Source organism: Rana temporaria, chromosome 6 (genome assembly GCF_905171775.1).
Source record: "Rana temporaria chromosome 6, aRanTem1.1, whole genome shotgun sequence".
Taxonomy (NCBI): Eukaryota; Metazoa; Chordata; class Amphibia; order Anura; family Ranidae; genus Rana; species Rana temporaria.
In genome coordinates, this window is record NC_053494.1 from 150,342,111 (window position 1) to 150,486,289 (window position 144,179).

The window sequence follows — 144,179 nt, forward strand, 5'->3', positions numbered from 1 at the left end:
AGTTTATCTGGAAAGTGGCGCTCATAGAGTCGGCTAACCACATCGGAACAAATGTTTACTGGTGGGGTTCTGGGGTATAAAAGGGCAGTGGTGATTTCCTCCTGGTAGTAAAGGTAGGATTTGGGTCTTCGAGTGGATTTCCGATAAATTACATAAGTGTTGTACATGGCCAAATGAAACAAATAAATTGAAACTTTCTTATACCACTGGTATGATCTTCTTGTGGAAAGGTAGGGTTCCAGCATTTGGTCGTTCAAGTTGACACCCCCATGAACTTATTGTATTCTTGAATACATGTTGGCTTTTGGATTCGTCCATTCCTCCGTCTGATCTCAACAAATGTATTGTTGTGGATGGTAGAAAGCATGTACACGTCCCTTTTGTCCCTCCACTTCACAGCCAGAACTTCCCCATTACATAAACTCGCCGTCTCCCCTTTTCTTAATTTCTTGGTGACGAGGCTTTGAGGAAAGCCCTTCCGGTTCGTCCGTACGGTGGTGTGTTTTTTCTGAAAAGGTTTCGGAACAGGGGCAAACTTGTATAAAAATTGTCCACATACAAGTGGTAGCCTTTCTCCATGAGCCTGTGGCTCGGTCACACAATTTGATCGTGTCCCCTGTCACTGGGAGTATGATCAGTGACGTGTCACAGCAAGCCACGCCCCCCTAGAGTAAGAATCGTGTATTAGGGAACACTTAACCCCTACAGCGCCACCTAGTGGTTAAGCCAGTGTAATTTTCACACTAACCAGTGCATTTTTATAGTACTGATTGCTGTAAAAATGACAGTGGTCCCAAAAATGTGTCAAAAGTGACCAATGTGTCTGCCATAATGTCGCAGTCATGATAAAAATTGCAGATCGCCGCCATTACTAGTAAAAAAAAATAATAATTATTAACAAAAATGATATAAAACTATCCCCTATTTTGTAGACGCTATAACTTGTGCTCAAACCAATCAATAAACGCTTATTGCGATTTTTTTTTACCAAACATATGTAGAAAAATACGTATTGGCCTAAACTGAGGAAAAAATAAAATGTTATATCTTTTTTGGGGATATTTATTATTGCAAAAAGTAAACTAAAATGGTATTTTTTTTTTCAAAATTATCGCTCTATTTTTGACCGCAGAGGTGATCACATACCACCAAAAGAAAGCTCTATTTGTGGAAAAAAGCTACGTCGCGCGACCGCGCAATTGTCAGTTAAAACGACGCAGTGCCGAATCGCAAAAAGTGGCCTGGTCATTTGGCAACAAAATGGGCTTAAGTGGTTAAGAGCAGTGTTTATGTGGTTGTGACACCGGCGCAAAATATAAAATAAAAACAATAATAATGCTAAGTCTGCTGCAGTTATGGTTTTACCCCACCAGGGGTACTTATGTGAAAATTTATAAGTGTTCGTACATAAAGCTAACATACTGCGCTGACTTCAAAAGAATATATTTAAATCACCTATAAATGTGAATAAACTACAAGTTTAAACTCATATATTATACAATAATTACCCCAAAAAATGTGATATGCTCACATCAGTGAGTTAATCTCTAATTCGTGAACCCCCTGTTGCGCAAACTCAGAAGCGTCAATGCACTAGCAATAAATAATAATGATAAATATAAAACAAAATATAGACAAAACTGTATAAATAAAGTCCAATATAATCGTGCACTGATGCAATATCCTCAAAGCGTGCTTCCAAACGTGAAGAAATTGTGCCTTGCCGCAAAAATCCATGACACCACCACCTCCTATTCTACTATGCGCTCACCAGATCCAAAAAGGTATGTAATGGTATAAAAGCATGTAATCATAAGTTGATATACGATCCCACTGCTGGTTCAGGACTCTCGCGCTCCAACTCCTTTTGGGCTCAAAATAAAAAATAAAATAAAAATAATAATAAAAATAAAATAAAATAAAATAAAAAATAAAATAAAAATAAAAATAAAATAAAAATAAAAATCAAATTAGAATTAAAATTAAAATATATTAATAAAATAAAATAAAAATAAAAATAAAAATAATTTTCAAGAGCAGTGTTTAGAAGTAAAAAAAAAGCCTTTTTTTGGAGAGGCGCTTATGAGTATGTGTGCATATGCATGTAAATTGGTTCCAAGTGGCGAGACTAAATGAATGTTCTAGCCAATAGAATGAGTCTATGCTCAGATGCTTCTAAACATGACATCGGAGACTTTTTTTGGCCAACTTCTAACAGCATATTTAGGACCAGTTCACACCACAAAAACGTACTCCAGATCCCTTCTGCATGCACGTTTTTTTTTTTTTTTTGGTGCTTTTTTTTTCATCTTTTTTTCGGCCAGTTCACGCTACAAACATGCATTCCAGATCTGCGCCGGATGCAAGAGCGTTATTAACATATTATATACAGCATGGTCTACTCATGAACCAGCCCAGAGTGTAAATTCATATAAAACATAGGCGTTTATCTTGGGAGGTGACTCTTGGACAAAGACTTGGCTTGTGCTGAAAGTTGATTAGATGAGTTTCTAGTGATGGAGTTCAGATCTGACAATTCCTCCTATCACAAGCCAACGTTCTCGATTTTCACTACCAGGACGCATGTTGTCATAGAAACAGCGATGAGAACAAATACATTGGACCGATCTGTGTCAGCTCTCCTATAGGCAGAATGATTGCAGCCGCTGATTGGTCGGACAGATGACACAGCGTTCTCCTGCTGTCCTCGCTTAATGACGTGAGCCAGTCATCTGTTTACGTTACACTAGAAGCTTCCAATCGGCGGCGGCGGGAGGCGGGAGATCTTTGGAAGAGTGTGATTAGATTCCGGATGGAGGAGGACTCTGAGGGGGCAGACGGCGGTATGAGAGGCACCGGTAGAGTAGGTAAGAGCACCACCTGTAGTGTGTATGCGCCTCTCCTATGCAGTGTGCTGCCATACCGACCTATACTGCCGCTCAGGAACACCCCACAGGTGTAAATGAAGGCCTTGGTGCACCAGCCACCTGTACAAGGGCTCTACTATATCAGTATTATATAGTAGTATATCAGCTCCGGCCATTTCATGACATAAGCTCTATAATAAAGCAGATAATTCATATTTAATGACCAGAGAAAAGAGCATGCCTGATAGAAATGACTAGTCATGACACACCTATTATCTGTAATGCCTTCAGCATGTGGAAGGTGTACGAGCTGGGAGGATAACTTCTGCCTTTTGTAGTAACTTCAATGTAAACTTTTAGTATGAACATCTGTGAGGAGTTACAAATGATTTCAGTTTAATAAATCCAGTCAGTCTGTGGTGCATTTTCTATGACATCGTTCTATCACACATACAGCAGTCATCTTCTGTCCTCTCTGGATGATGTAACTTGGGATACCAGTGTCTGCACCCTACTCCATTCCTGTAGATGCATGGAGTGTACATTGTATTGTGCATGCAGTGTTCACATTGATGGTGATCTGCCAATATGGTTCCGGCCATCAGGATGGTTCCTGTAAGGACTGCACAGGCGCCTCTATGATCAGTGCTCTCTACGGCAGCCGCATGCTTCCTCTAGCACACTGATGCTCCGGCAAAGGGGGTGGATTCGGGGGCGGGGCCAGGGGGCAAAATGAGGTTTCAAAAATCCTTGCACCAACCCTGGGCGCACTACCACCTAGGGCACAACCATGGGTGAAGCCTCAGGCTTTAACTGAACTCTCCTGGCTCTCCTTGCCTGGTCACTGTGAGTCCTGTTCAGTTCCGGCTGTCCTAGAAACAATCATGATGTGTCCCACTGAGCTCCCCGCTGTCACATATCCTCACCATAATACCCGACAGCGCCGGGACTCCTTTGCTTCAGCCTGTCCCTCTGGTGCTGTACACAGGTCCTGTGTGAGCACAATGAAGGGGGCGGTTCTTGGTGGAGGTCATGGGAGCATTGAGAGAGGTGCAGCGGCTGTTAGCTGACCTCCCGGTTGGGGGACACCAAGGAGCTGCTGGATGGCACTGGCGGGGACTCCTAAACAACTGCCTACCCAGTGCTGAGGAGAGCCCTCATGAGATGGTCGATGAAGAGATTAGGAGGATGGATGGATCCTCTGATTTACATCGTACTGTGTGTGTGCGAGATGGGGAGGGGGGGGGGGGGTTGGTTGTGTGAGTACGGCAGGAAGTAGGAATCAGGTAGTTCAGTTTGATAGTCAGGTAGGTTAAATGGGCAGGGGAAAGGGGGTGGAGCCAGGGGGCAGCAAAATTAGGTTTCGCCTAGGGCATGGGTGCTCAATCTGTGGCTCTCCAGCTGTTGCAGAACTTCAAGTCCCATCATGCCTCTGCCTTTGGGAGTCATGCTTGTAACAGTCAGTAGCTTGCAATGCCTCATGGGAATTGTAGTTCTGAAACAGCTGGAGAGCCACAGGTTGAGCACCCATGGCCTAGAGCAGGGATATGCAATTAGCGGACCTCCAGCTGTTGCAGAACTACAAGTCCCATCATGCATAGCAAGACTCTGACAGACACAAGCATGACACCCAGAGGCAGAGGCATGATGGGACTTGTAGTTTTGAAACAGCTGGAGGTCCGCTAATTGCATATCCCTGGCCTAGAGCATGGGTCTTCAAACTACGGCCCTCCAGTTGTTCAGGAACTACCATTCCCATCATGCCTAGTCATGTCTGTGAATGTCAAAGTTTTACAATGCCTCATGGGATGTGTAGTTCCGCAACAGCTGGAGGGCCATAGTTTGAGGATCCCTGGCCTAGAGAGTCCAAAAAATCCTTGCATCAGCCCTGAGTTTGTTGAGTTATTCACTTTCAGGATATTAGAGTGCTTGGGGGCCACAGTTTACGTCTGGAGAAAAAGAGATTTTTCTGGAAGACAGGGCCCTTTTCTGACATGTTGTTAAAATCACATTTTTATATATACTTTTTTTTTAACAAAGACCCTAGAGAATAAAATGGCGGTCGTTGCAATATTTTATGTCACACAGTATTAGCGCAGTGGTCTTTCAAACTACATTTTTTTGGATCCTTCTTTAGGATGCTTAACTTTTTTCCCTATGTAACCACTGCTTCCCACCACTGCTCATGGCCAATTTTTCAAGGTGCTCGGTCCTCTGGCTTAACTACCTCTCTTCAGCAGCTCAGAGGCAGGAGAGGGAATCTTCTTTTTCTTAAACGGTTGCATTCAGCTGCAATTTTGGTGTACTTCTGCCCTCTGGCATGGCTGTTCCCACTTCTGCAGATTGTGGACTTTGGGCCGTTTTTTTTTTGGGCTCCTCTGTGTTTCTTCTTTGGATGACCTCACTTTGTAGCTTGTCTGTGTTGAGGACATTGATTCCCACTTGGAGCTCATGCTAGGGACACAGGGGACAAGTTCACTTGTGTCCAGGCTGAACCCGGCATGGGTACCTCAGATAAAATTCATCCAAAGTGTCCTGTTGGGTAGCTACGTGTAATTTCAGGCACATGCTTAGTGGATACTGGCCTGGTCCTGACCTTTACTCACATCCTATTGTTTTCTCTCAAATAAGTCCAGCTTGGTTACTCACTTGGAACTCTGTAACTCTGGGTTCCTGTAAGACTGCCAGCATCTCTAGACTTGCTGAACCGCTCTCTCATCCCCCAAATAAAGAGGAATCGACAGACATTGTCCTATTGTAAAAAATAAATAAAAACACAAGCAAATCATAGACTGCCTCATCCAGGCTGTTCTTGATGTTGATGTTTTTCTCAACGTGATTCCTCTCAAGCCTGCCTTGCATACACACAATCGCAATAAAAAAAAATGCTTGCTTGCGTACAACACGTACGACGGCACTATAAAGGGGAAGTTCCATTCGAATGGCGCCACCCTTTGGGCTGATTATGCAAATTTCCCTTCTCATAACTTGCTTCTGAGCATGTGCGTTTTTTCCCCGTCGTTAAAGCCTACACACGACTGTTTTTCACGACGAGAAAAAATAGAGCAGGTTCTAAATTTTTATGGGCATTTTTCTCTTCACGAAAAATGCTCTGAAGCCTACACACGACCGTTTTTTCCGCGACCAATTAAAAAAAATTGAATTTTTCTCGTCATGAAAAACGATTGTGTGTACGTGGCATAATTATTCCTTTGTTCCCCAAATGATTTAACACCATCTGCTCCTTTTCCGAAATCTTAGTCCACATATGATAAATTCATTGTTTATTAAAATATAAAATACATATCAAAACTCTTAAATAGACATGAATTGGTAGTCGCATGACTTGCATTTATTTCATGCTGCTCATAAATTACATAAATGGATTGACATGGCCTAAACAATAAATTGATACACAAACATATATGCATAAGAAAACCAGCTGTATCTTGACATATAATAGCACTTGACGCGTTTTATGGCGTTACAGCCGCTCATCAGGAGTCTAGTATGACAGTATAACTGTAAAAAATTGAAAAGAGGATTAAAAAATGGCCCTCTAAAGAGGGGAAAGAATTTTTTTTTTCTCTATTTGACATGGCGGGCCTCATTTGAAATCCCATTTTTCTCCTTTCCTACAACTCATATCAGGGATGGAGGCCTGCTATTCGGTCTTGCCAGGTCACGTTCCCCTTAATTGCATTAGTCCATATATGGTCAAGCTCTCTTGTTGTAGATATCCTTCTTTCTTGCATTAACAAGACTACCATCATACCAGATCTCTTCTCCCAGGGCTCCCAGTAGACAAAACTACTAGTACACAGTTTATGTCTTTGGTTCCACATTTAGACTTCCACTTATTTGTACATGGACCACCAAGGCTCCTGAGAAATGTGCAAGAATACTCCTTCAGAGACTTCCTTTAATACCTGGCTAATCTTGCGGATCTGCTGGGGCATGCTAATTAGTTCTCAAATTAGGTTTCAAGGGGAGACTGAACATTTGATCTCCCATATCAACTCTTACAACCTTCACCAAAGAAGTCCTCACTTCCAATCTGCAATATTCTAGATTGAGAAGTTTACAATAGTAACAAGATTATATTTGTTTGTTTCCCCCAGGACAGTTTATTTCCTTGAATTTTCCCTCCGCTTGTTTCTGTGCTTTTAAATGCACTGCTGGATCTGGACTCACAGTCAGCTAATAGCGGCCTATTGCCTGCTATTAGCTGATATGCCAGAGCCACTGCAGGCCCTAAAAGGATCCTGATTTAAAGGATCCAAGATATTAATATTTATATCGTCAGGATCAAGCCAGCTGCCTGATCGGCAGCTGGCTCCACCTCTCAACACGCCACTGAGAGCCAGATCCAGCTGCTCCCACCCCCTCCTCTGCCTGGCATGCCAGTAAGCGCTGGAGGGGCAGAACAGAAAGCATTGACCGAGAACTGAGCCGTTCGTTGTCACACCAATGTGAGAAAGCTTCAGCATCACATAATGCTGCAGCATGGAGGTGAGTATATGTGTTTGCTTGTTTTAAAGTCCACACTTCTCCTTTTAAGATTATTTATTTTAGTCAAGACTTTGTTACAATTTCTTACATCACAAGGGGGTTAATTCTTAGACCATTGAGTTATGCTCCACCTCCAGGTGATTGGCCAATGAAAGATTTTGTGCAGCTGAGGCACAGTGGGTTGTGTCCTCAATCTCCTTTCTCTGTCTCAAAAGTGGAACATCAGAGGTCTGTTTAGACCCCTGATATCTCACCAAAGCCCCCAATAGAGCTCCCTAAAAAATATTTTAAAAGAATAAAAAATAATATTGTAAAAATAAAAAGGTAAAGAATAATAATAATAAAAGTCAGCATCAGTGATCGGCACCAGTCAAAACTGAGGCATAACTGAGGTAAACTATCTTTACTATGCTTCAATTTGTGACTGAAAGAGAAATATTCTGTGCAGCTGAGGCTGCAGAGATGGAGATGGAGCCCGCTGTGTCCTCAGTCTCCTTTCCATGTCTCAAAAGTGGAACATCAGTCTGTTTAGACCCCTGATATCTCACCAAAGCCCCCCAATGGGGTTTGTGAAAATAAATAAAAAAACAAAGGGTAAAAAAAAATAATAGTAATGGGAAAAAAAATACTGACACCAGTGGAGGAACTACTAGGGTCGCACTTGCCCAGGCCTGAGAGAAAGGGCCCCCGGCTGGGGGTCAGTGGGTCATTGCAACATTTATATCATTTTTTTTTCACACAAAGAGCTTTCTTTTGGTGGTAGTTAACCACTTAAGGACCGTAATTGATTTGCCCTCTTAATGACCAGGCCATTTTTTGTGATACTGAACTGTGCCGCTTTGACCGACAATTGCAAGGTCGTGCGACGCTTTACCCAAACAAAATGTATGTCCTTTTTTTCCTCACTTGGTGGTATTTGATCACCACTGCGTTTTATCTGTCTTGGTCAGGAGTGATCGCGGTTGGCAGGCGGGCATCACGGCGCCTACAGCTCTTAAAGCGGGCAACGTACCATGACGACGATTCGCCCAGGGAAGCCAACCTGCTGTAGTATAACTGCAGCGGCTGGTCCTTAAGTGGTTAATCACCACTGGATTTTAAATTTTTTGCTATATAAATAAAGGGTGAACATTTTGAAAAAAACTTAAGTTTTTCTTGGTTTCTGTTATAACATTTTAAAAACAAATAATCTTCATAAATTTAGGCCAAAATGTATTCTGATACATTTATTTAGTTAAATAACCCAAATCCGTGTATATTATTTAGTCTGTCTGAAAGTTATAGAGTCTACAAACTATGGTTTATAAATATTTAAAATTGATCAATCCTGATGTACTGACAGACTATCTCTTTTCTCATTTATTTCTTGAGGTCCTAAAATGCGACATTGCGGCAGACAGATCGGAAACTTTGTGGCAGTACAAATACCAGCCCCAAATTACTCCTTTTTGGAAAGTAGACAGTCTTTGGTATATAGCAAGAGACATGACAAGTTTTTTTTTGTACATACTATGCAGTACAGCGTTATCATTTGACTGATGTGGCAGTGATCAGGGATACCTACTGGTAACTGGTTATTTTTGTAATCGTTTTTAAACTTTTTTTTTTTACATACTGTTATCAGAGTAGCTCAGTTTCACCACAGTGACCAGTGTTTGTTTTTTACACTGTTACTGCATATAACAGTGATGATCACTGTTAGGCCCCATTCACACCTGAGCGTTTTTTAGCTTGTAAAGCGCTCAGCTCTGAAGCTCTAAAACGCCCAACAACCATTTATTTCAATGGCCCCTGTTCACATATGAGCGTTCTGTCACCTGAAGCAAAACGACTGAAGCCTACAAGCGTTTTTGTCCCCATAGACTTCAAAACAAACACCCGACTTGAGCAGAAAAATGCTTGTAAAATGCTCAAATAGCAGCTCTCCACCCCTAATTTCCTCTCCCTCTCCTCCCCCTAGTGCCTTCTGTTGGCTAAACGAAGCCGAAAAACGCTTGTAATACACTTCTTAAAAGCTTAAAAAACGACAGTAGATCGATACGCTCAGGTGTGAATTGAGCCTGACGAGCAATAGGTTTAGCTGTCATGAATGACTTTCTCTCATGACAGCTTGCTTACTATTGTGATCTGTGATTGGCTACAGCTAATCAAATGGTACAGTGTAATGTGATTGGCCCAGGTATCATGTGATAGCTGTGGGCCAATCACAGCATCACAATAGTAGCCATTTATGATTGTTTTGTGTACATTGCAATGATGGGATCGCTATGATTGTTCTAGCGATCACATGATACCCTGGCCATAGTAAGCACCATGATCTGCTTTGTCCACCGGACAATAGCAGTCACAGGGTGCTCCAGTGTGCATGTGCTCAGGGATGTACCAGTATATCGCTGCACTTGTAGCAGCCACCCACTCGCAGTAAAAGTACAAGGTGTACAAATTTGTACACCTGTGCGAAAAGCCATCTTCATGTGCACAAGAGTGCAGGCAGTCTGCTGAATTGAATGACAGGCGGCTGGCTGCATGGGCCACCATGTGTATCACAGTGCACACCAATGCAGAACCGATGTAAGTTTCAGGATGCAGATAGACTGTGTTCTGATCTAAGCATGGGACTCTAAATGTACATGCAGGGATGCGTGTGAAGATCTGTGCTGTTGGTCACCTCTCATTGATTTCAAGAAGCTGCCTGCACACACCTGCATGGAACACTTGTACATCCTGAGCGGCTGAAGACGGCCCATTGCACGGCATACGGATGGGTCACCTGTGTGAATAAAACTTTAGGTTGACCTTAGACAGCTCAAACTTCTAACGATTCCTGCTGAATTGGTCCAAAATGGTACTGTGGGTACCCCTGCAAGCACCACCTAGCTCGACAAAAGTGGATTTAAAAATTGTCTTAGCCAGATGAAAAATTATTAGGCAAATAGCGACAACATCCTATCAAATATAGTAATTGTTCGGCAGCACCACTGTATTAAGGCAATTGTGGGTGCATTGGATGCTAAATACAATAGCCAGAAGTAGATGTTCCTTCATTCATGCCACTTAGCATGGATGGGGAAATCATTTGATTGGAAATCATTTGAACGAAAGAGAAAACTGAGCCATGTATGGGCAGCTTAAAGTGATACTAAAAGATCTTTTTTTTTTTTTCTTTAAAATGAAAAAGATGTTATACCTACCTAATGTGTGCAATGATATTGCGCAGAGATATCCCTTTCCTCTTCTATCGGAAGTTCCCCTGCCAGCGTTGTCCGCTTCTCCCCTGCTCTAGGTGCCTCCTTAACAAACCAGGTGCTAAATAGGCAGCCGTATAAATGGCTTACGAGCCAGGCTGTGTGCATCCATACACACACACACAGCGCCAGCAAGCCACACATTCGCTCCCTCCTCACAGGAGTGATTGACAGCAGCAGGAGCCATAGACCCCAGCCCTCAGTTTCTCCTGTGAGACCAGGAAGGGAGAGGTGCTGCAGATGGTGTGGTGACAAGAGCCAGGTGTTTTTAAGTCCATCTTTTTGCAAAAAGTAGTAAATTTAGCAACATGATCATAATGATCAATGTGCTTCTACTAATTTCTCTATTTCTCTTCCGTTCATAGACGGACACAGCAGCATTGACCTTAAGGTTATATACCTTTCTTCTAGGAGAGACTAGGCAGGAAAAAACAGCACTTTAAGTGTTAAAAGTAGGGTTGTACCGATACCAGTATCGGTATTGGGACCGATACCGAGTATTTGCGGGAGTACTTGTACTCCCGCAAATGCCCCCGATGCCTGAATAGAATACTCCCCCCCCCCCCGCCGCCGCATACCGCAAAGCCGCCGCGTTAATCAGCGTGCGGGGAACATTACAGGCAGCTTTCGTTTGAAAGCTGTATTCCCCGCCGCGCCGTGTATAGACACTCCCCCTTGCTCGGGATTGGACAGATCCGTCCAATCCCGAGCAAGGGGGAGTGTCTATACACGGCGCGGCAAGGAATGGACAGCTATTCAAACGAAAGTTGCCTGTAATGTTCCCTGCACGCTGATTAATGCGGCAGCGGCATCATCATCTACTAGGTATGGGGGACATGGCTGCAATATATGGGGGGACATGGCGGGATATATGTGGGGGGACATGGCTGGATATATGTGGGGGGACATGGCTGGATATATGTGGGGGGACATGGCTGGATATATGTGGGGGGACATGGCTGGATATATGTGGGGGGACATGGCTGCAATATATGGGGGGACATGGCTGCAATATATGGGGGGACATGGCTGGATATATGTGGGGGGATATGGCTGGATATATGTGGGGGGACACGGCTGGCTATATGTGGGGGGACATGGCTGCAATATGTGGGGGGACATGGCTGCATTTGGGGACACATTTAAAAAAAAAAGTATCGGTATTCGGTATCGGCGAGTACATGAAAAAAGTATCGGTACTTGTACTCGGTCCTAAAAAAGTGGTATCGGGACAACCCTAAAACGTACAAAATCAGTAGGGGGATCAAATACTTTTTTCCCTCACTGATGGTTTGGCACTCCCGCTTCTCCAAAAATATTACTATATATTATGAACCGTGCCTATAGATTCTTTTGCAACTGGTTTACCAGTTAAACTTGCAGGGCATTTTCAAATCTTTCTCCTTTCTAAAGCAGGAGCTACAAATTTCTTACGCTTTGCTTTGGTTCTTAATTTGTCTTTCATAATTTTCTCATCTCAAATACATCTAATACAAAATGTTGTATTTTCAGTTTCCTTGATGAAATGAGCATTACCAAAAACAAAAACGTATATACAGCACTATAATCCTATATTGGACATATACTGAGGTCTTGAATATCAATGCCTGGAAACAACTAAATAGGGTATCGCAAATGTTTTCAAAGTTCACAGAGAACAAAGTGCAGATTTTTTTTTTTTTGTGCGTCAAAGCTTAACTGAACAAGCTGAAGTTAGAAGCCAATTGGCTACGATGCAGGTGTCCATTGTTTAAAACTTGCGGCCTCCTCCTGGTCCCTTCCGTGATAGGCGAAACTGTGTCAGATGAGAAATGCCTATCACGAACGTTCTCTCAACCTCACCCATCCCAGCAGACACTGTGTTCAGTGTTCCGCCAATCACGGACGCCTTTTCATCCTCGGACAAAAGGACGTCCGTGATTGGCGGAACACTGAACAGGCGGAACTGTGTCTGCTGAGAAACGCCCATCACGGAAGGGACCAGGAGGAGACTGCGAGTTTTAAACAATGAATGGACGCCCGCAGCCTGTCAATTTCAGGTACACTGACGATGGGCACAGTGAGGATTGGCACAGTGAGGATAGGCACAGTGAGGTTGCAATGGGCACAATGAGACGTGCAAATGGGCATTGTTGAGTCAATAAGTTTTCCCATTTTTTGTGGTAAAATTAGGTGGGTCGGCTTATACTTAAGTATATATGGTAGCTAGGGATCCAAAATAGTTGGTGGAAATGTATCAAACTAGACATGTGCATTCGTTTTCGTCCGAATTTCAGGTATTTTCGTTATCGTTTTAACAAACGATAACAAAAGCACAGAAAACGAAAACCGAAAGATCCGACGTAAACAAATGCTTTATTTTCGTTTTCGTTGCAGTCGAATGTGCCTAACCTTAACTCTTAGTCCAATATTATTCTACATAAAGAGAAAAGATTCGACATAGAGAGAAAAGATTTGACATTATAGAGACATGAAGAAGAGTCGACATAGAGAGAAAAGATTTGACATTATAGAGACATGAAGAAGAGTCGACATAGAGAGAAAAGATTTGACATTATAGAGACATGAAGAAGAGTCGACATAGAGAGAAAAGATTTGACATTATAGAGACATGAAGAAGAGTCGACATAGAGAGAAAAGATTTGACATTATAGAGACATGAAGAAGAGTCGACATAGAGAGAAAAGATTTGACATTATAGAGACATGAAGAAGAGTCGACATAGAGAGAAAAGATTCGACATTATAGAGACATGAAGAAGAGTCGACATAGAGAGAAAAGATTCGACATTATAGAGACATGAAGAAGAGTCGACATAGAGAGAAAAGATTCGACATTATAGAGACATGAAGAAGAGTCGACATAGAGAGAAAAGATTCGACATTATAGAGACATGAAGAAGAGTCGACAGAGAGAAAAGATTCGACATAGAAAAGATTCGACATAGAAAAGATTCGACATAGAAAAGATTCGACATAGAAAAGATTCGACATAGAAAAATTTCGACATAGAAAAGATTCGACATAGAAAAGATTCGACATAGAAAAGATTCGACATAGAAAAGATTCGACATAGAAAAGATTCGACATAAAGAGACATGAAGATTCGACATAGAGAGACATGAAGAGTTGAATTTTTTTTTTTAAAGATTCTGTCAAATCTTCTTTTTCTTTTTTTTTCTTAGAACATTCGACAGACAACTTAAGCCTTCAATGACAGATTCAAACTTAATTGTGCCTAACCTTATCTCTATTAGTCCAATATTATTCTACATAAAGAGAAAAGATTCGACATAGAGAGAAAAGATTCGACATAGAGAGAAAAGATTCGACATAGAGAGAAAAGATTCGATAGAGAGACATGAAGAGTCTTTTTTTTTTTTTAAAGATTCTGTCGAATCTTCTTTTTTTTTTCCTCTTCTTAGAACATTCGACAGACACCATAAGCCTTCAATGACAGATCCGACCTTAATTTGTATTTTCGGATGAATGCATTTTTTTAACGAAAAACGAAATAAATAAAAACGAATTTCGGACGAAAACAAAATTACGAAACAAAATATTTCAGTGTGCACATGTCTACTATCCATGGCTGCCAGATTTTGGTATACTTTGGAATAGGGTTGTCCCGATACCACTTTTTTAGGACTGAGTACAAGTACCGATACTTTTTTTTATGTACTCGCCGATACCGAATACCGATACTTTTTTTAAATGTGTCCCCAAATGCAGCCATGTCCCCAAACATATGCAGCCATGTCCCCAAACATATCCAGCCATGTCCCCAAACATATCCAGCCATGTCCCCCCATATGCAGCCATGTCCCCAAACATATCCAGCCATGTCCCCCCACATGCAGCCACGTCCCCCACATATGCAGCCACGTCCCCCACATATGCAGCCATGTCCCCCACATATGCAGCCATGTCCCCAAACATATGCAGCCATGTCCCCCACATATGCAGCCATGTCCCCAAACATATCCAGCCATGTCCCCAAACATTTTGCAGCCATGTCCCCCACATATCCAGCCATGTCCCCCCATATGCAGCCATGTCCCCAAACATATCCAGCCATGTCCCCCCATATGCAGCCATGTCCCCAAACATATCCAGCCATGTCCCCCCCACCTACTGTAAATGATGCCGCCGCGTTAATCACCGCGCGGGGAACATTAGTCAGCTTTCGTTTGAATAGCTGTTTTCCCCGTCGCGCTGTGTATAGAGACACTCCCCCTTGCTCGCGATTGGACAGATCCATCCAAGGGGGAGTGTCTATGCGCGGCGGGGAAAACAGCTATTCAAACGAAAGCTGACTGTAATGTTCCCCGCGCCGCGGTGATTAACGCGGCAGCGGCGGCGGCTTTGCGACACGCGGGGGGAGGGGGAGTATTCTATTTTGGCATCGGGGGTATTAGCGGGAGTACGAGTACTCCCGCTAATACTCGGTATCGGTCCCGATACCGATACTGGTATCGGGACAACCCTACTTTGGAATACAATGTTAGGTAGTGTCACTCTTGCCATTGATCATACCATGCTTAAAGGGGTTGTAAAGGAAAAACATTTCTTCCCTAAATAGCTTCCTTTACCTTAGTGCAGTCCTCCTTCACTTACCTCATCCTTCGATTTTGCTTTTAAATGTCCTTATTTCTTCTGAGAAATCCTCACTTACTGTTCTTCTGTCTGTAACTACACACAGTAATGCAACACTTTCTCCCTGGTGTGGAGAAAGCCTCTTGAGGGGGGAGGGGGCAAGCAGGAGGGTCAGGACGCTATCTACTTTGCAGATAGAGAAAGGAGCTGTGTGTTAGTGGGCGTCCTGACACTCCTGCTTGCCCCCTCCCTCCTCAAGAGGCTTTCTCCACACCAGGGAGAAAGCCTTGCATTACGGTGTGTGGTTACAGACAGAAGAACAGGAAGTGAGGATTTCTCAGAAGAAATGAGGACATTTAAAAGCAAAATGGAAGGATGAGGTAAGTGAAGGAGGACTGCACTAAGGTAAAGGAAGCTATTTAGGGAAAACATTTGTTACCTTTACAACCCCTTTAACTCTGTTCCTGACCTCAAGTAAACTAAGGGTGGGGATTTTTCAGGCAGCTGCTGTCCCAATAAATTTAGCAACATCAGAGGTGAGTGGGTTACTTGTTCCAACTCCTGTAAATACTAGGGCTCTGATGTTGTCCTCTACATTGTTTTGATCTTGTGCCTTTTGTCTATATTTATCCCACTTTACAACTATGTACCAAAAAATTACTCTCACACTGCCTTGTCTTTCTAAAATGTTCTTTATTTTATCAGAAACTAGCTGAATACCCGGCGTTGCCCGGTCTTCCTATGTTAACCTTTTTGGGGAGGAAAATCATAGTAATATAAATATACCCATCTTTTATATAAGGGTTTAGGTAAGGGTTAATTTTTTTTTTTTTTTTTTTTCCACCTCAGCTCTTACCAAATCATAGAGACCCACTCATGGTTTGATGTGTCTTACGTCTCGTTTTGTGGTTTGCATCATAAGTGGTATATTTGCTATGCTACTTAGGTTTTTTTTTTTTTTTTTTATTTTTTTTTTTTTTTATTATTCTTCTTCTTTCCTTTTTTAAATATAGGCCAATACTTATTTAAAATGCGGGAATGGCTTAGTACAATGGCTTGCCCTTGTGGCTCTATATTTTTTTTACTCCCCCCCCCCCCTCTTGGCTCCCAGGAATCTCCTAACTTTTCCTTCGTAAAAACCAGTCTCAGATGTTCATCGATCAAGAGTAGTATATGACTCGCTCTAGAAAATGACCATAGCCAGGGACATTATAATAACCATGTGGCTCACATATGGCTTATTAATTAGCGTGCCCTAATTCTTTCTGCATAGCTCCATGTTTTTTTGTATTCCCTCCATTTTTCCCATTTCTTCCTAAGTCCGCCAGTCGTCTCTAGGTGGCTGTCCTTTAACTCTTCCAGCCTGTACGTTTCCTCCACTTCGTCTATCCAGTTCCATACGTGTGGACTTTCCGTCTCCTGCCACTTTTTGGGTATAAGTTTCTTGGCGGCGTTTAAAAGATGAGGAAGTAAAGACTGCTTGTATTTTTTTTTCCCCTCCTGGCTGCAATGAAAGAGAACGACCCAGGGGTCTTTCTTTAAATCTTCGCCCGTAATAACTTTAATTTGACTCAGAATTATGTCCCAGTAAGTTTGTATTTTTGGGCATAACCACCAAAGGTGGGCCATCGTGCCTCTTTCTGGGCAGCCCCGCCAACATTCTGCGGTCTGATCTGCTTTGTATTTATTTGCTTTGTCCGGGGTGATATACCACCCTGAGATACACTTATAATTTGTTTCGGCAGTTCGTACGTCGATTGCGGATGAATGGGTAAGGTGCATAATCCTCTTGAAACTGTTTGTCCCTCTTGTGGTTCCTAACTCTCTTTCCCATTTACCTATAAAGGGTGCTTCGCTCCGTGAACCTATCTTTACCAATAATCCATATAATTAGTGGGAATGCTTTAATAAGCATTCCCAGTATTGATATTCGTTTTTTATTATTAGTGGGAATGCTTTAATAAGCATTCCCAGTATTGATATTCGTTTTTTATTATTCTTCTTCTTAATTTTATTCCGTACGTTTTTTGGCTCTGCGTAACTTCTGCATACTTTCAGCTATTGAGACCATTTAACTTTTAAAATGTTCGTCTCATTCAGCTAACGATGGGACTTCTTCAAGTTTTTTTGTACTATTTATACTTTTTAAAATATTAAGCTTTTAGACACTTTTTTTTAACATTGAAGTCAATGAGAACATCCTTTTTCCTGCTTCAAAACACACGTTCTGCCAAAAGTTTCAGCTCCTTCATACTTTCACTTACAGACACCAAACAAACTTTAAAGCGGTCACAAAATATTCAGCTATCCAAACATGACTTTTCAGATTGATATCTTTTACGGTTTTTGTGAAAACGCAATTTACGTTTAGCGATTTTTTCAGAAAATGGAATCGGTTATAATGTAACCCTATGGAAGGGATTTAGAGTGTGTCATGTGACCTTTAGAGTGGAGATCTTTGAAAACAAAAATTATCTTTAAAAAAAGGGCGAACAAATTGCTCTCACGCCCACAAGATCTACTTGTCATACACAATTTATATATCAAAACGTAGGTATGCTTGTCTGGTTTCAGGCAATGTGATCAGTTTTGTGATACGTATTTTAGTTTTAGTTCCAGGAGCTTCTAAAGGACAAGAGCGACAAAACCACTCTCATTGACCGTCCATGTTAAAATTTTTTAAAATTTTCCTGCAAAACACACAAAGACGCTCTTTTCTAAATCGCTGGCATGGCCACAATTTTAAGTTTATCAACATAAATTTCATATCGATGCGTTCACAAGGGCCGTGTCTTTCAAACGGTGAAGTCGCTGTATCGATCGCATGTACGGTTGTGGATTTATTACGTTTTGTTTGGAGGCATAATTAATGTATTGGTCTGTGAATTAAAAGGCGTTTGTAATGGAATTTCTTTCCATAAATAGCTTTCTACCTCAGTGCAATATTCCTCCTCACTGACCTGGGGGAGGGGAAACCTCTTGAGGGGGGAGGGGCGACCAGGAAGTCAGCATACTCTCTACTTTGCAGATAGAGAAAGGAGCTGTGTGTCCTAAAGATAGTGTAGTGGTTATGGTGGATGGCTTTGGTGCGGGCTCAGCAATTCAGCATTCCCACTCGCATTTTCCTCAGGGAATGCATTTTCTAGTTCTTAATTTTAATTTTAATTTTATTCCGTACGTTTTTTGGCTCTGCGTAACTTCTGCATACTTTCAGCTATTGAGACCATTCAACTTTTAAAATGTTCATCTCGTTCAGCTAACGATGGGACTTCTTCAAGTTTTTTTGTACTATTTATACTTTTTAAAATATTAAGCTTTTAGACACTTTTTTTTAACATTGAAGTCAATGAGAACATCCTTTTTCCTGCTTCAAAACACACGTTCTGCCAAAAGTTTCAGCTCCTTCATACTTTCACTTACAGACACCAAACAAACTTTAAAGCGGTCACAAAATATTCAGCTATCCAAACATGACTTTTCAGATTGATATCTTTTACGGTTTTTGTGAAAACGCAATTTACGTTTAGTGATTTTTTTATCGGTTATAATGTAATCCTATGGAGCAGGTTTAGAGTGTGTCATGTGACCTTTAGAGTGGAGATCATCCACAAAAAATATTATCTTTAAAAAAAGGGGGAACAAATTGCTCTCACGCCCACACGATCTACTTGTCATACACAATTTATATATCAAAACGTAGGTATGCTTGTCTGGTTTCAGGCAATGTGATCAGTTTTGTGATACGTATTTTAGTTTTAGTTCCAGGAGCTTCTAAAGGACAAGAGTCATGTTAAAAAGTCTAAAAAATGTTTCTGCAAAACACACAGACGCTCTTTTCTAAATCGCTGACATGGCCACATTTTTAAGTTTATCAACATAAATTTCATATCGATGCGTTCACAAGGGCCGTGTCTTTCAAACGGTGAAGTCGCTGTATCGATCGCATGTACGGTTGTGGATTTATTACGTTTTGTTTGAAGGCTTCGATAACTGATTTTGCGTGTGGATGAAAGCGTTTCTAATGGTATTTTGATTCCCTAAATAGCTTTCCTTACCTCAGTGCAGTCCTCCTCCCCCACCTCATGTGGAGAAAGCCTCTTGAGGGGGGAGGGGCGACCAGTCAAGTCAGGACACTCTCTATATTGCAGATAGAGAAAGGAGCTGTGTGATATTAGGCTTTATAAGTACTGAACACTGCTTGTATGTCCTAAAGATAGTGTAGTGGTTATGGTGAATGGCTTTTGTGCGGGCTCAGCAATTCAGCTATTCAGCATTCCCACTCGCATTTTCCTCAGGAAATGCATTGTCTAGTTTAGTGATAGTGCCCTTACTATTCTTGGATTTACAAATCTTCTCGAGTGGAGTTAGCTCCGCCTCCGTCCGCAGTGGGCGGGGGAGGTTCCTTACAAAGTGATGCAACTGGGAGTAATGCCACCTATCCAAGTTCCAGAAATCCGTTTTGGATCTCAAGTCTTCATAGGTCATTATCTCTCCCTCCTTAATAATGTCCCCTAAGTGAACCGTGTCTGCCTTAATCCAATTCCCCCCAATTTTGTTTTCCCCTGGTGTAAAAAAAGGATTTTCCTTTAGGTTCATTAGTGGGGAATTAAATTTACCCTCTATTTGTGTCAGGGTCTTATCCCACATTCTTAAAGTGTCCCGTGTTAAATCATGTGTTTTGTGGTCTAGTGCTCTGTGGTGTGCAGGGATCCAAATAATATTATTCAAATATTTACTAGTTAGTGCTTTCTCAATTTGTACCCACCTTTTGTCCCTCCTGTCCCGTGCCCATTCTACCGCCCGTGCTAAAACCGCCGCCTTATAATAACTTTTGATATCCGGGACTGCCAGACCACCAAGTGGTTTACCCTGTTTTAGGATGGAGAGGGATATTCTATGCTTCTTGTTTTTCCAGACGTAGTTTAGTAACAAAGAATTAAGGATTCTCAAAAATTTCTGAGGAAGGGCTATGGGGAGTAATAAAAATTTATAAAGAATTTTTGGGACTACAACCATCTTCAGCATATTAATGCGTCCGATCCATGATATAGGTTTATTAACCGTTTTTTTTAATTCTCTCTTGATCTCATTTAGTAAGGGAACGTAATTTATTTTATACATCTTTTGGGCTGTATTGGCCAATTTAACTCCTAGATACTTTAATTCTTTTGTCCAGGGGAACACGCAGATCTCCTTGACCCGACCCGCCTCCTTCTTGTTTAAATTAATATTCAGAATTTCAGATTTCGTTTCGTTAATTTTAAAATTTGAGATGGCACCATATTGTTGCAACACTTTGGAGAGCTTTGGGATAGATTTAGCCGGGTTGGTTAGGTAAAACAAAATATCGTCGGCGAAAGCCGATAGTTTATGTTCCTCCCCTTCTACTCTGACTCCATTGATATCGGGGTCGTTACGTATGGTTGACAACAGAGGCTCTAACGAAAGAATGAAAAGAAGGGGGGACAGGGGACATCCCTGCCTTGTCCCGTTTTTCATCTCGAAGGGGTCTGATAGTGTTCCATTAATTTTTATTTTTGCTGTAGGGTGGTGGTAGAGTGTTTTAATCCAGCGGGACATCCTTTTTCCTATTCCCATGGCGTTAAGAGTCTCCATCATGAGCCCCCAGTCCACCCTGTCAAAAGCTTTTTCAGCATCCACTGACAGGAAAAGACCTGGGGGCTCATTCTGCCTTATGGTCTGTAGCAGGAGAATTGCCCTTAGACTATTATCTTTGCCCTCTCTGTTGGGCACAAAGCCTACCTGATCGGGGTGAATCAAAACGTGCATTGCCCCTTTGAGTCGCCCCGCAAGAATCTTGGCAAAGAGCTTAGTGTCTGTATTTAACAGAGAAATAGGTCTGTATGCCGAACAGAGAGAGCTATCTTTCCCTTCCTTCAAAATTATTGCAACCGTAGCCGCAATAGCTTCCCTGCTGAATTCATATTCAGACCCTAGCCCATTGAAGTATTTGCACATCCTTGGAATCAAAATGTTGCTAAATCTCTTATAATACTGGGAGGAAAACCCATCCGGCCCCGGGCTTTTACCCCCCATGGTGGTCTTTAGAGCTTCTTTTATTTCTTCTTCGGATATGGGGCGGTCCATGTTTAACCTTTCCATCTCCTCAAGACTAGGAAGTCCTGCCCTGTCCAGGAAATCTCGGATCTTCCCCTCCCTTTCCCCTGCCTGCCACCCTGGATTTTTTAATGTGTAGAGTTCCTCATAATAGTTTTTAAATGTATCCGCTATTTCTCTATTTGCATATACCATGTTCCCGTCTTTCCTTTTTATTTTTTCGATATAGTTTCTAGCTTTCTTTTTTTGAGCCATTTTAGCTAGTAGCTTGCTTGGTTTGTTACCCCATACGTATCTCTCTTTGGAGATACAGTTAAGTTTATATCTCGCTTCCTGTTCCATGATCTCCTTGAGTGCGTCTCTCTTTATAGTTAAGTTAAGATATGTTTCTTTTAATCCCTGCACTTTATGTTCGCGTTCTAGGGTCTCTATCTCTTTAGTCAGGGAGTTAGCTTTACTTATCCTCTCTTTTTTTTTTTTAACGCCCTCCGCGATTAAAATTCCTCTGATGTAGGCTTTGTGTGTCTCCCAAAGGGTTGCGCTGGTTATCCCTTCTGTATCATTGATGAGGAAGAAATGTTTTAATTCCTCCTCCACCCTACTTGCCCCTCCTTCATCGCGTATCAGGCTATCATCCAGGCGCCACACCGGCCTCTGTCTCCTTTGTGTGGACAGTTTAATTTTCATAGAGATTGGTGCATGGTCTGACACCGTCATGATTCCTATGTCCGTTTCCGTTATAGAGTCCAGAAGTCTGTGGTCCGCCAGGATGTAGTCGATTCTGGAGTATGTACCGTGGGGGGGGGAGTAGAACGTGTAGTCATGTTCCTTAGGATGGAAAATCCGCCAGGCATCAACTAGTTGGTGGTCATGAATCTTTTGTTTAATTCTTTGTAAAAGGCCATTTTTTGTCTCCCGCCCACGAAACGTACTATCTTCTTTCGGATCCAGGGCGAAATTTAAGTCTCCCATCAAAATCGTATATCCCTCGGCGAAGTCTTTTAACTTTCCCAGAATTTTCCCTAAATATTGGGTTTGATGAACATTTGGGGCGTAAATATTTGCTAAGGTATAAACAATGTTATCAATTCTTACCCTCAGGAATAAAAATCTCCCTTCTGGGTCTGTCATCCTTGCCTCAAGGGTAAATCCAAACCCCCTTGTGAACCCAATTGCCACGCCCCTAGCACGCTTCGAAATAGAATCCCCATAAAACCAAGTGGGGTAGGCAGGGGAGAAAAGCTTAGTATTCGCATCTATAGTTAAGTGGGATTCCTGTATAAACACAACATCCGCTCTAAATTGTTCAATCTCTGCCAGTACCTTAAGTCTTTTAACGGCTGAATTCAAACCCTTGACATTGTAAGAAATAAATTTTGCTTCGGTCATTATTCTATAACTAGATCATTTCCTAATGAACTGTCCATGAGATTCCTTGGGAGCCAAGTTCCCTTTTCCCTTCCCCATCCACAGCCCCCCACCCTCCTCCCTCCACTCCCCCTCTCCCTCCCCCCCTGCCCAGGCCAATACAGCGCCTCTGAACCGTAGGGATCTTTGGAGCCCCCTACCCATCGGTTCTTGTGGCTGAGGTGGAGCTCCTCCACGCCCCTCCCACCCTTTTTCCCCCAAAATTCGGGGGACTAGATCTTAAGTGGGTGGGGTAACAGATCTGCCCTCCCCCCTCCTCCCTCCACTCATCCCCCCCTCCCTCCCTCCTCCCATCCCCCCCGTGCCGGATAGTATACCCCTGAACCTATCCCCCGGGGCCACCCTGGGGGTCATACCCCTTTCCAGAGAAAAAAAAAAAAAAAAAAAGAAAAGAAAAAGGGAAAAACAAAAGAAAAAATTTGCTATTCCACCCAACCGGGTAAGTCCACCACAGGCATATCGAATTTGCGGCAGAATCCCACCAGGTCCTCGGGAAATATTAATTTCGCTGATACCCCTTCCCTATGGCCTATCAAGCAGGCCGGGAAACCCCACTGGTAATTTATATTAAGTAAACGCATCTGTTCCAATAAGGGTTTTTGATATCTTCTTCTGGCCAGTGTTTCCCAGGCCAGGTCCGTGAAGATCTGAATCTCTGTCCCGGCATAGGATAGCGGCGGCTTTTTTCTCAGTTTTCGCCAGATCTCCTCTTTATGTTCAAAATGTCTGAATCTAGCAATAATATCCCTATGCCAATTTCCTCCATCTCTGATCTGTCCCACCCTGTGGACCCGTTCTAATTTAAGGGGTCCTTCCGAAGCTTTTTCGAGGAGGGGTAGGAACAGGTCGTTGAGAATTTTTCTCAAGTCTTCACCCTTCTCCTCCTTAATGGAACGTATTCTTAAGTTTTGCCTTCTGTTACGGTTCTCTTGATCTTCTATTCGATATTGCAACCACCTCTGGTTTTGTTTCAACGACAGATGTTGGTTTTTTATTTCAGTGAGGTCCAGGTCCTGCTTTTCAATCTTTTTCTCTGCTTCCTCTACTCGTTCCAATACGTGATGTAAGTCCGTTCTTAATGTGCCGATTTCCTCTCTTATTACGTTCTCCAACCTCTTTAACATAGCCTCCATTTCTCCCATATTGGGAACGTGGGACTCCCGGCTAGTGTCATGCGTTTGGCTGGCTGCGTGTTCGGACTCTGTTGAAATGTCCGCCATTGGGGTGGCCACCTCCCCCGCTCCCTTTTTCATTGTCCCCGTTTTTTTCCGCTTTTTTTATCTGTCCTGGGCTCTTGGTACTCCCGTCCGGGGTCATATAGTGTCTGATCGTACTTGTAGAGGGAGTCTCTTTAAGGTTTTTCGGGACCGCCCCCCTAGTTGACCTGTTCATTTTGTATTTTTTTGTCTGTCTAATGCGTTTCCCCAGTTTTGAAGAAAAAAGGGCGGGGAGAAAGAGGGAAAAAAAAAAACCAAAAAAAGAAAACGAAAAGAAAAAATGTTTTGCCCCAGGTATTCCGGGCGACCTTTTAAGTTGAGTATTTCTTTAAATTGCCACAGGCGTTAGGGTAAGCTCATAGGTGAAGGGTTACGTACGTTTTCCGTCTAAGGTGATGCCACCCCCGTTTGAACCCGCCTTCTTGGGGGGACGTCTACAATGGGGGTCCAGCAATCCTTCCACAACAACGGGCGGGTAGGGGGGCAGTGTCTCCTCGTCTCCCTTATACGCCACTTATTACCTTTTTCTATTCCTTTTCTTTCCACTCTTATACCATCCCTTCTTTCCCCCTCCTTTCCCCCTCTATGATAAGGAGGGAGCTCAGAGCCAATTGGGCTGTTACGCCCTGTACCCTGTTCTTTGCCTCGGCGCTATGTTTTCTGAATGCCCCACGGGCTTTCCAGTACGACCATCCGGCGTTCCGGGCCAGGCCCAATGGGGGGGTAAAAATTCCTCTGACTTTGTCTCTAATCTGCCGAACAAGTCCGCCAGTGGTTTCGCAGCGGTCTGCGGAGATAAGTGCAGTATCTCCTAGATGGCTGGTACTTACCAGCTAACAGCTCAGTGGCAGTTCCTACAATGCGTGTGGTCTATGGTCCTATAGGCCATACATACTTATGCTCCTCAGGTATAGGAAATGAACTTATCCTTATTTTATTATTTTTGATAGGCTGCCAAGCTTATTCAGAAAAGAGTAGTGCATATTTAGTGTATTTATTGTATGCCTCTGATGTTTGCCCGTTGTTTCAAGTACAGAGCCCCCGACCTTGCTTTACCTATATGTTTTTTTTTTTTTTTTTTGTTCTTTCTCTCTTTTAAGTCTTTTACGTCTCTCTCCCCTCCCTTTTTCCCCTCTCACAACAGAGGTAGGTCCTGTGACAGCGGGGTGCCTGCTCTTTAACCGCTAAATGTCCACATTAAAGTCCATATCAAACAGGGCTATGATTTGAGACCATCAGCATTCAAACTCTTAGGGAATATATTGAGACGAGGCATAGAAAAACCAAATTTGCAAGGCTCCTTTAAAACGTTTGAAGTGTGACAAAGTAAAATGTATGGATGGGCTCCACTTTCTCCCCCTGTCTCCACTGCTTGGGCTAGGTCACCAGATCCACCCACTGCATCCAAAGAATCATTATGCCAATAACAAAAGGGTTAATATTACCTCGTTTGCTGGTCTTCATACATCAGAAATTGTTGTTTTCACTTTTACCTCCTAGTGCCAGGGTTTCCAAGGGATGATCCGAGAAAGGAGAGGGGGGGGGCGGGCGACCCACCAGCGTGACCCAGAGGGAAGCCTCCCAGCGCTTCACTCGTGGTGAGCTTCGCCTGCTGCCGTCAGGGGACGGGGGGGGGGGGGGGCGGAGGATGAAAATTTCCGGAGAGCGGGGGGAGATGGTGTGGTCTGCGGGGTGAGCGGGCTAACCGCTCGGTGACCTCCTTCGCTGCGACGCATCCGCCGTCGCTGGATCACCGCCAGGTCCCTCCATCCCTCGCAGCCCTCCCTGGGACAGATCCGTGGCGCTTGCAGCTCCTCCCTCCGACGTGCGTGCTTCACGTGCACCACGTCATCCTCGATGTCTGCAGTTTGAGGTAAGGGTTAATTTAACTGTCATATATTTTTATTTGGCATATAAGTAATATGTGTACCAGGTATTATTGAAATATCTCCAGGCGTACAGAAGTTATGTGGGAACATACATTTCCCATTGATTTGCATGGGACTTTAAACAAAAACCCCGACCCTCACAAATGGGGGTAGTTAAGGGATAAATTAACTATCCTATAGTTTAAGTGGACAAATAAGTAACATGTGACCAAGTGTTATCGAAATATCCACAGCCGTTTGGAAGTTATGAAGTAACATGTATTTCCCATAGAGTTGAATGGGACTTTAAAGAAAAACCCTGGCCATGGCAAATGGGGGTGGGTAAGGGTTAAACCACCTATCCTATGTTTGTTGCTGACATATAAGTAACATGTGTGCCAAGTTTCATGTTAATATCTTTAGCCGTTTGGACGTGATGCTGGAACATACATACACACACACGTTGAGTTTTATATATATATAGATGTTTAAAGCATCAACCTCTGGGTGATCTATGTACATTGCAAGGATTATAACAACCTATGTTGCAGATTCCTACCTTTTGTTATTCTTAAGAAATGTTTGTTCCTCTGAGCCTTGGGTCTAATGGGAGGGGTTTCATAATTATATTTCAGCTGTGCACCTGCACAGCACTAATGGGGAAATCTGCTGGGCCTGTATCTCACCAAAAATAAAATTTTTGGTGCAAGGAATGTCTGAAATCTGACTTGTATCTTATGCAGACTTCTGGGAAAATTGGTGAGCCAATCACACAAACAGGAAATTATGTTTCTGGGGGGCATCCTGTAGACATTCTGTGTACAGAACAACTCCAGGTAGCCATATTGCATTGCATTTACAGAACATGACAGAGGCTGCAGATTGAAAAGGAAAGGTACATTTTAATAACATTCAATTACAATATGGCTTGTTTCACAATTGTATATGGGAGATTATTTTTTCTTTATTTGCGATTTTTTTCCCCATGAAAGTGGAGTTACCCTTTAAAGCGGAATTCCACCCGCGATTTTAATTTTTTTTAAAAGTCAGCAGCTACTAACACTGTAGCTGCTGACTTTTAATAAGGACACTTTCCTGTCCTAAGCGCCAGCGATGATGGGCCCCCGACGGCGATCACTCGGTCCTGGAGCCTCCATCCTGACTAAGGGAAACAGGCAGTGAAGCCTTACGGCATGCGCAACTCGCACGGCGCTTTGTGAATGGGCGGCTGCCTCCTGGGATACACACAGTTCCCTGAAGGCAGCGCGCCCCATTCACCAGAAGACACCGCGGAGGAAGAGGCAGAAGAGCTATTTCCACATAGCAACAGCCATTTCTGATGAGTAGAATTTTTTTTTTTTTTTCAATATTTTTGGGGGATTTTAGGAAAAAAAACAGGGTGGAACTCCACTTTAAATACATGTACAATCCTTCAAAATGCACAGAACTATTGAAAATTGTGTGTGTGTGTGTGTGTGTGTGTGTGTGTATATCATATACAATGCTGTAAAAAATTATTTGCTCCCTTTTCTGTTTTTTTTTTTTTGCATATTTGTCACACTTAAATTACTCACATTTTTTTTATTATTACACAAAGATAACCCGAGGATATACAAAATGCAGTTTTTAAATGATGGTTTCATTTAGTAAGGCAAAAAAATCTGTCCAAAACTGCCTGGCTTTATGTGAAAACGTAATTGCCACTTAAACCTAATAACTGGTTGTGCCACCCTTGGCGGCAACAACTGCAATCAAGCGTTTGCGATAACTGCCAATGAGTCTTTCCCATTGCTGTGGAACAATTTTGTCCCCACTCTTCTTTGCAGAATTGATTTAATTCAGCCACATTGCATGAATGGCATGTGTAAGGTCATGATACAGCACATCAATTGGATTGAAGTCCGGGCTTAGACTAGGGATGGACACAGCCTTCACAAATCTTGACATATGCTTTATGTTCCTGTTCATAGGAGAGGACTAGGCAGAACATGTTAGATATTTAAATACATGTTACTTTAACAGAGTTGAACAGCCACGCCCAGGGGGCGGTCCCTCCGGACATAACCCTCCGCCCTGCAGCATGCAGCCTCAGTTTTTTTCTGCCTAGCAGAGGAGAAGGACATGACTCCCTTTGGGCCTGGTGTCCTGAAGAAATTTTTATTTTTATTTTTGAGATTCTTCTATCAACTGCCGGCTGGGTGACAGGCTGGATAATATAGATCCTTGTTGTCTCCCCAGTCCGGCCATCGAGCGTGAGCAGACCTTAGCTACGCGCTGGGCCGGCCACGGCATACCCCATGACTCCAGGGGTGGCCGGTGGGCTTTTTGCTCCAGGGTCCACATATGACTGGACCCACAGTGGACCGGGCCGACAGCTACTCCAACTCGGTTGTAGGCCTGTCAGGAACGCACCAGCGGGTCCTTGCATGGACGGGTAAGTACGGTTCCTTCTGCCTCGGCGGGTTGGAACAGCTGGGCATTTCTGGAATTAGGGGGTTCTCCTATCCTCCCTTTCCCTGCTCTATGTCACATTTCCCTTTCTGCTCTAAAGGGCTCGCTGCGACCGGGGCAGACCTGTGGGGGGGCTCCGGGTCCCTGTGGGGGACTGTGGGGTGTCGGGGCCCGTTTTTTCTGGGGGGTGCTCTGCCTCGGGGAAGTCCCTACCTCGGCCTTCTCATCCACATTGCTGTGCTCCGCCGCCATTATTAGTATGCCTGCTGTTTCTATTGCATTTTCCCATTGGCGGCCATTTTGTCGTGGCCGCGCTGTGGCGCAGGTTGATATTGCGGGCAGCCATTTTCTTGTGGTCGCGTCCTTTTTTTCTCGGAGGCGCTTGGTGGCCATTTTGGTGTGGGTTTTTTGCCTCTAGTGTTGGCCTCCTGAACGGCGCACAGCACAATTCTCTTGCTGGGTTGGTGACTCCCCTGGTAACCCCCTCAGTGCAGCAAGGAGGGTGGTTTTTTTTCAGGTCTTGAATTGGTCCCTGAGAGCTGTCTGTGGTGTTATGGAGTCAGTGTCTGGTCCTTCTTCCCCAAACATGCCAGAGGTGGCAGCTGGTGCTCCTGCACCTGCAGTTCCCATGGACACTTTGTCGGCAGTCCTGTAATCATTTGCCAGGGTGGAAGCGGCATACGGGCGTAAGGGGGGTAAAAAGTGGCCGTTCCCCCTGCCATCTCCTGGGGAATGATCTGACTCAGACCCGGCTGTGGCACGGGACCCCAGTTCTGGGTTGTCAGAGGATGTGGACCAGGATCTTCCTTGTGAGGAAGACCCCTCGCCCGGGTCAGTGCAGGACAGGGCACTTGTCAGTGCGCTTATCAATGCTGTGAGGGACTCTCTTAAAGTGGAGTTCCACCCAAAATTACAAGTATATCTTATAGCCTTCCGTACATAGCATACATCTTCTAACGCTGCATTAAAAAAAATTGCGGTTTAAATACCTAGTTATTTTCCTTTTCATTGCTACTTCCTGCCTCTCGCTCCCGCGGGAGTAGGCGTGCATCCTGCTTTCCCCGACACCGCACTGTCTCATGGGAGCTAAGTGTTATCTTTCCCAAGAGTCAGTGCGGTGCGCCGACCAGCGAAATTTCGAGTGAATTAGATCTCCAGAGCCTCTGTATCTGCGGTGGTATTGCGCCGCCTGATTTGGCTTAAATGCTGGTCCGCAGACCAAGCATCCAAAAAAGCTTTGGCAGATTTACCCTTCAAGGGTGGGAGACTTTTTGGTACTTCGCTGGACGACATTATTAAAGAAGTCACTGGAGGTAAGAGCACTCTCCTCCCTCAGTCCGCCAAGGGGAAGGAGCCGCGCCTTAAGCCGGGTCCTTCCTTTCCCATGCAGAAGCGGTATTTTCGTCAGTCAGGGCATGCGGGTAGACCCTCCCAGGCTGACAAAGGCTCGGCGGGGGGGACAGAAGCGTCCCTGGGTGCTTAAGACGAACAAGCCGGCAACCAAACCCGCCACCGCATGAAGTTTCCCCCCCCCGCCTCATGGGTGGGGGGACGGCTTTGCAGGTTCACGGCTCGGTGGACCTCCCTGCTCTCCGACCAGTGGGTCTTCCGGGTGGTCACTTTGGGGTACAAGATAGAGTTTCTTTCCTGTCCGCCGAACAGATTCTTTCCCTCAAATCTCCCTCTCCTTCTGGCTTGTCGGTATGCCCTATTGGGGGCAGTGCAAGTCTTGCTGAGATGCGGGGTAACTTTACCTGTTCCGCGGGACGAGAGGTTACAGGGATTTTATTCAAATCTGTTTGTGGTCCAGAAGAGAGACAGAGTCCGTCCAATTTTGAAAATCAAAGCCCTAAATGCCTTTGTAAGAGTACGAAAGTTCCGTATGGAATCAATTAATTCGGTGGTGCCTGCGCTCCCTCCGGGGGACTTTCTGGCATCCTTGGACATCAAAGACGCATACTTGCATGTCCCAATTTGCGCAGGACACCAGAGGTTTCTGCGTTTTGTGATCGGCGAAGACCTCTATCAGTTTGTGGCTCTTCCCTTTGGCCTAGCGTCAGCACCGAGAGTTTTCATCAAGGTGCTCGCCCCGATTCTAGCTTTGCTGAGACATGCGAGTCCTGGGCCTCATGGTGGCCTCCTTCCACACTCGAGTATTGCAGAGGGAGATACTGTCCAAATCGAACAAATCTCAGTTGTCTCTGGATCGCCAGATTCAGGTAGGTCACCTAGTCAGAGTCTCTCTGAATTGGTGACTGAGATCCCCGGCTCTTCGGTCCGGGAAATCGTTTCTCCCCTTCCAGTGGACTGTGATTATGATGGGCGCCAGCCTCACAGGTTGGGGGGCGTCTGGGGGGTCAAGTCAGTCCAGGTCGCTAGACTCTGGAAGAATCCCGTCTGCCGATCAATGTCCTGGAACTTCGGGTGATCAGGCTGTGCCTTTCCTTGTGGTCGAAGAGTTTGCAAGGTTGCCCAATCAGTATCCAGTCGGACAACGCCACGGCGGTGGCTTATGTCAACCATCAGGGGGGAACTCGGAGCTCGGCTGCAGTGTCTGAGGTCGCTCACATCCTGCGGTGGGCGGAAAGAAACGTGCCGGCTCTGTCGGCCGTCTACATTTCGGGCGCAGAAAACTGGCAGGCGGACTACCTAAGTCGCCAGATGCTGGACCAGGGGGAATGGTCGTTGCATCCGAAGGTGTTTCAACTCCTTTGCAGGAGGTGGGGCACACTGGACCTGGCTTCTCGCCTCAATCATAAGGTGTCGAGGTTCGTGGCCAGGTCCAGAGATCCCTGGGCAGACACGTCAGATGCGTTGGTGGCCCCATGGGGTTAGTATTGGCTAATTTTATGCCTTTCCCACACTGAAGTTGCTTCCTCGTCTGTTCCGCAGAGTGGAGTCCGAGGGGATCCCAATGATTCTAATCGCTCCAGATTGGCCCCGGCATCCTTGGTACGCTGATCTCGTGGGCCTGGTGGCGGATGCCAATGCGGGAGGACCTTCTGTCCCAAGGTCCCATACTTCATCCTGCTTTACAGTCGCTGGCTTTAACGGCATGGCTATTGAAAGCCAGGTGCTGAGGGACCGAGGTCTTTCGGACTCTGTCATCTTAACCATGCTGAGGGCACGGAAGTCTTCTTCCAGGAAGATCTACCATCACACCTGGAAGGCCTACATCTCTATGTGCGAAGAAATGGGGTGGCATCCACGGACGTATTCGGTTTCCAGGGTCCTGCTGTTTTTACAGCGTGGTGTAGATCAGAAACTTGCCTTAAGCACCATTAAGGGGCAGATTTCTGCTTTGGCTGTGTTCTTTCAATGGCCTTTGGCGGCCCATTCCCTGGTGGGTACCTTTGTGCAGGGGGTTTGTCATGTGCTTCTCCCCATTAGACCACCTCTTCCTCCATGGGATTTGAATCTGGTGCTCTGTTCTTCAGGAACCTCCCTTTGAAAATATCAGAGAAATTCCTCTCTTAAAACTATCTCAGAAGGTGGCCTTTTTAGTGGCCATTACATCTGTCAGACGTGTTTCTGAATTGGCAGCCTTGTCTTGCAAGTCGCCATACTTGGTCCTCCATAAGGACAAGGCCTTCCTTCCTTCCGAAGGTGGTTTCAGCCTTCCACCTTAACGAGGACATTGTACTTCTATCCTTGTGTCCTCGGCCGGTGCATCCTGAAGAGGTTGCGCTTTATACTTTAGATGTGGTACGTGCCTTGCGGGTGTACCTGTCTGCTATGGCTCCATTTCGGAGGTCTGACTATTTGTGTCGGTGTCTGGTCCACAAAAGAGCCTGGCGGTCTTGTCGGCCACCATTTCTCGGTGGATCAGGCAGACCATCATACAGGCCTATGCTCTTAAGGGGCGGGCGCCCCCTTTCCAGTCACGGTACATTCAACAAGGGCAATTTGTGCTTCCTGGGCTTTCCGACATCAAGCGCCTGTCTCACAGGTGTGCAAAGCGGCGACTTGGTCGTCAGTGCACACCTTCTCCAAATTTTACAAGGTTGATGCGAGTGCATCTTCAGATGCTTCCTTCGGCCGCAAGGTTTTGCAGGCGGCTGTTTAAAGTTGCACCTCCTCCGTTGAGGAGCTCTGCTTGTTTTGGGGTGAAGTTGTCTGTTTTTATTGATACTGTTCCCACCCCTCGTTTTTTTTTTTTTACACTGTTTGGGGAGGTCCCATATGTCTAGATTTGTGAAGGCTATGTCCGTCCATGGACGAAAAGAGAAAATAGGATTTTTTGTACTCACCGTAAAATCCTTTTCTCGGTCGTCCATGGATGGAGACAGCACCCACCCCTACTTTTTAGGCTTGTAATGCTTGTTACGAACTGCGGCTGCATGCTGCAGGGAGGAGGGACCGCCCCCTGGGCAGGGCTGTTCAACTCTGTTAAAGTAACATGTATTTAAATATCTAACATGTTCTGCCTACTTCTCAGCTGTGAACAGGAACATAACCCATATGTCAAGATTTGTGAAGGCTGTGTCCGTCCATGGATGACAGAGAAAAGGATTTTACGGTGAGTACAAAAAATCCTATTTTTGCATTGTTTGAACCATTTGGAGGTGGACTTGCTGTTGTGTTTCGGATCATTGTCCTACCCCAAGTGCATTTGAGCTTGAGGTCACGACCTGATGGCTTCTCCTTTAGGATTTTCATGGTTTCATCAATTATGGTAAGTTGTCCAGGTCCTGAAGCTGCAAAGCAGCCCCAGACCAGCACGCTACCACCACCATGTCTAACTGTTGGTATGATGTTCTTGTTATGAAATGCTGTATTAGTTTTATGCCAGATGTAACGGGCCGCATATCTTCCAAAAATACATTTCTCATCAGTCCACAGAATATTTGCCTAAAAGTTTTGGGGATAATCAAGATTTTTTTGGTAAATGTGAGACGAGCCTTTGTTTTCTTTTTGGTCAGCAGTGGCTTTGGAAAACTCTCCCATGGATGCCATTTTTGCCCAGTCTCTTTCTTATTATTGAAAGCGCGGTTCCAACCACAATTAGCATTTTTTAAATGTATGTCCTTTCATCATGCGTTTTTATAATATAAATCCGGTCACTTACGATTTTACAATCCGCCACCGCTTCGCATAGTTATTCAAAAAAGATAGTTTATAAAACTATGTCCACACCGTTGTCATTTTGCTTGTGGGCATTGTGAAGCCCACAAGCACTTACTTCCTGGAAGTCTTGGATGGGGAGTGATAATTGGGTAGCGCACTGCATCCTGGGAAATGATGACACACATTTCCCAGGAGCATTAGAGGGAGATGATGTCAGAATCCTAGGTGTTTCCAAAGGCAGATTTCATGGGACCGCATAGCAACAGGCATTTCCAGATGAGTAAAAAAAAAAAAAAAATTCTTTTTTTTTTAGGTCTAATGAGCACAATAATGAAAAAAAAAATTGGGATGAAAACTCCACTTTAATAAATGAAATCATAATTAAAAAAAACTGCATCTTGGATTTACTGGTTATTTTTGTGTAATATTAAAATTTGTTTTAAATCATTTAAGTGTGAGAAAACTGCAAATAAAAAAATCAGGAAGGGGGCAAATACTTTTTCACAGCACCGTGTGTGTGTATATATATAATATTACAGCTGCACGATTCTGGAAAAAATGTCACAATTTTCAGCTTAACATCTTTCACATCATACAAAAAAATTGGGCTAACTTTACTGTTTTCGTTTTTTAAATTAGTTGAAGTGTATTTTTCCCCAAAAAATGCTTTTGAAAGACTGCTGCGCAAATACAGTGCGACATAAAATATTGCAACAACCACCATTTTATTCTCTAGGGTCTCTGCTAAAAATATACACACGCACACAGTGCATTCTTAAAGTATTCAGACCCCCTTCGCTTTTTCATTACGGTTATCTTGCAGCCTGATACTACATTCATTTAGTTTTTTCTCAATAATTTACAATCAGTACCCCATAATGACAAAGTGAAAACAGAATTTTAGAAATGTCTTTGAATTAATTAAAAAGAAAAAAAAAGAAATATCACATTTATTTATTTATTAAAATGCTTATTGAGAGCGCAGTCTTTACCCAAAGGCCTCGATGCACTCATAGAACCAACATATCTATATACAGAAAAAAGACCTCTCATCCTAGTACATCGTAACAATCATAAAACCAAATAACAAAATATTTAAAAAGAAAATTAAAAACAATGCCAATGTCTGACCCTAAATTGGGTCATACGCTTTAGAAAATAAAAAAGTTTTCAACAACTTCCTAAACTTTAATAGATCATTCTCAAGTCTCATATATAGAGGTAAGGAATTCCTTGTACATCCAATGTCCTCCCTCCGCATTTAGTTTTTTTGAATTTAGGGATGATCACATTGGCCCGATTAGCAGATCTCAATGATCTGCTAGGAGCGTAGTAGTACTTAACTACTAGAGGGCCGCGCTATAGACGAAAGACGTCCACAGCGCGGCTCTCAAGTGCCGGGTGGCCGTCCATGGACATCCTGTTGTTTACATTCCCCGTGCGCGCCGCTGTGAAACACTGTGCCCGGCACATCGCTGGGAAGCCGATGCGCGTGCCAGGCGGCCGTGATGTCCACCAGGTACTCGCGATCGGCGGTGACAGCAGGGACGTGGAGCTCTGTGTGTAAACACAAAGCTCCACGTCCTGGCAGGGAGAGAGGAGACCGATGCTGTGTACATAGGGACACAGATCGGTCACCTCCCCCAGTCAGTCCCCCTCCACACACAGTTAGAACACACCCAGGGAATACATTTTAACCCCTTCCTCACCCCCTAGTGTTAACCCCTTCCCTGCCAGTCACATTTATACATATAATTTTTTTTTTTTAAATTGGGATATTATTATAACAAAAAAAAATAGTGTTTTTTTTCAAAATTTTCTGTCTTTTTTTGTTTATAGCGCCAAAAAAAAAAAAAAATCGCAGAGATGATCAAATACCACCAAAAGAAAGCTCTATTTGTGGGAAAAATTATAAAAATATAATTTGGGTACAGTGTTGTATGACCGCGCAATTGTCATTCAAAATGCGTCAGCACTGAAAGCTGAAAATTGGTCTGGGCACGAAGGGGGTTTAAGTGCCCAGTAATGAAGTGGTTTTCCACCCAAAAATGCAATGGCTTTAAGTACTTGTACTCGTCACTTGACATGTCATTTTTTTTTGGTGGGGGGGGGCAGATACCTAGTTTTCACAGGCGCCAGAAGGCAGTTCGCCCCCCCCTACAATCTTCTGGGACACGTCACAGGGCTAAATATATACTTTTATTCCACAAAAAAAGTACTTATAGCCGATAAAGGCATATATAAGGTGGCGGTATGCCCAAAGCGTGGGGCTACGAGACTTGGAGACAAAATGGTGTTGGGATAATGTAATTATGTCCCTATATAAGTTGCATCCCGAAATATTTACAAAAATGTGAGGGGTCTAATCCCTTTTGTGAGATACTGAAAAAAAATATATACACAGTGGGGGTTATTTACGAAAGACAAATCCATTTTGCACTACAAGTGCACTTGAAAGTGCAGTTGCTGTAAATCTGAGGGGTAGATCTGAAATGAGGAGAAGCTCTACTGATTTTATCATCCAATCACGTGCAAGTCAAAATGATTTTTTTTTTTTTTCCTTGCATGTCCCCCTCGGATCTACAGCGACTGCACTTTCAAGTGCACTTGCAGTGCAAAGTGGATTTGCTTTTTGTAAATAACCCCCATACGTTGCTACAATGTAAAGTAGGGAGTGTACAGCTTGTATAACAGTGTAAATTTTCTGTCCCCTCAAAATAACTCAACACATAGCCATTGATGTCTAAACCTCTGGCAACAAAAGTGTGTACACCACTTAGTTCAAATTAGCCATTTTCTCTCCCCGGTGTCATGTGACTCATTGGTGTTACAAGGTCTCATGGTGTGAATGGAGAGCGGGTGTGTTAAATTTGGTGTTATCGCTCTCACTCTCTCATACTGGTCAATGCAAGTTCAACATGGCAGCACTTCATGGCAAAGAACACCAGCTCCATGATGTTGTCATGGAGGAGTGGAAGAGGACTCCAGTGGCAACCTGTGAAGCTCTGGTGAACTCCATGCCCAAGAGGGTTAAGGCAGTGCTGGAGAATAATGGTGGCCACACAAAATATTGACACGTTGGACCCAATTTGGACATTTTCACTTAGGGTGTACTCACTTTTGTTGCCAGTGGTTAGACATGTACACACAAAGACTGTGATGTTTGCGATAGATCACTGTGACCTTTACCCTCTTTCTCCTGATGCATGATGGGGGAGGAGGAGCTGTACCAGGAAGTCAGACAGTGTGTGAGGGGAACTGGAAGCAGACACATGAGGCTGAGAAGGGATTACATCTGATAAGGACAGAAGCTGTTTGGAATAAGACTCCTCCATGTAAGAATGCCATAATGTTCTGAGTAATAAACCTTGCTCTGGTTAAGAAGTACATCGGCCTGTGTGTGTAACTTGCTGAGCAGATACTGGCAGCATTGCCAGCAGCACCTGAGAGACACAGAGCGGGAAGGGGACATAACAGTGGCGACGAGGATTGTGGATTTTAGCACACATGGCCTTCATAGGGTTTATTCAACCATTTGATCCTGCAGCTGAGTCATGGAGCTCCTGGGTGGAGAGGCTGGAACAGTATATGGAAGCAAATAATGTGACTGTTAAAAAGAAAGTTGCAGTTTTTCTCACTGCATTGGGTCAAGCTGCATATGGAACCCTCAGAGACCTTGTTTCTCCAGACAAGCCGGCCTCTAAGCCCCTGCCTGAGTTAATTCAGACGCTACATACACACTACAACCCGAAGCCGTTAGAAATCGCAGAGCGGTTTAAATTCTACAGTAGAAGGCAGCAGGCCGGGGAGGATATAAAGACATATATCATTGCTTTACGTAAACTAGCTGCCACTTGTCAGTTTGGAGACTACCTACAGACAGCTCTCCGTGACATGTTCGTCATGGGACTCTGCGACCCAGCCATACAGAAATGTTTACTCACAGAACCCGACTTGACTCTGACGAAAGCCACTGACCTTGCTACGGTCATGGAGTTGGCAACACGGGACGCCACCCTACTAAAGGCACCACCTACAACTCCTGCAAGCCAGGGTGAGGAAATATTCCACACTGCTATCACTCAACGCTCGAGACGCCAGTCCCCTGCCACTCAGCTTAAACCTCGCCACCCTAATTCTTCTGTCTCTGGGACCCCGACTTGCTACCGTTGTGGTAACACTACTCACAGTGCGCCTGCTTGCAAGTTCAAGGATGTCGTTTGTTTTCGCTGTGGAAAGACTGGTCATATTGGGCGCGTTTGCCGCAGCTCTCGCTCCCCGAACACTACCACAAAAGATAGACGTAAACAGACATTCCGTGTGGATATGGACAATAACGGTTTCAGCTCTGATGAGGAGACCTGTGTCCAGCATGTTGGACTGTTTCGAGTAGCTGGGAGTACTCCTGCGATTAAAGTGGATGTCACACTCAATGGCTGTCCTGTCTCCATGGATGCTGATACAGGGGCAGCTGTGTCTGTCATTTCATGGACTGATTTAAAGGCATCGGGTCTGTCCCTGCCGCTAAAACCTACAAAGCTCACACTACAAACCTACAGCAGGGAACTACTACAGCCCTTGGGTTATGTAAAAACCCCTTGTTACATTAGGCAACCGCAGTCAAAGTCTACGCCTTTATGTTGTAAGGAATGGAGGTCCTCCGCTGTATGGAAGGGACTGGATCAAAGCCCTGGGCATGCCTCCTTTTACCATTGCCCAATGTACATTGCTTTCTAAAGTAGACCATTGGGTGGAATCCCTGAAGTCACGTTTTAAAGAGGTTTTTGAGGACTTTTTGGGCACCGTAAAAGGAAAGATGGCCCACCTCCTCTTGAAGCCTGGTGCTACACCTCGTTTTTGTAAGGCAAGATCAGTACCTTTTGCCTTGCGGAAGAAAGTGGAAGCAGAGCTGGACCAACTATTGGCTGAAAAGATCATAACGAAAGTGGATAGAAGTGAATGGGCATCACCAATTGTGCCTGTCAAGAAAAAGAATGGAGACATTAGGATTTGTGATGATTTCAGGGTAGCTCTGAACAACCAACTTCTTGTGGATCAATACCCATTGCCTCGACTTGAAGATTTATTTGGCTCACTGGCTGGGGGGCAAAAGTTTACAAAAATAGACTTAAAGCAAGCTTACCTGCAACTGCAAGTACACCCAGATTCACGCCATCTGTTGACCATTAATACTCATAAAGGATTATTCCAGTATAACCGCATGGTTTTTGGCATAGCCCCAGCTCCAACCATCTGGCAGCGGATCATGGATGAGGTACTGGCAGGAATACCTTTCACCCAATGTCTACTGGATGACATGCTCATCACTGGTCCCACTGATGAAGAACACAGAAAGAATGTTGAAGCTGTGCTAGAGAGACTCCAAAAGTATGGTTTACGTGTCAATCTTTCAAAATGCGAATTTCTCAAGTCTCAACTGGAGTTTTGTGCCCACACGGTGGACCGACATGGGTTACACACTACTGAAAAAAAGGTTAAAGCCCTTACCCATGCCCCTACCCCCAGGAATGTCACCCAGCTCAGGTCCTACCTTGGCCTCCTAAATTACTACTTTCTTGCCGAACCTAGCACACCAGCTCTACCCATTACATCGCTTACTGGATGCAAGAGCTAAATGGATATGGACAGACAAATGTGAAGAAGCTTTTCGGCTTACTAAAGAACTCATTCTGTCTTCTCGAGTTCTGGTCCACTATGATTTAAAGAAACCCGTCATCCTGGCTTGTGACGCCTCGCCTTATGGACTGGGTGCCGTGCTTTCCCATGTCATGCCGGATGGCACGGAGCGCCCCATTTCTTTTGCCTCCAGGTCTTTAACCTCAGCAGAACAAAACTACTCCCAGATTGACAAGGAAGCTTTGGCCATTGTATGGGCCACAAAAAAATTTCACGCATACATCTATGGTCGGGAGTTCACACTTATCACTGTGCACAAAACTCTGTTGTCAATACTGAACCCTCAGAAAGGAATTTCTACAACAACCGCATCTCGCTTACAAAGGTACGCTTTATTTTTAGGAGCTTATGCTTATTCTATCAGATACCGCTCCCATGATACCCATGGCAATGCAGATGCATTTTCCAGATTGCCACTTGGAGACCACCCACTAAGAGAGATACGTGTAGTGGAAGTACACAGGCTACAATCTTGCATGTCCACCTCCCTGATTGCCAGACATACAGCCACAGATCCTTTCCTGTCTCAGATATTCTCTTATGTTCAGACTGGATGGCCAGAGAGTTTCAGGTGAATTTCGTCCATACTTTGCCAGAAAATGTGAGCTTGTGACTAATGCCGGTTGCCTACAATGGGGCAATAGAGTGATTGTACCCCAGTACTTGCAATCAACCATGCTAAGGATACTGCATGAAGGCCATCCTGGTGTGGTGCGCATGAAGCAGCGAGCCCGGAGCTATGTTTGGTGGCCACAAATGGATACAGCAATTGAAGATTATGTTGCTCAATGTCCTGGGTGCTGTCAAGCCCAGTGACCCCAAAAGAGAGGAACCCTGCAACCTTGGCCATGGCCAACAGAACCGTGGTCCAGACTCCATCTTGATTTTGCTGGCCCCATCCAGGGTAAAATGTATTTGATCGTGGTAGATGCGCATTCAAAATGGCAGGAGGTTTTTCAAATGCCTTCTATTACCTCAGCTGCTACCATTCTAGTCTTAAGGAAGCTCTTTGCTCAATATGGCTTGCCAACAGCCATAGTCTCCGACAATGGAACTCAATTTACATCGCATTAGTTTCAATCCTTCCTTAGTGGCTTGGGCGTCCAACACTACAAAACAGCTCCTTATCATCCAGCTTCAAATGGGCTGGCAGAACGATTTGTGCAGACATTTAAGAAGCACTTACTGTCCACTCTGGACCAGGTTGGACTGTCAGAAGAGAAGCTGCTGGAATTCTTGATCATGTACCGTAACACGAAACACGCTACTACTGGGCTGTCACCGGCTTTTCTTATGTTTGGCAGGCATCTCCGCACCAAACTTGATTTAGTTCGTCCGCAGGAACAGTCACCAACACCTCCTCCGCCGGGCCGTCTGGGATTCCGTGCCGGTGATCTTGTATGGTCTCGGAATTACAGAGCTTTGCCTCCTTGGCTTCCTGGCGTTATTGATGGAACTCTTGGCAGAAGAATGTACCTTGTCCGCCTGAAGGAAGGCATTTGTGTTCGGCGACACCTTTCACAATTGAGGAAACGCATTTGTCGGCCACTAGTGACAAACCCGACCCCTCTTTCTAACCACCCACCAGAGTCTACTCTGAACTCTGCTGGTGACATATGGCATGGTATCTGGCATGATCCCACAAGTTTACAACCAAACCCTGAACCGGTTGGTGACCATATTCCTGAGGAGCCCGGACATGTGCCTGGAGTTACAGAGACTGATTTGTCTGTGGGACGCCCACTGACATCTCCAGAACCTTTGACTGACTCTATCCCTCCCGGTGCTGTGCCTCTTCGTAAGTCTACCCGTCAAAGACGTCAAACGCCTCGCTGGCAAAGTGCTGAAATCTTACGGGACACATTGGAGGTCAGGGAACAGAGACAAAGGGCTCATGAAGTGCTGCGGAAATCACAGAACTGAGTTGGAGATACTACTTGCTGAACTGATCTCGCTTGCCTTGTTATGTTATGTGTTCAACGTTTTGTTCTCTTGTTATGTTTTTTTTTTTTTTTGGGGAAGGAAAGGAGGTGTGATGTTTGTGATAGATCACTGTGACTTTTACCCTCTTTCTCCTGATGCATGATGGGGGAGGAGGAGCTGTACCAGGAAGTCAGACAGTGTGTGAGGGGAACTGGAAGCAGACACATGAGGCTGAGAAGGTATTACATCTGATAAGGACAGAAGCTGTTTGGAATAAGACTCCTCCATGTAAGAATGCCATAATGTTCTGAGTAATAAACCTTGCTCTGGTTAAGTAGTACATCGGCCTGTGTGTGTAACTTGCTGAGCAGATACTGGCAGAATTGCCAGCAGCACCTGAGAGACACAGAGCGGCAAGGGGACATAACAAAGACACTACTGTGCAGAGGTTTTAGGCAGGTGTGAAAAAATTCTGTAAATTAAAGCAGATCTTCACTGCATCTGAGCACAAGAAACCAAAAATGCAATTTGATTACATTTTAATATTCAAAGCAAACTACCCCATCCATCTGACTTTATGCTTTATTTTGTTGAGGAATCCCTTGAAAAACACCCCCTAGCATTTTCGGCCATGGCCATATTGAGTAAGGGCAAATTATTCATGTAGCATTTACTTCCTGGAATCCATCTGCCATTTTGATTTTCATTCTGTTCATATACTTTCCATTTTGTTAATGGATAATTATAAACTATTAACACTTCTATTTCTGAAAGTATTCTTAACCACTTCCCGACCGCCGCATGTATATGTACGTCCACAGAATGGCACGTACAGGCAAATGGGCGTACATGCACGCCCTTGCCTTCTAGCGGGTGGGGGGTCCAATCGGGCCCCCCCGCTACATGCGGCGGTCGGGTTCCCTCGGGGAGCGATCCGGGACGACGGCGCGATCGCTCCCCAGAGCTGAAGAACGGGGAGAGCCGTATGTAAACACGGCTTCCCCGTGCTTCACTGTGGCGGTGTATCGATCGAGTGATCCCTTATATAAGGGAGACTCGATCGATGACGTCAGTCCTACAGCCACACCCCCCTACAGTTGTAAACACACACTAGGTGAACCCCAACTCCTACAGCGCCCCCTGTGGTTAACTCCCAAACTGCAACTGTCATTTTCACAATAAACAATGCAATTTAAATGCATTTTTTGCTGTGAAAAGGACAACGGTCCCAAAAATGTGTCAAAATTGTCCGAAGTGTCCGCCATAATGTCGCAGTCACGAAAAAAATCGCTGATCGCCGCCATTAGTAGTAAAAAAATTTTTTTTTATAAAAATGCAATAAAACTATCCCCTATTTTGTAAACGCTATAAATTTTGCGCAAACCAATCGATAAACGCTTATTGCGAAATTTTTTTACTAAAAATAGGTCGAAGAATACGTATCGGCCTAAACTGAGGAAAATTTTTTTTTTTATATGTTTTTGGGCGATATTTATTATAACAAAAAGTAAAAAATATTGCATTTTTTTCAAAATTGTCGCTCTATTTTTGTTTATAGCGCAAAAAATAAAAACCGCAGAGGTGATCAAATACCACCAAAAGAAAGCTCTATTTGTGGGGAAAAAAGGACGCCAATTTTGTTTGGGAGCCACGTCGCATGACCGCGCAATTGTCTGTTAAAGCGACGCAGTGCCGAATCGCAAAACCTGGCCTGGGCATTTAGCTGCCTAAAGGTCCGGGGCTTAAGTGGTTAAATTTACAACAATTTCTCACACTTGCCTAAAATGTTTTCACAGTACTGTATGTATATATGTATGCATTCCTTTCCTCCATAGGATCTACTACACACCACAGATTCCCGGATAGGGATCCCAATTGTCCTAGATGTAAAAACGCAGGTGGAGACTTTTATCCATATGTTCTGGGATTGCCCGGTTAGATCATCCTACTGGTCAGCTGAAATACTAGGTTACAGCAGTCCCTTCCAGTGGTCCCGGAATTAGCATTACTGGGGGGGGTTCACACCATGAAAAAATACTGATCTACTTCCTATTCTCCGCAAAAAAGGAGATTCTGCTAAAATGGATCTCACCATCTCCCCCATTCCTCTCCTCCTGGGAAGCAATGATTAACGCTACCCTGCCTATGTACAGAATTACATGTATGAATAGAGGATGTCAGTGGAAGTATGACAAGGTATGGGCCCCATGGACCTCTAATTTCAACATATTCGTTCGGTAAGATCGATGTACTACTGGAAATACCTTTTATTCTCCGTTTTACTGCTTAAGACCAATGTATTTGGTTTTGTTTTATGTCAGTCTGTATACCGTGTTTTACCTGATATGACAACAGTAAAGCACCTTTGATTGTAAAAAAATAAAAAAAAAATATGAATTCCTTGATGCTCCTCGTTTGAGGTGAAAAGATTGTGTTTTTACTGTCATCTATTAATCATTTGTACCTTTTGCAGGACGCAACTTGAAAGCCTGGCTGCAGGACCAGTACTGTGACCATGAGCTGGAGCAGTGTCAGGACACACTGCTACATAATGCTGCCTGTGTGGGGGATATTGATACACTGAGGACACTATTGCAAGAGGAGAGATTTCTAAGGTATGCCTGAGACAGTAGAGACAAGTAAAATGAGCTTTCTAGAAGATTTGTACACACTAGCTATGTGGTTCCCCCTGCAAGACTGTGGCTTTCTTTATTATTGGAATCTTAAGTTGAAATTTGGTTCTGTGTTAATTATGGAGTTGATCCAGAATTCAAATAAAAAATAGATCCAGATTATACCTTTTGATGCCTAATTGCATTAGTAGATTGGATTAAGACTTGTTAGAATGTAATGTAATATGTTTGGGGGTTCTAAGCAATTTTCTAACAGCTATTTTCTTTCTTTCTTATAATCCTAGAGTTACATAGCAAAAACGAATCATTTCAACTAGGATTTTATTTATACAACATAAACACTTCCTTTACGGTTTTTTTTTAATTACCTACTTTTAAACCTCACGTTATACTAGTTATTTCATAGCTGGTCAAAAATGAACACATTATCCTACATTTCACAGACACAGTCCCTCACACAGGATATCTCCATCGAAGGAGGGAGGGATGGCTGTCAGCCTGTCATCCTTTTTATACAGACACACACACGATATGTAAGGGAGGGGGTCAAATCCCTCTGCTACAAATGATTTCTCAGTTAAAGTGATTGTAAAGGATATTTTTTTTTTTTAAATAACAAACATTTCATACTTGCCTCCACTGTGCAGCTCGTTTTGAGCAGAGTGGCCCGATCCTCCTGTTCTGGGGTCAAGGATGTATAAAGGTGAAAGAACATGAGGGTTTACAACCCCTTTAAACATACAAAGACTTTCTACAAAAGCTTCTATCTTTCTCGTATACATTGCCACTTTACAGAACTTTCACCTTAATTTGATTACTTATCTCTTCCAATTTTAAACTCTCAAACATAAGTAGCAAAACTTATTTGACAAATCAGCCATACTTGGCATTATCTTTCTGTCTTAATTTAGGTAACATTGTCACATAATTTATTTTTTAAATATTTGGTTATTGATTTTCTTCAAAACGATTGTACAGGCATACATAAATGGGTGTATCTCAGGAAACAATCACAGTACAAAAACAGTAGCCCGAAAGGGCTAATTAGTAATGCTTAAATATTAAGAACCCAGATTCCTCAACAGAGGAAAACTTGAACAAAAGGTGTAGCAGGGTTAATATATGTGGACCTCACAGAGCCCAAGTACATAAAAACTTAGAGCGATATGCAGTATAGAAACATTCATTCTTCAATCACACCCATATACACACACCCATTCATAGCAGATGAGCAACCATTCAAACCTCACCTCTTCCACACCCTCCGACCAGGATAGAAAAAGCACAACCGGCACTCAGCAACCTACAGACACAGCACTCCAAACTAAGAACAGAGCCCCACTATTGTTGGGAGAGCAGAGTGTCGTTCCAGAAGGAATCAGCAATATAGAGCCAGGGTTTCCAGATCTTAGTAAACTTTTTAGGACTACTATTTTAAATAAGTTTGAAGATGGGTATAACCTTGTTTACAATAGGATACATTTGAATATCCAGAGAATTTCCAGTGCAACAGAATTAATTTCCCAGCATAAAACAATAATATGCGCACAAGAGTTCGAGTATGGGTCCTGTGTAGGAAGTCGTTCAGCACTCCAACCTCAGGAGTGCAAGGTACAGGTAAATGTAGGATGTCCTAAAAAAAAAAAGAAAATAAGTCCTTCCAATATGTTGACAAGACTTGACATGACCAAAACATATGCATGTAACCCCACATCCGTGGAGCTGCACCTGGAACAGGAAGCGGCAGAAACATACCGTATATACTCGAATATAAGCCGACCCGAATATAAGCCGAAGCACTTAATTTTACCACAAAAAAATGGGAAAACTTATTGACTCGCGTATAAGCCTAGGGTGTCCATCTGCATGCCTCACTGTGCCTCACTTTTTCCTCATTGTGTCCATGTGTATGCCTCACTGTGTCCATGCCACACTGTGCCCATGCCGCGACTGACGTTTAACATGGGAGTCTATGGAAGGGGTACCTGGCTTTGAAAAATCGGTGCTCCCCAGTTGTAGGTCCCCCAGACAACAAACTTTGCACACTTGTAGAGGAAGATTAGGATCCAGGGGACCTACGGCCGGACGGTAGCGGGTCCCCAAAGTCCGGGAGATCAGGCGCAAAAGGTGACTTAAGTATAAGCCGAGGGGGGCATTTTCAGCACAAAAAATGTGCTGAAAAACTCCGCTTAGACTCGAGTATATATACGGTAACCCATTCGAGACTGGCATGAGTATAGTGCAACTGATGTATAAATTTAAACTGTACATATTGATCGTTTGACCCAATAAAGTCCAGAAAGCAGCCCTCCGAGGCCTCCTCCCACCCCTCCTCGGACAGCCCAGAAATTTCCTTTTCTCATTTCCGATGAGCAATCTGGTGGGTTTAACCCCAGCAGACTGCAGGCGAAAATTAATAATCGTAACCAGCTTTTCAATGTCCAGATATGACAGTAACAACTCCAGAGGTGATTCAGTGAGCTCCTGGGTCAGATATGTAAATTGTGCCCGGATGGCATGACAAAATAACAGATATTTGAAAAACATCACACCACACCGTACCTTCAATTCCTCAAAGGAAATGAACGCATCGTTAACAAAACATTGTCACATTTACTACAGAGAAAACAAAATGCATTCAACATCTTCATAGAAGCAACATTTCCTCATCATTAGCTAAAACACAAAGAGCTCAACTCATACACACACATCTTACGTTACAGCAGTTTTACAATCAGTTTTACAATCTGAGTGGTCATCTCATAATTTTTTATATTCAAACAAGTCTCATTACTCTGAAATTACTACAATCCAAAAACCAATGCCTTTTCACTATTACAAACTAAGATACAACAGTCTCATTTGTATATCAGTCTTTTGCCCAATCTATCAAACAAAAACAAAATCACAAGCCGGTGTCCAATCATGGGCACCTTTGTCCAATCAACGACTCAACTATCAACCCGTCCCTGCATGCCAAAGTCCTAGGTGTAATCCTGGACTCTGAACGATCCTTACGGCCCCACATTCAATCCCTGTCCAAAGCTTGCCGTCCCAACCTCCGCAATATCTCCAAGATAAGCCCCTTCCTAACCAAAGCTTCTAATCCACTCCCTGATCATCTCTTGCCTCAACTACTGCAACTCCCTCCTCATTGGCTTACCTCTAAAATAGGCTATCCCCCCTTCAGTTCATCATGAACACTGCTGCTAGGCTCATCCACCTTACAAACCACTGAGCGTTTGCTACCCCTCTCTGCCAATCCCCCCCATTGGCCAACAAATTAATTTCAAGATACGAACAGTAATTTACAAAACCATCCACAACCTGGCCCAAAGTCCTCACAACCTGAGAATTCTGAGTTGGGAATCATCTTGGCTGGGTGCCCACTCCTAGGAAGAGTAGCCAGAGTACTAAACAGACTCCATTTATAGAAAATGTGTATTGCTTTGGACTGATTGATGCCTAAACACTTTGAGATTTGCTTTGTATCTCCTTCCAGCCTTGTGCAGATCAACTACTCGTAATCGTATGTCTTCAGAGAGATCTTTTTTGTGAGTTAGGGTGTACATTTACCTTTTCAGAGATCTTACTCATGCCAAAGGGGGATTCGACCAGCTATTAACCAAGAATTTATGCACTTTTTCCTCTAGATCTGTCAAAGTTTAATGGGCTTGCTCAAAAAAAAGACATGAGAAATTAGAATTATTTGTGTTATCAGCTTAAGTACATTGTGTTGTCTATTTACTGCAGAAAACCAGTTAATTTCAAGGGATTCACATACTTTTTCTTGCCATTGTAGCTTCATAACAACATGGGACAGGAAGCCTCTCACATCAAAAATCGTTTTTTTTTACCAAAAATATGTAGAATATGTAAATGAAGAAATTTGTTTTTTGTTTTTTAATTTTGGGGATACTTTATAGCGCAAAAAAAAACCCTGCAGAGGTGATCAAATACCATAAAAAAAAGCTCTATTTTTGGGAATGACCGCGCAATTGTCAGTTAAAGCGACACAGTGCCAAATTGTAAAAAGTGCTCTGGTTAGGAAGGGGGAAAAAATCTTCCAGGGCTGAAGTGGTTAATCTGAACATAATATCAATTACAGCAAAGCCAAAAGCTTTTGTATTTATTTGCTAGTAGCTTTTATTGCATAAAACACTCGGTGGGGCTCTTCTGAAATAAGAGCTTTTTTTCTGTATGCAATCTTCTTTGTTGTACGCTTAGCAATGCATGTGTAGCTCAGTATGCCGTGCAGGCTGGTACAAAGTAACTCTCGTGCAGCCAATCAAGATGGCTGAATACTCTGGATTCAGAAGAAGATCAAGAGAAGTGTGTTTTTTTTTTTTTACCTTTCATATTCACTTTTGTAGAAATGCATTAAAAATGTGCACAGAATTACCAAACTGCTGTAATTTCATTTCTAAATAACTTTGCAGTGCTTTGTACTAAAATAATCATAATAAATGGACAATATTTACACTTTACTTACATATGAAAGATTTTTGGCTTTATTGCCTTGATTTCATGGAAAAAATCTAGAGCAATATTGCTAAAAAGTATTTGTTACTAAAAAGAAAAAAATAATCAGAAAAGTAAAAATTGCTCTGATCCATAAGGCATATCTACAGCAGGTAAAATAGGTATTGAACCATTTTTCTAGGTACCGTAAATATATTTCTAAAGGTGCTATTGACATGGAATTTTACCACACGTCAGTAACAACCCATGTAATCCATACATACAAAATAACCAAAACAAATAAGTTCAGAAATGAATTATGTGCAATAAAATGAAATATTGAACACATGAAGAAAGGGAGGTGAAGTGTTCAATACTTATTTTACCCACTGTAGGTGCAGGAGCTGAAGTGATCATAGAAGAGTGCATCATTCCTTTTAACAAAGTGAATATAACTGGTAAAAACAGATTGCATGTTAAACAGCAAAATGTAAATAATTATACAAGATCATACTGTGACAGGAACACACTTTTAGTGAGGGAAGTACAATTCCTCCTATTTGTAACATTTTTGTTTGAATTGGTTATTTTGATGACATAGTTGCCTTTTGATGAGAAGTTTCTCCTAAAACGACTGTCTGATAAGTGTCTTATTCCCCCTTTCCTACTCCTACAGACGTATAAATGAGAAGTCAGTGTGGTGCAGCGGATGGCTCCCCTGCTCCCCTCTACGCATTGCAGCAACAGCTGGCCATGCAGATTGTGTCTCTCTCCTGATCCATCATGGGGCTGAGCTGGAGCTAGTGGATGTAAAAGGGCAAACTCCTCTGTTTGTGGCCACAGAAAATGGACACTTGGAATGTGTGCAGGTTCTTCTGAAAGCTGGAGCAGACCCTAATGGCAGCCCGCATAATCGGAGTTCACCGGTACATCATGCAGCTCGTATGGGCAGGGCTGATATATTAAAAGAGCTGATAAGGCAAGAGCCTTTAATACAAACCGTCTATGATAACTTATGACTGTCTTGTGTGATGTGGCTTGGGGGTGTTATCAAATTGGTCTATTTTAGACTTGGAAAGACATATTGGCCAAGTGTGTGTGTGTGTGTATATATATATATATATATATATATATATATATATATATATTTTTTTTTTTTTTTTTTTTTTACTGTTTTCTCAATAGAAGTTCAGTCACTTGCACCACATGTACTGCAGCTGGACAGTTTCTGAACCCATACAATATATTGTTAGGATATCACAAAAGTATAACAGTGAAATTTTTTTCTTGGCAGGAGAGCTTTTTTCTTATAAAGGAAAGTGTGGCTACCATATAGGAGCATGCAAAATATATTATACAAGCTGAATTTTGTTCTACACTTAATTGACATTTGTGCCGCAGTGAGCCCTGTATGGTAAAGTCCTTTAATACATGATTGTGGTGATTTAGATTTTTCATCCCAGAAAAGAAGTAAAATCCTTTTCTTTGAGTACATCATGGGACACAGAGTTAGGCGGATATTGATTACCTGCTGGGTTATACTTCATCCTTAGGGGAATGGACACTGGTATACAGGTCCGGACTGGAACAAAAAATAGGCCCGGACATTTTAGACTAAGCAGCCCATGGCATATTTACCAGGAGGCACGAAGAGCACGGGGGGTGGAGAATGTGGGGGGTGGAGAACACAGGGGAGCCGGAGAGCACAGGGGGTGAAGAGCATGGGGATGGAGAGCACTAGGGGGAGCTGGAGAGCACTGGGGGATCGAAGAGCTCTGAGGGGGCAGGGCCCATGGGGGGCTGGAAAGCAGAAGCAGGGGCAAAGAACACGATGGCGAAGAGCACGGAGGACGGAGAGCACAGAGGGGATCAGAGAGCACCGCCTCATAGGAAAATACCATCCTTCCTAGAAGACTCATACAGAGCTGGAGGGTTGTCTGGTGCTCCTTATCTGACGCACCTGATTCTTCAGAGTACAGACCCTTGCAGGTGGCAAGAATGCTCTTACTTGGACCATATCTAGGATCAGACCTAAATACTTTAGACTTTGAGCTGGTCTCAAAGTTGACTTTTCGGTATTTATGATCCAGCCCAGACTTTCAAATACTGCACTGTGCATGTTCTGCTCTGTTCTAGAGCCTGTAGTGAGTGATCTCCGAGCAAGAGGTCTCCCAGATACCTAAGAACCAAGATCCCCTTGGGCCCTTAAAAGACCCAGTACTGGTTCTAGGACCTTTGTGAACACCCGGGGAGCTGTAGCAAGCCCGAAGGATAGAACCACAAATTGAAAAAGATGTTCCTCTACTGCAAATCACAGGAATCTCTGATGAGGCTGAAATATAGGCAAGTGTAAATACGTGTCCTTTATATTGATGGAGGATAAAAAGTCTCCCATCTACTACTGAGCGGACAGACTCCATCCAAAAGGACTGGATCAGTAGATACTGGTTCAGGGATCTTAGGTCCAAAATGGGCCTCGTGTCCCCGTTTGGTTTTTGAACCGTTAACAGGTTTGCTCTTTCGGATACAGGAACCTGTACAATCACTCCTTGATGTACTAAATGATGTAGTGCCTGAAACAAAAAGTCTCTTTTTTGGAGGACCCGAGGGAATGCTGGATCCTAAAAACCTGAGGGGCAGCCTCCGCAAATCCAGCTTGTAACCGCGGGATATAGTCGAGGTGACCCACTTGTCCTAAATTATTGTTCTCGAAATGTCTTCAAATTGCAGCAGCCTTCCCCCCACCCGATAGAGTGGGGGCGTCTCCTCAAAAGGAGGACTTGTTGCTGGGTTTAGAAGAATTTTGAACCCATGGCTTTTTCTGGCCCTGGCCTAGCAGATTGCCCCTGGCTCTAGCGCCCTGTTGGCGGAACTGCCTTGGCGCCGAGACATTTGAGGAAGCAATCCCTGAGGTTTTAAACGAGGGGCACCTGGTGCTCATCTTCACCGGAAGTAGACTACTCTTCCCTCTGGAAATCTTTTGGATACATTTGGGGAAACCTGCCAATATCTTTTTACAAGGAAGCTCAGCTAACCAGTTCTTAAGCCACAAAAGTCTGCGCATATAAACAGACAAGAGAGCCAAACGAGAAACCTGCTGTATGGAATCCTTTAAGACGTCAACCGCAAAACACAGCGCTCAAGGAATATCTGCCTTATTTTCAGGCAGATCATCCTGGTTAGGCCGATCAGGTTGTCTGATCTGATCCTTTACGGACTGGCAGATACCAGTTGCTGAAACAGCTGGCTGAATAGCTTAACTGGCCAAAGAAAAGGAAGCTTTTAAAAATGACTCCAATTTCTTGTCAACAGGGTCTTTCAAGCCCTGTGTGTTATCTACCGGACAAGTTAAATAATTTTTTAAGGAAGAGACTGCTGCATCTATGGCTGGCATGCTCCACTTCTTAACAAACTTTTCATCCATGGGATATAAAAAGGGAAAACCTCTTAGGAGGAACAAAAATCCTGTCAGGATGTTCCCAATCTGCAATCCAGTCTGTTCCAAAAGAGGGTGTAAGGGGAAAGCCTGTGTGGCCTGAAGAGGCCTTGGGGATCCCAAAGAGGACCAGAGGGGCTCAGTTACCGCTGCAAGAGGCAACTTAAAGGCAGAATGAACGATTTTGGTAAGAGTCTGGATCAAAAGCCTCTGTGATTGCGAGGCAGATACCAACTGGATATCTTCTTGTCCAGATTGCTTGGAAGCAGCTCATCTGCCAGGCCATCCACAGAATCCTGAACTTTTAGCTCTTTCCTATCCTCAACCCATTCCTGCTCCAGACTAGGAGACTCCGGGGAGGGGAATCTGTCAAGCTTCTTGTCACCCTGCGGGATGGAGGCAGTCATGCCAGCAATCCTGTGCTCTAACCTGGCTAGGGCAGAGGACAGTTTATCCTTTGGGATAAAGGGTGAAGCAGCAGCGTTGACTGTAGGCACAGTTTCAGATAGGCGCAGCAGCTCTGATTGCCCAGAAGCCTCTGGTCTTTCAGGGGATACAACACTAGGGATACGACAAGGTTCATCAGTAACTACTGACATAGGTGTGCCCTTCCCTGTAGTGTTAGTCCCGCTCCTCTTTTTTTGAAGACATTCACTAGCCACAAAAAAGAGTACCTGGGTGTAGTATTAAAACACCTCAGATGGGAGACCCTTTAATAAGGCTCATCATGCCCCTATGCAACAATCCTGCTAAGCACTTTAAGCTTGCCAAGCAACACCTGGTGACTCACATGACCCGTGTAAGGAGAAATGAACCGCTGCAAATGCCTGGTTCAGAGCCTGCTCTGTGTCCCACAGCTGCCTTCTGGAAGCACCTCATGCTTGGTATACACATGCTTAAATAAGCTGGCTTTGCGCCGGTCCCGAGGAGTGGGCGTGGCTGTACTCGTGGATGACGCAAATCTTTGTGCGCCCAGATAAAGTTTACGGCGCCTGTGCAGCAAAGCCGCATTCGCTATGGCCGCCAAACAAACTGCTGAGCCCACCGGCACTCTTGCGCCATGGCGAACCAAGGCGAAATGGCACACCCTTGTGTGCCATCACACAGATAAAAAGCAGCCAGACACAAGCCAAAAATGTACACTTTGCAAACACCCACAGCTAGCCTAACTCCCTCGTATGGTCACTGCACACAGGTGTCCAGCCTCCAGCTAGCTTGACTGATTGTTATAATCACTGGGACACCCCACAATAAGTAAATAAAGGGGTTTTACTTACCCGTCCAGCAGCTTAGAGACTGAGACCCCAAACTTCACCCATCACAGCGGGTTCCTGTCGCTTGAGGACCTTCAAGGACTGGGTACTCTTCATGTTTAGGGTCCACTCCCTTGGACCTGTATAGCACCCTGCAGGAATGTCTTAGCACTGTAGTGTCCATGATTCCACTTCGCAGGATCCAGAGGCCGCATTACAGGCAAAACCTTGCAGGATCTTGAGCCTTCTTTGCAAGGCTCGGGTACCATTTATCTAAGCATATAAAACCTGTGTCAAATGGATCCGATCGGTCAATCCCTTGATTCATTTAAGAACCGTTTTTGGGACTAGAGACCTGGAGCTCAGAGAGCTCAAACAACCGTGCCATCCACTTTGCAGAAACTGGTAAAAAACAGAAGTACTTCCTGTTTGGGAGGGGTGTGGATTGTCACTTGCAACGCCAACTGCCACTAGATGTGGATTGTCACTTGCCACATCACTTACCACAAGATGCAGATTGTTACTTGCCAGTGGCTGTGTCTCTGGTGTCCCAGAGTGAGGGCGTGCAGTGAGAGATGATGTAATCTCTCTGCTGCCCGTGGCTGCACAGTGAAGGGAGAACTGCGGTGAGAGAGGTCATCTCTCTGCCCTCACCACCTACTGGTCATGCTGGCCCACTCACCCACCGTTTCGCTCAGTGGCCTGCCAGTGGGAGGGGGGGCAATAGCTGCTCCTATTGTGTTTAGCTGTTTAGTAGACAGAGGAGGGAGGGAGGAGTGGATTGTCATTTATTCAGAGTATATATGCCCACATGTGTAACTCTATAATCACATGGGCTGCACAGATAAGGAAGGAAGAAATGTACAGCTTAGAAAGGAACTGAAACTGGAGCATGACAAGTAGATGTGGCAACAGCTCTTCTACACAATCTTGGGCTGCAGCGGGGGCACAGACAAGGAGAGAGGGACAGGGAACCGCAGGATTTACCATTTTTTTTGCAGAATGTTTAAAGCCGTGCCCATATTGACTGAGTATAAACAGCATGTACTGACAGTGATTAATAAAGTGTGTTTAATGGACACTTTAAATTGTCATGTAGTATACACTACTGCAAAGATTTTCTGGTTTTATTGCAGAGAAGAAGGGTTGTTATTGGATTAGTTTGGTGGGTTTAGGTATGTATACTGTGTTCCTTTATAGTTTAAGAGGAGCTTCAGGCTCCTGCAGTAAACATTTAAAGACAGCAGCTACAAATACTGTAGGTGCTGGCTTTTATTAGGAGACTTCCCTTTCCAGGAATCCAGCGGTGTCTTCACCTGAGCCAATTTTTCTCCACTAAGGGAAACCGCTGCCATCTCAACTAAGTAATTTTTGGTGCATTACTAATTGACATACTTCCCAGGCATAAAAACATTGCTTTATTTTATGGTTCCAGTGGCTAAGATTGTGATAGCCACAACCGGCAAAGGCCATGGTTGTTGATCTATATTTTATACAGCGCAAATCAACCTGGATAATGCTTAAAGCGGAAGTAAACTCTGCCCTTTCTATGCTGCTTTTTAATTAGACCATTATATTCATTTCTTCTGACACATTATACAATATAATTTAGCCCCAATCGCATGTTACTTGCGGTGTTCAAGATGTTTATACATGCATTTCTCCCGGGATAAGCCAGCGCCATATTAAATGTTGTTTTCCGTGTCTGTAGTAGAAAATACCTCTGCCCATTCATGTAGCCCTTGCTATATTCTCGCACATGTGCAATCGTTTCTGAGCCAAGCCTCCTTCTAGTTTCCGAGGTTGAGGATGTAGTTTCACGGTATTGGAGCGCAGTGCCACAGGGAGCGGATATGACTGTCACAGCATACTGATCAATGGACTGATAGCACAAAGAGCGTGCCGTGAATTGCAGGAGAAATGCGCATTCGACGGTGACATCATTACAGATAACTGAAAAGGGGGAAATAAAACTAAATATAGGTGTGCCACATCCCAAAGACTATTGGAAAGAGAAAAAAAACCTGGAGTGGGACTTTAAAGGCACTACCGCAAGAATAATGATAGTAATGAAATAAATAAATAGTATTTATTGAAAGCACATAGATAAATAGTACAAAAGCATGGATACATGAGAGTTGCAATGCAGATATGGATTCTTAAAACCAACGCGTTTCGGAAAACAGGGTTTTTCTTCCTTCATCAAGGTAATAACCAAATTTCACATGTATAAGAAATGCAAGATAATAAATGGACAATTTGTACAACAATACATCTATTGACAAAGTCTATAATGTATCTGGCCCACCAAAGTGCTTGTCACTTACATCCTTATTGTTGGCAATGCAGATAAGTATCCAAAAGATTAAAAAAGAGTTTAACACCACAGCGCATGTCCCTTCATACAGTCCATCCACTATGTCAATGTTGGCGGTTAACAAACGGGAGAGGAGGGATATAAAAGACCTCACATACCTGGTTACAGGCCACACTACATGGTACAGGTCACATAGCAGAGTACATGTCATTTTTGCTCAAAAAGATGGTGTGGGCTATCTAGGTGGAGATTCTCCCGATCACAGCATGTTCCACTCCCCTCCAGCCTGTGTCTATTGTTTGTATGCACTTAGAATTACAGGGAGCTGATTGCTTCATCCATCAACATGTAATATTTTAATAGAGCAATGGCTGGTGTTGGAGCTTCAATCATCTCTTCACCATGATTGATATGGTGTCAGAATGATTGAAGTGCATAATTTCTATTATTACATTGTAATGTAAATGAAATACTTCTACCACCAGCTGTATTTATTTATTTTCAACTTATAACATCCAAGTGAAGGGTATAACACCAATATGTCATAAGAAAATGATAAAAAAAAAAGTTAACAGGATCACCCTCCTAAAAATGACTCAATTAGGTATATCCAATCACCTACTTAATGGCACACAAAGCCATGTGACTTTCAGCTGTGGTCATTTTGATTAGCTCAGCATTTATATATTAGCTGTTGTGATACTTGGGTATGATATTGTTTACTATGGTTTATACCTTTTCTACGAATGTACTTTAGGATATGTCATACAGAATTTGTTATTTTTTTTGCGTCAGACATTGTGAACTGACTGCTGTCGTCTTATTGATTATACGATGTATAGCTATGTAATCTTAAACAAGCTCTCAGGTATGTTTTCTCCTTATGTATTTTGTACTTTTCTTTTAAAAATGAAAATCAAGTCAATAAACATTAATGAAATAGAAAAATGCATGTACATGCATTTTTGGTGCTTTTGGTAGTGTTGGTTTAAGAACCAGTCTCCTCCTCCAAAAAAAAACACAGATGTATGAAAACACATCAAAAACCTGCTTTAATAATGCACCAAAAAGCATGTGAAAAGCACACACACAGGTTACTGTCAAATGCACCTGTTAATGAATTGTGAACTGATGCTATTGACACAAGCACAAAGCTTGTCAGCACAGGCCCTTACTGTACTGGTGACAACAGATTCATCAGGTAAGAAATGAGAGAAAATCTGCAATAGAGATACAAACCGCAGTAAAAAAAACTGACAAGGTACTTAGTCATTTCATACTCCAATTTATAAAGCATTTTTATTTGTCTATGTTGCTGTTGGACATTCTCCCTCTCATTCTGATGTGCGAAACCATAGTCAACAGGACAGTGATAAGAAAATTCTAATAGAACCCAGTAAAATCCCATAGGGTTTTAGCGGTAATGCTTGGCATACAAGGAAATGTGTTCTATAACGTCTTTGTAAAATACATTCTGTATCTGAGAGGTCTCTTATGAATGAATAAATGAGTGACTTGTATAGCGCTACACATGCGAACTGAATCGCCTCTAGGCGCTTTTTCCAGCCAGAGGTTATATAGGAGGTTAGATATGTGTAGAGGTAATTTTAAACATGCAAATGTAACCCTTTCTTGGCTGTATTCTTATTTACTTTTTTCTCTTCTATTTTCAGATATGGTGCAGATGTGGATGTTGATCATCAGCTGTCATGTGGTTTGGGATCTTCCCCTCGATGTCTGACATCATTATCATGCACACCACTGTATATTAGTGCAGCGTATGACAGTTTTCCTTGCTTCCGTCTCCTGCTTCAGGCTGGTGCCAACCCTGACTATAACAGCTGGAGTATGGTATGCGAAAAAAACTTTTCACGGGCGTCTCCATCTTGTCTGTTAGAGGCAGTTCTCCGGCATGGATGTGATCAACCATTTGTTCAGCTGCTTATCGACTATGGGGCAAATCTGAGTCTTCTACGCAAGGAACCTAGTGTTGAGGAAAGCTCCAGGAGAAAAGTGAACCAAGAGGCTCTGAAACTCTTCAGGGAGGCAAGATGTGAGTCATGATACGTACGTGTGTGTGTGTGTGTGTGTGTGTGTGTGTGTGTGTGTGTGTGTGTGTGTGTCACTAGCATTCTCAAAAGGTAATTTTTTTTCTTATCCTTGCAAAACCACTCAGTCTGAAATATGGACATATAAACAAGTCGAGAGAGAACCCAATGTAATTAAAGTGGTTCTAAAGCAGAGGTCTCAAACTGGTGGCCCTCCAGCTGTTGCAAAACTACAAGTCCCATGAGGCATTGCAAGGCTGACAGTTGCAAGCACAGGCAGCGGCATGATGGGACTTGTAGTTTTGCAACAGCTGGAGGGCCACCAGTTTGAGACCCCTGTTCTAAAGCCTAAAAATGTTTTACCCCAAGCATTCCTTCCATTAGGGTAAACGTTTCGGCATCAGCATCCCCCCATCTTTTACTTACCCGAGCCTTCATTCAATCCAGGGCCATGCACGTCTGCAGCTCTTCTCTCCCCTCACTTCCGGGTCTCACTGGCTTTGGAAGATGCCTGATCCTCCTTTGATGGCTGTGTGGAGGTCTATGGTAAATGCAACCTTACCTATATGCAGTGGTGTATTTGTTTTTTTTTGCTGCCCTAGGCCTGACTGAACGCTTGCACCCCCTAATTTAAATATGACCCACCCCTCCCTGTCAAGGCCACACCCCTTCCTGTTTAAGACCCACCCTATAATCCGTAAACCACGCCCCTCCTCCGCGTACCATTCAGAAAACGCAGCACGCTTCGCACATGCGAAGTAGGGAACCGGCCATAATAGCGGCGGCAGCACCTGAGAGCCAATCAAAAAATCACCTGGGGATGTCGACATCGCGGGAACCCTGGACTGGCAAGTGTCCTAATTTTGAAAGTCAGCAGCTACAGTATTTGTAGCTGCTGACTTTGTGCCCTTTCACATGGGCTATGCGATCAGGTTCACCTGTCGCATTTTCAAGCGGACCTGATCGGACACTTCATTCACTCCTATGGAGCGGTGGATGTCAGCGGTGACATGTCTGCTGACACCCACTTCTATCCGATCCGATCTTGTCCGCAATATCCAGACGAATGAAGACCCGATTTTCCATACGTCTGGCGGATCGGATGAAAATGGACAGGTGTTCCTCTTTAATGAGTTTGCATTGATTTCAGCATGCATGGAGCACTTTGCACATGCTAAAATCAATGCAAACGCATTAAACAGTCCACATTCAGGGAAAGTTCATGTACTGCAAACTTTGCAGTACATGAACTTTCACTGAATGTGAACTGTTTAATGAGTTTGTAGCATGGATCACTTTTCAATATCATGATCTGTATATTCATTTCCATATTGAGCACTATGTGATTGGCTGCTTAGCACAAGCATATTGCAATAGTAAGAAATTAATTGAAATAAATGTGAATGAAATGGGGCCCGCACAGCCAAGCGCTTTAGGAAATAATAAGGTAGCAAATGAATGAGAATCAAACAAACATACAATTTATAGGCAATTTATGGTACTACAGCGCTACTACTTCTATAGATCAAAAGAAAAACTACTAACAACAAAATAACCAAATAATACAGCTGCAGACACAAAGGTGTACAAAACCAATAGTGACAATTATAACATAGGTGTTGCGCTTATATTAACTTTGTTTCTGTGAATACAATAGTGTCAATAGATACCCGGTACACACCCTAATTAATCAGGAGGTATCAATCAATGTGCCAAATTAATGAAAGAAAACCAACAAAAATAAAAGTTCAGGAGAAAACACACTATCGTGTTCCTAAATAAAAATCAGTTAGCAGCAGAAAACTTCAGTGAGAGAAATTCCACATTAGCTTTATATGGAACGAGGGAGCTAGTCTTTTGCTGTACTTAATGCAGTATACTTCACCCCCTTAATCTTCTATTCATCCAGGGTAAAACAGCTCATGCCAGGAGAAAAAGAAACAGACATAGTGCAAAAACATATATGCAGATGTAAATAAACTTATCAATACAGCGATTGCACTCACGAAACACCAGATCAAAGAAAGCTCAGCTTCAATTCAAAAAATGGCGCTCCGTGTCTGCGATCTCTTCAAACAGACGGATCTCCCTTCGATCGCGTCACTAGGCTCCTCCCCCACGCGTTGCGTCACTCGACACGTGACTTACTCATGGGTATAGGCAGCTGCTAAAAAAATGCAGATGAGATCCAAACATAAAAATATAGCAGAAATGAGCACTGCTCATTTATGCTATAGTAATAGAAATTAATTTCACCTGCCGTCCTGGCCACTCCCCTCATGCTCCTCTCTCTCCTCCTCCCGCTATCGTCACAGACAGACCCGGGTCGGAGAGAAGATGCAGCCAGTGAACTTAAGCCCCATGAAGGAGGGTAGGCGGAGCATTATGCCGCGTACACATGATAATTTTTCAGCATGAAAGAAAACTTCAATTTTCAGCATGTCCAAAAAACAACGTTTTTCCAACTTCATCATTAAAAACTACGTTGCTTACACACCGTTGTTTAAAAAAAATGATCTAGCAAAGCGCAGTGACGTACAACACGTACAACGGCACTCTAAAGGGGAAGTTCTATTCGCCTTGGGGCTGCTTTAGCCGATTCCTTGTTAGTAAAAGACGATTTGCGCTTTTTAGTCTGTTACAGCGTGATGAATGTGCTTACTCCATTATGAATGGTAGTCTTACCAGAATGAGCGCTCCCATCTCATAACTTGCTTCTGAGCATGCGCGGGTTTAACCACTTCAATACCGGGCTTTAAAACCCACCTCCTTCCCGGGCCTATTCTGGCACTTCTTTCCTACATGTACAAATCCTCATTCTTTTGCTAGAAAATTACTCAGAACCCCCAAACATTATATATGTTTTTTTAGCAGACACCCTAGGGAATAAAATGGCGGTCATTGCAACTTTTTATCTTGCACCGTATTTGCGCAATAATTTTTTAAACGGCTTTTTTTTGTAAAAAAAATGGTTTCATAAATTAAAAAATAACAAAACAGTAACGTTAACCCAATTTTTTGGTAAAATATGAAAGATGATGTTACGCCGAGTAACTAGATACCTAACATGTCACGCTTTAAAATTGCGTACACTCATGGAATGGCGCCAAACTTCGTTACTTTAAAATCTCCATAGGCGACACTTTAAAATTTTTACAGGTTGCCAGTTTAGAGTTACAGAGTAGGTCTAGTGCTAGAATTGTTGCACACGCTCTAACGCACGCGGCGACACCTCACATGTGTGGTTTGAACGACGTTTACATACGTGGGCGGGACTTACGTGTGCGTACGCTTTTGAGCGCGAGCTACCGGGGACAGGGGCATTTTAATTTTTTTATTATTATTTTTTCTTTTTTATTTTACTTATTTCTTTATTTTTTACACTTTTTTTTACACTTTTTTTTTTTTCAATCGCTTTTATTCCTATTACAAGGAATGTAAACATCCCTTGTAATAGGAATGTGTGTGACAGGTCCTCTTTAAGGAGAGATGCGGGGTCAATAAGACCCCACATCTCTCCTGCAGGCTGGAAAGAATGAGATCGTGAAAAAAAATTCACAGATCTCATTCAAACTAGCCGCAATTGCGGTTTGTTTACTTACGGGGACCCGGGCGTGACGTCATCACATCGCGCCCGGGCCTCCGACGGTCATAGAGATGACTGGTGACCAGATCGTCACCAGTCTTCTCTATGGCAAACATCCGGCGGACGGCGATCATCTCTCCGGGCCCCCGGTGGGACGGGAGAGCCCGGAGAAGCACCGGATGGCGGCGGGAGGGGGGGGATGTCCCCTCCCGCCGCCTGTAAGAACGATCTAGCGGCGGAACCGCCGCTATGATCGTTCTTACGGTGCGCAGGATCGCCGCCGCTAAACAATGATATCTCAATGATGCCTCCGGGTGCAGGCATCATTGAGATATCCCCCCCGCAAAGCCCATCACGTCATATGACGTCCACCCAGGATAACAGGTCCCCGTTTTGGACGTCATATGACGGCGTGCGGGTGTCAAGTGGTTAAAAAGCCGTTTTAGCCCACACACGATCATTTTTTACAACCCGAAAAACAACATTTTTTAAAACGATGTTAAAAAATGCAGCATATTCGAAAAAAAATGTCGTTTTTCAGAAACTGAAAAACGATGTGCAGCCCACACACAATCATTTTAAATGACGTTTTTTAAAAACAACGTTTTTTTCATGCTGAAAAATGATCGTGTGTACGCGGCATTAGGCTACTCTCCGCCAGTCAAATTAAATGCAGCCAGTCACCGGCTGCTTATGGGGATGCCGGTTGCTCCACCCTCCTCGGCCAAGCACGCCAAAACTACTTCTGGTCATAATTTTTGCTAGTGGCGCACTACAGCAAGACAGGAGGCACTTGTATATGTAAAAAGGAGGCGGCAGAAGAAGTGCAATAGGTGACACCTATTGCACTTCTTCTGCCGCCTCCTTTTTACTTCTGGGTTTAGTCCTTGGATGATGTCTCCTTTAGTCTAGTGTTCCAAGTTCTCTTTTGGACTGCAGTACAACTCCTTCAATGTTATGGAGGTAAGAACGGAAGGTGGTAAACCACTTTCTGTCTTAGAGCAACAAAGCTGCTGCCCTGTAGATAGTCTGGCGAGTGAACATTGTCATCCTTTTACCAAAAAGCCTGAAAAAAAAACATGCATCTATCACATGAGGAATGTTAAGCTGCAACAGGTACATTTTTGGTTCTTAGTCTTAAAACAATAAGGTCTGTAGATAGACCAGCGGATGAATGTGTACCACAGTTAGGTGTAACAGCCTCAGCTGTCATTTAACATCTCAATATATGCCTATATAATGCAAGGTTCACAGGCAAACTTAGCAGCCTAAAACTTGTCTAAGTGGTCTGCAGAGCACTTGGACTGATTTGATTTATGGAATTTTTGCCAATCATAATATAAATCAATTGAAAAGAAAATTATGCAGATTCCCCCGAACCGGTCGAAATTCATTCAGTGGGTGGTCACTCAATGTTGTGTACTACCATGGAGTTAAACAACCCCCAACTTGTCATAGTTGGTGAAAGATGCACACCAGAAGTGTCTTTTCAGGGCGTTTTTCTGACCACTTTTATTTAAAACGGCAAAAGATAGATCAACAAAAGATGTCCGTTGCCTATACAGGCATTTCCACCATCATTGTAACTGGCACAACAAAAAAACTATCTGCATTGCTCACTCTTTGGCAATTCTACCATTCAGGCCTCATGTCTTGGTCCTCCTGACCATCAAACACATATCCCAGTGCTTGTGTAGAAACACTATACCTCCGTCAGCTTGTCTTTCCTTTTCCTGCTGCTCCACCATTCACTTAGACTCTGGCTTCTATCTGTCCTGGACAGCACGGTCCAGAAATGGGCCTCTCTTCTCCTTAACTCTAATCCTGGCTCTTAAAGAAATACAGCACACACACCTGCACCATTAGTGTGCCTGTTCTCTGCAAAATCTGTCCTAGACTGTCATCTTGGGTATAACCTCACCCTGCCACAGGGGTCAGCACAAGTCTGACAACTGCAGGCTGCGATTCCAAAGAAGCAAACTGAGAACTGACCACACAGTATGTGCTTCAATGCCCTGATGTGGTTTGGCAGGATCACCTGGTGTTTTCAAGCAGCGCAAGAAGGAAGCAACGCAAGAAGCATACTTTTTAATTCAAGTAAAAGGTAAAACAAACCCATACCAAAAATATAAAATGTTGGATGCACTTAAAGCTTCATGCACACAGGTGCTTTTAAAAAAACGGCTGGCAGGAGAAAAGCAGCTTCAAAGACGAGCCTAAGCTGTATATTTGCAAACAGGTTTAGGAGCATCAAGCACTTGGGCCTTTTATTTATTTAATTGGACAGACCAATTATTTATTCTTATTTATTCTGGCCATTGAAATGAAAAAAATTTTCAAGCATGTTTAGACACTTTTACCTGCATTGTTTTTATGCTCAGAAGCTCCTTTTCTGAATACTTTTCAAGTTCCAGCACCAAGGCCCCCAGCGGCTCTACTGCAATGTTTAGCCATCCTATCCTCTGAAGTCTGTTGGACAATATTGCACCCACTTGGACAAAGGCAGCAGAGGATAGGCTGGCTGGAGGATTTATCCTGGGGCTGGCCTAGATTTATTTTTTTTGTTTGCTAGTGTCCAATCCTCCTGTGGGTGGCAGTATAAACCAAAAGGTGAAAGTCTTCTGTGTTCATCAATGGATCCCAAGAAAAGGATTTGACATATACAGGGGGAGGGGATGGCTCTTTCCCAAAGAGGGTAATTTACTAACTCCTGAATCACGCGACAGGACTAAAGGACAAGGACAGGACATGACATTGTACTCCGGTCCCAGCTGTTTTTGGCAACAGCAAGATTCCAGCAATGATTTATGAAGATTCAGGATTTGACCAAATTATTGCTGCATCTGGTCAACCAAAGACACCATATCCAACAAAGTCAATGCCTGCTGTTTTCTCCTCATGATGCCGCCTTAGTATAGCACAATGGTTTTGCTTTGAGAAAGTTCCAGGGCAACCACTGGAGCCAACAACCTGGAGAACATTGGGGTTATTAGGGCAAGACTGAGAAGTGAGAGCAGCAAGAGGGGGAAGCTATAAGCGTACATCCTTGCTGACCACAGAAGCCAAAAAGTTCCTCTGGGAATGGAAAGAATGATATATTTGGTGAATACCATGAAAAGGATTTGGATGTACAAACCTAAACCCAAAGGGAGGCAAATGTTCTTTTTGGGGAAAGTGATCAGAGACAAAGTTTGAAATAATACTCCTGACTGATAATACACAGGAGCTAGGACAATGAGGACTAGACCACGCATGCTTAGGTGGAAGCATGCAGTATGTCTTGTTGAATAAAGTTTTCCAGAGGAAGTGATGACATGGGTGTGAAGCCTGTTTACTAGAGGGTCTACGTAGTTTTGTGTTTAACAAAATCTCTATGGAATGGGAAGACCAGTAAGTGGTCAGCGGTACCAAGGCCATGACAGGGTTTCCTATTTTCACAGGGAAGACCTAAAAGAGCAGGTGCAATGGGAAGGTCTATAGTAGCTGGGGCTCTAAAAGACCCAGGATTGGAGATAGCCTTTTGATCCTCCAGATTCAGATTAGTGTGCACCACATCAGTTGGAGCTGACCCATGCTCTTAGTTCTGGAGCAATAGCAGAAAATTGCGAATCCACAAGAGTAATTTTGCCAGGTAGAGATTGGACAGACTGAGAATCGGAGGTAAGAAATGGTCACTGTGACCAATGGCTCAGAAGCTGCTAGGGCTGAAGACAGATCATCTATAGATTATACAAGGGAAGGGACAGCAACATGCCTAAAACCTCAGCAGCCAACCTCAGCCATAAACTCAATTAATTTTGTCACAAAGTTTTGCATGACTTTAGGAGACATGGCCAACAAGGCAAGCTAGGGAGGTAGATTCTGTCATCATTGGGTCTTTAAATGAGATGCGTTTTAGCAGTATGCGATTAAATATATATATGGAATATATTTTTTTTTTCCATAATAGCCAGGCTCAAAGTTACCAACTAAAAGAGCACTAAACCAAATGAATCTGTCTAGCTGTATGCATTAAAAACAGAGGTTTAGTTGCATGTATTTGCAAATACCTGTGTGAGCTGCAGGCCACGTCAAGGCACTCCGTGTACTGCAGTCCTAACTATGAATTTTAAAGTCTCCTAAATAGGAGCACAGGAGTGCTAATCAATAGATAGGGGGCAGGTGATCACCTAAACCCGCCCCTACCTATAGTTGGTCTAGCAAAAAAAAAAGCACTGGAAAAACAAAATAAATGCAAGCGTGGAACCAAACATGCCTACCAAACCAAAATACCACCAAACTAAAGGCGGACCACATCAACCTGGGTCAGCTAGTCAAAAAATGACAATGCATAATTAACTGTCGGTGGTAGATCTATGGAGGCACTTTATTCCACTCCTGAAACGCATCTCCATCCCTGGATAGTGTTAAAAAAAGGGGGGATAGGGTTGGGACTTCTATCCATTTACAGGGATGGAGGCCTGTGGTAGTTCTATCATATGCCTCATGTAAAGTACCAACCCTATCCCCCCTTTTTTTTAACTGTCATCATTGGGTAACAAGATTTCAGATGGCAGATGTTGGCACCTTCAGAGAGCTTGGAATTGTTAGTGGAGTATGAGACCTAGTCATCCATTGCAGTATAATGTCCCCTTTCTGTCTAGATACAGACAAGTCATGGCCCCATAGCAGTAAACCAGCAAGACACTCCAAAAGCTATGCTGAGGAAAGGCCACTCTGGATAGTGGCAATTGTAGAATCCAGCTTTAGCATTGAAGTAAAGAAAAGTCCTGATCAAAGAAAATAAAAATACAGAACCGATGATGAAATGCTAGTAAAAAAGAGTGTAGTCTTAAAATGTTACTAAACTCCGTAATATGAAAAAACTGTTCATCCACCCCCACAGCTTATAAATCATCTTTTTACATTAAAAAACTGCCACTGTATATCTTTTTGGATGATCTGTATACCACAGTTACATGATAAACTGCAGAGTTTCTCCAGTGCTGAGAGTTTAGGTAGAAGGAGATTTCTACTACAGCCTGTATACACGCCCACATGTCTGATGTCAATATCATATGACCTGGCTATCTCTGAGAACAAGCAACTATTTTCTCTAGCATAAAAGACACAATTGAGCATGTGCATGTCGGCTACTCTGCCTGTGTTAGCTGGCCTTCCCCAGATAGACAGTGCAGGAGGGAAGGATCGGCGCATACAGGATAAAACAGCCTTTTCAAACAATGCAGAGGATTAACCCCTTAAGTCCTACAGTATTACAAGCATGCTATGCTGCATATACAGAATGATTCTACGGTTGTGGGTATAGTAAGACTTTAACAGCAGAACTAAAGAAAGGGCCATTAGTAAAAAAAAATGTTGCTAGTGGGAGGGGTTATTGGAAGGCTGGCCTACAAAAAAAATGTATTTGTTAGTGTCCAGTCATTTAGCGAGCGGCAGTGTAACTAAGTTTAAAGACTTATTGTTTGGCTCAATTGACAAGAAAGAAAATGTAAGAAAGTCTTAATTTATGAACTGGATGTAAGGATTACATGTAAAGCTGAAAAAACTAACTATTCCCATTCTTATTCAGGTTGTACACGAACCCTATCAAGTTTATGTCGTATTGCTGTGCGGAGGGCAATTGGAAAACATAGATTGTCCTGTATGAATAGCCTCCCTGTTCCATCCCGTGTTCTGCACTACCTTCTTTATGAGGACGGATGCTAGCTTTTACCATGCATGTCTACAACATTTACCCAAAATTCTGCTATATGGAAATATCTTCCTTGCGCATTGCATGAAAAACAAGCCTTTATGGGGGATGGATTGTCATCATGAAAACAGTGCCTTATTTTACTTTGCAAGCAAAAAACAATGTTGGTGCGTTACACTAAAGGGCACATGTCCAATTCTGGCTAATGATACTGTAAATAAGATAACCAGTATAAATTATTATGCAAATTTCCAATAAAGCTATGGGAAGAACTTACAAAATGGGGGGGGGGGGGGAATCCTGTTGCTGTAACTGCTTAAAAAGTGTTAGTTGGAATTTGGTTTCAGTTTAGTGCAACTAAATTTGCTAGTACATCTAACACTCCCCCCAGACTGCAATGCTGCTGTCCAAAGGTACCTATGTACCTTCATACAGACTGTAGGCATTGTAATACCAGGTGGATTGCTGACCAGATCACCAGGTGAAAACAGAGGGGGGGGGAGCTTAACACAACTAACGGAGACACCATATCTAATTAATGGTAAGCTGCATTATATTACACTTTTGATTTTGGGTTCAACAACTCTTTAAGAAAAATGAACATATAATATCATCGCTGGGTAGAAATTGCAGTTTTTGAATGCAAAACATAATTGGACAATAATTTACTGCAAGGATACCCATTAACTTTGCCGTTGCGAAAGCTGTATATGTATCCAATAGTTAACAATAAAAGAAGTTCACTGTATTTGCTTCTTTGTGAGTATCATTTGTATACTATGACCATGAAGACAGAAACAACTTTGGAAAAGGGGTTCTGTGCATTGAAACGAAGATGGTGAAGTAGGAGCTTGCTGCTTACAGGTGTTAAAACAAGAGACCCAACTCCCTCCAGATTTAGTGAGGCATCCTCTGGGCTTCACAAATTAAAGTAAAAGAGCTGTATTTGCTAATCATTTTCATGCATTATTATCTATGAGAGGAGTAGATATTTAGTTTGCGAGAAGTGATCTTAACCACTTGACCACCGCCCCATGTCAAAAAGACGTCCTGTTTTTAAAGTTGAATATCTCGATAACGGCAGCAGCTGCTGCCACAACCGAGATATCCATCTCTTCAGGGGGCGGTGGTGTACACGATAACGGCGGTCTCCGCGGCGGATTCGCCATTATCGGTGGCGGGAGAGGGGTCTCCCGCCGCTCTCCCGCGCCCTCCGCCGCTTACCGGAGCCGTCGGTAGCGGCGGAGGGGATCGGATGTGTCCGGCAGCTGAGCGGGGACGGGACTGAAGGAGAAATCTCCTTCACCCGTCCTCATAGCTCTGCTGGGCGGAAGTGACGTCAAAACGTCAGTCCCGCCCAGCCTCTTAAAGAAACATTTTTTTTTTGTCATTTGAAAAAATGACATTTTTTTTTTTTTTTTTGCATTTAAGTCTAAATATGAGATCTGAGGTCTTTGTGACCCCAGATCTCATATTTAAGAGGACCTGTCATGCTTTTTTCTATTACAAGGGATGTTTACATTCCTTGTAATAGGAATAAAAGTGATCAATTTTTTTATTTTTTATTTCAGTGTAAAAAATTATAAAACTAAATAAAAATAAATAAGAAAACAAAAAAAATTTTTTTTAAAGCGGCCCATCCCGACGAGCTCGCGCGCAGAAGCGAACGCATACGCGAGTAGCGCCCGCATATGAAAACGGTATTCAAACCACACAAGTGAGGTATCGCCGCGATCGTTAGAGCGAGAGCAATAATTCTAGCCCTAGACCTACTCTGCAACTCAAAAAATGCAACCTGTAGAATTTTTTAAACGTCGCCTATCAAGATTTTTAAGGGTAAAAGTTTGACGCCATGCCACGAGCGGGCGCAATTTTTAAGCGTGACATGTTGGGTATCATTTTACTCGGCGTAACATTATCTTTCACAATATATAAAAAATTGGGCAACATTTATTGTTGTCTTATTTTTTAATTCAAAAAAGTGATTTTTATCCAAAAAAAGTGCGCTTGTAAGACCGCTGCGCAAATACGGTGTGACAAAAAGTATTGCAATGACTGCCATTTTATTCCCTAGGATGTCTGCTAAAAAAAAATATATAATGTTTGGGGGTTCTGATTAATTTTCTAGCAAAAAAATTGTGATTTTCACATGGAGAGAAGTGCCAGAATAGGCCCGGTGGTCAAGTGGTTAAAGTGGTCTTTGTGACAGAGCGTGTAGTCTCACTTTCCCAATTTCTACAGTTTTAAACAGGGGTGAAATAAATTCTGTGAAAATATTGTGATTGTGTTTGCCTTTTGCAGATATAGAAAAGGCTGACATAGAAGTTGTGAAAGTTATTGTTCCTGAACTTGATATGGGGGGGTACCTTAAAGTCAGGTGACCAAATGTAAGTGAATGTACTGCAGCAATTCACATTTTAGTTCAATCTTATTTTATTAAAAAATATAATAATTCGACAGATATATACATAAACATAAAATAATTATAATGACAATTACGTGAGAGACGGTAGTAACAGTTCCACCAGAATCATGTAGGTCTCATTTTGTTTTTTAAGATATTGCAAATAGAAACAAGAAATAATGTATACTAAAATAGCAATTCACATTTTAATGGTTAAGAGAGTACATCACACAATCCAAACTGGACTTCGGTAGCATGTTACAGTTTAGGATATTACAGGGGGAAGCACTACCAATTCCTGTTGCAGTGCAGGAAAGTTTATGCACATATTCCAGGCCAACAGTAGCCCCCTGGGGGTCACTAGGTGCAGTCAAAAAGCAAGTGAGTTCAGGGGTTACACCACATAGGAATAGTTGGGGAAACAGCCCAGGATGCTTGTGGGAGAATAGATTTGTAGGGTAGTAGCCAAAATATTGGTATCCCAGAAATTTGGAGAGATTTCCAGTGTATGAGGTTGGATAAGGTGTTATTTAACTGTGGAAATAGCCACCAACGCACTTACATCAGTTGGGAGTCATATCAATATCTTTGTAGGTCTGGTAATGCCAGTCCACCCTGAGAACGTTGGAGTTACACAGAAGATAGTGAAAACCTAGATGTTTGGAGTGCCAAATAAAACGTATTAAGCATATGATTCAGTTCTTGTTTAGGAATAGACTGAGCATTCAGGGAAAATTCAATAAACGTCAGGAGAAACACTATTAACCACTAGTCGACCGCGCACCGTCATTATACGGCGGCAGGTCGGCTCTCCTGGGCGAGAGCCCGTAGCTATACGGCGGCTCTTTGAGCCGCCACTAGGGGGCGTGTGCGCGCCGCCAGAGGCGCGCGCCCCCCAACTCCCGTGCGTGTGCCCGGCGGGCTCGATCTCCGCCGGGCACACGCGATCGCTGGGTACAGAGCGGGGACCGGGAGCTGTGTGTGTAAACACACAGCTCCCGGTCCTGTCAGCAGGGGAAATGCTGATCTTCTGTTCATACAATGTATGAACAGAGGATCAGTGTTTCCCCTAGTGAGGCCACCCCCCCCCCCCCCACAGTAAGATAACACACAGGGACATACTTAACCCCTTCCCCGCCCCTAGTGTTAAACCCTTCACTGCCAGTGGCATTTTTATAGTAATCCAATGCATTTTTATAGCACGGATGGCTATAAAAATGCCAATGGTCCCAAAAATGTGTCAAAAGTGTCTGAAGTGTCCGCCATAATGTCGCAGTACCGAAAAAAAAAATCGCTGATCGCCGCCATTACTAGTAAAAAAATATATTAATAAAAATACCATAAAAATACCCCCTATTTTGTAAACGCTATAACTTTTGCGCAAACCAATCAATAAATGCTTATTGCGATTTTTTTTTACGAAAAATATGTAGACGAATACGTATCGGCCTAAACTGAGGAAATTTTTTTTTTTTTTTTAAATATTTTTGGGGGATATTTATTATAGCAAAAAGTAAAAAATATTCATTTTTTTCAAAATTGTCGCTCTATTTTTGTTTATAGCGCAAAAAATAAAAACCGCAGAGGTAATCAAATACCACCAAAAGAAAGCTCTATTTGTGGGAAAAAAAGGACGCCAATTTTGTTTGGGAGCCACGTCGCACGACCGCGCAATTGTCAGTTAAAGCGGCGCAGTCCTGAATCGCAACAAGTCCTCTGGTCTTTGGGCAGCAATATGGTCCGGGGGTTAAGTGGTTAAAGATGTCAAAGTGATTTTAAACCCTCTCCTATACCCAGTGAAGTGAACAGCCTCAGCTGATACACAGAGATTAAAAAAAATCTCCCTACATAAGTTTTACATAAATATCTGCAGTCTTTCCCTTTCTACACTCTTTAGAAAGTGCACATCGTGTTAGAAATCTTTCTTCCTCATTCAGCAGTGGGAGGGGAGTCTGGGCATACATTGTGAGAGCCGTTTGAAGGAAAGGCACACACCTACACTCCACATAGGCAGAGGAATGAAGAAACTTGCAGAGCTGCAGTCTGAATAGATATGCTCTCTGCTTATATGTGTCTACATTACCTCCCTGACACAAATTTCCACCTGCTTTTATCTCATATGTTCGAGAGCTTGTCAGAAGTTATGCTGATAACAGAGTAACGGAGCAGCAGAAAGACACAGGACTTAGAGCTTTGGAGAAAGATAAGTAAACACTACAGATATACGTGCCAAGGTCAGATTACAACCACTTTAACTCCTCAGAGAATTACAAACAAAGAAAGGGGAGACTTTTAGGGAGCCATTAAACACAAGCAAATAATTACAAGTAATTACAATTAAAAAAGTATTTTACTACAGAGAAATTATGCTTCATCAGGAGACCACTGCTTTTAAACGGAGACAACTGCACAAAAAGAACATAGTTTAAAATTACATCCATATTATCACTAATTCATTGTGTACACAAGGTTGAGAGGGGAAGGAAAAGACGAACCATGCCCACCTATTGCTCACATACAGATCCAGAAGCCCCCAAACCTTTATAGGAGACAATCCACCCAGAGTAGGGCACCGCAGCTGAACCAAAATAGAGGAGCAACAAGGGGACCACAGGAGGAGACAAGGAAGTGTATAAAGACTGCAAAAATATCCTTAAATTACTAATTAATAAAAGGTATTTCCAAAACATCATTAGGTCTTTCACTATATTAGGATTTTTTTCTTACTAAAATTAGTAATGAAGAACCACCACTAGGGGGTGCCTGAATACCAATTAAGTCAACACCCAGAGCAAATGCCCATTAAGGGGGGGGGGGGGCAAACGAGGGGAATTTCACATAAATATGAATATTTTAACTAAAGTGCCAATCACATGGAGCTGCCTAATGATCCCCACTTTATGATCACTTGACTGGTAATCCAAAGAGTAGTTACAAAAAAATATATACACTTTTATAGGAAGATCCATTTTCTACTATACAATTAACCACTCCAGTAAATCAAACAAAACAGACTGGTAGCCCCAACAATAATGGGAGGAAAAAACCCTCAGAGGGATGACCATGATAACAAGAAAAACTTAACTACAGTAATGAATACTAACCCCCATTTGAAGATTTCAAAATGAAGAAAAGGCTTCATGCAGTTCCATGCGCTTTTTTTATTGCACTAAAAATGCATGCACAGTATTTTCCATGTATTCCAATGGCTCTAGTTCACACCAATGCAGTCAGTTTCTACACCAGGAACTGACTGCACTGGTGTGAACCAGAGCCATAGGAATATATGGAAAACACTGTGCATGCATTTTTAGGGCCAGTTCACACCACAAAATGCACACATTCCGGATCAGTTTTTGCTTACACTTCACACCACACTCAGTTCCAGTGCGTTTTTGATACAATTTTAACATTTATACGAATAATGAGATTGGTAAAATATTCAAAATACAGGGGTCTTTCTTAGGATTGGGAATTAACCACTTGCCGCCCGCCATATAGCAATATGACACCGGCAAAGTGGTTTAGTTATCCTGAGCAGACGTCATATGACGTGATCAGGATAACAAGACAGAACGCCTGCGCAGGCCCTGGGCGATCAAAAGTGCTGTGTGTTAGTCTGACACACCACAACTCCGATCGTGGTATGGAGCCTCTAGTGGAGGCTTCTTATCACACGATCAGCTTTTACCAATCACAACTGATCATCGCATGAACCAGGAAGTAGACGGCTTTCCTGGGTTCACGCTGACAGGTATAGCCAATCGGTGGCTCTACCTGTTAGAGGGGGGGGGGGTCTGTGCTGATAATCAGAACATTGATTATCAGCACAGCCCCATCAGATGTGCTCATCAGCTGCATATCCCTGCCCATCAGCTGCCAGCCTGTGCCCCATAAAGAGCACCTGTCAGTTCCCATAAAAGTGCCAGTCAGTGCCCTTCAGATGCCACTCAGTAATGCCTGTCAGTAGCCCCTCATCAGTGCTGCCTATCCAGTACCATCTATCAATGCCCATCAGTGCTGCCTATGAGTGCCCATCAGTTTTTTTCCGCTCAAAAAATTTGGGTATTTTTTTAGTTTGTTTAGCAAAAAATAAAAACCCCAGTGGTGATCAAATACTACCAAAAGAATTTGTGGGAAGAAAATTTTAAACATTTTGTTTGGGCACACTGTTTTGTTCAAAGTGCAACAGCACTGAAAGCTGAAAATTGTCCTGGGCAGGAAGGGGCGAAAGTGCCTGGTATTGAAGTGGTTAAATAAATCAAAGTTTTTCTCATCAAGGGAGGGAGAGGGCTTGGTTGAAGTATCTCATTATAAAGGGACAATAAATATTGGCCATTGATAAAAGAGAGCCATAAGAAGTCCTATTTGCAGTTTGCGAGAAGCCCTGTGGGGGACACAGAAAACATGTGGAAGAAGGTGCTCTGGTCAGAGGAGACCAAAATTTAACTTTTTTTGCCTAAAAGCAAAACGCTATTTGTGGTGGAAAAACGAACTGCACATCACCCTGAACACACCATCCCCACCGTGAAACATGGTGGTGGCAGCATCATTTTGTGTGGATGCTTTTGTTCAGCATCCAGATGCCTGTCCTGTGAGTGTATTTTTTCCCTATTAGTTTTCCCAGGGGTACATGTAGCTGACATAAAGGTGCCTCACAGGCCTTGAAGGCCTCTCAACTGGTGTTCTCAGTGGTTGTCCAATATTTACATTTATAGAGCACAATTGGATAACTCAACCAGTATTGGACCTATTCTCCAAGGTTTAAGACCCAGTAAACTACAAAGAGGAGTACCACGTGGTATGTACAATAAGCAGATCTAACCAAGACAGTGTAGCATGCGAGTCTGAATAACATGAATATTCCCTTCTATCAGGGTACTTACAGTGCCATACATCTACCAGGTTATAGTTCTGTATCCGGTATCTCAGCACAGAAGGCAAGAGCATGCATTTCTACATCTGAGGTTTGAGTACAACAATGGCGGTCAACCTAAAAAAGAAGAGGCCTGCAAAATAGAAGTGCATTTTCACACCTCAACACCCAAAAATATTGGATATGCTGAATTTTGTGCAGTGGATCGAATTGTACACTGAAGAAGTTGTAGTACAATAAACACCCAGCATTGGTTTTAAGGAACAACGATAATAACCCCCAGCATTGATGTCAGTGAACACAACTCCCAACATTGGCAAGTGGCTGCAATAGCCCCCAACATGGTGTCAGTGACCACAATAATAATCCCCACTATTGGTGTCAGTGGATGCAATAGCAGCCCCCAGCACTGGTGTCAGTACTATTAACACCCCCCTTCCCCCCCGCAATGGAGGCCAGTCACAGTTAAAGTTAGCCCCTCAATCCCCCCTTTTTGAATTGGTGGCCATGGCAGTGAAAGTTAACCCTCCCCATATTCCTGGTCATTGCAGTACCAATTAAATCCCCAAACCCTCTACATTGCTGGTCATCGCATTGAATGATAACACCCATCATTGTTGGTCACTTTCCTACCATACGCTCCTGTTCCGCAGGCTTGGTCTAGAGCACCCTTGAGGATCTGTCTTCACATTAATAATTTGATTATTCAGAGTTTTACATATCAGAATAGAAACCTCTAGAGAAAGATGAATATGTGGCATAAAACGTGTGTGCCGTTAAGGGCTTTTTAGGAGCCATGATCTTAGAACCAACCAGATGAGCCTCCTGAAGGAGTATTCTATGAGGCTTGACATGTCTAATCTTATCAAACACCAGTGATCAGTTTAACTTGAGTTAAGTCCTTGACCTTCCAACTTTTAAGGTACTCATCACTGGTACTTAAAGAAGAAGTCAATAGTAAAGTAGGGATCAATTGCTTGCATATAGATGGAAAGTGTTGAGAAACAAATGAAACTAGGTCTCAGAAAATTATCGAAAGGGCGGACTCTACGCACCCACACCCCCCATACCTCCCAAAACAATCAGAGAAAACAAGAAAATAATCCCTAAGGCCCCGTACACACGATAGAATCCATCCGCTGAAAAATCCCAGCGAATGGGTTTCAGCGGATAGATCCTATGGTGTGTACACGCCAGCGGATCTGTTTCCGCGGATATATCTCCCCTGGGATGGATTCCAGCAGATCGGATATTTGCCGACATGTCTGCTGGAGTCCATCCCAACGGATCCGCTGGTCTGTATAGACTCACCGGATCCATCCGTCCGAAGGGATCCCCCGCATGCGTCGTAATGATTCGACGCATGCGTGGAATTCCTTAAACAGACAGACAGGAGTAGACCTTGGATTTACTGAAAAAAGGGGGAAAGGTCATAATGACCAGTAGGGGTGATGAGGCATTCTCCAGCAGTACAAGGGTTTCACTACTGGAGCAACATGAGTAGTGTAGCCACATACTGTAGTAGTGGAAAAGAGACCCCCTGCAGGGGAAGTCTAGTTTTGCGCTGCCTCACATTCCATCTCTTATCCATCCTGACCAATCCAGCTTTGTACCTGACACAATCCAACAATAATACCCAGCGAGTACTTAAGAACATTCTTTTATCAACCAATGCTGAAAAGAAAGCTTTTGATAGGGTTCGCTGGGAGTTCAGGCGTGCCACTTTGACCCATATAGGCCTGGGGACCAACATGCAAAAATAGATACATGCTAGGTCCATACTCCTGACCAACAGTACTGGTAAAAGTTACTAAGGCTATATCAGCCCCCTTCACAATCCAAAACAAGACCCATCAAGGCTGCCAATTACATCCCCTGATTTTTATACTCGCTCTAAAATTAGAAGTATTTTTACGTACTGTAAGGGCACACAAGAATACATCTGCCCTCACAACTACATCAGTCTCCCACAAGGCAGTGAGTTTGCTAAAGATCGTATGTTTTCATCATCGCACCACCCATTTCAGCCCTGGTTCTCATCAAATAGAGAGATATGGCTCGATTTCAAAATTATTATCTCTAGATCAGAGAATATGAACATAACTACCTCTGCCTCACAAAATGAGTATATTTGATGGAACTTCCTGTTTAAATAGTCACACTCGCATATCAGATATCTAGGAACCAACATCCCTATCAATCTTTACATTAAATTTCAGCCCTCTACTTAAATTAGATCTAAAGAGATGGAATAGAGAAGCATTCACGTGGTTCAGACACAATAACGTCCTAAAGATGCATGTCCTTCCTCACTTCCCATCCAGAGATTTACAATCTCACTTTCATTCCTATTTTTGGAGGATTAGAACAACCAGATTAAACAGAACCATACTGACTAACAAAACACAAAGGTGGCATTGAGTTGAGTAAAATACCATGCTGTGGTCCATCTGACTGAACTACTAGACTGGTGCACCCAGAAAGACAGAAAACTATGGATCACATTAGAACAGTAATTTTTCTCAAATGATGATCTCAAATCATCCATTATTGGGACCTGCAATAGCCTTTACCAAAACCCTTTTTAAAACAGTCATCTCCAACTCCTAGCGCAATGATCCCAGTGCTGGGTTTCTCCCTATCACCTCACAGTTTGACAGACCTGCACTTATGTAAACGAATATAGAAGGGCCAATTCTGACTAATCCCTTTCACCCATCAAAATAGATTTTATGTCTGGGACTAAAAAAACTAATTATGTACAAGACCGATCTAGACTTTTTATGAGCTGCATATAATTGAAATCGTACATCAGATCAATCCCGAATATCTTAGTGAATTTGTGATAACACTCCTTTTAAAACATTATGCTTGAATAAATCCCCTGTATGACATTGCTTGTATTCATAGGCGTGCGCACAGGGTGTGCCAGGTGTGCCTGGTCACACCCTAATCACCCTTTGCTGCACAGATTTCCCCTGCTGCTTGGCTTCTGAAGAAAGGGACTGGTGAATCTCTGTCTCAAAAGAGAGACATCAGGGGTTGCTTTAGACCCCTGATATTTCACCAAAGCCCCCCAATGCAGCTTGTAAAAGATTGTAAAAGAAAAAAAAAAAAAATCTATATATATAAAACTCAACGTGTGTGTGTGTGTGTATGTATGTATGTATGTTTCAGCAACACATCCAAACGGCTAAAGATATTAACATGAAACTTGGCACACATGTTACTTATATGTCAGCAACAAACATAGGATAGGTGGTTTAACCCTTACCCACCCCCATTTGCCATGGTCGGGGTTTTCCTTTAAAGTCCCATTCAACTCTATGGGAAATACATGTTACTTCATAACTTCCAAACGGCTGTACATATTTCGATAACACTTGGCCACATGTTACTTATATGTCCACTTAAACTATAGGATAGTTAATGTATCCCTTAACTACCCCCATTTGTGAGGGTCGGGGTTTTTGTTTAAAGTCCCATGCAAATCAATGGGAAATGTATGTTCCCACATAACTTCTGTACGCCTGGAGATATTTCAATAATACCTGGTACACATATTACTTATATGCCAAATAAAAATATATGAGTTAAATTAACCCTTACCTACACCCTTATATAAAAGATGGGTATATTTATATTACTATGATTTTCCTCCCCAAAAAGGTTAAGATAGGAAGACTGGGCAACGCCGTGTATTCAGCTAGTTGTAAATAAAAAAAAATGAAAAAGTAAAAAAAATAAAAATGTAAAAAAATGTATTGTAAAAAGTAAAACAAAAATTGTAAAAGTGTAATATATTTTTTTTTATAAAAATAAACTACTAATCTCTGACATTTTCCAGTGTTCTACTGACACTATTCGTTACCCTACTGCTATATATATATATATATATATATATATATATATATATATATATACATACACACACACATATACATATATATATATACACATACATATATACACACACACACACACACACGATATGTGTGTTGAGCTTTGGGGTGCACACTCTAATGCAATAGGCTGCGCGCACACCTATGCTTGTACTATATTCCCTGGTAATCTTATGAGAACACAAACAATATCCCAATTTCTTATTAACCACTTGCTGACCGGCCACCGCCGTTATACGTCGGCAAGTTGGCTCGGCTGGGCGAGAGCACGTAGTATGACGTCCTCTCTCCCAGCCGCCACTAGGGGCGCGCGCGCGCCCCCCCGCTCGCCCCCGACTCCCGTGCGTGTGCCCGGCGGGCGCGATCGCCGCCGGGCACACGCGATCGCTCGGTACAGAGCGGGGACCGGGAGCTGTGTGTGTAAACACACAGCTCCCGGTGTTGTCAGCAGGGGAAATGCTGATCTTCGGTTCATACAATGTATGAACCGAGGATCAGTGTTTCCCCTAGTGAGGCCACCCCCCCCCCACAGTAAGAACACACAAGGGACATACTTAACCCCTTCCCCGCCCCCTAGTGTTAACCCCTTCACTGCCAGTGGCATTTTTATAGTAATCCAATGCATTTTTATAGCACTGATCGCTATAAAAATGCCAATGGTCCCAAAAATGTGTCCGAAGTGTCCGCCATAATGTCGCAGTACCGAAAAAAAAAAATCGCTGATCTCCGCCATTACTAGTAAAAAAAATATAATAAAAAGGACATAAAAATACCCCCTATTTTGTAAACGCTATAACTTTTGCGCAAACCAATCAATAAACGCTTATTGCGATTTTTTTTACGAAAAATATGTAGAAGAAAACGTATCGGCCTAAACTGAGGAAAAAAAATGTTTTTTTATATATTTTTGGGGGATATTTATTATAGCAAAATGTAAAAAATATTAATTTCTTTCAAAATTGTCGCTCTATTTTTGTTTATAGCGCAAAAACTAAAAACCGCAGAGGTGATCAAATACCACCAAAAGAAAGCTCTATTTGTGGGAAAAAAAGGACGCCAATTTTGTTTGGGAGCCACGTCGCACGACCGCGCAATTGTCTGTTAAAGCGACGCAGTCCCGAATCGCAAAAAGTACTCTGGTCTTTGGGCAGCAATATGGTCCGGGGGGTAAGTGGTTAAAATGGGAACACAATTTACATACCATCCTTACCCAGGCTGAAAAAGATCAAGTCCTCCTTTTCGCACATGGAGCCACACTAGCAACCACATATCAGCAAAGTGGGTACAGGATTCTGACACACCGATACAAAACCCCTTAACTGTTTCACAAAGTAAACCCACAAGTATCACCCCTTTGCTAGAGGTTGAAACAGGAGCACTTTGCAGATTTTTTGGACTGCAAGCTCAGGACAGTGATATGATACCCTACAATTGATTAAATGTTATAACAATTCCCTACTCATACACCTTCTAAAAGCTGTTAAGATGTGCATATCCGCCACATGGAAATAGAGCCACCCAGGATAGAACGACGGTATGGCAAAGTAACAGATATAGAAATAATGGAAGAACTCATTGAATGGCTCAAAGTGGGAGTAAACTCCCATGCATCCCATGTAAGCCTAAAATAATGCTTGGAAAATTGGAAAGAAACTGCGCTAAATACTAAACAAGAAAGAAAAAAAACTGCAATGAAATCGCAGTCTATTCAATCCGAGAGCTGCGATTACCATGTAAACAATAGATACAAAAAACAAACAGTGAAAAAAATATAAATCGCGCTACCTCTAAACTATGTGAAACAAATGTTTGAATCACAAAACTATGTGATATATATCAAACTATGTGATATATGATGGTATATTTAAATCACTAATATACCAAAAAACAAGAGAGGTTAATAGCCACTAGAGGGCACTATATAGCACTCTCAAGTGCCACAATAACAGTGAAACAGTTATTTTGTAACTTGGCACAGAGCACGGGTGTTTTTTATTTCATGTGTTAAACATTTATAGACTTTATTGCTACAATATTTGTTTTATTTATATGTCTATATATATTTTTATTTGGTTAATATTTATTGATCTAATGATAAGATCTAAAATATTTTTTTTTATGTCAATTTATCACTGTTTCACTGTTATTGTGGGACTTAAGAGTGCTATATAGTGCCCTCTAGTGGCTATCAACCTTTCTTGTTTTTTGGTATATTAGTGATTTATATATACCATCATATATCACATAGTTTATGATTTATATATACCATCATATATCACATAGTTTTGTGATTCAAACATGTGTTTCACATGGTTTAGAGGTAGCGCGATTTATATTTTTTTCACTATAATAATGCTTACCTATAGGTACTGTAAATATCTTCTAAACGTGCATCAAAAATATTTACTGTAGATGCAACCGGTGACTGCACAGGTGCATGCGCTCTGAAGGAACGGTATACCCGTGCCATTCCTCCTGAGTCCTGTGGCTTAAACGATGGCTCCCACGTGTGGGAGTGACATTATCGCAGGTTCGGTCACTCACAGAGACGGAGTCCAGGAACCCGGAAGGTAGACCAGGTGAAGATCGAAGCGCCTTCAGCGGTGAGAGCACGCCGCTGGAGGGCGTAGTTTTAAGGTAAGTGTAACATAATGTGCTAGTATGCAATGCATACAAGCAGATTATGACATTGCCTTGCAGGTTTAAAAAAAAAAGCCAGCAGTTTACTACCACTTTAAATGTCTGAGCTGAAAAGTATTTCCAGATGTTGACACCTTGGTTCTTTTACATAGACGCTTTACTCTCCATACCTGATGGTTAGAACCACCAATAACATAGATCCAGATAAGGTCACCTGATTTGGTGATGCAATGTGTAGTGAGCAGCCAGTGAAATGACAGCGCTAATCAGGAAGTGAGCCAATAGCATTGCACATACACTGCTGACTGTTCGATTCCTTAACCACTTCAGCCCCGGAAATATTTGCCCCCTTAATAACCAGACCATTTTTGCGCCGCTGACAATTGCGCGGTTGTGCGACGCTGTACTCAAACAAAATGTATATCCTTTTATTTCCACAAATTGAGATTTCTTTTGGTGGTACTTGATCACCTCTGCAGTTCTTATTTTCTGCGCTATAAACAAAAAAAGAGCGACCATTTAGAAAAAAATATATATATATTTTTAACTTTTTGCTATAATACATATCCCAAAAAAAGTAAAAAAATGTTTCCCATAAATTTAAGCCAATAGGTATTCTACATATTTTTGGTAAAAATAAAAATCGCGATGGGCGTATACAGGGAGTGCAGAATTATTAGGCAAATGAGTATTTTGACCACATCATCCTCTTTATGCATGTTGTCTTACTCCAAGCTGAATAGGCTCGAAAGCCTACTACCAATTAAGCATATTAGGTGATGTGCATCTCTGTAATGAGAAGGTGTGTGGTCTAATGACATCAACACCCTATATCAGGTGTGCATAATTATTAGTCAACTTCCTTTCCTTTGGCAAAATGGGTCAAAAGAAGGACTTGACAGGCTCAGAAAAGTTAAAAATAGTGAGATATCTTGCAGAGGGATGCAGCACTCTTAAAATTGCAAAGCTTCTGAAGCGTGATCATCGAACAATCAAGCGTTTCATTCAAAATAGTCAACAGGGTCGCAAGAAGCCTGTGGAAAAACCAAGGCGCAAAATAACTGCCCATGAACTGAGAAAAGTCAAGCGTGCAGCTGCCAAGATGCCACTTGCCACCAGTTTGGCCATATTTCAGAGCTGCAACATCACTGGAGTGCCCAAAAGCACAAGGTGTGCAATACTCGGACATGGCCAAGGTAAGAAAGGCTGAAAGACGACCACTGAACAAGACACACAAGCTGAAACGTCAAGACTGGGCCAAGAAATATCTCAAGAATGATTTTTCTAAGGTTTTATGGACTGATGAAATGAGAGTGAGTCTTGATGGGCCAGATGGATGGGCCCGTGGCTGGATTGGTAAAGGGCAGAGAGCTCCAGTCCGACTCAGACGCCAGCAAGGTGGAGGTGGAGTACTGGTTTGGGCTGGTATCAAAGATGAGCTTGTAGGGCCTTTTTCGGGTTGAGGATGGAGTCAAGCTCAACTCCCAGTCCTACTGCCAGTTTCTGGAAGACACCTTCTTCAAAAAGTGGTACAGGAAGAAGTCTGCATCCTTCAAGAAAAACATGATTTTCATGCAGGACAATGCTCCATCACACGCGTCCAAGTACTCCACAGCGTGGCTGGCAAGAAAGGGTATAAAAGAAGAAAAACTAATGACATGGCCTCCTTGTTCACCTGATCTGAACCCCATTGAGAACCTGTGGTCCATCATCAAATGTGAGATTTACAAGGAGGGAAAACAGTACACCTCTCTGAACAGTGTCTGTGAGGCTGCGGTTGCTGCTGAACGCAATGTTGATGGTGAACAGATCAAAACACTGACAGAATCCATCAATGGCAGGCTTTTGAGTGTCCTTGCAAAGAAAGGTGGCTATATTGGTCACTGATTTGTTTTGTTTTTGAATGTCAGAAATGTATATTTGTGAATGTTGAGATGTTATATTGGTTTCACTGGTAAACATAAATAATTGAAATGGGTATATATTTTTTTTTTGTTAAGTTGCCTAATAATTATGCACAGTAATAGTCACCTGCACACACAGATATCCCCCTAAAATAGCTAAAACTAAAAACAAACTAAAAACTACTTCCAAAAATATTCAGCTTTGATATTAATGAGTTTTTTGGGTTCATTGAGAACATGGTTGTTGTTCAATAATAAAATTAATCCTCAAAAATACAACTTGCCTAATAATTCTGCACTCCCTGTATTGATTGGTCTGCACAAAATTTATCGCGTCTACAAACTACGAGATAGATTTATGGACTTTTTTTTTTTACTGGTGATGGCGGCGATCTGTGAGTTTTAGCTGGACTGCGAAATTGCGACGGACACTCCTGGTGTACAGGTAAATGTACATGAGCCATTCGGCAAGTGGTTAAAGAACGCCTCTAAGTCATAATCCCCCCCTAAAGGAGTAGGTCCAGGGCAACAAAATGGCAGTTCCATTAGTAAGACCAAGTTTATTTCAGTTTTTGAAATCATTTGTTGTCCTGAGGCCAAGAGTTGGTTTTCTCTCTCTGCTGTGTCAGGTAAATTCTGCTTAACAAAATAATTGTTTTTCCTCTTTTGGCATAATGATGGGATTTTAATTGTATCATTTTGTCATTGTAGGCAGGTCTATTGATTAGGAAGGTAACCTATACTGAAGCCCTCTATTGGTCCTAATCAAGACAACCTAAAATGTTTGGTATAGGCAATTGTATGCTTTGAGTGTGTAACTGGTGTCAACGTTGTAATTTTGTGTTTTATGTTGTAAATTTGGCATTTTATGTTGGATATATTGGTTAGGGAAATTGCCTATATTTTAGTTCTCTATAAGCCCTAATCAATATAGCCTAAAGTGTTTAGGTCTTTATACGTTTAAGTGTTCATTTGTCTCAATTGTGTAGTCAGTTTTTTTGTGGGGAAACATTTAATTTTGTAGATTGTGGACTGAATTTCAGTTGATTACAACCACCATTTTGTTGTGGACTGAATTTCACTTGTTAATACCACTATTTTGTTTCTGCTGAAATTCAGCCCAAAAGCAGAATAATTCCACCTGGAGCCAAAAATTCAGCAGAAACAAAATGGTGGCATTAACAAGTGAAATTCAGTCCATCCATGTCTGGTACAGGGCAGGCTGGGATTGCACAGGGCAGGCTGGGTGGTACAGAGTAGGCTGGCATTGCACAAGGCAGGCTGGGTGGTACAGGGTAGGCTGGGGTGGTACAGGGCAGGCTGGGATTGCATAGGGCAGGCTGGGTGGTACAGGGTAGGCTGGCATTGCACAGGGCAGGCTGGGTGGTACAGGGTAGGCTGGGGTGGTACAAGGTACATCTTGGAACTCTATGTAGTGACACTGCAGAGTAACTTGCTTACATAGCATGAATGCAGATGAAGACCCGGGCTTGTGGGCGGGGCTGCTGTGTCCTCACCTCTAGCTGCTTGAGCTGCAGCATCATCGATGATGAAGGAGTCTGTGGGAGGAGAAGAGGAGGCAGCCACACCCACAGCTCCGCCCACCAACTGCGGCTCACATGGGGATAGCCTGACTGAGAAATGTAACAGGCAGCCTCCCCGCAAGGCTAGATGCCCTGCTCACACCGCTCCAATCAATAAATACAGTACGGTGTTTAGCGGCGCGGCGGCCCCAGTGTCGCCCCTCTGGCGGGTGTCATCTGCTGGGCATGTCAGCTAAAAAAAAAAAATAAAGAAAAAAAAAATAAAGAAAAAAAAACGGGATGGTGTCACCCCTCTAGCGGGTGTCACCCGGGTGCGGACCGCACCCCCCTAGCGACGCCTCTGCTAGTTTTGATTGCCAGTTATTGGAACTATAGCAACACCTCTCTAAAGCACTCAAACTCGGGCTTGGTGCCACTCCCCTATTTAACCCCACTCTTGTTTGTACTACTTTCCTTTCTATCTTTTTCCGACTTTGTCCACTGGTTCAAACGAACTACGTATGCCACATGTGACTCCCACTGAACCACCTCATTTGTATTGTGTTCCTAGATAACTCTAACACTATTGTTGTGTTGAACTATGTATGATTATCCACTTGCTGACAAATCAGGTACCTAGTATATATCATTTGACTTCAAGTGGTTGTATCGGGGTGATGCCTGCAGTCTTTTTTTAGAGCCGACGTTCGGCTCTCTTGTAATAGCAATCGGAGCAGATAACTAGCAGCTCAATTGCTTTTACAAGTAGTGGGAGGGGACGTCCCCCCCCTTCCACAGCTGCCCTCTCAGGCTCTCCCATCCCACCGGGAAACCTGAGCGACCCGCTGGCATGTCCGATAGCTAGCCGAGCAGCCCAACAAAGCCGGAATCGGCTTTGATGGGCTGTCCTTAATGTTAACCTGGAAGCAGTGACATGACATCACTTCCGGTTTACCCAGATGTTTTCGCCACTATTTTCAAACAATGAAACACATTCAAAAATACAAATCTTTGTGTTTTTGAATGCCTTTAAGTGCAGAGGTCTTATTGACCCCAGATCCCTCAATAAAGGGTACCTGTCACGTGCATTTTGCTGTCACAATGAGGTTTACATTCCTTGTGACAGTAATAAAAGTGATGAAAAAATGTAAAAGCAAGTGCAAAAAAAAAAAAGTAACGTGCCCCCATCCTCCCGTGCAAAGGCGGACGTGCGAGTCAGTCCCACATGCACAAAAACAGTGATCGTTCCACACGTGAGGTATCGCTGCAAACGTCAGATCATGAGCAGTAATTCTAGCACTAGACATCCTCTGTAAATCTAAAGTGGTAACCTGTAGAGGCTTTTAAAGCGTCACCTATGGATAGTAAAAATGACGTTGTTTGTCGCAGTTGCGCCTGCGTGAGCAATTTAAAGTGTGACATGTTTAGGATCCATTTACTTGGCATAACAGCTTTTATATTTTACAAAAAAATTGGGTTATGTATGGTGTTTTTGCATTTGAAAAACCACTGTGCAAATACCATGAGACATAGAAAATTGCAAAACCCACCAATTTACTCTCTATGGCCTCTGCTTTGAAAAAATATATAATGTTTGGGGGTTCCAAGTCAGTTCCTAGCAAAAAAAAAACAGATTGTTACATGTAAACAAAAAGTGCCAAAAAATACCCTGGGGCAGATTCACAAAGCAAGTACGCCGGCGCATCTACTGATACGCCGGCGTACTTTCAAATTACCCACGTTATATCTCTGTTTTGAATCCTCAAAACAAGATACGATGGCATCTGGGTTAGATCCGACAGGAGTACGTCTTCGTACGCCTTCGGATCCAAGATGCAATTCTTCGGCGTCCGCTGGGTGGCGTTCACGTCGTTTTCCGCGTTGAGTATGCAAATTAGCAATTTCCGACGATCCGTTCGGCTTTTTCCGGCGTATATTTAAAGCTGCTATTTGGTGGACTATAGTTACACCTGCTATGTTAAGTATGGCCGTCGTTCCCGCGTTTAATTTGATTTTTTTTTTCGTTTGCGTAAGTCGTCCGTGAATAGGGATGGACGTAATTTACGTCCACGTCAAAACAATTACGTCCTTGCGACGTAATTTAGCGCAATGCACGGCGGGAAATTTAGGAACGAAGCATGCGCAGTTCGTTCGGCGCGGGGACGCGCTTCATTTAAATGAAACACGACCCCTACTTGCCGCATTTGAATTCGGCGCCGTTACACCGCTTGAGATACACTACGCCGCCGTAACTTACGGCGCGCAAAATCTTCATGGATTTGAACTAAAGCAAGGTAAGGTACGGCGGCGTAGCGCATGTCATATACGATGCGCCGGGGCAGATCTTTGTGGATCTGCCCCCTGATCTTCAAGTGGTTAAAGTGATTGTAAAGTCTATTTTTTTCTAAATAAACAGGTTAAAAATGTACCTCCCCTGTACAGTTGGTTTTGCACAGAGCAGCCCAAAGCCTCCTCTGCTCGGGTCCCTTTTTGCTGCTCCTGGCCCCTTAGCCAGCAGCTTTCTATGGGGGCACCTGGGCCAAGTCAGAGCTCCGTGTATCAATTCAGACATAGAGCCTGCCCTGGCCCCACCCCTGATAGGCTGACTGACAGCTGCAGGAGCCAATGGCGCTGCTGCTGTGTCCAGGGATGGACTGGCCATTGGGACTACAGGGAGTTTCCCGGTGGGCCGATGGCTCAGTGGGCCGGCTTCAGTGACAGCAGACTGCCACCCCCTCTGCTCCTCTGTCTCTCCCTTCCCACAGCGCTCACCTGGGGGGAACAGAGAAGCAGGGGGAGGACCAGAGGAGCAGGGGGGACGACAAAGCAAGGGGGAGGGGACAGACAGCTGACTCAACAGCTATGGCCTGGGAGTTTCTCACTTCTGCCTAATCTTGTCCCATAAGGGGGGCACGGAACTGATTCTTTGCCCCGGGTGAAATAATGTCTAGCTTCCCCACTGGTACTGCCTATAAGAGTACCAGTACCAGCCATTATAGTCTAATAAAGTAGAATGGCTAGTGGCTAGTGAAGGTGGAGAGGGGGCTTGGGTGGCCGGGGGGGGGGGGGGTGCGGGAGTTGCCCGACCGCCATGGGAGAGACCTGTCAAAGTGGGCCAGTCTGGATGAAGTCCAGGGCCAAATTTCTGTCCCAGTCCAGCCCTGGCTGTGTCTCAGCTAACCATGAGGAGTGTCCTGGACGGCTTAGACATTTGTGGACATTGCTGGACAGGGATGGGGCTCAGGTAAGTATTGGGGGACGGCTGCTACACACAGGTGTTTTTTTTTATCTTAAAGCGGAGTTCCGGCCACAATTTCACTTTTTATATATAAATACCCCTGTAATACACAAGCTTAATGTATTCTAGTAAAGTTAGTCTGTAAACTAAGGTCCGTTTTGTTAGTTTGTTACAGCATTTAGACACTTTATAAAATAGAAATTGACTGGGGCCATCTTAAGTGTGGACATCATGAAGCCAGACTGTATGACTTCCTTGATTTCAGCCTTACAGATCTCGCACATGCTCAGTGCTGCACGAGCAGACTCGGGAGTGCACAGACTCCAGGAAAGTTACACCAAATACATTCCCAGGAGTCTGTGCGGTGTAGGTTAGGAAGTTTAAGCACCTATGTGCAGGTAGTGGGAAGATTAACTATTCTGCCTAGCAACAACAAGGCATCTAAAAAAAAAAAAAATTCTTAAAGGACTAATGACATTTTTTTAAAACTACTGATGTAATGTTATATTTATGGGTGGAACTCCACTTTAAGGCATAGAATGCCTTAAGATAAAAAAAAACTTCTGCCTTTACAACCCCTTTAAAGGGTCACTAAAGGAATTTTTTTTTTTTTAGCTAAATAGCTTCCTTTACCTTACTGCAGTCCTGGTTTCATGTCCTCATTGTTCGTTTTTGCTTTGAAGTAGTTGTAATCCTTCTCTGATCTCCACACTTCCTGCTTGTCTGGCTCTTTATGAAAAAACTCATGGGAGCTTCTCTCTGTAGTCCCTGATCAAGAAGGTGTGATTACTGTGTGTGTAAAATCCCTCAGAACCAATCAGATTCATTTAAAAAACAAACACTGCCCTGTGTTTGTTTGTTTTTGTTCTGTGTGTCTCTGTACTTCACAGAAACATGAAACTAGATTAAAAACTAAACTAAACTGCAGGTACATTATATGATTGATTTTTATCTATTTATAATCATTTTTAAAAGGAATCGGTTAACTATTATGTCTCTATAGCCAGCAAAAAGAATAAAAAATTCCTTTACTGCTCCTTTAAGTCCTACACTAGCCAGACTCACGTCACAAACACAAAAGCTTTGGCTTGGTTTATTTAGTTTTTGTCTTTGTTACTACTTCTCAAAACGCAAAAATTATATAAAAAAAAAAAAAAAAAAAGCAAGGAGCTGATTGATAAGGGCTACATATCCATATTTCATGTCATGGGTAAATGTGTGCTTTATTCAAAAACTGAAAGACAATGGGGCCAACTTATAAAAGCTGGAATTCTGTAAAAGTACATCTGTTGGTTTTTGTTGTTATTGTAATGGTTACAGGAAAATTGAATCTGGTTGTTATGGGCAGTTAATTTTTTTTTCATAAAATGACCATATGTACATTTTAGCTGTCCATTGCAATCATAAGACACAATTAGTATCACTTTAACTGTATAGACAACTGCAAAATTGCTTTATGCATCTGGCTTTATTTTTCACAAGTTTACAGCTTTTCAGAGGATAGTAAGCCTCTGTCCAGCTTTACTTCTTTTTTTTTTTTTTAAATCAGAAAGATGTTTATTGTTTCATAAACAAGTAAAAAAATAGAAACATTACCACTGCACAGACAACAAAAATGATGATTCTTTTAAGGTGTACATCATACATGAACAGACCTAAAATACAGGACTCCTACTTCACCCACAGTCGCCATTCTTCCCCCTCCAGCAAGAATACATATCATCCCACCTTACCAACAGTAATACACCATATAAACCCTTGCGACATCTGATTAGCACCCCTTTAGAGATACCTTAGAATTCTGGTCATGCCAAGTTCTCTGGGACTCAAACCCGGCGTGTCCAGCCATAACTCCCATATCCTCTCAAACCTGCCAGGGCACCCCCTATGCTGATAAATATGTTTTTCCATCACCAACGCCAGTCCCACGTGATTGACCCAGGAGGAGTGAGACGGTGGAGAGGCAGACTTCCACCCCATTAGGATTAATTTCCTAGCCTGGAACAATGTTCCGGAGACAGCCACCCTAGTCATCTCCTCGGGGACCACATCCTCCAGCACCCCCAATAAGCAGCACATAGGATGAACCGGAACTTTGGTCTGGAAAACAGAATTAATTGTCCCCACCACCCTGGTCCAATATCTGTGTAGCTTCAGGCATCGCCACAGGAGATGTATAAGGTCCCCCTCGTGTTGCTGGCAATGGCAGCACAACGGGTCCGGCCAGGGCCGGATTAACAATGGGGCTGATGGAGCTGCAGCTCCAGGCCCCTTTCTCAAGATAGGCCCATTTGCCCAAAAAAAAAAAAAAAAAAAACTTTTTTTTTTTTTTTTTTAAGAATTTTTTTTTTAAGATCGAATTTGGGGGGTTGTAGCTCGATGACCAGAGGTCACAGAAACCCCACATTTGGGGGTAGGCATGGGAAGAGCTACCCCACAACTGGTTAAAATATGGGACGGCTATCATTTATGGTTCCGGAGATACGGGCCTGCTTGCACAGCCTGTCAGAAGCTACATTCAGAGCGGTCAATATAAATACAAGCTGACACACTGCAGCAGACTGATAGGATCACAGTGCTTATAATAATTATTTGTATATTACTCATGGTAATTAACCCCTTGCCACCCAGGCCAATTCTGACACTTCTCTACTACATGTAAAAATCATCATTTGTTTTTTGCTAGAAAATTACTCTATGGTGGTCTTTGCACTTTTTATGTTGCACGGTGTAGAGCTGCACGATTCTGGCTAAAATGAGAATTGCAATTTTTTTGCTTAGAAGATAGATCACGATTCTCTCACGATTGTTGCGGCGTAACATCATCTTTCACATTAAAACAAACAAAAAAAAAATGGGCTAACTTCACTGTTTTGTTTTTATGGTTTTTTATTATTCATTGAAGTGGGAAAATGCAGTGTGACATAACATATTGCAGCAATAGCCATTGTATTCCCTAGAGTCTCTGCTAAAATATATATAATGTTTGGCGGTTCCAAGTAATTTTCTAGCAAATAATATTGCTTTTTAACTTAAGAAACAAGTGTTGGACTTTAAGTGGTTAAATTTAGTTACAATGTTAGTTAGTTACAATGTTTCATTTTGTTTACAAACTTCGCAGACTGCCCAGATTTTTTCTTTACACACAGAAGTGCATCCCTTTGATCTAAGAAGGAAGTGTCAGTTACAATGTTTCCTGTTAAAAACTTGGCAGACTGCCCAGATATTTTCTTTTGATAGCTGAACGTCTCTCCACTTGTTATATGAAAGAATCAGCAAACTCTGCATTGAAGATCGTCAAGGGGGTTGAATCGAGATCACGATTTTTTTAACGATTAATTGTGCAGCTCTAGCATGGTATTTGCGCAGCAATTTTTCAAACATGTTTTTTTGGAAAAAAATGTTTCATTCATTAAAAAAACAGTTAGTTAAGTTAGCACAATTTTTTTTGGTATCCTAAGCGATGCTTTAAATTTTTTTAGGTTACATGTTTAGAGTTACAGAGGAGGTCTAGTACTAGAATTATTGCTCTTGCTCTAACGATCGTGGCGTATGTAACCTGTGTGTATCTGGCTCTGATACTACCAGTGCCTACCAAGCCACTGACTAGTATCTCTCCCCAGCCTGTCCCCACACACCCTCTCACCTGTCCCCACACACCCTCTCACCTGTCCCCACAAACCCTCTCACCTATCCCCACACACCCTCTCACCTGTCCCCACACACCCTCTCACCTGTCCCCACACACCCTCTCACCTGCTGACTAGTATCTCTCCCCAGCCTGTCCCCACACACCCTCTCACCTGCTGACCTGTGGATGGGGGAATCACTCCTGCAGTGTTATTGTGTTCTGCCAGTGCGTACAATGATCAGTGTTGCCAACTTTAGCTGGCAGCACTGATTGTTTTAAGAAAAAAAAACAGGCTGGTTGTACTCAAGTTGATTAATAGATTGACTTGTGAAAAACCTGCTAGCCCATACATAGATTGACTATGGCTGGTCTCTGCATAATTGGCGTAATTTCAATCCATGTATGACCCGCCAAACCACTACTCAGTCCCTAAATATCCTTCCACTCCTGTACATAGTGCTCACTGTCATACCCTCCACACTCCTCTCCTGTACATAGTGCCCACTGTCATACTCTCCACACTTCTCTCCTATACATAGTACCCACTGTCATACCCTACACACTCCTCTCCTGTACATAGTGCCCACTGTCATACCCTCCACACTCCTCTCCTATACATAGCGCCCACTGTCATACCCTTCACACTCCTCTCATGTACATAGTGCCTGCTGTCATACACTTCTCTCCTGTACTTAGTGCCCACTGTCGCACCCTCCACACTCCTCTCCTGTACATACTGCTCACTGTCATACCCTCCACACTCCTCTCCTATACATAGTGCCCACTGTCATACCCTCCACACTCCTCTCCTATACATAGTGTTCACTGTCATACCCTCCACACTCCTCTCCTATACATAGAGCCCACTGTCATACCCTCCACACTCCTCTCCTATACATAGTGTTCACTGTCATACCCTCCACACTCCTCTCCTATACATAGTGTTCACTGTCATACCCTCCACACTCCTCTCCTATACATAGAGCCCACTATCATACCGTCTACATTCCTCTCCTGTAGATACTGCCCACTGTCATACCCTCCACACTCCTCTCCTGTACATACTGCCCCATCATACCCTCCACACTTCTCTCTGGTACGTACTACCCTCTGTCATACCCCCTCACTCTTCCTGCACATACTGCCCATTGTCATACTCTTCACACTCCTCTCCTGTACATAGTGCTTTTTTCCGTACCCTTTGTACTCCTCTCCTGTACATAGTGCCCACTGTTAGACCCTCCACATTCCTCTCCCTCACCTGCACATACTTCCCACTTATATACCGTCCATACTCCTCCCCTATGTCGCTTACCCACAAAAACAGTTCTTTAAAATTATACTGAATACCCTCAATGTTACCAGCTCTAGAATGGACACACTTTTGTTAGTTCAACTAAAGGAAATCTCAGTTCTCATATTTGTTCTGCCCCATTATTAGTACTCATTTAATTTTGTGATTACTACTATGATGTATAGAGGAACATCAGGGGGTTTCTGCTACTCTAAATATAGCACTTATATAAAAAAGTGGCCCTAAAAATATTTTTTAAATGTTGGCAACTGTGCACTTAGGCACTGCCCAATGGCCACCGTCCACCGGGTCAGTAGGGGGCCCCATGAGAGGCTCCTGGGATCCTGTGATAATAAAGCGGTAGTAAACTTTCCTGACATTACTACTTTTTAGAGGCCCTGGGGTAGGTTATGCCACAATGTACAAGTATGCACAGCATATTAGCACATTAGGGTACACTTCAATTTTCAGACTGAGCCCTCCAGTGCTGCGATGAATCAGGCGGGGCCTGGACACTTCCATCTTCACCCGGTCTTCCTTCTGGGTTCTGTGCCTTTGGTCACTTGCCTTGGCTGAGCTGCGTTCATGTCATTCCCATGCATTTATTTATTATTTATTACACCCCATTCACACCTCCGCAACAAAACGCCCGACGCCGGCCGCTCGTGCCGCTGGAGGGGAGAATTCCCATTGCTGTCTATGAGATGGTTCACATCTCATAGACGCCGTACACCTGCGGCATGAAAAAAAGTCCCGGACCCTTTTTTTCAGGCAGCATTGGCGTTCGGCCATACAAAGCAATAGGAAGGATTTGTAAAAAAAAAAGTTACACTATTCGCGGCAAAATACGCCGCGTACGCGGTGTTACTTGTCGCGGAGGTGTGAATGCAGCCTAAAAGGCCCCACCAAAATCCTCAGCACCAGGCCCATGATGTTCTTAATCTGGCCCTGGGTCCGGCCCGCCTACGAATCTTGTGCAGTCTCACCGGAGTATAATGTACCCTCAGCAGTATGTATAGTTGCGAAACCTTTTGCGCCACATTTAAGGAACAAGTAGTCACCCGTAACCTGGCCGAGGTCCCGCTGCCAAGCAGAAAAAGCCTGCATGGGTACTTGTCCAGGTGCTTGGATAATAACATTTGATAGCATTGGGAAATAATTCCGTTGGTTTCAGAGGTAGACCGCAGCAAGTGGAAGACAGTGTCCACTCCCACGCATCCCCCTGTGCTGCCACGGCATGCCGAAGCTGAAGGTAAGGCCTCGTACACACGACAGAGTTTCTCGGCAGAATTCAGCGAGAAACTCGGTCAGAGCCGGATTCTGCCGAGAAACTCTGTCGTGTGTACACTTTCGGCCCGATGGAGCCGCCGAGGAACTCGTTGAGAAAATAGAGAACATGTTCTCTATTTTCTCGTTGTTCTATGGGAGTCCTCGGCGGCTTCAGGGCTAAACTCGCCGAGGAACTCGACGTGTTTGGCACGTCGAGTTCCTCGGCCGTGTGTACGAGGCCTAAGAGAGCCACATAGAGGCCGGCAAGCCAAATCGAGCTTGCAGTTCAGATAAAGAAAGCAGCCAGCCATTATGAAATATCTGGGACAGCATACTTATCCCATGTGCACAGCTTTACTTCTGATACACCTTGACTCTCTAAAGCTGGCCATACACCATACAATTTCCTTTAGATTTACCTTCAGTGCAGCATGACACTAGTACTACTTTGGATCCGACTTTGCCCTGCGACTTGAAGTCAGAGACGCGTCCGACTTCAATGAACGGGGTACGATTTGGAACCCTGCCAATACCAGGTACTGTGTTTGGTATAAAACCTTGAGGGGAACTCAATGCCAAATTTGAAATAAATAAATCGGCATGGGTTCCCCTCTCCAAGAGCGGGTCTTGTATGGATTTTAAGGGGAACACCTACGCCGAAAACACAGCGTGGTCGTCCCCCCAAAATCCATACCAGACCCTTATCAGAGCACGCAGCTCGGCCCATAAGGAAAGGGGGTGGGAACGAGCGAGCACCCCCCCTCCTGAACCATACCAGGCCACATGCCCTCAACATGGGGGGTGGGTGCTTTGGGGTAGGGGGCACCCTGCAGCCCTCACCCCAAAGCACCCTATCCCCATGTTGAGGAGGACAAAGGCCTCTTCCCGGCAACCCTGGCCGTTGGTTATCGGGGTCTGCGGGCGCATGGCTTATCGGAATCCGGTAATAAGGGGGCTCCCAGGTCCTGGCCCCCCACCCTATGTGAATGAGTATGGGGTACATCATACAAATCAGTCACACAAAAGTCAAAAGTACAAACACGCATACTCGAATCAATGATCACAAAACACAAAATTAGCAGAAGGGGCCCAAAGGGTGGTGCTCAAGGCAACAAACAAAAAAAAAAATTTTTGAAAAAAAATCATTTTAAAAATATTCATAGAAAAAGTTCCATTAGATGAACTATTCCAAAGTGTTTAGGCTTGACCTCATATTATATGGTTTTGGTAAATCTAAAGGAAAGTTGTGCAATCGAAAGAAATTTGTAAAATGTATGGCCAGCCTTAGAAGCTCTGTTTTTTTATTGTTATTTACCAAATTATGTTACTGACCCTGTTGTCAATAAACCTAATTAGCTGCAAAATGTTCTTCCATCTTTTCCTCATTAGTACCACCTGCTTTGCCATTTTTTTGTTGCCCTGTCCCAACTATTTTAAGACATTTTGCTGCCATAATTTTCAAAATGACCTTTTTTCTTAAAAGGGTACATTTTCTAATTTTAAACATTTGATATGCTTTCTTTTTTCTATTGTGAATAAAATAAGGGTTTATGAGACTTGTAAATGTCTGCATTCTGTTCTTATGTAGATTGTATGCACTCTTTTGGAATTGGAAAAGTAGCTTACACTGTCCTGGTGACACTGGGACTCGTGTGGTGGCAATCAGGACCACTGTTGCTAGCTTACTCTAGTCTGGTGACGCTCCAGCTGGTGTGGCGGTGATCAGGAACACCATTGCTGGCTGCCCTGGTTTGGTGACACTGGGACTGATGTGGGACTGATGTGGTGGGGATCAGGAACACTATTGTTGACTGTGCTAGTTTGGGTCACCATTTGTGTTGGTACACGGGTCTAATGACACTGGGACTTATGTGACACTCAACTGGAGTGTCTAGTGATCAGGGACACTGGCTGGCTGCTCTACTGATACGGTTTAAAAAAAAAAAAAAAAAAGTCTCTGTAGGAAACATTGTGCTTCATTCCTCTTGCAGGAAACAGAGCAATGGCTGCAGGATGCAACTTTTGCTTACATCTTTGAATTTCACTGTCCCTGTCCCCCCAATCTGCGATCTGCTGTGTTCAAAGGACACAGCAATCCCAGGGCATGCACAAGTGTTGTTAGCAGGAAGATGTTTATATACACCCTCCTGCCCTCAGGAGTGAGCCATCTGGCTGTTTATTTACAGTGGCGGCAAGTGGTTAAACAAGCTGCTAGCAAGTTTTAGCAGATTTTTAACAAGCATCACATCATGCTGATGCTTACTAGCTAGCAGCTTGATTAAAGTGAGTCAGCATTTCCAGCAAAATTGGTATTTAACCTCTTCACGACCGCACTATAGCTAAATGAAGGCAACAGCATGGTCGCACATTGCCGGGGGGCATCATATGATGTCCTCCCATGTTCGCTCTTCCCACGTGCTCCCCTGCAGCATGCATCGGCAGCGATCTGTGACTGCTGCATCCTTCAGACACAGCTGATCACAGATGGGGGTAAAGAGCCAATGACAGAAGTTCTTTAGCATGTGACCAGCTGTGTCCAACTCCAATCACAGCTGATCACAGTGTAAACAGGATTTGCTATTGAGGAGAGGAGAGCCAAAGACCGGTAAATCCAAACAGGGGACATCTACACTGATAATTAGGACAATGATCATCAGTGTCCTGATGATCAGTGCAGCCCCCAACAGTGCCGCCAATCAGTGATGCCTAATCAGCGCCAATCGGGGGAAAGAGAAAAATTGCTTATTTACAAAATTTTATTACAGAAACTAAGAAAAACTTTTTGTCTTCAAACTTCTTGGTCTTTTTTCATATGTTTAGCAAAAAATAAAAACCCAGTGGCAATTAAATACCACCAAAAGAAAGCTCTGTCGCTAAAAAATTATAAAAAGTGTTGCATGACCACGCAATTGTCAGAGTGCGACAGAGCTCAAAGATGAAGATTGGCCTGGGCAGGAAGGGGGGTGAAAGTGCTCAGTAGGCATAGTGCTGTTCTACAAGTAAAGTATGTGTGAACAAGCCCTTACACACACAGCACCTTTCAGAGCTCACATCAAGGTTTTGAGACATGCAAATGTGCTACACAATACCAACTCAAGAGACATAAATAGTCATTGCCGGCTCAGACTTTATCAGTAAGGGTTGGCAGAAACCACACTTGGCTGCCTTTGCTTTAAATAGGTCATATCCTTACGTAAAAAACAGAACAGCATTTTTTACACTGGCCTTGTAAACTTGTATTTGCTACTAAAATTGTGTTTTTCTTTAAAGCGAATTGCATTTAGAAAATATAAACTGGAAAGAATGTATCTTTAGGGTTTATGTGGCCTTTGCAACATTCCAAATGACATTTTTATTTACAATTACTTGGCAACTCATCAGCAAGCTGAGCGGACCAGAACCTAATTTTTTTCAGGCTTTAAACTCATACTTTTCCATGGTGTGCTTAAGTCACCACCTGTGTCAGTGTACCTTGTTCATACAAATACATTGCACAAGCGCTTGGGAACCAATTAACAAGTTAATACAAGTGAAGTTGTTTGTAAAACCCATACAAACCCCATGCAAGAAGAGGTTGTGATCTCAATTACAGGGGGAAACAAGAGCCTCATATGTTCCTGACAGGCTTCTGTAGACTTCTGAGGCTGCTCCTTTCTGCTATTCAGGGCACTTAAGGATGCCATGCTGACACCCCCACTCATAGCGTAAGCACCCTGATTGTTACATTCAAAAAGAACAGCTATAGAAAAATCAGCACGTTTTATTGACTGGCCTCTGAAAAGAAGTTGCATCTTCTAATTAGTTTAAGAACAACAACAATAATATTGAGAGCCACTAAGTGTCTTTAGAGTATTTAAAGGCAACAGCCAGGATATTCTCCCAGACTGGTCTTACCATAAAGTATTAAACGCTGGATGGAAACACATCGCAACTTGTAGAATGAAGGAAACTGGATGGGAGCCAGAAATGTCCACTGAAGAACAGTTGTTGGGTCCATCAAACAGCTGTCAGTATGAATCTATGCTGGACATCTGCACCCTAGATTTTGATATGGCTCCAGAATACTTTTCTTCCTGGTCTTCTGATGCTCAGTTTACACCAGACTTCCAGTTCCCTGTAAGTGATGTTGATGCAAACGATATTTTCCAGAGCCAAAGCTGCCTAACTCCTCAGGTAAAGGTCTACAGGCAAGCAGCCAACATCAGGGAGAGGAGGCGAATGTTGAGTATCAATTCTGCTTTTGAAGAATTGCGAGGTAGAGTCCCAACTTTCCCCTATGAGAAGAGATTATCCAAGATTGATACCTTGCGGCTGGCTATTGCCTACATAGCATTGCTGAGTGACATCCTGGCTTCTGGGACAGATCCCAAGTCCTACCTGAATGAGTTTATGAAAAAAGGTGCACATAGGTCAAATGACATCATCTGGAACACAAGTGGTGAGTTTCTTCAAAATTACCCTGTAAATGGAATTTCTTTAAAATTTCGCACAATATGGGTCAAGGGAATGCAAAACAAATGTTTTTATGTGTACAAAGATTGAACTGAACTAGCTTGCATAACAAAATGTCATTTATGGTTGCTATAAAATTTAAAACTACCAAAATAACAGGCTTCATCAAGCATCTCTACCAGGACCTCATGAAAGACAACACACTTTAAAATGTCATGGAAAAACCAATCCCACATAATACTCACCTGGGTAGCAACATTTCACATTTGTGCCAATTTACACCTCGTTTTGAGAAAATATAACAAACAGGCTAAATTCACCAATATGTAGGTGTAATTTTGAACTCATTGATTATATTGCATAATTTCTTCTAAAGTTATTCAGGTAACAGACATAATTCTTCAATAGACAACCCATTGGAATTTACAGTTATAACCAACCTGTGCAATAATTCTCAAATCCTCGTAATGTGCATGCAGTAAAATGTATACTGTAATGCCTCTAGTGTACTCAAAAAGAGTACACTAGAGGCACACTGAGCCTTATAAAAAAAAAAACCTTTAATATAACAAATATTTTGACCACAAGGTTTGCATACTTATCACAGCTCATTAGCTTTCAGCTGAAAATGTCTGAGTATATGAAGATTCAGTCACACATCGGTACTGTGAGCCCAGGTTCACACTGGGCTGCGGGAGTGAAGCCGTGCGAGTTCAGCTGAACTCACATGATTTCACTCCCGCTGGCAGTCCCGATCTCGGCCGCGATTTTAGAGACATCTCAAATCGTACCAGTGTGAACCAGGCATAAAGGTAGTAATTATTTAACTAAAAACAAGTGAAAGGGATTACTAATCTACAGGAAGAGTGCTGTCATCACTGACTTTCTTATTTTGTTTTCGGTTTAATATTTTTTCATTTTCTCCATAGCACCCAGTTTTCTGGATCACTAGCTTTTTTTTCCCATTTATGTGCAAGGCATTGTAACAACTAGATGATTGATTTAGAATAGTTAGTATCCTTATAGGCACAAGAATCAAATACCCATACTATATTATAGTCAGTCTACTGCAGATATACAGTACAGCTGTGTATGTTTATCTATAGGATCACCCATAGGGATAACATTTTTGACCAATCTTCAGGTCTGTGGCTACCTAGACCCTTCACATGCAAAATGTATATTTTTTTAATAAGGATCTTTTTCCTGGTGTGTTATCTTTGCTCAATTAATTCAAATTCATAATATAAAATGTACCAATAAGACTATTGAACACTGGCAAAATCGTGATATGGGAAAAGGATTCCTTGTGGTTTGTCAAAAACTAAAAGATAGAAATCTACTTTAAAACCAGGTTAAGGTTACCTGTAGACATGCAGGGCTTTATCATCCTAGTAATCTATTGGCAAAATTAGAAGACAGACTGCATCATGTAAGTGCACTCTAGAATAAAGGTTATTTACATTTTGGTGAGACATATGCCTTTGTCCTTAATAAAGAACCTATATTGAAATATAAATACCAGTCTTTTTTAATGACATTTAATAAAATAGTGCAAAATTATATACCGTGCCTTGAAAAAGTATTCATACCCCTTGAAATTTTCCACATTTTGTCACCTTACAACCAAAAAATTTTTATTGGGATTTTATGTGATAGACCGACACAAAGTGGCACATAATTGTGAAGTAGAAGGAAAACGATTAATTGTTTTCAAAACATTTTCACAAATAAATATGCGAAATGCGTGGAGTGCTTTTGTATTCAGCCTCCCTGGGTCAATACTTTGTAGAGCCACCTTTCGCTGCAATTAGAGCTGCAAGTCTTTTTGGGGATGTCTCTACCAGCTTTGCACAGCTAGAGAGTGACATATTTGCTTATTCTTCTTTGCAAAATAGCTCAAGCTCTGTCAGATTGGATGGAGAGCATCTGTGAACAGCAATGTTCAAGTCTTGCCACTCATTCTCAATTGGATTTAGGTCTGGACTTTAACTGGGCAATTTTAATACATGAATATGCTTTGATCTAAAACATTACATTGTAGTTCTGGCTGTATGTTTAGGGTTGTTGTCCTGCTGGAAGGTGAACCTCTGCCCCAGTCTCAAGTTTTTTGCAGACTCTAATGCCTCGTACACACAATCGTTTTTGTGTGTACGGGTTTTTCCGACGGAATTCCGCTGAAATTCTGACTGTCAAAAACGAAGTTCAATGCTTCCGAAAATGCATCAAATTATTTCCGAGCATGCATGTTTTTTTCTTCGTCGGAATTTACGATAGAATTTTTTTCCGTCAGGGAAAAAAAAGAGAACATGTTCTCTAAGTCCATCGGAATTTCCGACAGAAAAAGTCAGATGGGGCATACACACGGTCGGAATATCCGATGAAAAAATTCCGTCTGACTTTCCATCAGAAATTCTGAACGTGTGTACGCGGCACAACAGGTTTTCTGAGTTCACATATACTGCAATACATGTTCAAACTGGCCAACTGTGTCAACGTGATCCCTCTCTGGCCATTTCCTACTCTATCTTGAAGATTGCCAACATATCACTTGCTAAAAACCACACTCATAAGAGCATTAACTTATACCACCAATATGGGACAACCAGACACAGCTGGAGTTGGGCCACAGACCTTTTTTCATTGTAGACATGCATCGCTGGATCTCGGTCTGTAGCTGGTTAAAGGAATAGAGAACTATCTTTACATGTTGATACAGTAGAATATATATATATATATATATATAATGTGCATTGCTGATCTTAGTCTGTAGCTCACCTCCAGCGGTCTCTTTTTCTCATACTGGCACTATGGGGTTGGTTTACTAAATCTGGGGAGTGGAAAATCTGGTGCAGCTATGCATAGAAACCAATCAGCCTATATTTTTTTTTGTCAAAGCTTAATTCAACAAGCTGAAGTTAGAAGCTGATTAGATACCTTGCACAGCTGCACCAGATTGTGCACTCTTTAGTTTTAGTAAATCAACCCCTAAGGCTCGGTTCACATATCTGCGGTGTGGGAAATTCAGCCAATCCTGTACGTTTCCAATACTGCACTGAATTTGCACAGCGTTCATGCGAACCAGAGGGGGTGTCAATTTGAAGTTAAAAGACACTCCAAAACGGTTCGCAAAACGCAGTGTGATTGACAGTCAGATCGCATAGGTGTTGTCACCCATCTGATTCAATTCCAGTGCAGAAAAAAAAAGGGCCCTGCACCTTTTTTTGTGCCGCTTTGAGCCTTACAAAAAATTGTCTCAAATTGCACCACACAGAGATCACATGTGATTTGAATAGGAATGCGGTGTCCTGCACGGTATACATGTGAACCCAGCCTAAATATCTGCAAGGTAGAGTTGGGATTGGCAAGAGAGGGATCACTTTGATGCAGCTGGCAAGCTTCAACATGTATTGAAATATACGCAAACAAGAATTCCTGTTTTTTAGTTTGCTATGAATATACAAGAGTTAAAATCTGGTTGCACCTCTCTAGTATTTCATGTGTTGTATATATGGAAGCCAATTATGAACTGAGCACAGACATATCACCATTTCTACTGCACAGTGTAGGATATATATATATATATTACACACACACACATATACACACACACATATACACACACACACACGTTTTTTATGTATGCTATAGGCAAGTAACAATCTAGCAGTCTGCAAAGAATAGTAGGGACTGACCAGAAAGGGAACGCTTTGATGCAGTTGGCCAACTTGAGCATGTATTGTAATATATGGGCAATAAGAATCCCTGTTTAAGAAAAAGTTTTCTAGGCATGCGTGTATGTAGTGTGCCGATGGTAACTTAGAATTTTCAGTGTTAACATGTAGTTACAGCCCTTTAGCATCTCAGGTGCTATATATATGTAATCCAGACACAGACCTATCTCCATGTCTACTGCATAGTGCAGGTAGGTGAGCGATTAAAAATTCAGGGATGCCTGAAGTAGTTGGATCGTTTTAATTTTTAACTTTATTTTTAACAAGAGCAAAAAATTATGCTCTCTGTGCTGTAGCCCAGTTGTATTTAGTTTGGTTTGGTGGTTTTGGGGGTCACACCTAGTACAAGAGGTTCTGGTGTTATTCTTCACACATTTTGCTTGCAAATGATGAAAAGCTAAATGTTTTGAAAATCTGTTAAAGACATTGGTATGAGAACAGCAGACTAATACTCCATCTACTCCTCTTTCAGATCTCACCGCTCGCCTGTCCTGGATTAAATGGGACTGAAGCAGTAGCATCAAAGTCCTCTCAGGCCAGGTGCTGAATTCTCACCAGCAATAAGCCTGAGACTGGAGGCTCCTGAGATTCCCAGGGCCTAGGCCACTATGGGAATGGCATAGTAAACCGATATGTATGTCATGGCAACACATCATGTACCACTTGCAGAAAAATGTATTAGTACTGTATTAATTCTACACCTGTTTGAACAGTACAGACTTTCTAAATTCTGGAATTGTCTGTTAGATGAATAAATGATAATATAATGTTAAACACAGAGGTCTAAAGCAAATTCACTTAAATAGAAAGATAATGGTTCTGTATTTCTTATATTTACAAGTTTCTCAAATAAAGTCTATACATTTTTAATATATATATACACACACACACACACACACACACATATATATATATATATATATATATATATACATATACATACATACATACACACATGATCTTTTTTTTTTTTTAAATACAATGCATGACAAAAGAGTCCCAGAGCACTAGGATTTATTGAAAAGGGACAACACTGTTACAGTGCTCGATTCACAGTAGGTGTATTTCCTCAAAAGGGCTAGTAGGGCCTATAAACATTGATAAATAAAGATTCACCATATACAACGGGTTAACAGCTTAGCCATTTTCTTTCCATAGGACAGAAGAAACTTTAGTTTTGTACTTTTGCAGAAGTATTCACAAGTGGACTATTGAAAGGGGCCCTCCCAGATTCAATGAGACAAGCACACATAACCCTTATATATAAGGAAATGAAAGATCCAAAATGATGTCCCTCATACATTATCAAATCTAGATATTCTAATATTGACAAAAATATTAACATTAAGAATATAAACCATCCTAAAGACTATAATAGGTTATATTAATTTACGTAGATTATATACAAATATACATACCCATCACATTTATGAAGGATCTAGAACGGTGGCTTCCCTAAAGACATCTTCTCTTTGTTTACAGGACTTAAGGTAAACTGGGGTAAATCCTTATTCCCTATTGATCAAGAAAAATCAAAGGAGTACAGCGGCCCCAAATTTCATGACAGGTTGGAGAATTCAAAATATAAAATTTGGATCCAGTAATACAGGAATTAATGAAAAAATGAAGGGTATGGGAGCAGGGGCGGACTGACCATTGGGACTTTCTGGCACTGCCCGAGGGCCCCATGCCACTAGGGGGCCCCATCAGGGTTGCCAGGCTCAATAAAACCAGGGACAGTATGTTAAAATCTGTTTTTTTTTTACATCTGTCTCTGCTATGTCTTAAACCGACATGCGTTTGATGTGAAAATCCTGAGATTTTAGTTGCCCTGCCTCTGTACTGCCTCCTGGCGTGGTGACCATCTGTAAGCCCAGGGGCCCCATAATCTTCTATTGCCCGGGGGCCCCATGGGTTGTCAGTCCACCCCTGTATGGGAGGCCTTGCCTCCGTCACTGCTAGGGCGTATACATTTTATAAAGATAAAAATTCTTCCAAAATGGTTACCAAAGTCTTTTTTTTTTTTACACAGTTGCATAGTATTTTCTCCTCATTTATATGGAAAATAAAAACCGCTCTAGTAAATTCTGTGGAGGCACTTCAGGCATTGCCGCTTTGCGGGCAAAAAATCTGGGTAGAATTTGACCCCTTCGATGACAGTAAAGGTATGGAGAGCTGGTGTAGTGGAAGAACAATACTCAAAAGATAACCTATCCCCAAACACTCTGTTATGGAGAAATCCTTGGTTACCACACTTGGATTACATCCAAGACCCAGGGGCATGGACTCAATTTAAGGTTAAAAAGTTATTTGAAGTAATACAGAAAGGAAAAATGGATATATGCAGGTGGTACATGCTCTGTTTGCCCAGTTTCCCCATGGCATCCCACAATTAGTAGAATCAGGACTAGATCAAATAGAAAGAGAAGTGAAAGGAAATTAGCCTCAACTATTAAAAACAGCATTGATGGACATAAGTAAATTATGAGAATGTTGGAGATGTCCCAAAATTAGCGGAGGAAGGGCACCTATGACATTGCTAGCACTGGGCATCTACTCCCCCAGGCCAGTGTAACAGTCGGGCAGCTTTCCCTAGGTTCCTCCTCAGCTCAGTTTGGTCTTGTGACAGGCAGAGCACATCGAGGAGGAGCCAAGGGAGGAAGAACATCTCCCGTCCCACAAGGAGCTGCGCTGTGTCTGTGGTCTTTGTTGGGAGGGGAAGGAAATGGTGTAATGTGCTGGTAGTGGTAGAGGGAAGAAGTTTTATACTGGGGATGAGGTTTTAAATTAGGGATGTCAGTCATGCCAAGGTTGGGGATTTGAAGGTGGCAGGCAATTTGTGGCCAGTGAGATATGCATTTCAGATTCTGATACCTGCACTCTGTACACCGCACGCTCCTGATCCCTGCATTCTGTACACTGCACACTCCTGATCCCTGCACTCTGTACACCGCATGCTCCTTACATGCAATTCCTCAGGAATGTAAATGCATAAGAGTCTGAATAACTCCCACCCTTGTGTAAAGGAGATGTTTGAAATTCACAGGCTTTCTGTGGAACTGTAATGCAGAGTACACACGATCGTAAATTCCGACAAGAAAACCAAGGATCTTTTTCCAACAGAATTTTGGGTCAAAACTTGTGTTGCATACACACAGTCACACAACTCTGGCTGTCAAGACGCGGTGATGTACAACACTATGATGAGCCCAGAAAAATTAAGTTCAATGTTTCCGAGCATGCGTGTTTTTTTGCGCATCGGAATTGCATACAGACGATTAAAATTTCGGACAAGATCTTTTCCCGCTCTCAAATTTTTGCAGAGTTAGCGGAACGTTAAATCAGCCTCTTTAGAAAGGTTGGGGCTGCTTGGATGGGTTTGATTTGTGAAGTAAAAGCTAGACACAGAAAGACGGGTGGGAGGATGCTTACACACTTGGAAATATTGAAGGAGGCTGACAAACCTTCTCACACAAGAAACACACACAAAGATACATCTATACAATCTTAATTTTAAGAAACTTACTGATGCCATTTTTATATTCTACTGTCAGAATGTTTATACTGAAATAATAAAACAGTATTGTATTTATGAAAATATGCAAATCTTTGTTTTGGGAGTGTCATTTTTTTTCCACCAATACCAACAAGAAATTCAAGGTCATTTATCCGTGCTATTTTTAAAGACAAGTAATACAAATGGAATACTAAAAATATATATTTAGTAACTAAAAATACAGTGCAAATATCAGGTACAGTGGGGATCGAAAGTTTGGGCACCCCAGGTAAAAATTTGTATTAATGTGCATAACGAAGCCAAGGAAAGATGGAAAAATCTCCAAAAGGCATCAAATTACAGATTGGACATTCTTATAATATATAAAAAAAAGTTAATTTTATTTCCATCATTTACACTTTCAAAATTACAGAAAACAAAAAAATGGCGTCTGCAAAAGTTTGGGCACTCTGCAGAGTTAATATCTTGTACTGCCCCCTTTGGCAAGTATCACAGCTTGTAAACGCTTTTTGTAGCCAGCCAAGAGTCTTTCAATTCTTGGAGGTATCTTTGCCCATTCTTCCTTACAAAAGTCTTCCAGTTCTTTGAGATTTCTGGGCTGTCTGTCACGCACTGCTCTTTTAAGGTCTATCCATAGATTTTCTATTATGTTGAGGTCAGGAGATTGTGAAGGCCATGGCAAAACCTTTAGTTTACGCCTCTTGATGTAATCCCCCGTGGATTTTGAGGTGTGTTTAGGATCATTATCCATTTGTAGAAGCCATCCTCTCTTTAACTTCAGCTTTTTCACAGATGGCATAAAGTTACCATCCAAAATTTGCTGAAATTTTAATGAATCCATTTTTCCTTCTACTCGTGAAATGTTCCCTGTGCCACTGGCTGCAATACAACCCCAAAGCATGATTGATCCATCCCCATGCTTAACAGTTGGACAGAGGTTCTTTTCATTAAATTCTGTGCCCTTTCTTCTCCAAACGTACCTTTGCTCATTCCGGCCAAAAAGTACTATTCTAACCTCATCGGTCCACAGAACTTGTTTCCAAAATGCATCAGGCTTGTCTATATGTTCATTTGCAAAGTTGAAACGCTGATTTTTGTGGTGAGGACATAGAAGAGGTTTTCTTCTGATGACTCTTCCATGAAGACCATATTTGTACAAGTATCTCTTTATAGTGGAATAGTGTACCACAACTCCAGTGTCTGCCAGATCTTTCTGGAGGGATCGTGCAGTCAAACGTGGGTTTTGAATTGCCTTTCTCACAATCCTGCGAGCTGTTCTGTCTGATATTTTTCTTAGTCTTCCAGATCTTGCTTTAACTTCCACTGTTCCTGATGACTGCCATTTCTTATTTACATCCCGAACAGAGGATATTGACATCCGAAAACGCTTTTCTATCTTCTTATGCCGCGTACACACGGTCGTTTTTTTTGTGATTAAATAAAACGTTTTAAAAAACGTCATTTAAAATGATCCCCTATGATACTACACACTAGCATCTTTGCACAAGTGACCTCTTACCTGAGAGAGTTTGCCTTTTTTCTGGGACAGATCCAGTTATTCTCAGTAGGCTAATATCTCTTTAAAAAGGTGAAGACTGGGAGCACAGCAGGGTTTGGGGTGTATGGTTGTCCCACAAAGGCCATGGGTTTTGGGAAAGCCTGAGCTGCTACGCCTATCTGGTCTTGCAATGCTCAGGAGGAGATCTTGAAACGCAGAGATGTAGCAATGTTGAAAGGAGTCCCCTTGGGGCTCATCTCCCGTGAAGCTTCTCAAAATGACAGGGATTTTTAAAGTCCTGGTAAAGTATTCTGTTTATTTTACCTTTTTAGGTAATTGAAGTTTGTTTAGAGCCGTGTTTCCCAACTGGGCAAAACGTCGTTTGTCTTCTGGAAAACGACCAAAAAAAAATTCGAAGATGCTTCAACTTTTTATGTCGTTTTTCAAAATGTCACTTTTTGTGTCATTTAAAATGATCGTGTGTGGGCTAAAACGACGTTTAAAACAACGTTTTTAAACCCGCGCATGCTCAGAAGCAAATTATGACGCGAGCTTGAATGGAACAGAGTGCCACTGTACGTGCTGAACGTAACCGCGCTTTGCTAGAGCATTTTGAAAAAACGATAGTGTGTAGGCAACGTCGTTTTTTAAAATGAAGTTTGAAAAACTTCGTTTTTTTTTTCCATGAGAAAAAATGAATTTTTTTTACAAGACAACAAAAAGACCGTGTGTACGCGGCATTATAGACTTCTCCGGCTTTGTGAGCGTCAACTATTTTCAGTTTTCTAGACAACTGCTTAGAAGAACCCATGGTGCTGATTGTTGGGGCAAGGTCAGATGAGTCCCTGGGCATTTAAAACCTTTGAGATTGACATCACCTGGTCTTCCCAGACGATGATTGAGAACAGTCCATGACACTGGCAAGTCTCAGCTTTGCAAAGGGAGCAGTGCATGCTATAAATTCTGCAGGGTGCCCAAACTTTTGCAGACACCATTTTTTTGTTTTCTGTAGTTTTAAAAGTGTTGTTGATGGAAATTAAATCTAACTTTTTTTGACATATTATGAGAATGTCTAATCTGATGCCCTTTGGAGATTTTCCATCTTTCCTTGGCTTCGTTATGCACATTAATACAAATTTTTACCTGGGGTGCCCAAACTTTCGATCCCCACTGTATATTTTTGTGATAATACAAATAAATGGATATACTTTTACATATCAAAGAAAATGGTAATAAAGATAATATTCACATTTCTCTTATAAGCTCTTTTACAAACTATCACATTTCAATTGGCCACTGGAAAGTCTCCTGTCCTGGAGACGACTTCAAGTTGTGTTGTAAATCGCCCCAGATCGCCCTGTGGTTCATGTTCAAGTTGTGTCGGAGTCGCCTCTGAAAGTCGCGCTGGAAGTCGTGTCGCCCTAGTGTGAACCGGCTCTTACAATCGTAAACATGCACAGACAAAATGTCATATTGTACACAGCTTGATAATCTGATCAAGACTTATTTTAAATTTAGAATGAATCAATGGTTTAACACATACTATATCCAATCCAATTCTAAATACTTTGAAGTCAGTTTTGTGAGATATAACAATATGTGTATCTCCCTTGTTTTAGAAGCAAAACAAATTCATACTGCAGTTAAAATTCCCTTCACTCCAAAACTGAACTAAAAATGTATTGGATTACGCAAGCATATGCTCTAAACAAACTTAAATTACCTAAAAAGGTAAAATAAACAGAATACTTTACCAGGACTTTAAGAATCCCTGTCATTTTGAGAAGCTTCACGGAGATGAGCCCCAAGGGGACTCCTTTCAACATTGCTACATCTCTGCGTTTCAATATCTCCTCCTGAGCATTGCAAGACCACAAGACCAGATAGGCGTAGCAGCTCAGGCTTTCCCAAAACCCATGGCCTTTATGGGACAACCATACACCCCAACCCCTGCTGTGCTCCCAATCTTCCCCTTTTTAAAGAGATATTAGCCTACTGAGAATAACTGAACCATCTTGTATATCTCATTTTTTGCATGAGATAAGTGGATGCTCCACATATAATGGCATCTAGTGTCTAGTATTTATGGTTTTATGATGCATTTTTGTATAATAAATGTATATTTTTGTATTCTTACTGTGTAAGTTCATACTGTACCATAAAAGTCCACATTGCCTTCACAACATTCCAATTTGTCTCTACCTGCTGCCTGCACTGACCTGACCTCTTTGTACAGGTGAAACATGAAAAATTTGAATATTGTGCAAAAGTTAATTTATTTCAGTAATGCAACTTAAAAGGTGAAACTAATATATGAGAGAGACTCATTACATGCAAAGCAAGATAGTCCAAGCTGTGATTTGTCATAATTGTGTTGATTATGGCTTACAGCTCATGGAAACCCCAAATCCACAATCTCAGAAAATTTGAATATTGTGAAAAGGTGCAATATTCTAGGCTCAAAGTGTCCCACTCGAACCAGCTAATTAAGCCATAACACCTGCAAAGGGTTCCTGAGCCTTTAAATGGTCTATCAGTCTGGTTCAGTAGGAATCACAATCATGGGAAATACTGCTGACCTGACAGTTGTGCTGAAAACCATCATTGACCCCCTCCAAAAGGAGGGAAAGCCTCAAAAGGTACCTTTTGTATCCTGTAGTAAGTAAAATAATCCGTCATAGGGATATAAATTGCAAGGGTAGGAAGGAGGAAATTAGGGAGCAAAGGGAAAGCAGAACAGGGTAAGCGTTGTGTCACAACAGTCATCCAAGGGTGACATTATAGGAAAGGTTTATATGAGTTAATTTCATTGATTCCTGGGGGATTTAAAGCAGAAAGCCTTTCTATCCAATAAGTTTTAGACCTACATGTCTGGTAACGGGTGTTAGAATTTTCCCGCTACCAGAATAATATAGGTGATCTCTCATCCTTTGTCCGAGTTCACAGATGGTTTTGTCTAATTTAAAGGCATGGCATTGGCAGGTTATTGGGTAGACGACACTACAAGTGGCACAGTCAGCATACTATCTAGACTGGTGCCACTGATTTAAGAAGTCCTGGGAACAGGTCCTTACAACCAGCAGTAAAGAGCTAATGTTACTGCTGGTGAAGAACCATATGAATGATATGGAACTTTTGGATAAAGAAATTGACTCTGTTAATGCTCAATATTCATATGTATTTGAATTATCAAACTTTAAATGTAAAATGGAAGGAGATTAGAGAGCGATTGGAAATTATGAATAAGGACTGGCCAGTGGCCAAAAAAACTAAATAAGTTTAATTTGGATAAGCTGGCCTTTTCACAAAGCTATACTTATAAGTGGACTAATAGGGGTAGTGGAGGGAGAGGACGCGAGAGACGTTCCAATACTACAGCTCAATCTCAGAATGATGAAACCACCAAATCTCATTAATCTTTATCTATATTTTCTCTCTCTCAGGCCCAGGGGCGCTCATCTGTAGTACCAGCATCACGTTCCTACAAACGCACCCGAGGTGGTGCATCTTCACTCTCTAAACCTTAACATAAGAAGTATTCCGAGACGTCCTCCTAGATGAGGGAACAGGCAACAGGTAGTAGTTTAACCCATTATACAGGGAATACTGTCTAAGGGGGTCCCTTTAGATACAACTCTGGCCCCTTCAGGAGGTCAAGAAGCAGGGAAACCTGAGCGCTTTTGTCCATCATCCGTCCACCACTCAGAATCCAATAGCCAGTCCGAGCTCAATATCATAAATCTAACTACTATGAAACTCAGTCAGGCACAAAGATCTGTATTAGAATTGGGGCTGGGCTTCTGTCCTGCTCAGCCAATTAATATATCTGAATCAAGGATCTTTACCTCTTTGCCCGAAGACTGACATATAGATTTATGTTTGACTTGGAATTAAATAAACTAGAAAAAGACCTTACTGAACAAAATCAAACACTTTACGATGGACAAATTTAGAGCCCTCAGGGACCTTATGCTTCTATGAGGAAAGCAACCCTGATGACCCTGTTCCTCCCTCAGGTGGGACGTCTGACAGTGTGACTGCTCCTGTTACTGGGTTTAAACGTATTCCCTTTAAACCAAAATCCTGCCATTTTCCAGACTTGTCCACTTATCCCAATATATGGGGCCTTTTTACAACCGACAATTAAAGTCCCGACAGTGGGACAGACCAGAAACCAATCTTTCCAGTGAGCAAAAGAAGGCCCTAAGATCATTACAAGGATATTGTAATAAAAACCTCAGATAAGAACAATGTTCCCACCCTTATGTCCCACCCTCAATACTAAAAGATGTGTCTTAACATTTTGAGAAATCGTGAAAGGTATTGTTAAATTTGATGTGCAACAAATCCCAATTTATACCAATGAACTACGTTTACTATGCACCAATGCATATCTCTATGGGTTGATTGATCAAAAAACCTTAGCAGTACCTAATCCCTAAATTTCCGAAACTGGCCACATTCTATGCACTTCCTAAAATTCACAAGAATCTGAACCCCCCTCCCTGGTAGATCCATCATTTCAGGGAATAAATCATTAACTGAAAAGGCCAGTAGGTATGTGGATTATTTTCTAATGCCACATGTCACTTGCCTTCCATCCTGCATTTGTGACATGCAGGATGTCCTGAAGCACATAGAGGGGACTCAAGGTCCCCTGGATGCCCTACTCGTAGCTGTGGATATAGAGGCGTTGTACTCAAGTATCCCGCACGAGCGGGGTATCTGGGTGATTGAGTCCTTTCTGAGTGAACAGGATCACATCACATAGTCTCACAATAGGTTTGTGTTAGAGCTACTCAGATTTATACTTGCTAGAAACCACTTTGTATTCATGGACCAAGCTTATTTACAAAAGGCAAGGAGTGGCTAAGGGCACCAGCTTACGCCAATTTATATCTGGGTGGCTGGGAAAGATGGGTATTCTCTGATGAGAAATTTATGTCCTGGTTGGCTAAGGTACAATTCCGGTTTTGGTTCATTGACGATCTCTGGATTGTGTGGACTGGGTCCAAGGAAGAGCTTCTTTTCTTTTTGGAAATCTTAAATATTAATTATTTCAATTTGAAATTTACCTATACTTTCAATACTTGGGAAATTGCATTTTTAGATCTACTAATTTGCATTGAAAGTGGATTTATTGCAACTGACTTGTATCGCAAGCCTAGTTCGAGCAATACCATTCTACACGCCCATAGCTCACACCCTGCTCCACAAAATCTGAAAAATACCAGATGCACAATACCTGTGTCTTTGCAGAAATTGCTCATCTGAGAAGGATTGTATTCGCCAATCCGATCTCTTACGATCAAGACTATCTGATAGAGGATATTCCAAAACTCTATTAAGGAAAGCTTTCAGAATCAGACCTAGATCTGAACTTCTGTTCAAAAACACCTCCAAAACTGAGATGAATACAGTGAAATTCTTTACACTTTTTTTTCTGCCCATGAACAATCCTTACGTTCATCGTTCAACAATTGGCATTTATTGTCCGAAGATCACACATTGTCCAAATACGTATGCTCTATTCCTGAGCTCGTGTTTAGACGGGCTATTTCATTGCGAGATACCTTGACCAGTAGTCATTACCAAATCAATTCAGAGACTCTACCCCGCCCCTCTAGGGGAACCTACCGTTGTGGCAGATGTAACTGTTAAACCTGGATCACTGGAGGGCAATGGTATTCACTTGCCTAATGGTCAGTGGCACCAGTCTAGACAGTATGCTGACTGTGCCACTCGTGGTGTCATCTACCTGATGACCTGCCAATGCCATACCTTTTATAAAAGGCAAAACCATCTGTGAACTGGGACAAAGGAGGAGAGATCACCTATATTATTCTGGTAGCAGGAAAATTCTAGCACCCGTTACCAGACATTTAAGTCTTCACCATTGATTTGATAATACGCTTATCTCCTTTTTTGTGCTTGAGGTCATCCCTCCCAATCCCAAAGGTGGTGATTGGGATAATGCCATCTTGAGAATTGAAAACTTATTATATAGAAAGGCTTTCTGCTTTAAATTCACCAGGAATCAATGAGGTTAACTCAGATAAACCTTTCCTATAATGTGTAACCCTTGGATGACTGTTGTGACACAACGCTTTCCCTGTTCTGCTTTACCTTTGCTCCATAATTTCCTCCTTCCTACCCTTGCAATTTATACGGTCCTTCCATCCCTCACCTTTTCACTTCCCCCCCTCCCCCTTCACCCAACTGATCCGGTTTTATGACACCCTATGTTGGACAATACAATTTAGGAGAGGTTGAATTTTATAATGAAGGGTATCTTGGCGCTTTGCTATTGAAATTAAAACATTTTGGTATTACCTAACCAATTTAACATGTATTTAAGTATGGGTTACTATTTATCCCCTCTATCTCTTTATCCCCTCTTCCTTCAATATTACCCCTCACTGTTAGGTAAAAACCTTTAGAATAGGAGCGTGTACTGTCCCATGGCCGGTGACAAAATCTGGCTGTCTAATCCCCTGGGAGAGAGTGTGTGATCCCCTGTCCTAATTGTCTTCGGTATGTCCACTAGATGGCGCCCGCAGAGACCACTCCTTGTTATGATGGGCTGACAGCTTCTCTCTGCTTGTCTTTGGACATTGAGAGACCATTTTGTAGTACCGCCAATGCGTGCATATATGCGTACATGCAGTGCTCTGCGCAGATGAGCGGACTGGGATCGTATCCGTTGACGTCATTTAGGCGCACAGTGATGACTGTCATTCGTATAGGAATCAGGTGTATCTGACCATATATAATGGGAACCAGTTCTTATCAACGTTCCCTGTGGCAGCATACATGGCGGTGGAGATACTCTGTGGAGTGGACATCGGTATGTGTTCGCTTTTGTTATATGGCTTATTGAGTGTTTGTCTATACAAACCATATATTAAATCACCTTATGGACATACTTATTTATACAGGTATTCTGCTGGACTTGTCTTATACCTGAAAACTTTAAGTGACGGTCTATATATTCACTTTTTGAAGCATGGGCTCTCTTTGAGTACATCGATATTTGGATGTATGATCCTATTCCCACAAACAGATACCCCAAATAGGTCAGCACCTTTTTGCCACTCTCTATGGGATCTGTTTGACATACAGTGAAACCTCGGTTTAATAGTAACTTGGTTTGAGAGCGTTTTGCTTTGCAAGTAACTTTTTTTTTTTAATTCTGACTTGGTTTGCGAGTGTTGACTCGCAAGATGAACAGAATTCAAGCTAAATAGGCCTGCATTACCTAATTTTATGTGAGGTAGGGGGGCGCAGAAGCCGAGCAGAGCCTAAAATATGCCTGCAGTACCTAATTTGGCCTGAGGTACTGGGGCGCAGTAGCCGAGAAAAGCCAAACATTTGCCTGCAGTAACTCATTTGGCCTGAGGTACGGGGGGCGCAGGAAACAAGCTGACGTGTCCTTGGGCCTTTTCGGCAGTTTGACGCTCTCTGGCGCCCCCCACCTCTGTCCGCATTCGGTATTGAATTCTATTAAAGTCAATGCAGGACAAATTATTTTTGTTTCCATTGACTTCAATGGGAAAACTCGCTTTGATATGCGAGTACTTTGGATTACGAGCATACTCCTGGAACAGATTATGCTCGTAATCTGAGGTTCAACTATATCCAGTTTTAGGTAGTTATCTGAATTATAATCTTTATCTTCCTGTATATACTGTCCATTTCTTATAGAACATCGTGGCCATTTGGATCACTTTCATACATACCGGATCATATGTCCCTCCTAGACAACCTATACTCCCCGCTTGATTGTATGTCTTATTCGGTGAAGATTTAGGCGTCTACCTTTATTTGGGATAATTACTTTTATATTTTGATTTCTTATATGCAAATCAATTTCCTTTTGATGGTTTATTATCCTTATAGCCTTTTGACGTGCCATATTGATCTCCGCCTTATGAACCCTTTGAATACTATGGAATCAATTGCAACTTGGTATATACTCATATCATATATTTTTTCCTTGAGAAACAGTATATTTCCGTATCTTCACTTTACTCCTTTGTGAAACAGTATATTTCTTGGTTCCGCACTTGCCCGGGAGATTGCAAAGTTTTGTACTTGTGATGCCCAAGTATACTGGTGCTGGATATGTAGGCAAGTTTTTTCACTTCTAAATGATCATTCCATTTGGACTTGATCCTTAATACTGAGGGATATACTGAGGGGTTTTATAATACCTTACCTTTATCTATATTAAATACATGACAGTATACCATGAAGGTTGGTTTTTAGTTAAGTATTTTGATTATAATTATTGTAAGTGATTCATGTTTTTCCATAGATTATTCTCTGACATAAAATATTTCTGAAGAAGCGAGCAACCGCAAAACATGTAGAGTTTGCAACTGGAAGATTAGTTTCTGTGTAGAACAGTGCTGAACCATCTTGTATATCTAATTTTTCAATTTTCTGCGTCAGAGAATTGGATGTTCCACATATAATAGCATCCAGTTTTCCTTTTCAGGTTCTTTAACCTTGTCAGCTTAAAGTGTAAGCCCTCACCTTGTAAAACAACCCATTCAATTTTATATAGAGATGAAAGGCAAACCATTTGTGTATAGATACAAGACAACATAAATACCTCTTTTTATATGTTATACATTCTCTGTTTTCAGCTGCATACCAGCTGGGGGAGGTGAAGAAGCAGCAGCACATGGAACTTCCCAGTGAAAAGCTGTGCTGGGGGGGGGGGGGGGTGTCAGGACAAGTATGATCATTTGAGGACAGCAGGCTGAGTTACCAGCACAGCTAGAGAACTGACCACGGTCACGGTCTGTTCTCCTGCTTAGTGTGGTCAGATTTTATTACCATGGATTTCACACAAAGGAAGCAATACAAAGAACAGGATACTTTTTCATACAAGTACATGGCACAGCAGGCACAAATCAGGAATATAAAAATGTTGGGTTTACATTACGCTTTAATGCAATTGGGAAGTCTTCGTTTTTTTTCTATAAAAATAACAAACATGTTATACTTGCCTGCTCTGTTGCAGTGGGTTTGCACAGGGCAGCCTAGATCCTCCTCTTCTGGGGTCCCTCTTTGGCTCTTCTGGCCCCTCCCTCCTGTTGAGTGCTCCCACAGCAAGCAGCTTGCTATGGGGGCACTCAAGCCAAGCTACAGCTCTGTGTGTCCACTCAGACACCCCCCCTCTCTCCTGATTGGCTAAATGACTTTGATTGACAGCAGTGGGAGGCGCCGCTGCTGTATCTCAGCCAATCAGGAGGAAAGTCCCAGACGGCCGAGGCACTTGTGGACATTGCTGGATAGAGAGGGGGCTCAGGTAAGTATTAGAGGGGCTGCTACACACAGAAGGATTTTTATCTTAGATCCCTTTCAGACTGAGGCATTTTTCAAGCTCTAAAGGGCTAAAAATAGTGCCTGTAAAGTGCCTGAAAATGTCTCCCCTGCCACCCCAATGTAAAAGCCTGAGTGCTTTCACACTGGGGCGCTGCGCTGGCAGGACGTTAAAAAAGGCCTAGCAATGAGAAGGGGAAGATGGACAGCCGCACTCCGGAAAAACTTTTAAAAGAAAGTTGTCTTTATTGTCAAGCTGGAACATGTACAGTCACCACAAAACAGGACAGCCGACGTTTTTCGCACTTAACTAGTGCTTAGTCATGGCTTCAAAAAGTCCTGCAAGCAGCATCTTTGGGGCGGTGGAGGAGCGGTGTATACACGGGCACTATTAACCTTTTCTTTGGCCGAAAGGCGTCACTAAGACTGCGGTAAAGCGCCGCTAAAACTAGCGGCACTTTAGCGCCAACGCGGCTGCACTGTTAGTGTGAAAGGGCTCTTAATGCAGAAGGATAAAAAAAACTTCTGACTTTTCAACCACCTTTAAATTTGACTATAAGGCAGGTATATCTTTAATTTCCTACTGGACCCAAAAATTCTGTACTATGTATTTTTTTCCTTCCCAACAATAAATCCAAAACAAGGTTGAAAAAAATAAAAAATTAAACAAATACATTTAAAATCACCTGCGTATGGCTACATTCTTTTCTTGGAGTTTGACTTCAATCCTCGGAACCCCAAAATATTCCGATACGGATAATAAAAAAGTACAAAGAGCCAAGAATAGGTAACATTTGTTTTATTTACATCACAAGAGTAACACGCTGCCATCATGTGGTAGAAAATACTGCACTGCTAAGAAAGTTCAAATCCATCATCCTTGTCACAGAAAATAAAGAAAAATAAAATAAAGACCTAGTCAATCAGTGGAAAAAGTAGATAAAAAAATGGCAAACAATACAAAATTAAAGAGGAAAAAAATAAAACAAAATAAAAGTGTTCAGCTCCTGCAGAGGAACAGTAAAGTGGCAGAAAAAGAGCCAAAATCTCTGTAACAATGGTCTGAAACCTGACCAAAGAAACGCAAGTGAATGCAAAATGTCCCAAAGGATTCATAGTTATAAAACGGTCATGACGAATCTGCTTTAAAGGACCCAGTAAACAATGCATCAAATTCTCTAAGTTTATATTCTTAACTTTATATTTATATATATATATTATGTATATATATATCTATATACACGAGTGTCTCACCGCCAGAATATGTAAAGTCACACCCCAGACACGTGTCATTTCTTCTTCCAGTCTGTACTATATAAAGCTGCCCTCTTGAGGGCGCAGAATACAAAACAGCAGTCACTGGAGGGTGTATTTTTTTGCTGTAAAGTTCTTAGATTTATGCATTTCTTCCTTTAAAACACAGTGCATTGGCAGCGTGGGGTGAGCACACAGACACCCCTGTATAAAAGGCAGCAGTTGCTCTTGCCTGCTATATGAGGGTCACCTCTGAAGTAAACATACAAATCACAGACACAGGTGGCAGCTCTTTGCCGTTGAACATGAGTAGATGAAAACAGGCAGGCTATGTGTTCATTGTATATTATGTCAGGTTGCAAGTGCTAGAGAACTGCAGTGCTGAGGATGCTGGGAATGATCAAATAGATTCCAAATAAGGGGCGCCTGCACCACTTCACCATTATTTCTTATGGTGACAAGCAAAAAAAAAAAAAAAAAAAAAAAGGTACATAGTCTGTACTTGCTGACAGTCCGAAAAAGTGGCTGTCAAAACTACACCCACTCCCATGGCACTCTCCAAAGAAAAATATATATATAAAAAAAAAAAAAAAATAGCAATATTAAAACACAAGATGGTCACTTGCTTATACTGCCTGCAAAATTCGTCATCACTGTTGGAAACCGTATACCACAGAGCAGGAGACTTAAGTTGGAACAGTGTGAGAACTGCAATATGGCAGAGAGCACATGTGAAATGGACATGCCTGACTTACTGAAGGCTGACATAAGGTACACAGTGTTTGTATAGGGCTGCAGCTTGCATTACTACAAGCCCCTTTCATAGTGTTCTATTACTAAATTAAAGAATATATCTACGCCCATCACGGGAGGCTTTAAATTGCATAACTACTTTGCTATGTTTCTAATTAGGCCCCATTCACACTAGAACATCGTAAATGTATTAAATGTAATCTTATTTGCAGGTTGCCTTTGAGTGCTTGGCAGATTCCACATGGTACTCAGATGCTGCATGCATTATAAAGTAGCATTTGGGGGAATGCATTCTTGTTAGTGGAAAGGGTAAGAATTAATTGAAATGTATTTGCTACATTTCACCTATGAATCCTTATCAAAAGAGAACTTTCCTGGTGCCTCCATGGCAGCATACCTGTGACAGAGCTCCGCCTCGACTCCTCCTTCAGGACTAGCATAAATTAAAGGCATAGTGCCTCGACCAACATTCGCTTCTCGTTGATGGGCGAGATTAGTCAGGTCATTCAGAATGAATGGTCAAAGACTGCTAAAAAACTTTCATTGGGCCGGTTCAATAAAACTATACCCCTTACCACAGTCGGGAAGGCAGTCACTAAACTCCATGCCAGTGGTGGACGCGTCAGTGGTGCGACTCGAGAAAAAAAAAAAAAAAAAAAAAAAAAAAAAAAAAACTTTACCAATGGAGGATTCCGCTTCCTTCAAAGACCCTCTAGACAGGCGAACCGACCTGGAGCTGAAGAGGAGCTACTTGGCCGCAGGAGCAGCATGTAAGTCAGCTATTGCTCTCACATCAGATGCTATAAGATCTTGGACAGATAATATTGAGACGGCTTTGCATCAGGATGTCCCCAAGGAGGATATAATTAAAGCCTTGGAAGAGCTTAGATTGTCGGCAGACTTTGTCAGGGTAGCAGCCATTAACACGATCAGGTGCTCTGCAAGATCCATGTTGCATTCAGTAATGGTTAAGAGGGCCTTCTGGCTGAAAGATTGGACGGCTGACTTATCCTCCAAACAAAATTGGTGCAAAATCCCATTCGATGGGAAAGCACTATTCGGAGACAAAACGGATAAAGCCATCTCCAGGCTGTCAGGAGGGAAGTCCGGTATGCTTCCCCAGGACAGAAGGATGCGAAGATTCAGAGGCGGTTCCTCTAGGTTCCGCCAGACAAATCCAAGGAAGTCAAGACAGCCCATGGACAACAAAAGACCTTGGAAAGATACTCAGACATTCTTTTTTGAACAGGAAGATGAAGACCCTTCCGGCTCCACAGGAGCAGAAGCAGTCTTTTTGACGCCAGAGTAGCCCAGGCACTCCCGATGGGAGCCAGGCTAAAGTTCTTTGTCCCAGTCTGGGCCACATGTTGCCAGGACCCCTGGGTTCTGTCAACAATTCAATGGGGGCACCTTTGGAATTTCTCTCATCCCCCACCTTGGAATTCTTTCAAAGGAACAGAGATTCCATCCTCTTCGCCGAAGGCTCAAGCTCTGAAAAATGTCCTAACGTCACTCCAGCTTCAGGGGGCGGCTGTTCTGGTTCCCTTGGCAGAGCGCTTTGCAGGCTTCTACTCCACCCTATTTCTGGTCCCAAAGAGGACAGGTGGGTGGAGGCCTGTGACAGACCTGCAGAGGCTCAGCCGCTATATCCGCCCCGAAAGCTTCAAAATGGAGTCCCTGCAGACGATTATTCATGCAGTCCAGCCATCCGATTGGATGATGTCAGTCGATCTGCAGGATGCGTACCTACACGTTCTAATTCTACCTGCATTTCAAAAATATCTGAGATTTGCAGTGGGATGGACCCACCTACAGTTTCAAGCCCTGCCTTTTGGTCTGTGCACCTCTTCCAGGGTGTTCACCAAGATACCAATATCCGCTCTGGTTCCCCTGCAGGAGAGGGGCTTGAGGATATACCACTACTTGGACGACATCCTCCTCCTAGCAAGCAATCCGGATCAGTTGGTATGTCACCAGGAAATTTTTCTACAGTCCCTAAAAGAGCTAGGGTGGCTAATAAATTCCGACAGGAGTCAACTAGCACCCACACAGCAGATCTACCTGGGTGCAATGTTCAACACTCAGGAGGGGACAGTATCATTACCACCACCCAAGGCAAGGATTGTCACCCAGAGAATGATCAAGGTCACCCGGAGCCCGTATCTGACGGCTTCACAATGCCCGAGCCTCATTTGCACAATGTCTTCCTGTATACCCATGGTTCCTTGGGCCCAATTGGCACTTGAGGTAGTTCCAGACAGGTTTCTTGGCGCAGTGGAAGAAACGACTATCTCAGATGATACTGCTGATGGGAGTAATGCACAGGAGTCTTCACTGGTGGACAGTTCCAGAAAACCTTTCCAAACCTCGTCACCTGTGCCCCCATCCTTGGATCACAATTACGTCCGATGCAATCGGACAGGGCTGGGGAGCCCATTGCGGGGAAACCAGAATACAGAGGAGATGGTCATGTTCCACCCAGGGAGTGGCATCCAACATCTTGGAGATGAGGGCAGCCTTCTTAGCACAAACTTCTTTGGCATCCCAAATCAGAGGCCAGAGAATACTTCTACGCCTAGACAATATGGCAGCTGTCGCTTATCTGCAGAAGCAAGGAGGCACTCGCAGCAGGTCGTTCAAGGAGGTGGCACCAATCATGCTCTGGGCAGACAAGAACCTCCTGGACCACAGAGCAATGTATCTGCCGGGCAGGTTGAACACGGAAGCAGACACGTTGTCCAGAAAATTCATGGACAACGAGTGGGCTCTCCACCCCCTCGTCTTCCATCAGATTGCCAGCATATGGGATCCCCCTCACGTAGACCTGTTTGTCTCCCCGAAGAATGCCAAGCTGGACAGATTCTTCTCTCTGATGCCGCATCCACAAGCCGAGGCAGTGGATGCCCCGTCATGCCCCTGGAGGTTCACCACAGCATATGCCTTTCCTCCCAGGCCATTAATAGTCAAATTCCTCCTGAGGCTCCTCAGGGAGTCAGTCCAGGTGGTGGCAGTACTTCCGTATTGGCCGAAGAGACCCTGGTTCCCTCTAGCCATGCGCCTCAGTGTGAGCACTCCAATCAGGATCCCTCCTTTCCCTCAACTTCTGTCGTAGGGCTAGTTCTAGTTCATCTAAACCCTCAGAAGTTGAATCTTCGAATCTGGAGGTTGAGAGACGAAGGTTCGAGTCCCTAAGGCAGGAATATGCAATTAGCGGACCTCCAGCTGTTGTAAAACTACAAGTCCCATCATGCCTCTGCCTTTGGGTGTCATGCTTGTGGCTGTCAGAGTCTTGCTATGCCTCATGGGATTTGTAGTTCTGAAACAGCTGGAGGTCCGCTAATTGCATATCCCTGCCCTAGGGTGTTCCCCAGGAGTCATAACAACCCTTCTAAAAGCCAGAAAGCCTGCAACTAATGGCATATATTCAAAAATATGGGACAAGTTCTTGTCATTTGCTACCGGAAATGGATTTGATCCAATCCTTCCCTCTACCTCTAATATTCTTGGTTTCCTTCAGACAGGACTTGATCTGGGGCTTGGTCTAAGCTCCCTCAAAGTGCAGGTAGCAGCAATCTCTGCCGCAACAAATAAGAGATGGGCGGAGGATCCTTTGGTAGTCACTTTCCTCAGAGGAGTATTGAAGATTCGTCCACCTGTCAGACGATCATTTCCTAAATGGGATCTCTCCCTGGTCCTTGAAGTTCTGACCATCCCTTTGCTCCAGTGGAACAAGTAGCAATATGGAACCTGACAAAAAAGACAGCTTTCCTGCTAGCCATTACATCTGGCAGAAGGATCTTGCAACTTTACTCCTTAAGGATAGGTGACGGCCACATCTCCTTCTTCCCCGACAGGGTGGAACTTTGCCCCCTTTCGAGGGTTCACACCCAAGGTCGCCACTCCAAGCCACCTGTTGGAACCCTGGGCACTACCAGTGTTTACAGACATAGGTTCAGAGTCTTGTCGTAAGCTGGATGTATCCAGAGTTCTCAGGGCCTACCTAGAAGCCACCAACCCCTTCAGAAACTCAGAGACTTTTCATTGTACCATTCAGTAAATACAGGGGCAAAGAAGCTTCCATCAGAACTCTGGCATCTTGGGTTGTAAAGTTAATCCAGAAGGCCTACAGGGTGAAGAATATCCTCCATCCTGAGTGAACGCTCATTCTACAAGGGCAGTCTCAGCTTCCTGGGCAGCAAGGACTAATGTTTTGTTGGAGACGGTGTGCAGGGCCGCCACCTGGTCTTCTCACCATACGTTCCTCAGACACTACCATATTGGTCCAGGAGCTCTCACGACTGTTGAGTTCGGAAGAAGGGCAGTTCAGGCTGCTATGTCCTCTTCTAATTAAACATTTGTTGTTAAAGCATTATCCGACCCATGTCAGCTAGTTATTTATCACAGGTATGCTGCCATGGAGGCACCAGGAAAACGAAAAATTGTATCATACTTACCAGTAATTTCCCTTTCCTGGTGCCTATTCATGGCAGCATACGCTCCCACCCTCGGTATTCTATATTACGGAGAATGTTGGGGGAGGGACTATGCCTTTTATTTATGCTATTCACTAGTCCTGAAGCAGGAGTCGAGGCGGAGCTCTATCACAGGTATGCTGCCATGGATAGGCACCAGGAAAGGAAAATTACTGGCAAGTATGATACATTTTTCCATTTTTGGGACTCTTCCATTAGTGCAGGGTTTCTCAACATTAACAAGCTACCTTTTTAAAATAAAAAAGGTAATTTTGCACAAAATCTATTCTGTGAGTCAGCTCATCCCTACTAATAAGCCCAATATTGTTTTTATGTTTTTTGATGGTTAGTGTATTTTAAATATACAACTTCCATTATACCAGAGCCCCCCCAAATTCTGAACTATCAGTATACATCTGGATGTACACAGATTCTCACTGCTGTGGCCTGCCCAGAGACCGGAAGTGTTTTCATTAGCCTGAATTACCAAGGATGTGTTACAAGTTGGGTCACACACAGCCATAGAGAATGGCAACCCATGTTGCAAGATGCAGATAACTGTTATTTTGTATAGCCAGGCTGGTACCCACACAACTTCTCACAGGGCCATCAGAACACTGCACAAAGTAAACAGTGCTGGGCACAGGGAAGGTCTCTGACGGAAAACTCTATATATATTTATGTTCCAAAATTTGTCAAGTGCAAAGAGACTAAGAGGAATGGGGGTTTATTTCAAAGTACGGCTACCCCTTATCTAAAACAATCAGCTCTGTTGTGATGAAATACTTATTAAAAATATAAACTCTTCAGTGAACTTTATGAAGCAGAAGTACCCACTGAAACTGTAAACATAGCCCCTGGGGTATACAAAGTTTAGTTAGTAAGATGTGGTAAAAGGCAATATTCAAAAAACAAGCAGTTTTTTATTTTCCAGGACTTTTCCTGCCACTGCCATCACAGCCAAACTCAGTGAAAATGCCAATGATGGTAAGACAGTCTGCAATCAGGATTTGTTGAGTTCACACTAGCACTACACTGATGTGAATAGCATGAATAGCATTCAATGGCATGAATGGGGTCTAATACACTTCTTACCTCCTGCCATGAACAATCCAGGTCCTTTCCTTTCCAGAAACAACCGTTTTCACCTGCACAACATATGAAAACGCCTTCAACAACCCTAAACCCAAATTGGTTTATCTCCACTACACACCTCACAGTCTTTTACTGTCCTTTAACTTAGACAGAAGAGAACTTTGTATAGAGAAAAGGAAGCGAAACTGTAATTTCATGGCATTTTGATCTTCAAACATTGAGATCAGTTAATATATTTTGCTTATATTTTCTGTTATCTAAAAAAAAGCACGCACTCTTAGCCTAACAATACTTTGAGATTGATCCACATAAAAGAATAAAACGAGTGTCCTTCACAATACAAGGCTCAGAGGACGAACCACATACTAGATTCCCCTGCCAACATTCTTTCTGCCCAGCACAGCAGCTTGACCAATTACACAGTATAGGAAGAGCTGTGCTTGATTCATGCAACCTCAAAGTATATAGTAAAATCTAGAAAAATAGATTCATATACATATATTTTTTTTAATATATAATTATCTTTATATATATATATTTTTTTTAAATTTTCTTTATAGGGAGGTCAATGCCCAGAAATAGGAGTGTGGCCCCTCCCTTGCACACACAAAATGATATACCGTGTAAAACATGGAATGAGTGGGATGGTAGAGCGTGCAGGTTATTTATATATTTAATAAAGAAAAAAATCATAATTCACACAAGGAATGAAAATTCATAGTGAAAACAGTACTATCCAAAACCAAATTTGTCCCAACTGTACCTCCTTCATCAACAAACACCCTGCTTATCCAATTGCAGCTTAACTGAAGAAACCAAAAGACTCAGCCTATATGGCAAGCTATGTGCCACTTCTCATGCTATAAAGGGTACTTTGACACTATGGTAACCAACACCACATGCTCTGAAAGGTGCCTTACAAATGAAGGTAGACTACCATTTACCTTTTTCAGTTTTGACTTGAACATCCTCAATGATAAAATCTAGAACACTATAACATTTCTAGAATTGTAACCCAACTGAAAAAAAATTAAGATTTCAAAATAAAAATATAATTATGTGTGAACCTTTCAAAGCAAGTACAGGGCATACACCTATGTGTACATGCCTTAGGAAAGCACAAAACATGCAGTTTCTGATTTTTTGCCAAATTACAGACCAAGTCTAGACCCAAAATTCAACATTTTCAGAACAGTGTCAAGAGTACAAAGACATGGTAAAATATGCAAAAAATCTGCAAGTAGATTGAAGGTTGGAAAGCAGAAAAATGGGAGCGTGTGATGGGGAGGAGGGGACTGCAAGTAACACACACAGTGTGACAGGAAATAAAGAGACCGTTCGGTGCAGTGCGGTGCCGTTTTGTGCAGTCACAGGCTGTAGTGTAGTTACAGAACGACCATGAAAAAAATATATACACAGTAAGGGCACAATGTGAGGGTCCCAACACTCAAAAGAAAGGGGAAAGGGTCGGGGGCACAAACCCCCTGGCTATTACTCCAAAACATATCATGTGTTGCCAGTACAGGAAACAGCATATGTCAAGGTGCAACCTGCAGCACAGCCCCGAGAAAAACCACTCAAAATGCAGCCAATATCAAGCTGCCAGGGAACGAGTAAAACTGCCACAAGGCAGTAACATGCTGTTCCCTTAACAGTGAGGGAGTTTTACCCTAGGAAACTGTTAGGCAATGGGTGCGAGTCACATGCTGCTGGAAATTCAGCCACAACTCTCAGCATGGATAATAAGTGCTATATTGAGGTTATATCCAAGACTGAGCGCACCCTGCTCCTTTCCATGCAATCCCAGGAGCAAGGCTCACATACAGTACATTGTTGGTCTCCTTAAAGAAATTAAAGTCCCAGTAAAGTCTCTCTCTGATTTGGTAACAAGTGAGGTAAGAGGTACCTTTTACAAAGATATAATCAGAAGAGTCTTTATGGTTGTCCTTTTCACTGCTTATTTAAAGAAGGACATCACCGTTGTCACCATCCTCATATAAAAGGATTTATATAGGAAGTCTCGGTGGGAAGATCAGAGGATATCAACTGGAATCTAAAATATTCCCCTGGCAAGATATTAAAAAAAATGCTCTTAACATTTTTTTTTTTTTTAAATGTAGTCATCATGAGAAAAATATATTACAAAAAAATATATAACACGTGTATAAACTTCAAATCAAAATGACACATAAAAAAATGAAATGGGAACTGGAAATGTACTGTTTGCCTGCAATGTGGTGCAAATTTTACACAGAATAATAAAAAAAAAAAATAACGAACAAAACTAAACTGAGCCACAAAAAAAAAAAATGCACAGGCAGGCCCAGGCATGCTACCTGCACAGTAAGAGGCCATAATCCTCTATCTCCCCTTGGTAGATTTCTACCTACAAATTATCAATTGTGGTCAACGATTTGCTTGGAGAGCCCAGGTCATGAATGGAGGAGACAGTCTATCGATCGTACATATATGACATGCAACTTGGTTCAGAGAAATACAATAAAAAAATAAAAAATGGGGGTGGGGGACAAAAAAATTAATGACGACTGCTGCTAGTCATCAACACTCCACTTCACAGCAAGAGGGGACACAAGGTTTTCTGTACTGTGACTTCAATCATCATCTCTGTTGGTTGTGTTTCAATTTTAAGGCAAGTCCTTCACTCTTCAGAAACAAAGGAATAAACCATTCAAATGGAAAAAATATATTCCAACCATGGACAAGGCACAATCCTTCCTCCTGTTTCTCTTCCAGAGCGAAAATTCTGTCCTTGTAATAACAGGCTTCAGAGGATATCTTCCATCCACTGTATAACTCCTCCATAAGCAAGAAAACTTCCAAGAAACAGGCAAAACCGAGTGGTTTAAATAAGTGTCCGTAGAGCACGTTCACCCTCCCTTCAGCGCACACAGAATCCTTGTAAATCTGCAGAATGTTAAAGCACCAAAACGGTTTATGAGGCCCCCAGAAGAGGTCACTTATGATCCTTGTTTTTCTTTGAATTAGTCACTGTTAAAAAGCATGAAAGAAAGTAAGATTTTTGGCAAGAGCTGCCAGTGGCTCCTGATGGAGCAGTGCCTGCTGTAACCAAGAACGGCACAGTGCGGCTGCGCAGAGCACAGTGTGCTGCGCTTTGTGGATCTGTGGATGTCATGTACACAGAGTTCTTTACATCCATGTCGCTGCTCGTCTTCCTGGGGACAGAGCACAGGCGGAGAAATTGGAGGGCTCGGCCTCCAACAAAGATATGAGTCACACAACAGACAATGACCAGGCACTCTGCTACAGAGGGGGTTCTTCATCCATGGGCTCATCCTCCGTTCTAAAAGAGATGAATCAAAAACACCAAGTTATTCAAGGAAAACAACATACTATGCCCTAAATAAGAACTTGGTGGAGTGGACAGGGTTACATTTCACTTCCAAAATCCCAGTTCGGAAATTTTAACCATGTCAAGCATTATCTGGAAAAACACTATTTTGCCAAAATATTGTGACGCCTGCCTTTTCAAGTACATGAACTTTAATGGCATACCAAGTCTTAGTCCGTAGGGTTCAATATGGAGTTGGCCCACCCTTTGCAGCTATAACCCTTTCAACTCTTCTGGGAAGGCTGTCCACAAGGTTTAGGAGTGCGTCTATGGGAATGTTTGACTATTCTTCCAGAAGCACATTTGTGAGGTCAGGCTCTGATGTTGGACGAGAAGGCTTGGCTTGCAATTTTCGCTCTAATTTATCCCAAAAGTGTTTTAATCGGGTTGAGGTGAGGACTCTGTGCAACAAAGGAAAATAAACACAGCACCTCTGAGTGCAGTATTGGTAAACCATTTATTAAGTCAAAAGAGAAACTACTCACAAGGGAGCATAAACACAAGCATGATAGTAATCCTGCAGCAAAATTCGGGGGTCGTTTTCTCCTCAACGTCTGCGTCTCTGAAGGGCAACTGACATTTCGTATGGGTGGATTCCAGCATTTGCAGCCTATGGGAACAGCGGGGCGATCGGAGATGACGCCCCCTCCTGAATGCAGGGTGAGAGGAGGCAGCTTTGCGTTCGGAGCATGCTGGCTTCTTCCTCAGGCCATCTGTGCAAGCCAGTCAAGTTCCTCCACCCCAAACTCGCTCATCAATGACTTTATGGACCTTGCTTTGTGCACTGGTGCGCAGTCATGTTGGAACAGGAAGGTACCATCCCCAAACTGTTCCCAAAAAGTTGGGAGCATGAAATTGTCCAAAATGTCTTGGTATGCTAATGCTTTAAGAGTTCCCTTCACTAGAACTAGAGGGCCAACCCCAACCCATAATCCCCCTCTACCAAATGATTTTGAGGGGTGGCCCTATACCTTTGGCAAAATAGTGTGGATGAGTGAGTTTGGGGTAGAGGAACTTGACTGGCCTGCATAGAGTCCTAACCTCCACCCAATAGAACACCTTTGGGATGAATTTGAGCCGAGACTGCGAACCAGGCCTTCTTGTCCAACATCAGTGCCTGAACTCACAAATGTGCTTTTGGAAGAATGGTCAAACATTGCCATTAGACACACTCCTAAACCTTGTGGACAGCCTTCCCAGAGGAGTTGAAGCGGTTATAGCTGCAAAGGGTGGGCCAACTCAATATTGAACCCTACAGATCAAAACTGGGATGCAATTAAAGTCCATGCACATGTAAAGGCAGGCGCCCCAATAATTTTGGCAATATAGTGTATATATAATCAGGTGTTCTGATATCTTGAGGATGCATACAATTGTGCTCATAAGTTTACATACCCTGGCAGAATTTATGATTTCTTGGCCATTTTTTAGATATTATGAATGATAAGACAAACATTTCTTTCATTCGTGGTTAGTGTTTGGCTGAAGCCATTTATTATCAATCAACTGTGTTTTACTCTTTTTAAATCATAATCACAACAGAAAATACACAAATGACCCTGATCAAAAGTTTACATACCCCAGCTCTTAATACCGTGTATTGCCCCCTTTAACATCAATGACAGCTTGAAGTATTTTGTTGTATTTGTGGATGAGGCTCTTTATCTTCTCAGATGGTAAAGCTGCCCATTCCTCCTGGCAAAAAAGCCTCCAGTTATTGGAAATTCTTGGGCTGTCTTACAATAACTGCACATTTGAGATATCCCCAGAGTGGCTCAATGATATTGAGGTCAGGAGACTAAGATTGCCACTCCAGAACCTTCACTTTATTCTGCGGTAGCCAATGACAGGTCGACTTAGCCTTGTGTTTTAGATCATTGTCATGTTGGAATGTTCAAGTACGTCCCATGCGCAGCTTTCTGGCATTCATCTTGCCATAAATTTTGACCAAATTTCCTGTGCCTTTGTAGCGCACACATCCCCAAAACATTAGCGATCCACCTCCGTGTTTCACAGTAGGAATGGTGTACCATTCATCATAAGCCTTGTTGACTCTCCAAATGAAGCATTTATGGTTGAGGCGAAAAAACAACGTTTTGGTCTCATCACTCCAAATGACTTTGTGCCAGACGGTTTGAGGCTTGTCTCTGAGCTGTTTTGCATATTGTAAGTGGGATTCTTTGTGGCATTTGCATAGCAATGTTTTTTTTCTGGCGACTCGACCATGCAGCCTATCTTTCTTCAAGTGCCTCCTTATTGTGCATCTTGAAACAGCCACACCACATGTTTTCAGAGAGTCCTGTAGTTCACCTGAAGTTATTTGTGGGATTTTCTTTGCATCCCGAACAATTTTCCTGGCACTGGATGAAAGATGCAAGGGTCTGTCAGAAGTCCAGAAACTCATTGACCTTTTATAAACACACACTAATTACAAACAAACAGATGACAGGTGAGGATGGTTACCTTTAATAGCCATTCAAACCCCTTTGTCAACCTATTTGCATGTTATCAGGCTGAAATCACCAGGGTATGTAAACTTAAAAAGAGTAAAACACAGTTAATTGATAATAAATGGCTTCCGCCAAACACCAACCATGAGTAAAAGAAAAGTTTTTGTGTTATTCATATTCTCTGAAAAATGGCCAAGAAATCATAAATTCGCCCAGGTTATGTAAACTTATGTGCACAACTGTATTTGTTCTTAGTCAGTGAAGTGCTAAATAATGAAGCCAGGAAGCCGATTAAACCCCCAGAGCTTGCCATTTTTAAAATGGCAAGCAATTCATGCTCCCATATTTTTGGCTTGACAGACCTCCTTTAACAAAACACAGCTCAGATAAGCAGTCAGGCCCCATTCACACCTCAGTGTTTTGTAGCTTGAAGCTCTAAAATGTTGAAGTAGAAAAATATAATTTATTCTCTATGGAGATGGTTCCATTACAAGCTGCCTGAAGCTTGTAATCGGGCAGATTAGTGCATTTTTGAAGTGTTTGTGTTCCATAGAAATGGATGGAAACACTTTATTTAAGCGTTTTTGTGCATTTTTCTGCTCAAATTAAATAATTATAAATGATAGTAATAAAAAATAAAAAAAAACATTAAAAATTAATACATAAATAAATAAAATAACCCTAACCAACAACTAATTATAACCCCTAACACTAATCCTAACCCTTGACCCTATTAGCCCCTTACCTAACAAAATAAATAAATATTAAAGTGAATAAATTAACCCCTAATCATAACCTTTAACCCCTAACCCTTAACCCCTTGCAAAAAAAAATAAAAAATAAAAGCAGACAAAAAAGCTGAAAGACATAACAGATAAAACAGGTGATTTTTTTCTGTATTGACTAATAAAAAAATAAACCCAAATCTCAAAAATACTTTAGAAATACTATACAGAAACACTCATAAAAATTTCTGAAAAAAACACGCTCAGGTGTGAATGCAGCTTTAGAGGAAAAAGATTAAAGACGGATAAAGAACTTCAGACTTGAGATCTTCTTCTGAGGCAAATATCACACATTAGATCTTTAGAAACCACATTCGATTTTTCACCCTCCCCAAACCAGTGAAAGATACACAACACAACAATGTAACATTGCATTGTTCACCTTCTCTCTGGATGGACGCCCACAGACAGGGACGCCATCGCTGTCACCGTTTCAGCTTCTTCACTCTCACATTTCTGTGCCTCGACGAGAGAAAATACACAAATGACCCTGATCAAAAGTTTACATACCCCAGTTCTTAATACTGTGTATTGCCCCCTTTAACATCAATGACAGCTTGAAGTATTTTGTTGTATTTGTGGATGAGGCTCTTTATCTTCTCAGATGGTAAAGCTGCCCATTCCTCCTGGCAAAAAAGCCTCCAGTTATTGGAAATTCTTGGGCTGTCTTACAATAACTGCACATTTGAGATATCCCCAGAGTGGCTCAATGATATTGAGGTCAGGAGACTAAGATTGCCACTCCAGAACCTTCACTTTATTCTGCGGTAGCCAATGACAGGTCGACTTAGCCTTGTGTTTTAGATCATTGTCATGTTGGAATGTTCAAGTACGTCCCATGCGCAGCTTTCTGGCATTCATCTTGCCATAAATTTTGACCAAATTTCCTGTGCCTTTGTAGCGCACACATCCCCAAAACATTAGCGATCCACCTCCGTGTTTCACAGTAGGAATGGTGTACCATTCATCATAAGCCTTGTTGACTCTCCAAATGAAGCATTTATGGTTGAGGCGAAAAAACAACGTTTTGGTCTCATCACTCCAAATGACTTTGTGCCAGACGGTTTGAGGCTTGTCTCTGAGCTGTTTTGCATATTGTAAGTGGGATTCTTTGTGGCATTTGCATAGCAATGTTTTTTTTCTGGCGACTCGACCATGCAGCCTATCTTTCTTCAAGTGCCTCCTTATTGTGCATCTTGAAACAGCCACACCACATGTTTTCAGAGAGTCCTGTAGTTCACCTGAAGTTATTTGTGGGATTTTCTTTGCATCCCGAACAATTTTCCTGGCACTGGATGAAAGATGCAAGGGTCTGTCAGAAGTCCAGAAACTCATTGACCTTTTATAAACACACACTAATTACAAACAAACAGATGACAGGTGAGGATGGTTACCTTTAATAGCCATTCAAACCCCTTTGTCAACCTATTTGCATGTTATCAGGCTGAAATCACCAGGGTATGTAAACTTAAAAAGAGTAAAACACAGTTGATTGATAATAAATGGCTTCCGCCAAACACCAACCATGAGTAAAAGAAAAGTTTTTGTGTTATTCATATTCTCTGAAAAATGGCCAAGAAATCATAAATTCGCCTAGGTTATGTAAACTTATGTGCACAACTGTATTTGTTCTTAGTCAGTGAAGTGCTAAATAATGAAGCCAGGAATCCGATTAAACCCCCAAAGCTTGCCATTTTTAAAATGGCAAGCAATTCATGCTCCCATATTTTTGGCTTGACAGACCTCCTTTAACAAAACACAGCTCAGATAAGCAGTCAGGCCCCATTCACACCTCAGTGTTTTGTAGCTTGAAGCTCTAAAATGTTGAAGTAGAAAAATATAATTTATTCTCTATGGAGATGGTTCCATTACAAGCTGCCTGAAGCTTGTAATCGGGCAGATTAGTGCATTTTTGAAGTGTTTGTGTTCCATAGAAATGGATGGAAACACTTTATTTAAGCGTTTTTGTGCATTTTTCTGCTCAAATTAAATAATTATAAAATGATAGTAATAAAAAATAAAAAAAAACATTAAAAATTAATACATAAATAAATAAAATAACCCTAACCAACAACTAATTATAACCCCTAACACTAATCCTAACCCTTGACCCTATTAGCCCCTTACCTAACAAAATAAATAAATATTAAAGTGAATAAATTAACCCCTAATCATAACCTTTAACCCCTAACCCTTAACCCCTTGCAAAAAAAAATAATAAATAAAAGCAGACAAAAAAGCTGAAAGACATAACAGATAAAACAGGTGATTTTTTCTGTATTGACTAATAAAAAAATAAACCCAAATCTCAAAAATACTTTAGAAATACTATACAGAAACACTCATAAAAATTTCTGAAAAATACACGCTCAGGTGTGAATGCAGCTTTAGAGGAAAAAGATTAAAGACGGATAAAGAACTTCAGACTTGAGATCTTCTTCTGAGGCAAATATCACACATTAGATCTTTAGAAACCACATTCGATTTTCACCCTCCCCAAACCAGTGAAAGATACACAACACAACAATGTAACATTGCATTGTTCACCTTCTCTCTGGATGGACGCCCACAGACAGGGACGCCATCGCTGTCACCGTTTCAGCTTCTTCACTCTCACATTTCTGTGCCTCGACGAGAGAATAGGAGATTGTAGAAGCTGCATTATGCAAACATGGCCAGTATTCACCTGCAAAATATAAGATAACAGCAAATGAGGCATAAAGATTTCTACTGTGGTAAACCGCAATACACTTAACTAGTCCGTAGTTGATCTGAAATTCGCACATGTAGATATGTCCTGCAAGGAATCGTACAACTGCTGAATTTAAAGAATCAGAAATATTAAAACTGCATGATTTTTATTGGATAGTGTAAATTTTAAGATTTTCAAATGCGATAATATAGCTTCACAGAAGAGGCATTTCTTGCTTTAGCAGGGTAGAAATCACAGACTCAGAAACCCTTCTATCCTTTAACACCTGGGTTTCAACAATCATGCCAAGCCAATTTGACTTCTCTGAGCTCCAAGAAGTTGATGAGAAGCTTGGCATCCTTGGTCTGTAAGGCATTGGAACACTTCTCCCCAGCCAGAGAGACTTGTGTTTTTGTAATAACTTTCCAGTGATAGGGAAGGAAGGACTTTCCCACTGTCGGTGCTGGGGTTCTGATCCACCTAAATAGGGAGTTCCTTACTAGGCTGGACAGGAGCATTGAAAAATCGAGAGAAGGGATCTGTTTTTTTTTGAGGTTTACCAGATATTTTGTTGGACTGAATCACACAATTGGTACTGCTTTGAAGGCCTACCATTAGGCCTAGAACTCTCATTGAGTATCTCAATGTGGGATTTCATTTCTTGAGCATGGGCTTAGAGAAAGCTTATTTTCTAGTAGAAAGACATTTTGCTTGGGATGTGCCCAGGACCAGACCCAAGTATTCATGGAGAAGGGAAAGCTGGTGAGCAGATTTATTGATAATCATCTAGCCAAAAGCCCGAAGCATCTGAATTATCTTGGGACATTTTCTGATAGCTGCAAGGGAGAAGAGTTCTTCAGAAGGTCGTATATATAGCCTGCGATTTCGATACCCTGAGTTCTGAGCATAGCAAGCAGAGGTGCTTAAACTTTTGCAAACACCCTGGGAGCAGTGAATAGGTGAAGGGGCAGATTGGACATAATATAAGTGGTTGCCTGCCAATGTGAACGGCTGATGAGGTGAGTAAATAGGAACATATAGACTGGCATCTTGGATATCCACATATACTATGTATTCCTGTTGTCACAGAGGCAATTGCTGACCTTGCCAAATCCATGTGGAATGTGGGAATTTTAAGGCATTTTTTGTGGGGTTTTAAATCCCAGAATAAGACAAATACCCCATTGGGCTTTGGTATCATGAACAGGTTTGAGTATAATCCTTTGAACCGGTCTTGTAGGGATAATAGGTGGTTCAGGGCATTTTGAAAATAACTGTCCTTGGACAGTTTTTGAACGATTTAAAATAAAACAGTAAGATTTTAACTCTATTTTGGGCCCTTTTGAAACCACTGATTGAACCCGCAAGTCTGGAATCCAGAGAGAGGCAAACTGTAAGACACGTGCCCTCCCCCCACTCCATTCATTGTGAAGTGGGCTTTGGGCTAGTCTTGGTGAGCCAAGTCTTGTGCTGAAAGGAAAGTCTGAATTTGGGTTTTGAGGTTGAAGCCTAGTTAGCGCAGACGATGTTCTGTGTTTTGAGGCACTAGTGCTTCCAAAGAAGGTTGTTTTAGGACCTTCTGCTGTATAAGTAAAACCGTCCCACTTGTGACCTCTGATAAATGGGTAAAGCCTCATCAGACGTATTGCTTGGAAAGTCCTAAATGGGAGGCACCTTCTGCAGGCAGCTTCAGTTGTCCAAGCTTTAAACCGTAAGATTCTGCACATGTCACTGGAGATTAGAACCATTCTGTAAATTTGTCTCATAACATATTCTAGGGCAATAATACAGAAAATTAGAGAAGAAGGCAACTGCTGTTATTACTGTGTTGCCTGTGTATCCTGAAATACAGGGTCATGTTGGTTGTTCAATGTCATAGTCCATATAGCTGCAGTTTGACATACTGAAATAGCAGTAAAATCTGGTTGCACGGCTGGGGCAGCAAAATTAGAGAAAGCTTTTTGGAGGGTCTCGCACATATTTTCAGAACCATTGAAAGAAGGAACATCTCCAATAGGTACAGTGAAATTTTCATTTAGAACAGAAATTACAAGATCAACTACAGGAATAGCCCCACTCCTTTGTGAACTCTTTTTCCAGATTTTGGAGGGTGAGTTGTCAGGAGTAAGGATGAGCTCTGGTGTGTTCGCATAGAACACGTGCAGAGCTCGCCAGGAAGTGTGCACGGCACTAATAACGGGCAGGGAGACATTTCACGATCCCTGCAGCCGAGCATCGGGACAATGTCTCCCCGGCTGTGATTAGCGCATCGCCGTGCACACTTCCTGGCGGGCTCTGAACGTGTTCTATGCGAACACGCCAGAGCTCATCCTTAGTCAGGAGTGACCCAGTTGTCAGACTGCACATTCTATCTGTTCATGAACAGAAAAAATTTTGCAGAACGACAATCTAGGGGGGAAAAAACTTCCTCCAAAATTGCCCCAATATCTTCAATTCCTTGCATGTCTACCTCCTCTAGGACTGGTATAACAAGATCCAACTACAACTGAGAAATGTGAGTAGAAGAGGTGTGATATTTATGGAGCCTGGGCAGAGATGGCTGTATTACGGTCATAATCTGTCCAAGGAAATGTGGCAAATTCAGCTTTAGTCAGATAGGGCTGAAATTATGATTAAGCACTTAGGTTAGTGTGAAATGTGTAAATCTTTCTCCCCCACTCTGGTTTTGCGGCATATTTATGATGCTTTTTCCAGTTATCAATAAAGGTGGATTTTAGTGTTTGAAGTGCAGCCATCCAGATCTTAACTTTGTACATGTACAGGTATGCAAACTGGGCCGGCACACATGCACACACAGGTGGGAGCTACAGCAAATGCAACCTTGTGAGTGAAAGTTTAAAAGTGGGATTATCCCAACCTAATAGGTTAAAAGGGTTGTTTTTGGGGCACAAAGAGAATCTATTCAGATCTCTCCCTTATACCCAGAATCTGGACAATCTGGAAGAGCCCACAGAGCATCCGAGACCTATCAAGTTGAAGTACTACATCTACCTGGGCTTATCTGGGGCTATGACGATCACCAAGATACTCTTAAGCTCAATCCTGCAAAGCAGACGAAGAGAAAGTTTCAGGGGAAGAAATGCATAAAACGGTATACTGATCCCACAAACTCAACTACTGCTTTCACTAGTGGAACCCTGTAACCTGCAGGCAAACCTGACTACAGGTGGTTGTTGAACTTGAAGGCTGGGAAGTCCACATCCAGCATCCCCATCTGTGACATAAGTCTTGAAACACCTCCAGGTGTAGGGTCCCTCTCCTGTATCCAGAAGCTGCCAGCTCAGGAAGTTGGCCTGCATTTGCCCACCCCTGGAATGTAAAGGGAGGACGAGGCCCGAGTGAGGTTCTGTCTAGGACAGGATCAGCACTTGCTCTTTTGTCCCAATGAGAATTATTGTTACTTAGGCCCCATACACACGAGAGGATTTATCCGCAGATACGGTCCAGCGGACCGTTTCCACGGATAAATCCTCTCAAAGAAATCCGCTGATTTCGATGGGATGGAGTGTACACACCATCCCATTGAAATCCGCGCGGAAATCCTCTGCCGATGACGTGTCGCGCCGTCGCCGCGATTATGACGCGGCGACGGGCGCGACGCTGTCATATAAGGAATTCCACGCATGCGTCAAATCATTACGACGCGTGCGGGGAATCCCTTTGGACGGATGGATCCGGTAAGTCTGTACAGACGAGCGGATCCATCCGTTGGGATGGATTCCAGCAGATGGATTCGTTGTGCAGCACAACAAATATTCGATCTGCTGGAATCCATCCCAGAGGAGATTTCTCCGCGGAAAGAGATCCGCTGGCGTGTACACACCATAGAATCTATCCGCAGAAACCCATTTGCTGGGATTTATCTGCGGATGGATTCTATCGTGTGTATGGGGCCTTACTTATGGCTTATGTATGCCACTGGTGGAATTGTCAAAATGTATCCACATGGGATGACCCTCCAGCAGGAAGTTCCAGAATGTTAATCCGGAGATGAGATTCCTCAAATGTCCAGGTTCCCTGAACGGACAAGGTGTCCAGAACTTCTCTTCAGCTAATTAGACTGTCATCCAGGAGACTGGAAGAAGTACTTTTCCTGACTCCAGTGTCAGCCTGTTCTTTGGTTGCAGGCAAAGTGGTCTGTCCAGGAACTGTATTGATTTGTCTCAAGATGAAAGAATGATGTGTTGCAAGAGTCTAAAGGGAAACTGGTCAAAAAAAACTGCCCTAGGACTCGCATGCTGAATCAAAACGTTGGCAAACTCTTGGACTGAAGAGGAACAGTTTGATAGAGGCAGGTTTGACGTATCCCCTGAAGAAAAACTGGATTAAGTTGCGACAAAGATCAGACTAATATTTTCAAGCACTAAGTCGGTTCCAACATCCAATAAAACCTCTGCAAGGTCTGGACAGTCAATACTTAGGCTAGTACTGGGCCAGCACTTTGTTGAACAATAGAAGTGGAAAAAAAAGAAAGGCAGATGGGCAGATCCACAAACTGAAAATGCAGAGGACGCAAAGCAAAGGAATGGCTTGTGATCAGGAACAATAGAGACATGTGGGTAAGCAACCTTAAGAACTATAATCATGAAAGAATATCATCAAAAGAGATATGATGTCAAGCTGCCATACTTCAGAAATGGTCAGCGAAGTAAAGTAGTATAGCTAGATAACAACAGATACAAGGAGAGGGGGGTAGGGAGGAGGGAGACCAAAAGGGAGGAGGAGAAACGCTCTTCACCAAAATAAACCTAAAAAATAGATCAAAAGAAGTACTGGTAATATAGGTATAGCTAATTTACTCAGAGACTAAAGCTCAAAAGGTGTCAGAATTGCTTAGAGCCCTCCAGCAGGTCCATGTAGTATGGACTGCCACAGGTTCTGTGCCATCTTTCTCCACAAGAGTCTCCATTGCCATAATGTCATTGAGTAGAATCTGGGCCCACTTGAGGATACTGGGTGGGGCTGTAGTTTTCCAATGCCCGATGATAGTGACACATGTGGCCAACAGCTAATGACAAAAGACTCAAACAAGTTTTTTATTTCACCTTTGACATCCTTGAAATTGGCATTCAGGGAATCCCCGATATAAGTGTCACTCAAAGGCCATACAGATTAAGCACTTTTTAGATGCAGGCATCACAGTACCACACTTTGGCAAAAAACAGCCTCCTCTTGTTAATGGACAGGAGTCTCATACTGTATATGCTGGATCTCAAGGCTGCAGGCATGAGTTACAAATGTTTAACTGCCATGTTGATAAGATCCCTTCTAACAGCCTTTAGACCAGTCAGACAAGGTTTGACATTTTCAAGGGTATAGCTACGAGTGTGCCAGTGAAGGAAAACAAATGAAAAACGTGAAAAACAACACAAATGTCCAAATACGCAAACATCAAAAGTGGATGTAAACCCCCAATTTTTTTCCCCAATTAAGCCTTGTATCTGTTACAGCAGTGGATGTCATTTCATTTGTGCCCAGTCTTACCACAAAGAGTTAATCGAGCTCTGAGCAATCCTCTTATCTTTCTGCAGTAAGATAAAAATGGAAACAGAGAAATAGGTGTCTGTTTCTTCCCCCTGACTGTGAATAACAGGTGATTTCCTTATTTCATGAACAAGTGTGAGAGGCATTCTGTGTACTTCACACCCCCACCCCCACCCCTCCTTTCTTCTCCAGCTCTCTCAGGATTGGCAGCTCCACACCTCAGCATGATTGGGCATGCCGAAGTCATGTGGTGACTTTCCTGGGTTATAACTGGGGCATAATCCACAATACCAGCAGAAGCTCAGTGTAAGAAAAATCGATGCCTGGCCAAGGGGAGTGTAGAGGTGGGCAGGGAGTCTACTAACATGACTCCACCCACCGAGCCCTGGACAACAGACCTGCCCACATAATCCGGAGTATCGCAGGGCCCAAACAGCTAAAGGGGAGATATTTGACAGGTAAAGATACATGCAAGAGGCATGTATATCCTTATAGATCAGCACTATGGAAGTAATTTAGAAATGATGAGAGTGGGTTTACATCCACTTTAAAGTGTTACCCTAATAAAAAAAAAAAAATGGATCCTGTCACCTTAAAGTGGATGTAAACCCACCACTCTAAACTATTGCTATATATATATATATATATATATATATATATATATATATATATATATATATATATATATATATATATATATATATATATATATATATATATATATATATATACATATATACACACACACACACACACACAACCCTCCTGCATGTATTCCTTCCTTTTAATAATCAGCCCCTTCTGCACACCGAGCCCCGCAAATCTCCAAAATCCATAAGAAGGTCTATGTTCCGGAGCCAAGTGGGTGGAGTCGTGATGTCACTAGACTCCCCGGAAAACTCTACACTCCCCTTTGGCCAGCCAGCGTTGCAAAGGAAGAAGAGCACGCTCACGGCCCCGTGACTCCTGCGCTACACAACACAGGCTGTAGTAATAGCTGTGAGATGCTAAGAGAGGGGGGTGATGATGCTGGGAAAGTCTCGCCCATGCTGTGCATGAGATAAGGAAATGAGCTGTCACTCACAGCAAGAGGGAAGAACGGATTGGTATATCTGTCTGTTTTTATCTCACCGAAAGAAGATAAGAGGATTGCTCAGAGCTGGATTAACTCTATGTGGCAAGACTGGGCACAGATGACATGAAATCCTATGCTGCATCAGGTACAAGCCTTAATTAAAAAAAAATTGGGGGTTTACATCCACTTTAAAGTATGTTATACAGCACAGTGCTTGTGCTGTGTAATTTGGCCCCTTGTATCACCTAAAATACCTGGCTGATCCTGCCTGGCTATGCCCTCCCCATGTAAACTGACCACAGTTTATCATTTCTGCTGAGCCCTTACATCATGGTCAGTTTACGTTCCTCCATCATTCGCAGCTCTCCCCCTCCTCTCCCTGCCAGCTCCATGATCTTCCCCTCCTGCTGCTCTCATAATACAATAACCTTGCAACAGCAAAGCGGGTGGGGCTGAGAAAACCCTGCTGACGTCAGCCAGGAGAAGGAGAGGGGAGGCTGATCACGTGAGCACTGATCGTCACTCTGAAAATCGGGTACACAGCGGCATTTAAAAAATAAAATAAAAAATGCACTGGGGACATTATTTAACATAGCAGAGGGGATTGTTGAAAGGTTGTTTGCATGGCTTAACCACTACCCGACGGCCGTACGACTTTATACGGCCGCTGGGTGGTTCTCAATCTCTAACAGGCCGTAAAAACACGGCCTGCGCGCGCGTCCGACGGCGGCGCGCGCCGCATCGCTGAGACGCCGATGTGAGTGCCTGGCGGCCGTGATGTCCGCCAGGGACTCGCGATCGGCGGCTACAGGGACAAGATGTGGAGCTCTGTGTGTAAACACACAGATCCATGTCCTGTCAGGGGAGAGAGGAGACCGATCTGTGTCCCTTGTACATAGGGACACAGATCGGTCACCTCCCCCAGTCACCCCCCTCCACCTACAGTTAGAACACAATTTAGGGTACACATTTAACCCCTTCCTCACCCCCCAGTGTTAACCCCTTCAATGCCAGTCACATTTATACAGTAATTTGTGCATATTTATAGCACTGATCGCTGTATAAATGTGAATGGCGCCAAAAATGTGTCAAAAGTGTCCGATGTGTCCGCCATAACGTCGCAGTCATGAAAAAAATGCTGATCGCCGCCATTAGTAGTAAAAAAAAATAATAAAAAATAATAATAATTCTGTCCCCTATTTTGTAAGCGCAATAACTTTTGCGCAAACCAGACGCTTCTTGCGATTTTTTAAATTTTTTCCCCCCAAAAAATATGTAGAAGAATACGTATCGCCTAGACTGAGAAAAAAAATGTTTTTTTTAAAAAAAATTGGGCTATTTATTATAGCAACAAGTAAAAAATATTTTTTTTTTTTTTCAAAATTGTCGCTCTATTTTTGTTTATAGCGCAAAAAATAAAAACCGCAGAGGCGGTCAAATACCACCAAAAGAAAGCTCTATTTGTGGGGAAAAAAGGACGTCAATTTTGTTTGGGAGCCACGTCGCACGACCGCGCAATTGTCAGTTAAAGTGACGCAGTGCCACAAGCTGAAATTTCACCTGGTCAGGAAGGGGTATATGTGCCCAGTAAGGAAGTGGTTAACAACCACTTTAAGAAATCACATGTTTGTGAAAAATATATGCAAATAAAGTAAATAAATTGTGTGCAGTCATAAAACCACACTAAAGTGCAAGTGTCCAAATGTGCAAACAGTAAATAAAAATCTTGAATTTGTAATACTCTTCCAACAATGTGAAAATTAATCTTTCAAACCAATCTTTCAGTGCATGTCCCAACACTGACAAGGTGAAAGGCCCTTTTGCCAGAAATCCAGCCTCTAAACATAGAGGTGAAAATGCTACATTGTATCAGTATGTACCTCTTCACCGCTGCCAGACTAGATCATAAACCTAAGGATCAGCCGCAGACTGCGGTTTTAAGTTTTGGACTGGAGAGGGATAAGATCCCCAGTTAGGTTTATATTGCAACATCTACCCCCTTTTAGGGAGATTCCCCCTTTTTGTCCGGTTTATAGATATTGTCAAAAATGAAAGTAAAAGGGTTGTCCCTGTAAAAGTAATAGAGGGGAAACCTTCCAATGGGGACACTAGTTCTGGTGACTTTGGGGGGGCCCCAGAGGATTCTCTTAGTTTCCAGAGATTTCACCTTACTTCCATTTTCGCTATGCAACAGGACGTGAAGGTAAATCTCTCCCATGGGACAAACATGGCAAAAATGGGATTTACACCCTCCCTTACTCTATCCAAAAGGAAAAAAAAAAAAAAAACTTTTTGCCTATAGTTCTAAACACAAACGTTTTTTTACCATAATGCATGCCCCTGCTGTTCTCTATGGCAAGATCGGATGAAAACGGGCAGCCTGTCCATTTTCATCACATCCGATGGACAGATGGCGAACGTATCATCATCCGTCTGTTTTGAGCAGATCTTATCGGATCGGCTGGCAGGTGGGCGTCAGCATCACTGCTCGCTGTAAGAAACAGCAGGGCAGAGACAAGACCAGTGACTGCGGGAATACAAGGCATAGCGGCCACCAGTCTTATAAAACAGACGTCAAAGGCAAGGAAGCCTGTAATTAAAATATTGCACTTCAATTTTCTCAGAGACGATGGACTGGGGGAATAGATCTTTGCTGAAGGAAACCAACAACACTTACACAAAACAACGTTTCTGCCCAGAGTTCCCCTTTAAGGTTAAAAAAAACATTCCGCTACCTACCTATTCTAGGCTCCTTTCATCTCTAAACACTAACCCAAGTCCTTTCACCTATCGAGCGCTGTCCTGGCTGCAGCCCCACTCCTCTCACTTCCTGCTCTCACAAGAGACAATGAGAGCTTTAGAAGCCAAAGGCTCCTGCTGCTGTCAAACTCCTGTGAGGAGGAAGCAGGGGCATTACTTAAAAGCATTGTATATGTCTATGGACACACATAGTCCAGCTCAAGAGCATGCATACACGAGTGCCCCTATAAACACGCAGCTTACTAAGGAGGCACCCAGAGGCAGGCAGAGTAGACCATCAAAGTGGTAGTAAGAGATTGCTCTATGCAATATTGTTGCACAGAGCAGGCAAGTATAATTATTTATTTATTTTTTGCTAAAATTAAAAAGAAAAACAAAACAAAAAAAATGTAACTTTACTTTGCTATCCCAGTCAACACCAGTACCCAAGAAAATTGCAGGCGAGAAGGAGCATGCATTTCACCAACGTGACAGCTCTCACACATGGGGAGTTCATGGTCTTATCCTTTACAATCCTTCGTTCTGGGCAGCTGAAAAGAGCAGCAGGGGAGTGTATGGAACAGAAAGTATGCTTTGGGGGGGCATAAAATACAGACTCATACATGTGGCAAAGGGACCATTTTCATTATTGTTAGGCACTCTACTCAACCTCAATACCTACTTTGTATTTGAATAACTTTCTCCAAAGAGTTCACTGCATTGCTATTCGGTCTCTGTTGTAACAGAGACTCTGAAATCGGCTCTAGCTGTAAGGGAGAAGCACACAGAAGCATGTCTGTTAGTACACAAAAATAAAAACCAAATGCAATTGTCTGTACTTTAAAGTGTATCTAAAATTCAACAATGAACATCCCTTATTTGCTTCTCTTTTGGCCTACAAAATATACCAATGAAAGAGTTTTGTTATATTTGTGTAAATTTTTTGCCTTTTCCGCCGGGACCCGCCATCTTGCAGTAGGGGCAATTGTTAGTGAAAAATGAGGAACACAAGGAGGCAAAAGGGTGAACGAACAAGTCAAAATGTAAGATTCTTGCCAAAAGAATCAATGTCAGGGTAAAGTACATCCACCACTCAAAGAGCAGAGACAGTTTCTTGCACCGTGTGAAAGAAAACGAGAGGAAGAAAAAGGAAGCCAATGAGAAGGGCACCTAGGTGGAGCTAAAACATCAGCCAGCCAAGCCAAGCTCACTTTGTCCGAACATTTGGAAAGAAACACAAGCTCCTTGAGCCAATTCCATATGAGTTCATGGCATAAAGTACCGCTATTAAAACACCCTTTTCTCAAAAAAAAAAAAAAAAAAGTGAAATCTGCCTGCATTATTTCAAGAAGCATAAATCAGTCCTCCCAGTTTTTATTTTGGACTACAAAACACTTAAAGGAGTTGTGAATGTTAGTGATAGAAAAAATATTTTAAATTGTCTTGTAAAGTGCAGGTCATCGCTGCCAATTCCTGAACAGTTCATGGACCTGCTTGAGGGCATATAAAGCCACTCCAGCTGCTCCTCATTTTTCTCTCTGTGATGTCAGACATGCCCAGCTGTATACACACACCTATCAGCAGGTCCGTGAACGGCTCGGGAATCAACAGCGATCACATGACCTGCTGGTGGGCATGAATAGCGTGAGGCAGACAAGCCTAACATGTCTGTGAGGCAGCTTCACAAAAAAAAGGAGGAGAAGGAGTGGTTATATGGCAAGCTGCTGTCCGTCAAAGCCGGAGGGATGGGTGGGGGGTATGGTTTGCATTGACAACAGAAGATACAGGCACGCTGTACAATCTGTACAGCTGCACAGCATGCCTGTATCCAAGTGTGGAATGACAGAGGATGTAATCTGACCACGCTAGCATGGATCATTTGCCATGTTTAGCATGGTCAGTTTACTATCAAAAAGGAGAGGCACAGGGAGGATCAACCAGGCAATAGAGAACAGCAGCAGGCACTAATGAAATAGTAGTTTTAAAAAATCAAAAACATTAAAAATACAGTGGCAAGGTTTTTTATATTTAGGGTTACAAAACACAAAAGCAGGGCTGACAACATTTCTTGTGATTTAAGGCCAGAAAAGACACACATGTGGTTAAGAGCCGAATGTATTTTGGGCATATCAACAAGTATGCTTCTGTACTTACAGGGCAAATAAAAGGAACAAATATGGGAAAAATTTGGGGAAGTTTGCATGTATTGTAAAGATGTACTGAATACATGCTTGTCTTTGACTCACTGTAATCCATTTTAACTAGCAAATGGATACAAGCCCTCTTTAAGGATAAAGTATGCAAACACAAAATACTGCAGGCAAAAGTATAACTGCTCATTGTATAAAGCAAGAACAGCTTCTGCTAATGATATGTACTTGACCACATATCAAAGGC

At 42.6% G+C, this 144,179-nt stretch overlaps 3 protein-coding genes across 5 annotated transcripts in view; 2 read left to right on the forward strand and 1 right to left on the reverse strand.

Annotated features, from left to right (window-relative positions):
- The first annotated feature begins 2,745 nt into the window (after positions 1-2,745).
- On the forward strand, positions 2,746-67,125 carry ASB1 (ankyrin repeat and SOCS box containing 1). Its single transcript, XM_040357574.1, has 5 exons — positions 2,746-2,867; positions 43,422-43,563; positions 48,719-49,021; positions 56,722-57,101; positions 66,255-67,125. The coding sequence occupies exons 1-5, from the start codon at positions 2,813-2,815 to the stop codon at positions 66,389-66,391; spliced, it is 1,017 nt and encodes a 338-aa protein (XP_040213508.1). The 5' UTR covers positions 2,746-2,812; the 3' UTR covers positions 66,392-67,125.
- A 29,733-nt stretch (positions 67,126-96,858) lies between these two features.
- On the forward strand, positions 96,859-102,109 carry LOC120943907 (helix-loop-helix protein 13-like). Its single transcript, XM_040357575.1, has 2 exons — positions 96,859-97,496; positions 101,717-102,109. The coding sequence occupies exons 1-2, from the start codon at positions 96,998-97,000 to the stop codon at positions 101,752-101,754; spliced, it is 537 nt and encodes a 178-aa protein (XP_040213509.1). The 5' UTR covers positions 96,859-96,997; the 3' UTR covers positions 101,755-102,109.
- A 21,759-nt stretch (positions 102,110-123,868) lies between these two features.
- The window catches only part of HDAC4 (histone deacetylase 4), a 294,548-nt gene continuing 274,237 nt past the window's right edge, over positions 123,869-144,179 (reverse strand). For all 3 annotated transcript variants that reach the window (XM_040357576.1, XM_040357577.1, XM_040357578.1), the window contains 3 exons: positions 142,465-142,549; positions 132,319-132,457; positions 123,869-126,488 (listed from right to left, as the gene is read on the reverse strand). In XM_040357576.1, the coding sequence (XP_040213510.1) occupies positions 126,449-126,488; positions 132,319-132,457; positions 142,465-142,549 (264 nt within the window). In that variant the 3' untranslated portion in view covers positions 123,869-126,448. The remainder of the gene's footprint in view (positions 126,489-132,318; positions 132,458-142,464; positions 142,550-144,179) is intronic.

Bases quoted from the DNA above. Each gene is read 5' to 3' on its own strand.
- LOC120943907 (XM_040357575.1), top strand. From the start codon at position 96,998: ATGAAGGAAACTGGATGGGAGCCAGAAATGTCCACTGAAGAACAGTTG. The intron at 97,497-101,716 runs GTGAGTTTCTTC...CTCCTCTTTCAG, and splicing joins CATCATCTGGAACACAAGTG to ATCTCACCGCTCGCCTGTCC.
- ASB1 (XM_040357574.1), top strand. From the start codon at position 2,813: ATGGAGGAGGACTCTGAGGGGGCAGACGGCGGTATGAGAGGCACCGGT. The intron at 2,868-43,421 runs GTAAGAGCACCA...TACCTTTTGCAG, and splicing joins GAGAGGCACCGGTAGAGTAG to GACGCAACTTGAAAGCCTGG. The intron at 57,102-66,254 runs GTGAGTCATGAT...ATTCTTATTCAG, and splicing joins ACTCTTCAGGGAGGCAAGAT to GTTGTACACGAACCCTATCA.